Here is a 132,582-nt window from a genome sequence, read left to right as displayed (position 1 = left end):
CCTGAATCCGAGGTTCGACCTCCCGACGGACCCTCCTCTCCAGCACCCCTGAATAGACCTTACCAGGGAGGCTGAGGAGTGTGATTCCCCTGTAATTGGAACACACCCTCCGGTCCCCCTTCTTAAAGAGGGGAACCACCACCCCAGTCTGCCAATCCAGAGGCACTGTCCCCGATGTCCACGCAACGTTGTAGAGGCGTGTCAGCCATGACAGCCCCACAACATCCAGAGCCTTTAAGAACTCCGGGCGGATCTCATCCACCCCCGGGGCCTTGCCACCGAGGAGTTTTTTGACTACCTCAGTGACTTCGACCCCAGAGATTGGAGAATCCGCCTCAGAGTCTCCAGGCCCTGCTTCCTCAATGGAAGGCGTGTAGGTGGAATTGAGGAGGTCTTCGAAGTATTCTCCCCACCGACTCACGACGTCCCGAGTCGAGGTCAGCAGCACGCCATCCCCACTGTAAACAGTGTTGACGTTGCACTGCTTCCCCCTCCTGAGACGCCGGATGGTGGACCAGAATTTCCTCGAAGCCGTCCGAAAGTCATTCTCCATGGCCTCACCGAACTCCTCCCACGCCCGGGTTTTTGCCTCAGCAACCGCCGAAGCCGCGTTCCGCTTGGCCATCCGGTACCTGTCAGCTGCCTCCGGAGTCCCGCAGGCCAAAACGGCCCGATAGGACTCCTTCTTCAGCTTGACGGCATCCCTTACCGCCGGTGTCCACCAGCGAGTTCGGGGATTGCCGCCACGACAGGCACCAACGACCTTACGGCCACAGCTCCGGTCGGCCGCCTCAACAATGGAGGCGCGGAACATGGTCCACTCAGACTCAATGTCCCCCGCCTCCCCCGGGACGTGGGAAAAGCTCTGCTGGAGGTGGGAGTTGAAGCTCTTCCTGACAGGAGATTCTGCCAGACGTTCCCAGCAGACCCTCACAGAGCGTTTGGGTCTGCCAGGTCGGACCGGCATCTTCCCCCACCATCGGAGCCAACCCACCACCAGGTGGTGATCAGTTGACAGCTCCGCCCCTCTCTTCACCCGAGTGTCCAAAACATGCGGCCGCAAATCCGATGACACGACTACAAAGTCGATCATCGAACTGCGGCCTAGGGTGTCCTGGTGCCAAGTGCACACATGGACACCCTTATGTTTGAACATGGTGTTCATTATTGAAAATCCGTGTCGAGCACAGAAGTTCAACAATAGAACACCGCTCGGGTTCAGATCAGGGGGGCCGTTCCTCCCAATCACGCCCTTCCAGGTCTCACTGTCATTGCCCACGTGAGCATTGAAGTCACCCAGTAGAACGATAGAGTCCCCAGAAGGAGCGCTCTCCAGCACTTCCTCCAGGGACCCCAAGAAGGGTGGGTACTCTGAGCTGCTGTTTGGTGCATAGACACAAATAACAGTCAGGACCCGTCCCCCCACCCGAAGGCGGAGGGAGGCTACCCTCTCGTTCACCGGGGTGAACCCCAATGTGCAGGCGCCCAGCCGGGGGGCAATAAGTATACCCACACCTGCTCGACGCCTCTCACCGTGGGCAACTCCAGAGTGGAAGAGAGTCCAGCCCCTCTCGAGAGGGCTTGTACCGGAACCCAAACTGTGTGTGGAGGCTAGTCCGACTATATCTAGTCGGAATCTTTCTGCCTCGCACACCAGCTCGGGCTCCTTTCCAGCCAGAGAGGTGACATTCCATGTCCCAAGAGCCAGCTTCTGCAGCCGGGGATCAGACCGCCAAGGTCCCTGCCTTTGGCTGCCGCCCAGCTCACATTGCACCCGACCCCTTCGGCCCCTCCCACAGGTGGTGAGCCCATGGGAAGGGGGACCCACGTTTCCATTTCGGGCTATGCCCGGCCGGGCCCCATGGGCGAAGGCCCGGCCACCAGACGCTCGCCTTCGAGCCCCGCCTCCAGGCCTGGCTCCAGAGGGAGGCCCCGGTGACCCGCGTCCGGGCGAGGGAAAACAAAGTCCATTTATGTTTTTCATCATAAGGGGCTTGGGTGAGCCGTGCTTTGTCTGACCCCTCCACCTAGGACCCGTTTGCCATGGGTGACCCTACCAGGGGCATGAAGCCCCCGACAACATGGCCCCTAGGATCATAGGGGCACGCAAACCCCTCCACCACGATAAGGTGACGACTCGCGGAGGGGCGGTGTCACTCCAATTCATTAAATCCATCGATCGTTCTTTGTCAACAATGAGGGCGCTTGCACTTCAAAATATTCCACAGGCTCATATAACTATATAGATAAACTATATTTCAAATAACTATAATATGAGCCAATAATATTATCAAACCATCCGTGCACTTTAAATCCATTAAATCCATCGATCAAATTCCTCGTCCTTTGTCAACATCGCCGCACGTGCGCCCTGACGTCAGCCTCGGACAACTATTACATGAATAACATGTTTATAAAACCATCGGTGTCACTCCAATTCATTAAATAGCAACAACAGGCTAAACGATAGGTTTGCTAACGTGACAAACACAAACAAAGAGCTGAGAACGGGCCTGACGTAACATATAGAGTGATTAAGGACAACTATTACATGAATAACATGTTTATAAAACCATCGGTGTCACTCCAATTCATTAAATCCATCGATCGTTCTTTGTCAACAATGGGTGCGCACGGCTGAGGGCGCTTGCACTTCAAAATATTCCACAGGCTCATATAACGATAGATAAACTATATTTCAAATAACTATAATACAAGCCAATAATATTATCAAACCATCCGTGCACTTTAATTCCATTAAATCCATCGATCAAATTCCTCGTCCTTTGTCAACATCGCCGCGCGTGCGCCCTGACGTCAGCCTCGTCTTTATTCCACAGATCCAGTATATAACTATATTGTAGCGTTAACAAAGTACAAGGATAGACGTGGGTTTGGTAAACAGCTCTTTATTAAACAAAACAAAGTTCCAAGCGTGTGGCGGCGTGGACTTCCAGACACGAGAGCTCCATGGCATAGGACCGGGTGTGCGTAATGGCCATGTCCGAGCCCCATGCACTGTTCGCGGACAGCCACTCGGCCGAGCACCGGCCCCCGACTCAGAGTAGGACCGGGCGTGCGTAAAAGCCATAATAGTTTTTCAAACCTTCTATGTCACTCCAAATCCTTAATTCCTTCAAACTCTTTGTCCTCCGTGTCACTTAGAAATGATCACCGCTAATGATGCCGGAAGTCCTTACGTGGGTACGTTTGTCCTTTATGTAAACAATCGCCGCGCCGCGCCGTGCCGTGCCACCGACGTCACTTGAAATAGTAATCCATTGGTACATCACGGTTCTCCAAACTTTCTTTCTGCTGCTCGATTACTGTTTTCAGCTGCATATTTTACAACTTGAAGTTTGTAACTTGCAAAATATGAGTTTCTTTTTGGTGCCATTTTTCTTAAGCCCACCCAGTTGATGAGTCACGGCCAACGGTGAAATTTAGAGCGCCCTCATCTAGTTTCGTCTGAAAATATAATTTTTTTCAGATGTAGTTTTTTGTTTTGTTTATTTGGTTGTTTTATCAAAGTCAAAGTCTGCTTTATTGTCGATTCTTTTTTATATACTAAGACACACAAAGAGATTGAAATTACGTTCCCACTATCCCTCTTTGAGATAGTACACATAACACAAAAACACAAAAAAACCAAGAAGGCACAAACAAGGAATAAATAAGAGTGTTGAATAAATGATAAATAAACAAATAATAATAAATAATAATAATAATAAATATAAGAGGAGCAAAAATGGAGCAAGTGTACACACAGCAGACAGTGGACTTGGATATGGTGCTTTAAAGTGTTAATTGCTTTATTTGATGTTTTCTCTATTTTTTATGTTTTGAATATGTTCAAGATAAAGATATAAAAGCATGTGAAGTGATCAACTATACTAAAAATAACATGGGAAGTGGTCAACTATACTTGTAAGTAAGTGATGTCTTAATGATCAAGTAAAAATTTGTGAAAAAAACATATATAAGTCGCTCCTGAGTATAAGTCGCCCCCCCACCCAAACTATGAAAAAAACCGTAATTTATAGTCCGGAAATTACGGTAGTAATGCTATCAGGTATTTTCTCTGACTGAATATCTGTATAAAAGAAAAGGATCAGCAAACAAAACAAGTGAGGCAGAATATTGAGTTTTTTCTCGCGAGGAGTGCATCCAGATTTACAGCAATCTGACTACACTAAAAATCTGTTTGCACTCTTCGCTCTTTATATTTGGAATGCCCTACCCGCAATGTGAGACTAGCCCCTAATAGGTGGGGAGAAGGCGTGGGCTTTGTCTCATTAGAGAAGAAACGAGATTCTATGTGAAACAAGAAGTCACAGACAAGATGTCATGAGAAATTAAAGTAATGCAAGGACAAAATGCTATGTGAAACAAGAAGTCACAGACAAGACGCCATGAGAAAAGAATGCAAGGACAGAATGCCATGTGCAGACATCAACAAAATTGATTGAGCTATCAACAACTTTCTTGGATTCCCAGAGGTGTAGAAGGTCAGGAAGCTCCAGACAGCATCGTTTGACTTGTTGTTGACTGGTGGACGTCTGCAAGACGAAACAGCAAGCATTCTGTGCAATAATCTTATTAATAAGTACTCATTAGGGGACGCATGATAACATATATATACAATTTATCTAACAAATGCTCTTTGAGGTCGGACTGTTTTGTTTTTTTGGGCCATGAGGTTTTTGTCCACCCGACTCTGAAGCGGAAGCTGAGCCGCCGCTCAGTTGGTCTTGTCGAGGTCGTAAGGAGAAACCCATAGCCCCGCCCCTGACATCGGCGCCAACTTAACCATCAAACAAAATTGTCCGCATGACACATCATTTCTTGGACGGGCTCTTTGGCGGGGGTTTGGCTGCTGCCTGACCACACAAAAAATGATCTGTGGGAGTGAAGTAGGAGAAACAGCAATGTGTACATATTTTGTTGTTAGTCAAACTCGTATACTTTTTCATGTTCATATATGTGGAAATCGTCTTATTATTTTATATAAACATGACTGCTCAATCAAGAGCACGGATACAGCACACAGAACTGTGTAACCTTCCAATACACATAGGAAGAGACGGCGGACACAACACACACACAGGGCGGTGACTCTCCAATATACATAGACACCAAATGGTCAGGTGATGCTTTCCCGCCTTTCCCGCCTTTTCCGGACTGTATAAAACCTTCTGACCTGGAGAATGGGGGTTGTTGTTTCATCTGCTACCGTGCCTCGTGTACTGGACGCCATTAAACAACCCAAGATCTTGCCAATAAAGAACCAACTGTTACTCCACATCTTTGTTTTCCTTGCTCAACGATGGACATCTCAAACAACACGCAACAGGAGCAACTGGCTTCAACAAAAATAACACACACGGAAAAGTTTCAGTTCCACACCAGCACAACCCAAAATGAGACAGTGTGTGTGATTGTGCACATGTGTGCGTGTGTGTCCACACATTTACACTTGGTTGAGCCTTCTGTTCAGCGCGCAGTCGCTCTCAGTGAGCTGCGTTTTTAGGTCGCAGTGTTCTTTCTGCTGCGCACGCACGCACACATGCACGCTTACGCAGCAACGTCAGGGGAACCAAGATGCTGCAGTGTGCAGCTAGCGGGCGCTTTGGCTGCATGGATGGGGTGGGGGTTGCTCTGCACGTGTGTTGAAGTAGTCATGCATGTGGATGCAAAGCAAAGCTGAGAGGCAGTGTGTGTGTGTGTGTGTGTGTGTGTGTGTGTGTGTGTGTGTGTGTGTGTGTGTGTGTGTGTGTGTGTGTGTGTGTGTGTGTGTGTGTGTGTGTGTGTGTGTGTGTGTGTGTGTGTGTGTGTGTGTGTGCGTGTGCGCACTCGTGTGTTGCCGCAGGGCTCAAAGCTTCCACTGCTGCGTAACATGTCGAGTCCTTTTAGTAATGTCACCCCAACAAACACATGTGCACGCGCTGTACACACACACAAACACACGCATGCACACGCATGCACACACACACGCACGCACGCACACACACACACGCACACACACACACACACACGTACGCACACAGGCATCATGTGAAGATGAACATTGCAAACGTTATTGAAGGAAAAAAAAAGCCCAAAAGTAAACTTTGGACTTAGGCTGACCTTTCCTGTCATGTTTATTTTATTACATGCCATTAAATAATAATATTTTTTAAATATAATCTTGCTGTTTTCCATGTGTGAATTTCATGTGAATTTCACTTGTGGATGACAAAAATCTATCTGATCATGTGTTATCAGTTATTATTATTTCATTATTAGTTACGCCGGCCGCAAAATCCAGAAATAACCAGGCGAGCACACACACACTGATGATGGGTTGCCATGACGACCGGCAGGAAGCTGTCCTGGTTTGAGTGAGGACGTGCTGTCATCTAGAGGCAAGATAAGAATACGACAGCATTTGCGCTCTTGACGAGATTGACTAAGATCACAAGGAAACTTTCGATAACGCCATATTATCAATCGATCACTTAAAATCAATCGAGGGTGAAAAGCACACACGGAAGACTGTCTGAGCGTCGTAAACATTTTGACTTGCATGTAAGGCTGTTCGTTAGTTTGAAGTTTTGCGGAATAACATTTCCAAATCTGACAAAACTGTTGGACTGTACATGACATCATCGTTTGCATCATGTGGACGAGGAGTCGTGCAACGCCGTAACAGGTTTGTAGAGTTACAAACAAAAAAGCAAGAAAACCTGGAAGTTGATATCTAATTTCCGCAGATCTTTTTGTTTGTTTGTTTGTTTCTTAATTGTTTTGATAGAGTTGGTAGATACATGGGGTGGCTCGGTGGGGCACTGGTTAGCACGTCCACCTCACAGTTAGGAGGGTGCGGGTTCGATTCCACCTCCGGCCCTCCCTGTGTGGAGTTTGCTTGTTCTCCCCGTGTCTGCGTGGGTTTTCTCCGGGCACTCCGGTTTCCTTCCACATCCCATGGTGGGCCGATTGAGCACTCCAAATTGTCCCTAGGTGTGAGTGCGAGTGCGGATGGTTGTTCGTCTCTGTGTGCCCTGCGATTGGCTGGCAACCAGTTCAGGGTGTCCCCCGCCTACTGCTCGATGACGGCTGGGATAGGCTCCAGCAAGCCCGCGACCACCGTGGGGATAAAGTGGTACAGAAAATGGATGGATGGATGGATGGATGATACAAATGATTCAGTTGAACTTGGGAAATTGTGTAAAATGTAAATAAAAACAAAATACAACGATTTGAAAATCCTTCTCAACCCATATTCAATTGAATACACTACAAAGACAACATATTTAAAGTTCAAACTGATAAACTTAATTGTTTTTTGCCAAATAATAATTAACTTAGAATTTCATGGCTGCAACACGTCCAGTAGAAGTTGGGAAAGGCAGCAAAAAGTACTGAGAAAGCTGAGAGAAGCTCATCAAACACCTATTTGGAACATCCCACATGTGATCAGGCTAATTGGGAACAGGTGGGTACCATGATTGGGTATAAAAGGAGCCTCCCCAAACATGCTCAGTCATTCACAACCAAGGATGGGGTGAGGTTCACCACTTTGTCTACAACTGCGTGAGAAAATAGTTGAACAGTTTAAGAACAACATTTCTCAAAGCAAAATTGCAAGGAATTTAGGGATTTCAACATCTACGGTCCATAATATCATCAAAAGGTTCAGAGAATTTGGTGAAATCACTGCACGTAAGCGCCACGGCCGGAAACCAAGACTGAATGACCGTGACCTTCGATCCCTCAGACGGCACTGTCTTAAAAACCGACATGAGTGTATATCACCAAATGGGCTCAGGAAAACTTCAGATAACCAGTAAATATAGTTCGTCACTACATCAGTCAGTGCGGGTTAAAACCAGGGCTGTGGACTCGGACTCGGGGACTCGGACTCGGTGCTGATTTTGACCGAGTCCACCGAGTCCGACAATAAAAAAAATAGTTAAATTTTATTTTCATCATGCTGCTGAGAATGCGCGTAGGAATACTGTCCACAGCCCTGCTTACGATCAATGCGGCCACGTTGAGTTGCACTTAAGCTAATGTTTACATTACCGTATTTGCCGGTGTATAGGTCGACTCGGTGTATAAGTCGACCCCCTAAAATTCGACGGAAATTTACGATTTTATGATATATCCTTTGTATAAGTCGAGCTCAATTGTTGCATTATATTAAACTTCAAAATTCAATCAGAAATATGCGAAATTTATTGACGAAATGTGTTCAAATTCCGGGAGGCCGTGCGCATGCGCAGTGGCCGGAAATAACTCCAGCCGAGCGGATCGGCTGTTTATAAGCACCGCGGAGGAGATCGCGGAGCCTCATTCGACTTCCAGCGGCCAGCGCACTCGCGCGCGCCGCCCGGCACATCCGGGAGGCCGTGCGCACGCGCCAAGTGGCCAAAAATAGCCCCCGCCGAGCGGATCGGCTGTTTGTAAGCACCGCGGAGGAGATCGCGGAGCCTCATTCGACTTCCAGCGGCCGGCGAGCTCGCGCACCCGCCCGGCACATCCAGGAGGCCGTGCGCACGCGCCAAGTGGCCGAAAATAGCCCCCGCCGAGCGGATCGGCTGTTTATAAGCACCGCGGAGGAGATCGCGGAGCCTCATTCGACTTCCAGCGGCCGGCGAGCTCGCGCACCCGCCCGGCACATCCGGGAGGCCGTGCGCACGCGCCAAGTGGCCGAAAATAGCCCCCGCCGAGCGGATCGGCTGTTTATAAGCACCGCGGAGGAGATTGCGGAGCCTCATTCGACTTCCAGCGGCCGGCGAGCTCGCGCACCCGCCCGGCACATCCGGGAGGCCGTGCGCACACGCCAAGTGGCCGAAAATAGCCCCCGCCGAGCGGATCGACTGTTTATAAGCACCGCGGAGGAGATCGCGGAGCCTCATTCGACTTCCAGCGGGCACTCGCGCACGCCGCCCGGTTCAAATTTTCTAAGTGCAACGCACAATGAGATGCATGAGAAACGGCCTTGGTTACCATCACCTTTGAAGCGATGTATACGAAGTTAAATTTTATGACTCGGTGTATAAGTCGAGGTCGATTTTTTTCGGTCGATTTTGGATCGAAAAAGGTCGACCAATACACCGGCAAATACGGTATGTACCAATGTCAAGGACAATTATGTCACCCAGCTTATATTATTGATGTGTTTCAATAGTTGTGGGGTCGTCACTAATTATTTGTGTTTAGATAAATGTCTGAGCTATAAGGGTGTACGTAATTAATGATTAAAAAATATTATCTTACATGTCCTGTGTTTCAGAATGGTTATTTAATTGGGCGAGAGTGTGTGTTTTCAAGCGTTTTGCCTCATGCCAATGGCACTCAGGGCTAAGGGTGGGCTTCAATGACTATTTTTGTAAGGCCACGCATTTAATACCATGTCAAATAATATATTGGAGTGTAGGTTATGTTCCAATGTATCCACTTCTATCGGTTAAATTGTCAACCGTACATTTATGACTACGCCATAAGTGATCTACGTTAGGAACTAGCACAACTCCGGTAGGGCAGGGAAAATGTTATTGATCCGACGTCCGATTGGAACGTCGCCTCACTTTTACGTCCGCGCTCTCAGCACGGGATCCTATATAAGCCGAACCAGCCAGTGGAAAGCAGTTGCATTCGTTCTGGTAGATTTTGATGTAAATTAGTCTTGAATAAAGACTAAGCAGTCACATGAATTAACAGAAAAAATGGACAGCCGGACTCGGCCTCGGTGGTCAAGAGGCCGGACTCGGACTCGGTGCAAAAATCCGACCGAGTCCACAGCCCTGGTTAAAACTCTACCATGCAAAACAAAAGCCGTTTATGAACAACATCCAGTAGCGCGGCTGGGTTCTCTGGGCCCGAGCTCATGTAAAATGGACTGATACACAATGAAAAGTGTTTTGTGGTCTAATGAGTCCACTTTTCAAATTGTTTTTTGAAACACTGGACGTCGTGTGTGTGACGTCGTGTCCTCCGGACCATCCTGTTATCAACGCGAAGTTCAAAAGCCAGTATCTGTTATGGTATGGGGGTGCATTAGTTCCCATGTCATGGGTGACTTACATTTCTGTGAAGGCAACATAAATGCTGAAAAGTACATACAGATTTTGGAGCAACATATGCTGCCATCCAAGTGACGTCTTTTTCATGGATGCTGCTGCTTATTTCAGCAAGATAATGCCGAGCCACATTCTGCACGTGTTACAACAGCGTGGCTTTGAAGTAAAAGAGTCCAGGTTCTCCCCTGGCCCGCTTGCAGTCCAGACCTGTCTCCCAAAGAAAATATGTGGCGCATTATGAAGCATAAAATACGACAGGGAAGACCCCGGACTGTTGAACAACTGAAGTGGTTCATCATGCAGGAGTAGGAAAGAATTCCACATGAGAAGCTAAGAGAATTAGTCTCCTCTCTTCCAAAACGTTTATTGAGTGTTATTAAAAGGAAAGGTGATGTAACGAAGCGGTAAACATGCCCTTTCCCAACTTCTACTGCACGTGTTGCAGCCATGAAATTCTAAGTTAATTATTATTTGAAAAATAAAATAAAGTTTATGAGTTTGAGCATTAAATATGTTGTCTTTGTAGTGTAATCAATTGAATACAGGTTAAAAAGGATTTTCAAATCATTGTATTTTGTTTTCCTTTACATTTTACACAATTTCCCAACTTCAACCGAATCCGGTTTGTAGATATGTTGCCGAGTTCCATATCCGCGGCATCAGAGTCAGGGGTCGGCAACCCGCGGCTCCAGTTTTCAAAAAGAGAAAGATTGCTGATGAGAGCAGAGGCTTTAAGAAAGAATGGACTGAACTCTTTGCTTTCATTGCCAATGCTGAAGCATTGCCTGCATGTTGGATTTGCAATGAGACGTTGTCAAATAACAAGAAGAGGAATTTGGAGCGACATTTTCAGCTAAAGCATGCTAAATTTGTTGCCGATCATCCAGTTGCAACTGAGAGGAAAGGTGCAATTGCAGTGCTGGTGGAGAAATTTGAGGACCGAAAAAACAGTCTCAAGAAGTGGATTGCATCTCCAAACTCTACTACTACTGCAAGTTTTGTTGCAGCCCGGGAGATAATAAAACGTGGAAAACCATTCACAGCGTACATGAAGGATTTATTCATTAAAATATCAGATATCATCTGGTCTATGTCATTGTTTCAAGAAACAGTTGCGTGTTAGAGACATGTTTGTAGTTCCAAAGGACTACAAAGACCACCAGCACTGTCACAAGCCACGCGCGCACAAAGCACGACCGCGACTTGCTCTTCTTCTTGTTCGTCTGTTTGCTCTTTGCTGTCCAGATGTCAACAGGAAGTCAGCTGCTCTCTGTCGACTTTGAAGTCTTTGGACATGTGCAAGGTTCGACCACGTTTAGTCGCAAGTCTCAGTCTGTCTGTGCGGTCTAGCTTTCCTTCAGTGTGTGTGTGTGTGTGTGTGTGTGTGTGTGTGTGTGTGTGTGTGTGTGTGTGTGTGTGTGTGTGTGTGTGTGTGCGTGCGTGCGTGCGCGTGCGTGTGCGTGCGCGCGTGCGTGCGTGCGTGCGTGCGTGCGTGCGTGCGTGCGTGCGTGCGTGCGTGTGTGTGTGTGTGTGTGTGTGTGTGTGTGTGTGTGCGCGCGCCGCTCGCTCGCTCGCGACACGATCTTCTTAATTTAGCATTATGTGTTTAGCGACTTGTCGCTCAGCAGAGATTTTGACGTGCTGCTGCTTTTTGATTGCAGGCGTTTGCTTCAGAATGGTGAGTTGAGTCCATCTGGTGCTCTTCTTGCGCAACTTTGCACATGATAAGAAGCCAGCGTGCATACGTGACGTCATTGCTCGATTGACAGTACACAGAGAAGGAGGCGGTGCAAGCGGGCGTGGTGGGCTGGGTGAAGAACACTCGTGGCGGGACTGTGGTCGGACAGCTGCAGGGCCCCGCCGACGCCGTCGAGCACATGTGAGCGATACGCCACGCATACGCCGCCAGGTGGCGCACCTCACCACCACCAAGGTGTCCACTCGCGTGTTGGCAAAGGCAAAATGCACAGAAAGCAGATACACTCATCAGTTTATCAGAGTCTATCGACCTTGCCCATCCAGCTGCCTTTCTGCATGTTTCTCAGTGGTGTGCTCATCCGTGGTTTCCTAATTTCTTTGAATGAATACCGCTGTGAGTTTCTTCGAGATATTTAACCACGTAGGAAGCATTCACTCATGTGGTCTCTCAGTCTGAACACTAGCGGACACAATGTCAAAGGACAACAGGGAGGAGATGCAGAAGAAAGCTGCAAGTCAGTACTCACACTATAAAAATGCTCCGATACCACACATCAATACCGGCAACTGCACATCGCGCTCCAAATAGGGTTGAAGAAGTCTTGCCGTCTGTCCTGTGCGGTCTGGCTTTCCTTCGGTGTGTGTGTGTGTTTTAGACTTTTGTCCAAGTCTAAAAGCCTTTTTGACGACCTCACTTCCTGCCAGGCCCAGGAGACAGCGGGGGAAAGGGGGGTGGTCTTGCTGGAAAGAAAACTTTTTTTTCCCCCTTCTACATTTTTCCCCCTGGATAAGTTCAAAGTTAAACTTTCCAGTGTTATCATACATCAATTTGAATAAAATGGTGATGAGTACTACACTGCTGTTTGGATTCCTGCTTTTGGTGTTGCAGACGTCGACGAGCTAAACCACATGAGATGAAAGCATTAATGCCAGCTGTGCGCGTGTGTGTGTGTGTGTGTGTGTATGCGTGCGTGCGCATGTGCGTGTGTGCGCATGTGCATGCATGCGTGGGCAGTCTTGCAGGTCAAGAGAAAGTAGGCCGGCGCCACCACCATTAGCCGGCCTGAAAGCACTAGAAGCTACGCCGTTATTCAGATGTGACCCTGATCCTCTGCAATCTCCTGTAATCACATACACAGCGTGCATGTCCACACGCATCACAAAATGGCACCTCCTACCATGGAAAAAGATTATTCATTATTTATTATTATTATTATTATTATTTATTTAACATTCTTTGTTGTCCACATGGTGCTAATGTCTTGTGTGTGTATGTGCACCTGCCTGTGTGTTTGGGATTGTAATTTTGCGCATGTTGTAATGTGCATGTTTATGTTGATGTTCATGTCGCATTTGAGTCGTGTGTGTGTGTGTGTGTGTGTCTGTGTGTGTGTGTGTGTGTGTGTGTGTGTGTGTGTGTGTGTGTGTGTGTGTGTGTGTGTGTGTGTGTGTGTGTGTGTGTGTGTGTGTATGTGTGTGTACGAGTTTGTTCAGGAAGGAGTGGCTGAGCAAGAAGGGCAGCCCAAGCAGTCACATCACGAGGACGTCGTTCAATAATGAGCGCACGCTGTCGGCCTTGGAGATGAACGGCTTCAGCACTCGCTACTAATGGGCAATCGCCACCCCGCCGACGGGTCGCCATGGACTGCTTGACTTCCCGTTTACCTACGTTTCTCCATTTGTCTTCTCCATCACGCGAGTTTGTCTTTCCCGCGTTTGGACTGGACCTCCACGCTTCTTGACAACCATTAAAATAACCGGCTTGTGGCTCTTTGCTTCTCTGCTTTTTTCTGAAAACGTCTCAGCAAATGGCCTTTTTTCCTACTATGATGTCACGATCATTTACAGAACCCCGTCACCAGCTCAACTGACTTGGCAGCCAGGATAAAGGTTGAAAGGTAAGCAGATCCGCAATGTGAGTGCAGATGAGCTTGCAACGATTGAGCTGAACAATTGTTGGTTTAAGGGGTCAACGAAGGGTCTGTGGCGTTCGTCGCTTCCTGATGACACGCCACCCCCTTAAGGACAGACTGGCTAACCTACTGCAGTACATCGAAACCTTGACACAACTTAAATTTGAAGACAAAATGACTCGAAAACAATGGCAGTTCAGTTTCACGGTCAAATCTATTTGATATACCGTATTGGCCCGAATATAAGAAGACCCTGAGTGTAAGACGACCCCCTCTTTTTCAAGACTCAAGTATAAAAAAATAATTTTTGACTCAAGTTTGAAAAAATACTTTTTGAAAACCAAATTTAATTTTTATACAGAAAATAATTACATCTGAAACAAATGATTATAACTGTCATGTCTCGTCCCCAGTTTTGCTATGTGTCTAGGTTGCCATAGTTTTTGTTCGCGTCGCCCCTCCCCTCTTGTGTCACCTCAATCAATGTAATCGCGGTCACCTGCCTCGTGTTTTGTGTTTTGTATTTAAGTACTGTCTGCCCCTCGCTCGCCGTCGGATCATTGTTGTTGTACTGTTGTCATGTCCTGCTGTCTTCTTGTTTCACATCCTGGTCAGTCAAGTTATTGGTTGATAAGTCATGTCAGTTTGCCTTTTGAGTTTGCTTCAATAAACCCTGGTCCAAGTTGCACTTGGTCACTCTGCTCCATCCAATCTGTGACAATAACAATATATGCGAGAGAAAAAGCATGTTATTTTGCCTCATTCAAATCATGCAAAAACTGTCTATCACATTCAAGATTCAAGAAATTTTTATTCACCATGTTTGAGCGTGCCAAACAAGGAATTTGACTTCGGTAAATCAGCCTCTGTTCAACATTTAGGTGACTAACAACAACACTCAGGACATGTGAAGAACGAAAGATATTCTCAAACATCCCCTGATCTTAAACTGATCTTAAACTCCCAAGAGGGCAAGGAAAAACTCAAAACTCCAGCTAGGGGAAATGAGAAACCTTGAGAAGAGACCACAGATGGGAGGGTCCCTCTTCTAGGATGACCAGGCTGCAATGGATGCAGAGAGGACACATAGTACAAACAGTGTAGACAAAAAAGGTGTGGAAAGCGGGATGTTATTGCACAGTAATGACTCTGAGACTCTAAGAGTGGTGTGAGTTCATCAGAGCGACAGCCTGGGGGAAGAAGCTGTCTCTGTGTCTGCTGGTTTTAGTGTACAGAGCTCTATAACGGCGTCCGGAGGGGAGTAGTTCAAACAGGCTGCAACCTGGGTGCGAAGGGTCTGTTGAGATGTTACTTGCACGTTTCCTGGTCCTGGACAGGTACAAGTCTTGGATAGATGGGAGGTTGATTCCAATTATCTTTTCTGCAGTCCTTATTGTCCGTTGCAGTCTGTGCTTGTCTTGTTTGGAGGCCGATCCAAACCAGACAGTGATGGAGGTGCAGAAGACAGACTGGATGATGGCAGTGTAGAAGGTCTTCAGCAGCTCCCACGGCAGGTTGAACTTCTTGAGCTGTCTCAGGAAGTACAGCCTCTGCTGGGCCTTCTTCCGGACAGAGTCTATGTGGCCGGTCCATTTCAGGTCCCGAGAGATTGTGGTTCCCAGGAACTTGAAGGTGTCTGATGAGAGAATGGTATTACTGCGGATAGTGAGGGGTGAAAGTGGTGAAGGGCCTCGCCTGAAGTCCACTGTCATCTCCACGGTCTTGAGCAGGTTCAGGTCCAGGTGGTTTTGGCTGCACCAGTGTAGTATAATGCGGTTCAGGTTAGGGTTGCCGCCCGAGTGCGGTTCAGGTTAGGGTTGCCGCCCGAGTGCGGTTCAGGTTAGGGTTGCCGCCCGAGTGCGGTTCAGGTTAGGGTTGCCGCCCGAGTGCGGTTCATGTTCCCCAAGTGCTGCCGATTGCGGTTCAGGTCCCCAGTGTGTGCCGCGAGTGTGGCCCTGGGCCCCTGAACGCCGCCGAGTGAAGTTCTGTTCCCCAAATCATCACTCGAGTGCGGTTCGGTTCCCTAAGTCGCCGCCAGAGTGCGGTTCTGTCCCCTAGTGTCCGCCCGAGTGCGGGTCTGTTTCCCAAGTGGCCGCCCGAGCGCGGTTCGGTTCCCCAAGTGGCCGCCCGAGCGCGGTTCTGTTCCCTAAGTGGCCGCCCGAGCGCGGTTCTGTTCCCCAAGTCACCGCTCGAGCGCGGTTCGGTTCCCCAAGTCGCCGCCCGAGCGCGGTTCGGTTCCCCAAGGTCGCTGCCCGAGCGCGGTTCGGTTCTCCAAGTTGTTTGGGTTTTTTTTGGAGACGTCGGGAGCCGTCCCTTGTGGGGGGGGGGTTCTGTCACGTCTCGTCCCCAACTGCTCCACTATGTGTCTGTTGTCTTGGGTTCTATCTGTGTGCTCGCCCCTCCCCTCCTGTGTGCCCATGATCAGTGTGATTATTCCCACCTGCCTCTCGTTACCTGTCGTGTATATAAATCCTGTCTGCCCCTCACTCCCTGTCGGATCATTGGTTGTGGTTGTTCGGTGTTGGGATTACGTTGTGTGTTCCTGTCATGAGGTCTTTTTGGTTCCTGTTGTCGTCCGGTCTTGCTGTCGTCATGTCCTGATGTCGTCCCGGTCAGTCATTCATGTTATTGTGGTTACGTCGTGTCAGCTTGCCTTTTTTGAGTTCACCAATAAACCCTGGTCCAAGCTGCACCTGGTCGTCCTACTCCATGCTCCACCCGACCGTGACAATTTCAATGTCAAATTCCTTTCAAAACAACTATAGAACATCTTGAAACAAACAACGTTCTCAACAACTCACAATTTGGCTTCCGATCAGCTCGTTTAACACTATCTGCACAGCTACAACTCACAGAATATATACGCACTTCTCTTAATAAAGGCCACTTCACAGGAGCAGTCTTTGTAGATTTCCGTAAAGCCTTTGACACAGTTAATCACCAAATACTCCATAACAAACTAGCTTGCTTTCATCTCTCCCCCTCAGTTCTAACTATGCTCTCTTCATACCTCTCGGATAGAATCCAGGTTGTTAATATTGGTCAGGCCACATCTACTCCATTACCATCTCCCACTGGTGTTCCCCAGGGCAGCATACTGGGCCCATTATTATTCATTATGTACATCAAAGACATGCCCAACATATGCAAACAAACTCAAATCATATTACCGTAATTTTCGGACTATAAATCTCGTTTTTTTTTCATATTTTGGGTGGGGGGGGGGGCGATTTATACTGACGAGCGACTTATATGTGAATTTTTCCCACCCCCCCCAAAAAAAAGTGAAACCGCGATAAACAAACCGCGATGTAGCAAGGAATTACTGTAATTTGAATTTCAAGTGACATCAGCGGCGCGGCGCGCCGCGGCGGTTGTTTACATAAAGGACAAAGATTCGATCACGGGATGACAAAGAGCCCCACGTACTACCGGCATCATTAGCGGCTTTGTTGGTAAGTGACACGGAGGACGAAGAGTTTGAAGGATTTAATGATTTGGAGTGACACAGAAGGTTTGAAAAACTATTATGGCTTTTACGCACGCCCGGTCCTACTCTACGGAGCTCTCTTTCAACTCCGTGGATGGAAGTCGGGGACCGGCGCTTGGCCGGGTGGCTGTCCGGGGACAGTGGATGGGGCTCAGACATGGCTTTTACGCACGCCCGGTCCTACTCTACGGAGCTCTCTTTCACCTCCGTGGATGGAAGTCGAGGGCCTGTGCTCGACCGGGTGGCTGTCCGGAGACGGTGGATGGGGCTCGGACATGGCTTTTACGCACGCTCGGTCCTATGCTATGGAGCTCTCTTCCACCTCCGTGGCTGGAAGTGCCACCTCCGGGGATGGAAGTCCACGCTGCCACACGCCTGGAACTCAACGCCGGTGCTTGGGGCCGTGTTGGGGTGAACTATTTATGTTATAGTTATTTTATATATTTTATTTCGTATAGCAACTTGTATATGGTTTTATTGTTACAATTCAGTAGTTGTTGGCTCGTTGAACTCTTGTTTTGTTAAATAAAGAGCCGTTTACCAAACCCACATCTTTCCTTGTACTTTAACGCTATAATACAGTTATATACTAGATCTGTGGAATAACGACGAGGCTGATGTCAGGGCGCACGCGCGGCGTTGTTGACAAAGGACGAGGAATTTGATCGATGGCTTTAATGATTTTGAGTGACACAGATGGTTTGATAATATTGTTTATATGATAGTTATTTGATATATACTTTATATATCGATATATGGGTCTGTGGAATATTTAGAATATTTAGACGTCAGCGGCGCGGCGCATACGCGGCATCGTTTCCATAAAGGACAATCGATGGATTTAATGAAATGGAGTGACACAGATAAAAACGTGTTTTTTATGTAATAGTTATTTGAATAACTGAATGTTACATCAGGCCCGGTCTCAGCTCTTCGTTTGTGTTTATGTCACGTTAGCATACCTATCGTTTAGCCTGTTGTTGCTCGTTCATGTCTGTTCTTGGTGTTGGATTTTGTCGAATAAATTTCCCTCAAAATGCGACTTGTACTCCGGAGCGACTTATATATGGGTTTTTTTTCACGTTATTGTACATTTTATGACTCACGCGACCTATATTCCGGAGCGACTTCTAGTCCGAAAATTACGGTACATGGCAGACTATCAATCTGGACCCATCACTGCACGTCACTTGCACACTCCAATGCACTAACCTTCCAGAATTACACAATTCTCATGGCAATAAAACTCTTCTATCAACTACACACAAATTCTCTCCCACCTATAGTTAATTCACTCATCCCAGGCCGTAATGAAAGACAGGCCCGCATCACCCGCTCAGTTACACAGGACCTCATCTGAACCCCAGCATACAAAAACAATTTTGGTCTAAACTCTTTTATATGCACATCTATTTTGATCTGGAATGAGATACCCCTTCAAATCAGATCAGCCACCTCTATTACGCAATTTAAACGGCTATACACATATTTTTTGATAACAAACCAAACTTGCACCCATTAACAATAATGTATATATCGTATTTTTATGTATGTAATGTTATAGGAACCTGCTGTAAAACAGTTCTTGAACTGAGTCAGGCCAGTCCATGAAACTTTGATGTAACATGTCGACCTTTCCTTTAAATAAACTGAAACTGAAACTGAATGCAAAAAATATTGTCTTATATTAATACGGTATGTCTATGTGTAGGGAGTCGCTGAAGGTGTAGGGCAGTGGTGTCAAACTCCTTTTTTTGGCAGGCCGCATTATAGTCATAGCTTCTTTCGGAGGGCCATTATGACTGTCAACCAAAATAAATATATACAGTAAAAGCTATAAAACAAACTGGCAAATAACTCGTTTTCAAATCAAACGAGTAAAAACTGGTCAAATATTTAAAAAAAAAAAGATATTATTAAAAGTGAAGACAATTTGCAATTCTAGTAATGACACACGAATTTGATGCACAATTTGTCTTCGCGGGCCACATAAAACGATGTGGTGGGCCGTATCTGGCCGCCGGGCCTTGAGTTTGACACCTGTAGTGTAGGGGTACACTTGCCTGTCTTGTGTGCCGACACCGTGAGTTTGATTCCTGCACATGAGTGTGCTTGTGTGTGTGTGTGCTTGTGTGTGTGTGTGTGTGTGTGTGTGTGTGTGTACGTGTGTACGTGTGTGTGTGTATGTGTATATGTCTATGTGTGTACGTAAGTGCGCGTGTGCAACTTTTTTTTTGTCTGTGTAATAGGCGGTGGCTCTGTGGTGCACTGGTTAGCACGTCGGCCTCACAGTTAGGAGGGTGTGGGTTCGATTCCACCTCTGGCCCTCCTAGTGTGGAGTTTGCATGTTCTCCCTGTGCCCGCGTGGGTTTTCTCCGGGCACTCGGGTTTCCTCCCACATCCCAAAAACATGCCTGTTAGGCCGATTGAGCACGCCAAATTGTCCCTAGATGTGCGTGCGAATGGCTGTTCGTCTCTGTTTGCCCTGCAATTGGCTGGCAGCCAGTTCAGTGTGTCCCCTGCCTACTGCCCAATGACTGCTGGGATAGGCTCCAGCACGCCCGCGACCCCTGTGGGGACAAGCAGTATAGAAAATTGATGGATGGATGTGTAATAAGCCCCCTAAGTGGCCAAGACGTGCACACCTGAGTGAGCAGCGCGATGGCCGTGCACAAATGAATTCTTTCCACGTCATTCTATTGCAAAATGTCGCTTTATCAAGGACTTTGATGTATAGTGTACGCGGCGAGCGTGTCATGTGACCTGGAATGGCATCACCGCTTCTCACGTCCTCGCGGAACACTTTGCGCGACTTGCGACCGCCGTCTGTAAAATCACAGCAGAGTCGCTGCCATGGCAACAGAAAGCCTGACGCAGCACTGTGTGTGTGCGTGCGCATTGTGGGAAGGCTTCCTATTAGTTGGGAAAGGGGCGTGGGGTTTATCGGCATGGCAACCCTCTGTGAAAGCTTCATCCGAGCATGTAAGAGATGTGTGCGCCTGCATGATGAACAGCAGTGTGCCTTCGTTATCATAGCATCTCCGTTGGTGCTTCAGCGGCAGGTTGAGCACGAACAGCACAGCAACACATGTAGACCGACAATGGGGATGCTCACAGTCACATCGTCTTGATCCTCTGTTTGTGCCGCAGTTGAGAGGTCTGCTCATGGTTAAGGCAATGAGCAGCCAAATTGACAAATTGTAATTACGTAATGGATGGATGGATGTAATTTTGTCAAGTCGAAGCCAGTTTTCCTCCAAAACATTGACGTGACAACAAATCAGGCTTTTGGGGGTTCCTTTTTTCCTTTTCCCCCTCATTACTTTTTATTTCATTTAATTTCTCTTTTTTTGCTTTTATTTAACTGTTATTTTCTTTTTTCATAATTTTGTGAATTTTCCTTTAATAGTTTTTATTTTGGGGAGGGGATCTATTTTGTCTCTTGTTTGTGGTGTTTCAAAAGAGCAAAATTACAGCGAGGTAAAAGATCTTTTACCTCGCTGTAATTTTGCTTACCCCTTTCTACATTTCTTGCAGCCTGTACGCTGCAAATGTTGCCATTGTTCGACTCACGTGATGTAATGTTAGAGAGAGGCTTGCACGTCCTCGAGTCTTGTTCAGATCCGGAGATCTGCATGTGGTATCAACACCTCCAAATATATCCCCCAACCCAATAAGAGGCTCCTCTTTCAGCAGCGCAGCGCTGAGCGCCTCCCGCCCCCGCGCCAAAAACCCACCGGCTTTGACCTCTTCTTTTTCTTGTTCTTCCTCTCCCGGCAACAACTTTGGTATCTCGGCACCATCGCCATGGAAACCAGCCTGCCTCTATCACAAATGTATGGCACCAAAACTCCTCCGTGCGGCCTTCTCCATGTCCGCTTGCTGCCCACGCACACCCTCGCGCATACACACACACGCACGCCCTACCTGAGTGTGTGTGGGTGCTGACAGTGGTTGCTGAGCAACAAGTTGACATTCAAGCAACTACACACTCAAGTTTTCCCAAATGTCATCATGACAAGTCTTACTACACGGAAGATTTCACATCTTGTATGTTGACAACATTCTTAACATCACCAAAAAGTAAGAAATGTTTCCATAAGAAATATGCTCACACTTGTTTGTTGTAATGAACATTCTTTTTTTATCTTTTTATTTTTGCCGTTTTTGTTCGAGTCCTTTTCCTTTTTTGGGAGGTGTTTGGGAGCTTTTCTCTTGTTTTTATTTTGTCACTTTTGTTTTTTGTCAGGGTCTGGGAGGGTTTTCTTTTATCCACAGGGGGCAGCCGTGAGCAGTGGCGGAGGACCCACAGGTGTGGCTGATCAGGCTCGTCAGGGGAAGGCTTTTAATCAGATCAACTGGTCAGAGTGCCATATCGAGTCCTGGTCCACGAAGTGCTTATCCTCTTGTCTTCAGTCTGCCGTGCCGTCTCGCCCGCCCCTAGTGACACCCGAGGAACCGGATTCGATCGATCTTTCACATGTTCCCGGAGAATACCATGACCTAAGACAGGTTTTCAACAAAAGCAAGGCTTCATCCTTACTACCTCATCGCCCCTACGACTGTGCCATAGAGCTTCTTCCCGGAGCCCCGCTACCGTCCAGCAGGCTCTACAACATCTCACGCACCGAAAGACACGCTATGGAAACATACATCAACGAATCACTGGCCGCTGGCATCATTCGCCCTCCCTCCTCACCCCTGGGGGCAGGATTCTTCTTCGTGGGCAAGAAGGAACCCGTCCAGGAGCCCACCATCTTCACCAAGCTTCATATCCGGAACGCATATCACCTGGTCAGGATACGCCAGGGTGATGAGTGGAAGACCGCTTTCAAGACCCCGCTTGGCCATTTTGAATACCTCACCATGAACTTTGGACTTTGTAACGCTCCCGCAGTCTTCCAAACACTAGTAAACAATGTCCTTCGGGACTTCCCTTCCACATCTTTGTCTTTGTCTACCTTGATGACATCCTCATCTATTCACGGAACCCCTCCGAACATCGCCGTCATGTCTGCCTTTTGCTGCAGCGTCTCCTGGAGAATCGCTTATTTGTCAAATCTGAGAAGTGCGAATTTCACAAATGGTCAGAGTGGACAGGTTCAACCAGACCCCGAAAAGATCAAAGCCGTCTTGGACTGGCCTGTTCCAGAGACCCGAAACCAAGTCCAACGCTTCCTTGGGTTTGCCAACTTCTACCGCCGCTTCATTCGCAATTACACCCAGACAGCCGGTCCTCTCACAGCCCTGACATCTCCCAAGAAAGCGTTTACCTGATCTTGATGGGGACCCGGTCTACCCGGTCCGACGGATTGTGGACTCCCGTCGTGGGGCCGTGGGTGGCAGTACCTTGTTGACTGGGAGGGCTACGGTCCCGAGGACCGGTCTTGGGTGCCCCGTTCCTACATCTGCGATCCCTCCCTGATCTCGGACGGCTGGTCTTTGCTCCCGTCTTCCTCTTCTGGGCTGCTGGGGAGCGGCCGTTGAGGGAGTGGTGGTGTCAGGGTCCGGGAGGGGTTTCTTTTATCCACAGGGGGCAGCCGTGAGCAGTGGCAGAGGACCCACAGGTGTGGCTCATCAGGGGAAGGCTTTTAAGGAGCGTACTGCCAGCAGCTCGTCGCCCGAGTGTCCTACCTGTTGTGATCCTCCACGGTTGTGCCTCTAGCTCCTTGATATCCTCTTGCTCATCGACGCCATGTTCTCCTGATCCTCCGGTCTGCAGTAAGATCTCCGCCACAGCCACGTCGAATCCTCTGACCAAGTCTTGTGTATTTCGCTCGCAGATTCCCTCCACGGCTCACCGCCAAGATCCACCCCGTCTGGCTGAACCCCACACGCTCTGCCGTTGCTGCTCTTGCTCCTGGCTCAGATCCTTCTGCTCCACCTCCACGGCATCTCCTGCAATGAACACTCATCACTCATTCTGAACTTCTGAGTTGGTTTTCCTGCATGTGGGTCAAATCAGTTGCCAAAACGATGACATTTTTGTCATTTTTATTAAATTTCTCTTTTTGTCTCTTTACTTCCTCATTTTCTTCGCTCTTTTTATTGCGTATTTCTTGTATCCACTATACCAGGGGTCAGCAACCTGCGCATGCGTCTCTTCAGCCTCCTTATAGCGGCTCCCTTTGGTCTTGATGAAAAAAAAAAACCAAAAAATGAACATAAATAAAGAGTATTTCTTAATTCATTTGTATTCACATATTATTAGTTTATTTTGTTGCGCAGTTATCTTGGAGTTTGAGTTGATACGATCCAATTTTTAAAAAGCTAGACCTATTTCTAATTCATAATTTGTCAACAAAATATAAGCTACGTCACATCAACGTCAACATCCCGCGCCTTTACCTGCTGGCAGCTTTTAGATTGTGTGAACCCTTGCGAACCTGTGTGCGAAGTTGTAAACCCTGAATAGCCATGATAAAAACCCAAAAAAGGAAAGTTTCGGAAGAAAATAGAGAGTTTAATTCAGCGTGGACTTATTTATTTGCATTCACCGCCAACGATGCTGGCTTACCTGTATGCTCTTTCCCTGTCACACCGTTGGACATCGACCCATCCCTGCTGTTGCATTCACCGGAGTAAGTAAGCCTGATCTAGAAATTGAACTGGCCGACATCGCGGATAAAGATTTATGGGTAAATAAGTTCAAATCACTGACAGTGGATATTGAAGAAGTCGCCCGTCAGAAGGCTACACTCGTTAAAGAGCACAAATGGAGTGATATGGAGAAACTCCCCCACCCCACCAAACTTGTTTTTGAAATATGGAGTGCCATTCCTGACACGTATATTAACATAAAAAAGTATGCATTTGGAGTCTTGTCCATCTTTGGCTCAACAAACTTATGCGAGCAATTGTTCTCAGGCATGAACTTCATAAAGAACAAATACCGTTCCCGCCTCGTAGATGAGAGCCTACAGGCCTGTATGAAGATCAAAGTTACATCCTACAGCCCTGACATAGAGAAGATCTGCAGCGAAGTTCAGACACAGAAGTCACGTTAAACAGGTAAGAATTAAATATAATTTAATAAGGTATTACTTTTCCTGGAAAAAAAAAATCTGACTCCGAGCTGATGTAGATTTTTTTTGTATGTTCAGGTGCTTCAGTTTATTGCTGGCTGAGCAAAAAACCCGAAGAGTACGAGAGAACCCTGACATGGACTTGTTAAGGACGGTCCTAATTTTATGTTTATTTTTAAAGCTCAGCTAAATGTTTTATTTTAAAGTGGGCTACCTTTTGTTGTATTCAGCGGTTATAACAGTTAAAATAAAAAAAAAGATGAGAACTTTAAAAAGTTTACAAGTTCTGTTATTTTGTGCGGCTCTCTGCAATATTTTTTGGGCAGACGAGGGGTCAAAATGGCTCTTTTGCTAATAAAGGTTGCAGACCCCTGCACTATACTATTGCTGAAACGATTCAAATGTTCTCCAGCTTTATTGTACTGTGTTTTAGTTGAACACGTGTGTGTGTGTGTGGGGGGGGGGGGTCATCACGATCCCCAAGCCAAAACAAGCCATTGAATAATCCATCGCGAGGACGTCATCTGATGGCGCCGCGGATGGCTGCCACGGTGAGTCGCTCTCTGTTTCTTTGTCTTATTTTGTGTGTTTTCTGCGTCTTCTGCTGTCCATCCCGGATCACTTTTACTAGAGAAGCACTGTTAAACATCGGTCAGTCTTCTTCTGGTATTTTCTCTCCTGTTTTCTCTGATTCAGACTGTTTGTCGGAGATTTTAGCCGGAGCGGCGGTGCTATACAAGCTAGCGCGACGGCGGCGACGCGGAAAACGAGCCGGAGCCCTCGTAAAGCTGAGGCAGAGAGGGTTCCGTTCTGCCCTACCGTCAATTCATCTGGCGAATGTCCGCTCCCTGGCGAACAAGATGGACGAACTGCTGCTCCTCACTTCAAGGAACACGGACTTCAGCAGATCCGCCGCGCTGTGTTTTGTTGAAACGTGGCTTAGCGAACGAACCCCCCACCACACCATGGAGTTAGCTGGGTTTCGGCTAACGCGTGCAGATCGCAGCGCGGAGCTCTCCGGAAAATCAAAGGGAGGTGGTCTCCGTTTCTACATTAATGAACGTTGGTGTACTGATGTCATGGTGTTGAAAGAGTTTTGCAGCCCTCTCCTAGAAACACTTTTCATAAACTGCCGGCCGTTCTATTCACCACGGGAGTTCTCCTCGATCGTCATGGCGGCTGTTTACATCCCACCACACGCACGTGCGAGTGAAGCCACGCAGATGCTGGCTGACCAGGTGACAGACATGGAGAAACTTCTACCAAATTCACTAATCATTGTTCTGGGTGATCTTAACAGGGCGAACCTCGCACACGAACTCCCCAGATACAGACAGCACATAACGTGTCCCACCAGAGGGGCACAGACACTGGACCACTGCTACACCGTAATTAAGGATGCATACCACTCTGTGGCTCGTGCAGCTTTAGGACTCTCGGACCACTGTCTAGTTCATCTGATCCCTGCCTACAGACAGAAACTAAAAACTTCTAAGCCTGTGGTGAGGACTGTCAGGAAGTGGACAGTGGAGTCAAGGCAGAACCTCCAAGCCTGCTTTGACTGCACCGATTGGAGAGTTTTCGAAGCTGCAGATTCAGACTTGCATGAACTCACTGACACTGTCACATCATACATCAGTTTTTGTGAGGATCTGTGTGTGCAGACTAAGACCTTCTGCACGTACAACAACGACAAACCTTGGTTTACACCGAACCTTAGGAGGCTGCGCAAAGTCAAGGAGGAGGCCTACAGGAGCGGCGACCGGGACCTGTTCAAGCAGACCAGAAACACACTGAACCGAGAGGTCAGGAAAGCCAGGAGGTGTTACGGGGAGAGCGTGGAGAGACACCTCTCTGCCAATCCTGATCCCTCAACAGTGTGGAAAGGCCTGCAGAGCATCACGGGCTTCAAGAAACGAACCCCCCGTCCTGTGGAGAGCCCAAGGCTCGCAAACCACCTAAACAGGTTCTACTGCAGGTTTGATCGGTCCTCCCACACAACGGGACTTCCTGCAGCACAATCCACATACTCACCAACCCCCACAACTGCTCTGTCCACACCTCCATCACCGTGGTCACCGACTCTCTCTCTTGCAGAGGCCGCGCCCGCACTCCAGATTCGCGAGGAGGAAGTGCGCCAGATGTTCCGAAGACAAAAGATCAGGAAGGCACCGGGCCCAGACGGCGTGTCACCTTCCTGCTTGAAAGTTTGCGCTGAGCAGCTGGCGCCCACCTTTGCACGGATCTTCAATCGTTCCCTGGAGCTGTGTGAGGTGCCCGCGTGCTTCAAGAGCTCCACCATCGTTCCAGTGGCCAAGAAGCCCGCCATCACAGGTCTAAATGACTATAGACCTGTTGCACTGACATCTGTGATCATGAAATCTTTCGAGAGGTTAGTGCTGAACCACCTGAAGGATGTCACGGGCCCCCTGCTGGACCATTCCAGTTTGCCTACCGGGCAAACAGGTCGGTGGATGATGCGGTCAACATGGGACTGCACTACATCCTGCAACACCTGGACACCCCAGGAAAGTACGCCAGGATCCTGTTTGTGGACTTCAGCTCGGCGTTCAACACCATCGCTCCTGACATCCTCCAACAGAAGCTCATCCAGCTCGCGGTGCCTGCCTCCACCTGTCAGTGGATCACCAGCTTCCTGACCAACAGGAGACAGCGTGTGAGGCTGGGGAGCATCACATCTGACACTCTGACTACCAACACTGGAGCCCCTCAGGGGTGCGTCCTCTCCCCACTGCTCTTCTCCCTCTACACCAACGATTTCTCCGCAAGTGACTCTTCTGTGAAGCTCCTGAAGTATGCAGACGACACCACTCTCATTGGACTGATCCAGAACGGTGATGAGACTGCGTACAGACAGGAGGTGGAGCGGCTGGTCCACTGGTGCAGCCAAAACCACCTGGACCTGAACCCGCTCAAGACCGTGGAGATGACAGTGGACTTCAGGCGAGGCCCTTCACCACTTTCACCCCTCACTATCCGCAGTAATACTATTCTCTCATCAGACACCTTCAAGTTCCTGGGAATCACAATCTCTCGGGACCTGAAATGGACCGGCCACATAGACTCTGTCCGGAAGAAGGCCCAGCAGAGGCTGTACTTCCTGAGACAGCTCAAGAAGTTCAACCTGCCGCGGGAGCTGCTGAAGACCTTCTACACTGCCATCATCCAGTCTGTCCTCTGCACCTCCATCACTGTCTGGTTTGGATCGGCCTCCAAACAAGACAAGCACAGACTGCAACGGACAATAAGGACTGCAGAAAAGATAATTGGAATCAACCTCCCATCTATTCAAGACTTGTACCTGACCAGGACCAGGAAACGTGCAAGTAACATCTCAACAGACCCTTCGCACCCAGGTTGCAGCCTGTTTGAACTACTCCCCTCCGGACGCCGTTATAGAGCTCTGTACACTAAAACCAGCAGACACAGAGACAGCTTCTTCCCCCAGGCTGTCGCTCTGATGAACTCACACCACTCTTAGAGTCTCAGAGTTTTTACTGTGCAATAACATCCTGCTTTCCACACCTTTTTTGTTTACACTGTTTGTACTATGTATCCTCTCTGCATCCATTGCAGCCTGGTCATCCTAGAAGAGGGACCCTCCCATCTGTGGACTTTTCTCAAGGTTTCTCATTTCCCATAGCTGGAGTTTTGAGTTTTTCCTTGCCCTCTTGGGAGTTTAAGATCTGGGGATGTTTGAGAATATCTTTCGTTCTTCACATGTACTGAGTGTTGTTGTTAGTCACCTAAATGTTGAACAGAGGCTGTGATTTACCGAAGTCAAATTCCTTGTTTGGCACGCTCAAACATGGCGAATAAAAAACTCTTGAATCTTGAACAGCAATGCCAATAAGATGACTTGTTTATTTAAGTGAGCGCGGCAACTGTGACGTTATGATCACGTGACCTGGTGTGTCGTCGCCCTGTCCAGTATGTTTTCAAACTTTGGAGAGAATACAGTCAGTCTTCAGCATCATAACGCGTTGTAGTCGTAACAACCACACGCGCGGGCGCGTATGCACACTTGCACGCAAACGTTTTCTACTTTGACCCATTATCCAATCTCTCCAGACCCCGCTTCCGCCCCCGCCAGTCCCTGCTGCCTCTCACTAATTTAAGGGATAGGCGCGCTTCTTTTTGTAGTTGCTATCCGGGCGGGTTGAAACATTGCATGCTAAGAAGCCCTCAACTCTCATCTCTGGCTTCCCTTGTCATTCTCTTGGTGGAGATTACGTAAAAAAAATGATATCGGATTGAATGTGTGGCGTCGCTGCAGAAAGTTCAAGCAAACATTTTCAGTCAATTTGTGTTAGTGGTGGTGAATAAAAACAACCTCGGAGCTTCCCAACATATTGGACTGAAGTCTAAAGTCGTTTGGATAGAGTGGACATTGTTCGGAGCTGTGAAGAATGCCAGGGTCGTTCTTGAATTCAAAGTTAAGCAGTAACGCAAGCAAGTTCTCGGTGGTTTGTCTGACATGAACGATCGTGTTAAACTGTTGAGTCAGTCTTGTGGATTTTAGCCATTTTTGATTAGGCGTGGTCAAGTGAGCTCGCTTTACTGTTGATCACGTCATGGCGATCACAAGATTGGGTAGTAGGCTGAGGCTGCAGCAGCCCCCGGAGACACCGCCCATGCGGGAGAGCCGGTCAATGTCATTAAACAAACAACCTGCTCACGAGCCCTCGTTGTGGTGTCATTCTTAATCAAAATTTTCACGCGTTGGGACTGAATAAGTCTACTTGTCGACGTGCTTCTTTGAATTCCATCTTTTTATCTGTTCCCGTCAGGACATAGCACTTTGGCGCTTGGGCTCACAATCCGTTGCCGCCCGACGGCGTTGCTGTGTGTTAGAAATCGAGCGCCTCCCGCTCTGCAGTCTGGTCCTCCAAGCTGAAGAGGAGGAGGAAGAAGAGGGGAGGAAGAGGAGCTTCTGCATTGTTTTCAGCACCACTCTCCCGGCCGCCCTTCGCCAGCACCGCGACCACAGAAAACACAGCCGCGCTTTTGTCGGCATCGAGGTGAGTCCCGAGCCAAACCTAACGCAACCGAACCGCTCGCTCATTTTTGTCCTCGGGAACGTCCGCGTGCTTGTGGCGGGTCGAACGTGCACGCGCCCCCAAATGACGAGTACTGCAGAAGTTAGCGGCGCGTTGGTGCCCAAAGAGGCCGACGAGAGACGCCCTCTTGCCGTATGGGTGTCCGGAGGCCGCCTCCTCACCCTCCGCACCCACATGGTGCTCTTCAACTTGAGTGCGTGTGCTTGTGTGCGGGCGCGCTTTAGTGCGCCACAGCAGCATCTTTTTTTTTCTCGCAGCCGCCCATCAATTGGGATGGAGGTGCTGCATGTTGTTGTTTTTATCCGCTGCGATGATGATGCTGATGATGGTGGCGGTGATGAAGATGGTGGTGGTGCAGGCGTGGTCGTGGGCGTGCGTGTACGTGCGCGCACGCGCGACCTTGTGTGCAAGCGAAGGTGTTTGTGTGCCCTGGAGCTGATGGTGATGATGAGCCGCAGCGTCTTGCTCTTGTTGCTTTAGTCGTCGTGGTTGTTGTCGTGGTTTTTGGTGCAGATCGACTCCAGAGACGCTGTTACGTAATCAGATCCGACTGGACCCGCAGCCGCTGCGCGCCCCCCCCGCCCTCGACGCTCCCTTTCTTGAGTTCTATTTCTTGTGAAGCTGCCATTCTCGAACGTGACTTTTCACATTTGCGACGTTCACGTGGCTCCTTTGCAACTCACTTATGTTTGATTTGGTTTCTTTCATTTCTCCTCATTGTGGGCCCCCACCCCCAAACGCCAACTGGCAAACATTTGCTGACCCGTTGGAAGTAAGTTGAGGTGTCTCCTTGATGTGATTAAGATGAGGATTATGTGCTGCGGTGTGGGGTGGGGTTGGGTTGGGTGGAGTCTGCCCAAATCCATAAGAATGCCCAAACAGTTCTAAATCAGTACAGTACTCGGGATGAACAATTTATCGTTTTTAGGCCGAAATCGTGATATCAGATTTGAACCAGCTCAGTGGCCCAGTAGTAGAGTGTCCGCCCTGAGACTGGAAGGTTGGGAGTTCAAACCCTGGCCGGGTCATACCAAAGACTATAAAAATGGGACCCATTGCCTCCCTGCTTGGCACTCAGCATTAAGGGTTGGAATTGGGGGGTTAGATCACCATATGATTCCCGAGCGCGGCACCGCTGCTGCTCACTGCTCCCCTCTCCCCCAGGGGATGGATCAAAATCACATGGGGATGGGTTAAATGCAGAGGACAAATTTCACCACACCCAGATGTGTGTGTGACGATGATCATTGGGACTTCAACTTCAACTTTTTTGAAAGGGCTCTTATTCCACACGCTCGGGATGCCACTGTGGACAAGTTAAACTAAACGGCGCTGGTCTGGGTGAGAGAAAAAAAAGGGTGTGGTCGCTGTCACCTATACTCCCGAAGTGTTTTTTTTTTTTTTCGCGGCTGCTTGCTAATGCTACTCCTAGAAGCTAAGCTAGCTTGCGTTGCAGCAAGCCCGACCATTGCTATCTTATGAAAATCTGTGCACAGCAGTGACAGCAAAGAGCTGTGATGGGATGCCCTCCACGCTGGTGACAGATAAACTCATCCACCAACAAGGAGTCGTGAAGCTTGCAAAAGTGAAACGCAGAGTTGGAAAAGTCTCCAAATAAGTGCGTCGTCGTACTTTTCACAGAAGTCTGCTTAGAACTGCGTTTGGGAGCAGAGCAGACATGGAAGCTATGCACAAAAATTTTGTATTACAACTAATTCTAAACATAAACTTAGACGATGGCTGGCCAACAGCGGAACATGCGTCAGCCACGATGAAGAGATCCTTGATTCATAATTTCAGTAATGTTATTTGCGCTACTGCACTCCACGGGACTTCGCTGGGGACTGTTTTTGTTTAATTTATTAAATAGATTTCATTACATAAAAGGAAAAAATATATCTACACAAAACTGCAAAATTTGAATAAAAATAATTAGAGTGAAGAAATGCATAATATGAGACTTTGTCCCATTTAACTGTAAATATTCACCTCCCCCGGATGACGAATCCTCCCTGGAGCAGCACAAGGGTGAGAACGCCGAAGAGCCTTCTGGAAAATGTCCAGCCGACAGGAAGTGGACCGGTCTGTGACATCACCAGATAGACACGCCCATAGAAAGCAAACACGCACGCACGGATAGATGGTGCATACCAAGTTGCTTTCGGGGCTTGCAACAGAATTTTTCAGGATTCCTGGAAAGCAGTCACACTAATGTTAACAACACTCAGGCTGTGCACGCTTGTGTGTTTGTGTGTCTCGGGGGGTTGGGGGGTCTCGGGGGTGGTGGTTGAGTGGCGTCAGACAGGAAAGGAGCCATTAGCTGAAAGCGGAGCGCCGCCTCCGTGCTCACCGCTCCCCCCCCCCCCCCCCCCCCCCAACAGTCAGAAGTTCACAACAAGCACAACACGAACAAGTTCTCAATCCGAAACCCGTCAGCCCCGTCCTGCGCAACCCTCCTTTTGAACTTCCACATTTATTATTCTTTTGTAGTCTTTGCTCCTTATTTTGCGGCCACTGACACTAAGCTGACAATTTAGCATCAGCTGCTTAAAGTGGTTCGTGCCAGAAGGATATTAGCAATTTGTTGGCAAATTCTCGTGAAAAGCTAATAAACTAGCATGGGTTTGTCCATCCACTAAAAGTATCGGCCCTTTAGTTTCCAGAAAACCCTGTCACGGATCGGAATGGAGCAGGGCAACTAAATGCAGCTTGGATCAGGGTTTATTGAAGGGAAAAGGTAGTTGGAAGAGAGGATAAGGGGAACAAACTAACAGAACCGGCAAACTGACATAACTTAATGGACCGACCGACAGACTGGCTAAACGAAACAGAACTGGCAAAGACAAGAACCAAAAGAAACAAGAAACAAGAACGACATCAAACGTGAAGACAACAACGATCCGACAGGGAAGTGAGGGGTAGACAGGACTTATATACAAGACAGGTAACAAGAGGCAGGTGACTGTGATTACAGTGATTGAGGTCACACAGGAGGGGAGGGGCGACACGAACAGAAACTATAGTAACATAGACATAATAAAGCACCCGGGGACGAGTTGTGACAGTACACCTCCACAAGGGACGGTTCCTGACATCCCAAAAAACCAAACCCCCACATGGCGTGCTGGGCGTACCAGTCCAAATGACCCCGCTATCGGCCGCAACTCCGGGAAACAGAACCGCTATCGGCGGCAACTCTGGGAAACAGAACCGCAATCGGTGGCAACTCGGGGAAACAGAACCGCAATCGGCGGCAACTCGGGGAAACAGAACCGCAATCGGCGGCTATCCGAGGACAGAACCGCAATCAGCGGCAACTCAGGGACAGAACCGCAATCGACGGCAACTCGGGGACAGAACGGCAATCGGCGGCAGCTCAGGGACAGAACCGCAATTGGCAGCAACTCGGGGACAGAACCGCAATCGGTGGCAAACACACACGGGAAGCAGAGCTGTGCTCTGCGGCAAACGGAGAGTCTGAACCGCAATTGGTGGCATACGGAAGGTCAGAGTCGCAATCGGTGGCATTTGGAAGTCCGGACCGCGATCAGCGGCATTCGGAAGGTAGAGCTGTGCGCAGCGGCAAGAGCCACCACGCGCCGCAGCAGTGAGAGTGGGGCCAGGGACGATTGCGGGTTCTGCGCAGCTGGATCGAAGTCTGGCGACGGCTGCGGGTCCGCCGACGCTGGGGTGGGGCCCGATGGCGCCCGCGAATCTGATGGCGCTGGGAGGAACTCCGATGGCGGCTGCGGGTCCGCCGTCGCTGGAGCGAAGTCTGATGGCGGCCGCAGAGCCAATGGCGCCGGGAGGGACTCTGATTGCGGCCGCGGGTCCGGTGTCGCTGGAGCGAAGTCCGACGACGGCCGCGGAGCCCGTGGCGCTGGAACAAGCTCCGACGACGGACGTGGATCGGGCGTCGCTGCGGGAGCTGATGGAGGAGGTTGGTCCAGGCGCTGGTCGCTGAAGTGGTCGGATCGCTCTGTCACAGATCAAAATGGAGCAGGGCGACCAAATGCAGCTTGGACAAGGGTTTATTGAGGGAAAAGGTAGTTGGAAGAGAGGATAAGGGGAACAAACTAACAGAACCGGCAAACTGACATAACTTAACGGACCAACCGACAGACTGGCTAACCGAAACAGAGCTGGCAAAGACAGAAACCAAAAGAAACAAGAAACAAGAACGACATCAAACGTGAAGACATCAACTGAGAGGGAAGTGAGGGGCAGACAGGACTTGTATACAAGACAGGTAACGAGGCAGGTGACTGTGATTACGTTGATTGAGGTAACACAGGAGGGGCGACGCGAACAGAAACTATGGTAACATAGACATAATAAAGCACCGTGGACAATTCGTGACAAACCCACTTTTCCCACTGAAATGACTGGAATTCATTTGAGTTCAAAAACAGATTGTTTTTGTGCTTTTTACAGAATTTATTTGATTCTTCTTCATTTGAACTCTTTCGTGGGAAAGGAGCAATATATATGTTAGTGTATAATCGAAAGCCCCCGGTCAATTATGAATATTCTGAAAAGGGCTAATATTGGCTAATTATCAGTCGGCTGAAATTGTGAGTTCGACTGCAACTGTCTTAACCTGTCATTGATGATAAAAAGTGTTGTTGAATTGATAGATTGCTGCATCTGCGATGGTCTTTATTGCGTAAACAAACCCAAAAATGTTTTCAGTCTGTGAAAGTGGCTGCCCCCACGCAGACAGGCAGGCGCAGACAAAACGGCACAACAGGTGGCGGTGCATGCACCTGCAGAGTTGAGGAACGTGACTGATCCCAGTTTCGTTTTCTCCGACATGGCTCAACAGGAAAGCACACGCGCGATTTGATGTGACGTTCCACAATGCGCGGCTGCCGCTTGCTCTCGCGGGCCGAGCGGAGGGACGCAGAAGAATCTGGCTGGTGGCCGGGCTGAAATCATGGGATGCATCGCCATGACGACACGCCGACCTTCCAATCTGGACTGTGACTAGCCCGCTGTTGGCGAGTGCGTGCTTGCAGGAGATGTGTTTTGGGACTCAAAGCTGCTTGAAGCTTTTGAGAAGGGAAAAAAAAGGGAGTTTGTTTTCGAACCTTTGAACGTTTTTCTGTGATGCCTTGAAATTTATGGAGTGATGTCAGCACGGCAGAAGGAAGTGTGTGAGCTGTCTGTGGTTGTGAGAGATTTAAACAATTAATAAGGTAAGAAGGCAAAGAAATCTAAATCGTATGAATCATGATGACCACCAGCAAGCGTTTTCACTTTTTTTTTCTCTCGTAATAGTAGCCTTGGCCCCTCCCCCTCGTTTGCGCCATCCCAGAACTGTGTGAGCGTTTGGGAACGCGGGCCAGCTGCTCTGTGCCCTCACGCCACCACACAAACATTCAGAAAAAGGAAAGATTCCAAGGAAGGTCCCGTGTGTTTCCACCGCAGCCCGGGCGGGGCCGTTAGTGCACTGATGCTAAGCTAAGGCTAACTGTAACTGCCAGTAGGGTGTTAGCGTACCTATGATGGTAAGCTAAGGCTAACCGCAACGGCCTGCTGGCTGTTAGCGCACTAAGGCCAACCGCAACAGTCTACTGGCTATTAGCACACCCGTGCTAAGCTAAGCCTAACTGCAATGGCCTGCCCGCTAGCTTTGCCCGTGCTTGGATCACAAGACGAGATTTTAGCTTTTTCCGGATGTGGTCTGCTGTTTTTTGACCAAAGTCATGCTCGTGTGTGTGACAGCTTGATTTGACAAGATTCGGCCGATCTGTCTGTAGTGTCCTGTCGCAGCTTGTCATTTGATGGCAGTAGGCGGGCAAAGGCAAAATATCTGGTTGCTCTCCCAAGAAAAGGGCTGCCAATCAATTCCATTCAGCCTCCTTCATTCTCGCCATGAGACGTCATGCTCACACAGTTAGTGGATCTGCTTCATGTTTACGCAGGTGTTGCCATGACGATAGCAATGTTGTCTGTCGTCCTTGTGAAGCCGAACGGCAAAGTCGTGCGTCTGCTTTACGGAACTTCTCGAGTTGGCACAATGGAGCCGTCTGTTTGCGCACACTGCGACCGTTCAGTAGGGCCGGCAGCCGCTTTGGGGACTGACAGGACTTTGTCTGCTTTTTCATTCTCCCACCCGGTAGAGTGGTGGAGCCATTACTTTCATGGACTTAAATGATTATTCAGAGTGACGGGATCACAAAAAAAAAAAGAAGGCTCTGACGTATGACTTGAAGCCTTAACGCAGACTTGACCTTCATTTGAAGCCTTGTGTTTGCTTTGAAAACCTAACCTGCTCTTAGACCAGGGGTGGGCAGACTTTTTGACTTGCGGGCCGAATTGGGTTCTAAATTTGGACTGGGGGGCCGAACCAGGAGCAGATGGATGTAGTGTTTGTGTGAAGTAAAATAAATGACATGTAAAGGTCATTGCATAAAAGGTTTTGGCCTTTAGTAGGTAGTAAAGCATGGATATTCAAAAAAAGCTTTTTGAAAACAAATGCATTTATTAGCAGCATTAAAAAAAAAAAAAATCATCCAAAAACTGCTGTCAGTGATTCTCATAAAATACGACACTGTTATTATGAATAACAGTCTCCATCACTTGAGCGCCTGCAGGTCAGATTAATGAAAGGTGTTTATCTTATGAGGCAAAATCACATAAAACGGCAAACATTCCGACCAAATATATCATCTTGAAGAATCGGTGAAAGAATACATTCAAATAAAGTAATCAAAACAGCAACACGGTGAGGGGTATCTGAAAATCAGAGCAGAGTTTTAACTCACAAACACCTGGTGACAGAGGTGAGGAAACGGGAAACACTTCCTTAAAGTAAGTCTTAAGAACTTTACAGGTTAAGATTAGTCGCAAACAGGTGACTAATGTCCTTGAGCATCCTGCATTGTTTGAAAATGAGAATGGTCGCTAGTTTCAATCCCTGCTATTTGTACAAATCATATTCAAAATGCATTTTTTTTTACAACAAACTTGAGAGCCTCCCTTTTATTTTCAGTGGGAACAGTGTTGTTGGTCTCCCTTTTTTTGCTAGTGCGTCATAGTCTGGAGTAAAATTTGTTGTGGCAATTCATGGGAGAGATCCGAGGTGTTGGTCCGTTTACCTAGATCTGTGATGGGTTGATGTTGATGTTCATGTGGCTGAAGGTCACGTCGCGTCGGTTGAGCCAAATTGTCCACTCTTTTTTAAACACTCGGCACTCATTGTCCACCTTGCTTTTCCTTGGGCCACTCATTTTAATGGAAGGATTCCAGGGTAAGGTTTGTGGGTGGCTTTAGCGTAAAACTGTATCTGAAAGCTCAGCGCGCGAATTACAAGAATGCTGACGTCACACCCCACACTCTAAATTCGGCACTGATAGAAATGGAGCGCGAGTGCTTCGTGTCCGAACTACTGAGTACGTACGCGCACTTGTGAGTGTGCACCGAGCTTTCTGACACGGCTTCCGGTAGTAAATGTGCAGACGAGTGGTTCCCCATCTACTGGGCAAACGTAGTCATTGCAGGCAAAATGACCCAAAAAAATGACAATTTATTCAGGGTTGGGGGGCCGGATTAAACGGCCCCATGGGCCAGATGTGGCCCGCGGGCCGTAGTTTGTTTTGGACCCTAATCCCAATTCAAAACCTTTATCTGAGTTTGACTGAGACTTTTCCAACCCCCTCGAGTGCTTTTTGCAAATGTGAGATTTGAGTGGAATTGCCGAATCGTGCAGCCCTCGGAACTTTTCGAGCACGCTGTGCACATTTGAAAATATACGGATGGCAATCTTGCTGGTAGGGTAGCGTCCCCTCAGTCAGAGTGTGCGTGATGGGTTCACAATTGTATGTGCATGCTAACGTGAGCGGACGACACATTAGGAAAAGAGCTTCTGAAATATAGATTAGCATCAAGCATGAGTGCTAGCACAGGTTTGATTATTGCCCAAACTTCTTTTGTTTAGTTTTTTATGCTTGCTCGCTATTAACCCCCAAGTCACGTGCCAACTGAGGATAATGATGTCATCTTGACTTAGTTTAAAATTGTGATTCTTGTCAGTCATCAGTAATAATTGACATTTATCTTGCTCTATCGCTCTTACCTAATGCTAATTGCAACTTCTATTGTGAGCTGTTGTGAGCTGTGTGCGTGCCAGCGCCAGTTGCTGATCACTTCCTGTTCGTATTCGCCATGTCTCTTTGAAGACTCGCCTTTCTCCCATCCCGGCAGCGTGTCCCCAGACGCCTCGTCAAGTCCAGGAAAGGGAAGGCAAAGGAGCGCGTTTGCTGCTAATGCATACATCGGCTCTTGTTTTGACGATACTTAGGCCCTGGCTCATAATGTTGATGTCATTAAAAATGAAAGGGTGCTTTCATCTCGTCGTAAATCTTTGGTGCTTTTAGTGTACGCCACGAGTTCGATCGCAGTGCCGCCCGACTGTGCGATCAATGGATTGATCAGCGTAACCATAGCAATGGCTAACTGCATTAGCGCTGGACCCTCTCTGCTAATCTAATAGTGCTGATGTGAGAGCAAGTCTGCGGGCTTAGGGAGGAATCCTCAACAGACACATTTGTAGAACTTGCGGACTCACCAAACATGGCCGTGCGCATTTGCTTTCACACTTGATGGCTGGGCAGCTACTCCAGACCAAAAACCTATTTGGATAGCAAGCACTCCAGACCAAAAACCTATTGGGATAGCAAGCACTCCCATTTTCCAAGCTTGTCTTTCCAGGCGGCTCTCGTAGCTCGCGGGTCATTTGAAGGGGTTGTCCGGTCGAGGCTGTGAGCAGCTGTTCCACTTGCTGCTTCCAGTTCAGGCTTTGGATGGATGCGGCGGCATACTTAATGCCTCTGCTGGAGGAAGAGCTAAAGGAGGACGAGCTGCAGGATGACTTTCAGCTCGCTTCGCTGTCCTCAATTGAACGTCCGCCTGTGCTGACACCTGATTCAAAGATGTTCAACCTGATCTGCTGCAAAGAGTCCAAAAGATACCGACTCAGCGAGCTTCCGAGCTAACTGGAGGCAAGCGGTACAGATACAGATGGTACGGATGTATGGGTGGATGAATAGGTCGGGGGGTTGGTTCAAATGTTGCACATGTGCTCTTTACTATGGGAGCGTTTCAAGAAAGCGTGCGGTATCGTTCGTGCTGCAAACACCCAAGATGCTGAGAGTAAAATATTCCGTTTCAGCATTGTCAAGAAGCTGCTCTTATAGTCATGGTGCCGTAGTCTACTTGGACTCTGCTGTGTCCTGTTGCGACTTGAGGTTTGTGCTGACCCACTTTTGTCCAAATAAAACATGAGTCGCTCGATGCACTGTTTCTCGACTATTCGATATCAGAGGCTCCCCTCTCAGTCGAGGCCACGTTCAAATAATTCTGCCCTTTGTTTTGGGGTGCTCCCTGGTGGCCCAACATTGAAGTGCACATATAAATCTGCCCTTGTCATGGGAGTCCAATCTGTGGGCCTGTGGCATATAGCAAATTGGCCAGTGATTGCAGCCTTGGCTGAGTATGGATGTTGTCCTCGCTTCCTGAGAGTTGCTTTAGGCAAGGGAAAAGGCACTTCGGCCTGCGGCTTCAAGACATATGCCGTTTGACTTTGACAACATTTCCATAAGGGACAAACCAATTTTGCTGGGTCTGACTGAACAAAATGCCACATCTCTTTGGTGTCTTTTTCTTTGCCAAGGACGTGTCGTCACTCACACGCCCCCACCCCCAAAAAGGACATTGCGACTATGAAAACAGTCGCAATGTCCCTTTTTTCCCTCTTCAGTGAGTGTTGCCCAACAGTGCGTCGTAGCGCGCCGTGGCCAAATGGGGGTGCACTTGGCTCATTCGTCTCTGCAATTTTTTTGTCACATGGCAGTGTAAAACGGTCATTTCACTTCCTAACATTTATTGTGCACACTGAATTCGGTTGTAGTTGAAGAATTACTTCAGTTGAAATTTATTTCATTTATTTATTGAATATATTATATTTCAAATAAACTAAATAAGGGTCACACGTTTCATATAATGAATGGCTGAATGTATAGGGTCCGGCAAAATGATCTGACACATTTGTAGGTTTAATAAAATGCAAATAAATTTAAGAAAAAAAAAGTTTGTTTTTTTTCCCCGAAAAGTACATGTAATGCCGTTCTGTTTGTTTCTTGTCATTTCATTTTCGTTTTGTTTTCGAATAATGTTATTTTGGTCTTACCGCTGCCACATTTTCCAGGGGTTCTGGCAGTACAAGGTTGGCTGATTGATTTTCGTTTCAATGCTGATCCAATGGCTCTGAAGTTAGTAACCCATAACAAGACCGTGTTTCGAGCAGGTACGGGATCATGTCTGTCATGTCTACCATGTTTGAAGCGCAAATGGAATGCTCGTTGTGTTGCAATTACAGATTCGTTCTTGATAAACGTTTCCACAATGAAAGTGCGATGCTCACTGAACAAAACAAAATAACATTATTCAAAAACGAAATGAAAATGAAAACAACAAAACAAAACAAAATGACATATGTACTTTTTGAAAATAAAAAAAATAAATTTTTGTTTCTTTAATTCATTTGCATTTTATTAAACCTACAAATGTGTCAGATCATTTTGCCAGACCCTGTATTTCCTTTTTGAATAAAATGGTGCAACTCAGGCCAGCGCCTTATTGAGTTTATCGTTGGTGCGTTTGGCTGCAGGTTTGCCAAAGCAGCGTCTGGGCCCGGCGCCGTTGAGGACGCAAGGAAGGAAGCGAGCGAGGAAGCAAGGAAGCTACGGCATAGTGGCGTTGACGCGGCCTCGGAGTGGCGATGACGTCAGTAGCGGGCGAGTTAGAGCACATGGAGATCCAGCAGACGTACGGCGAGGCCGTCAACAACCGCTGGGACGCCGACGACTGGGACAACGAGAACAGCTCGGCCAGACTCTTTGAACGCTCACGCATCAAAGCACTCGCAGGTAAGCCAGGCCACGCCCCCTGCAAACGGGCAGGGTGGGGTGAAGAAATGAAGAAACTTTGAGAAGAGGGCATAAATGAGGTGGGGGCTGGAACATGGACAACATCTAAGGCACAACATTAGCTAGCATAAATATTTTAGAATGGTGCATTTATCTGAAGCACGTCGTACTTTGAACCACGTCACACCTTCATGATCCTGATCATCTGATCATTAACTCCCTTGGTCATTCATTACCTGTGTGCGTGCGTGCATGCCTGTGTGCGTGCGTGCATGTGTGCATGCATGTGTGCCGTAAATATCAGTGAAGCTAGGCGTAAACATACATTTGTAATTTGGGATTCCAAATAGGAATCAAATCAGAGTACTGAAGAAGTGGTCGTGCGTGAGCGGCGTAGTAGTTGAAGGCGAGAAGAACTGGCGAGTCTCGTCTCGTCTCGTCTCGTGTCACATACGAATGGTGGTTGCTCGGTGGTGGTGAGACGCGAGGAAGCCGGGCGATGGCAGGAAACGCAGCGTGACGCTCGGCGCCAGGTCGACGCATTCTACTGACTTCATGGAACATCTGCTGTTTGTTTGCGTTGCTCTCTGACCTTTCACCTGTGCACTCCGTCACTCTCTTTCTTCCTCTTCAGTGCGGATGAGTTTCGTAATGAGCTAAGTAGCGCTGATGAGCCTCGGAGGAGCAGCGACACTTGAACATGTGCAACTGTCAGCGCTACTGTTAGCGGCTAGTATTAGCCGCTAGCATTAGCTGCTCTCACCAAAGTTGTAAAGTTGCATGTGCAGCCCTGATGAGCCGTATAGAGAATGGATCGATGGGTTTGGGTTAGGGTTAAACAACGTCTGGCCACATGCTTGGCGATTTCTAACATCTAGTAAGTGCGAAGGCAGCTAATGAACAGATCGTGCTTACCGTATTTTCCGGACTATAAATCGCTCCGGAGTATAAGTCGCACCAGCCATAAAATGCCCCAAAAAGTGAAAAAAACATATATAAGTCGATCCGGAGTATAAGTCGCATTTTGGGGGGCAATTTATTCGACAAAATCCCACACCAAAAACAGTCATGAACGAGCAAAAACAGGCTAAACGATAGCAACAACAGGCTAAACGATAGGTATGCTAACGTGACAAACACAAACAAAGAGCTGAGAACGGGCCTGACGTAACATATAGAGTGATTAAGGACAACTATTACATGAATAACATGTTTATAAAACCATCGGTGTCACTCCAATTCATTAAATCCATCGATCGTTCTTTGTCAACAATGGGTGCGCGCGGCTGAGGGCGCTTGCACTTCAAAATATTCCACAGGCTCATATAATGATAGATAAACTATATTTCAAATAACTATAATATAAGCCAATAATATTATCAAACCATCCGTGCACTTTAAATCCATTAAATCCATCGATCAAATTCCTCGTCCTTTGTCAACATCGCCGCGCGTGCGCCCTGACGTCAGCCTTGTCTTTATTCCACAGATCTAGTATATAACTATATTGTAGCGTTAACAAAGTACAAGGATAGACGTGGGTTTGGTAAACGGCTTTTTATTAAACAAAACAAACTTCCAAGCGTGTGGCGGCGTGGACTTCCAGACACAAGAGCTCCATGGCATAGGACCGGGCGTACGTAATGGCCATGTCCGAGCCCCATGCACCGTTTGCGGACAGCCACTCGGCCGAGCGCCGGCCCCCGACTCAGTAGAGTAGGACCGGGCGTGCGTAAAAGCCATAATAGTTTTTCAAACCTTCTATGTCACTCCAAATCCTTAATTCTTTCAAACTCTTTGTCCTCCGTGTCACTTAGAAATGATCACCGCTAATGATACCGGTACTCCTTACGTGGGTACGTTTGTCCTTTATGTAAACAACCGCCGCGCCGCGCCGTGCCACTGACGTCACTTGAAATAGTAATCCGTTGGTACATCACGGTTCTCCAAACTTTCTTTCTGCTGCTCGATTACTGTTTTCAGTTGCATATTTTACAACTTGAAGTTTGTAACCTGCAAAATATGAGTTTCTTTTTGGTGCCATTTTTCTTAAGCCCACCCAGTTGATGAGTCACGGCCAACAGTGAAATTTAGAGCGCCCTCATCCAGTTTCGTCTGAAAATATAATTTTTTTCAGGTGTAGTTTTTTGATTTTATTTGGTTGTTTTATCAAAGTCAAAGTTTGCTTTATTGTCGATTTTTTTTTTTCATATACCAAGACACACAAAGAGATTGAAATTACGTTCCCACTATCCCTCGGTGAGATAGTACACAAATGCATACAAGCATAAATAAGAGTGTTGAATAAATGATAAATAAACAAATAATAATAAATAATAATAATAAATATAAGAGGAGCAAAAATGGAACAAGTGTACATACAGCAGACAGTGGACTTGGATATGGTGCGTTAAAGTGTTAATTGCTTTATTTGATGTTTTCTCTATTTTCTATGTTTTGAATATGTTCAAGATAAAGATATAAAAGCATGTGAAGTGATCAACTATACTAAAAATAACATGGGAAGTGGTCAACTATACTTGTAAGTAAGTGATGTCTTAATGATCAAGTAAAAATTTGTGAAAAAAAACATATACCGTATTTGCCGGTGTATAAGTCGACTAGGTGTATAAGTCGACCCCCTAAAATTCGACGGAAATTTACGATTTTATGATATGTCCTTTGTATAAGTCGAGCTCAATTGTTGCATTATATTAAACTTCAAAATTCAATCAGAAATATGCGAAATTTATTGACGAAATGTGTTCAAATTCGCGAGTTTGTAGCGAGCGATCTATACGCCATTTTAAATATTATTTACTTCATGACCCTGTAATATTACGCGCCGAGAGAGACTAACAACAATGAACACTCTTAGAAACTGGTTTATTTTTAGTTAAGAAACAACAAATTATAATTATAAAGTGATTGCCGGTACATAGAGTTCAAAATTCGTCTTCATCGCCGCTATTTCCGAAAAGCGTTTGGCGAATATTTTCTAAGTGCCAACGGCTCTTGCGCCATAAAGAGTCCGCCTCGGCTGGTTCCCCATGTCGGCCAGAACAAGTGAAAATTCGGCCTCTTCCCCTGGAAGTCTGGCCAAGTTTGGCGAATATTTTCTAAGTGCCAATGACTCAACCGCCGTAAAGTGTCCGCCTCGGCTGGTTCCCCATGTCGGCCACCACAAGTGAAAATTCGGCCTCCTCCCCTGGAAGTCTGGCCAAGTTTGGCAAATATTTTCAAAGTGCGAACGACTCAACCGCTGTAAAGTGTCCGCCTTGGCTGGTTCCCCAGGTCGGGTACCACAAGTGAAAATTCGGCCTCTTCTCCTGGAAGTCCGGCCAAGTTTGGCGAATATTTTCTAAGTGCCAACGACTCAACCGTCGTAAAGTGTCCGCCTCGGCTGGTTCCCCATGTCGGCCACCACAAGTGAAAATTCGGCCTCTTCCCCTGGAAGTCTGGCCAAGTTTGGCAAAAATTTTCAAAGTGCGAACGACTCAACCGCTGTAAAGTGTCCGCCTCGGCTGGTTCCCCGTGTCGGCCACCACAAGTGAAAATTCGGCCTCTTCCCCTGGAAGTCCGGCCAAGTTTGGCGAATATTTTCTAAGTGCCAACGACTCAACCGCCGTAAAGTGTCCGCCTCGGCTGGTTCCTCCGGTCGGCCAGAACAAGTGAAAATTCGGCCTCTTCCCCTGGAAGTCTGGCCAAGTTTGGCGAATATTTTCTAAGTGCCAACGACATTCATTTAGACATGGCGATTGAATGTTTACGTACCGGTAGTTATTGTCGTTGCTTGACGCGCGATGACTCGCACATTCGCTCAATACCCAGTACTTCCCCCTAGCAGTCATTGTCGCTGCCTGGCTTTCGATGTCCGTTATTGAGGTGAGAATATTTGAAATTGTTGCTGAGGATGCGTGTTAATGCGACCAACGCTTTATAATGATTCAGTTTCTCACTGTTTGATGAGCCTGACGGACGCACACCCACGCACAATGAGATGCATGAGAAACGGCCTTGGTTACCATCACATTTGAAGCGATGAATACGAAGTTAAATTTTATGACTCGGTGTATAAGTCGAGGTCGATTTTTTTCGGTCGATTTTGGATCGAAAAAGGTCGACTAATACAACGGCAAATACGGTAAGTCGCTCCTGAGTATAAGTCGCCCCCCCCACCCAAACAATGAAAAAAAACGCAACTTATAGCCCGGAAATTACGGTACATACCGTAGTTTCCGGACTATAAGTCGCTCGGAGTACAAGTCGCACCAGCCATAAAATGCATAATGAAGAAGAAAAAGACATACATAAGTCGCACTGGAGTATACGTTGCATTTTTGGGGGAAAATTATTTGATAAAATTCAACACCACGAACAGACATGTCATCTTGAAAGACAATTTAAAATAAAAATAGAATAGAGGAAACAACAGGCTGAATAATTGTACACGACACATAATCAACGAACTGAGAACGTGCCTGGTATGATAACGTAACATATTGAGTTATCCATCCATCCATCCATTTTCTGAACCGCTTAGTCCCCACGGGGGTCACGGGCGTGCTGGAGCCTATCCCAGCCGTCAATAGGCAGTAGGCGGGGGACACCCTGAACCGGTTGCCAGCCAATCGCAGGGCACACAGAGACAAACAACCATCCGCACTCGCACTCACACCCAGGGACAATTTGGAGTGCTCAATCGGCCTACCAGGCATGTTTTTGGGATGTGGGAGGAAACCGGAGTGCCCGGAGAAAACCCACGCAGGCCCGGGGAGAACATGCAAACTCCACACAGGGAGGGCCGGAGGTGGAATCGAACCCGCACCCTCCTGACTGTGAGGCGGACGTGCTACCCAGTGCCCCACCGAGCCGCCTTATTCAAATATTTATAGCATAAATAACATGCTAACAAATTTACCAAAGCATCCGTGTCACTCCAAGTCACTATATCAAATGAAATCTACATCCTCTGTGTCACTTATAAACAACTCCGCTAACTCCGGAAGTAGAAGATCTTCTACATCGCTTACGTCAGAGTCCTCGTTGCCGTTCCAATTATTCCACAGGCCTATCGTGCCCTCTTGCGGTGTCGTGTGAAAATAACATGTGAAATGATGTAATGTGTTAATAATTTCACACATAATTCGCTCCTAAGTATACGTCGCACCCCCGGCCAAACTATGTGAAAAACTGCGTCTGGAAAATATTTAGCAATTTTAGTCAACTTTTTAAAAACAATATAAATACCTATAAGCTGCGCTAGGGAACATGCTAAGAAACATGGGTGGTGTTGACATTCTGCCAGGTGACCTTTGCCCTCACCACGTCTGTCAATCATCGCCAAGGAGGGAAGCGGCGCTCATAAGTGGATGCGGCATTTAATCACTAAGCCACTAAAACGCGCACTTGAATCAATTAGCATCGCTGTGTGACGCGTGACTCGCTAAGCACAAAATGCCTCCGCAGTTGCGTCAGTTCAAGTCAATTGTCCACCATTCGAAATCATCAAACAGGAAGTAGCGACGCAGCTCAGTCAGGAAGATGACAAGTCAACGAACCCCACTAAGATCCACGGAAAACTCTTTTCAGGATGTTTGGACTCGGGCTGGCTGTTGAGAGGAAACGTCCGTCCGTGCGCTCCTCACATGCTTCCTTTTTCTACTCGGCCGTGGTGTCGGGATCACGCCCATGTCGACTTTTTCACCTTCAACCCGCCAACGGATCAATTTGATCCTGAACGTTCTTATCATGAATGTTCTTATCATGAACGTTCTTATCATGAATGTTCTTATCATGAACGTTCTTATCATGAATGTTATCATTCACTGAAAGCTGGTTTGTCGCTTGTTTGCGTCAACAATGGGACGTTTCCTCCTTGGTGGAGGAAATAAACCAGAGTCAAAAGTTGTGGAAAACTGCAACACCTATAAGAAGCGTTATGCTAAAAAAAAAAATTGTGAAAGGTTCGTCAAATAAACAGCAAAAAAGATAAAGCCACATTTATTATGAGCATATTTTCAACATAATTTAACAGTTACAATTATTTTCAAGTTATATTCAATAGTGCATGGGAAGCTAAATAAAACATTGCTTTATAGTTTAAGATTACAGAGTAAAGAAGCCCCAAAAAACTATTTAAGCTGAAGGAATATAAATAGATTTTTTTTTCTGCCGAAGACCTATTCCAAATGTAACAGTTTAAAACAGTCTGAAAAATGTTGTATTCAAGATGGAATTGAAAAAGTGAGAGTTCAAATTTCTCCTTTTCAAAAGTTCCTTGAGTGTGAACGTCTTTCTCTTTCTTTTTCCTGGCTGCCTGTTTGCCTTCCTCCTCACACGGGTCCGCCTCTTATGCAAACAAGGCAGACCGTGATTGGTTGTGCTTTCTGAGGCCCCCCGGCCTCCGCTGTGGTCTTTTCAGTCTGGAGCTTTTCAGTGTGTGAGCGTATTGCTGGTGGATAAACACCTTCCATTCCTTCTTTCTCTGCCACCGTCTGTCCGTCTTTTCACGCCTCCGTTTTGGGCGCTCCTTGCATGTCGTTTCCGGTGGGTTGATCGGCATTCTTCTTGCTAGTGGCGGGTGAGTTGAACAAAGGCTCTTGTTGTCATGCGCACACATGGATGCTCACGCATGGACCAAAGCTCCTGAAGCCATTAGATTGATCTGGATTCAATGACGTTGGCGTTCTTTTTATTTTTTTGTGGAGGTGGATTTCTCGCGGATGCTTGACTAGAACGGGCATCAAACTTTGTTACCGATGGAGCTCCAGAGCGCCAGCGCTCCGTTCTCGGCTCCCCTGTCCCCCACGCAGGACTACAAGAGGCCCCTTTCCCCTTCCGTGGTCCCCGGCCGGATACCCGCGCAGATGCCCAGCCCGGGGCCCGGAGGGGACGAGGATGGGGGCGGCTTCTCGGGCCAGGCGGCGTTCAACTACAACCAGCTGGAGGGACGCTTCAAACAGCTGCAAGGTAAGACACTCGCAGATGTCTTTGCTTTCTTTGGGAACGGCAACAATAAGAGGCTCAAAAGCAGGCATTTTTAACAACTTTTCTTCTGCTCTGAGGGAAGCTTTTGCTCGCTAGGTTTCTGGATAAAAAAAAACGCACCAGAAAACAGCAGCGGAACAAATTTCTGAGAAAAAAAGTTTCTCTTCTCGATCCATCCGTGTTCAGACGAGACGAAGTTCTGGGTTGTCGGATCACCAAGTTCAGCCTTTCAAGCCCTGCTTATCAGTCTCAACTTCTGTCTGTTTGAACACAAAGTCTCCCCTTGGCGCCGAAAGAGTCTCCAAGTCTTAAGTTCCTGGGCTCTTCAGCTCAAAAGTCCACTTTTGACCACTGTCGGTCGTTCGCCCCTTCGCCTTTGGCGCCATCCGTTGATGACGTTAAGTTTGGAGCATCCACTGGACGTGGATCCCATTTCCACCCGGGTCGCACGTTGAGGAAATGTGTCATCAACACAATCAAAATGGATCTTCAGGTTGAACATAGATCTGCAACGTTTTTGTTTTATGTCCAATGTTGGCAGCCAACCTCACGCTCGTCCTCGTCGCTCTTCCTCCCGTGTAGGCTCCTCGTCTTCCTCATTCATCTTTCATGAGCGCCGGTGTCACACAGCCCTTGTAATTAGAGATGAGCTACAATGGTGTATACATGTACGATAAAGGTACTTGGTTGGGAATCCTTTTGCACGGATTACTGCATCAATGCAGCGTGGCATGGAGGCAATCAGCCTGTGGCATTCCTGAGGTGTTATGGATGCCCAGGATGCTTCAATAGCGGCCTTTAGCTCATTTGCATTGTTGGGTTTGATGTCTTTCAGCTTCTCTTTCACAAATTCCCTATGGGGTTCAGGTCAGGGGAATTGGCAGGCCAATTGAGGACAGTAATGCCATTGTCAGTACACCATTAACTGGTGGTTTTGGCACTGTGGGCAGGTGCCAGATCATGCTGGAAAATGAAATCATCATCTCCATAGAGCTTTTCAGCAGACGGAAGCATGTAGTGCTCTAAAATCAGCATTTACTCTGGACTTGATGAAACACAGTGGACCAACACCAGCAGCTGATATGGCTCCCCAAACCATCGCTGACTGTGGGAACTTCACACTGGATTTCAAGCAACTTGGATGTTGCTCCTCTCCAGCCTTTCTCCAGACTCTGGCGCCTTGAATTCCAAATGAAATACAAAACTTGCTTTCGTCTGAAAAGAGGACTTTGGACCACTCTGCAACTGTCCAGTGCTTCTTTTCCATAGCCCAAGTGAGACGCTTCTTCCGTTGTCTTGAGTTCAGAATTGGCTTGACCATGGGGATACGGCTATTGCAGCCCATTTCCCGGACACGTCTGCGAACATTGGCTTTTGATACCTGGACTTCAGCTTCAGTCCACTGTCTTTGAAGCTCCCCCAAATTCTGGAAGCGACTCTTCTTAACAATGCTGTTAAGGCTGCTGTCATCTCTCTTGGTTATGGAGCGTTTCCTGCCACATTTCCCCCTTCCAACAGGACTTTTGTGGATGTGCTTTAAAACTGCACTCTGTGACCAGCTTGCTCTTTGAGAAATTTCTTTTTGTGTCTTACCCTCCTGTTGGAGGGTGTCAATGATGTTCCTCTGGACAGCAGTCGGATCAGCAGTCTTCCCCATACTTGTGATTTAGTTTACTGAACCAAGCTGAGTGTTTTTCAAGGCTCAGGAAGCCCTTGCAGGTGTTTCTAGTTAATTAGACGCTTCAAGTGATTAGTTGAATACCCTACTAGTATACTTATTCATGATATTCTAATATTTTGAGATAGGATATTTGAGTTTTCTTAAGCTGTATGACATAATAAGCAATATTAAAATAATAAAAGGCTTGCAATATTTCAGTTGATCTGTAATGAATCCAGAATGTATGACATTTTTGGTTTTTTAATTGCATTACAGAAAATAAAGAACTTTATCACAATATTCTAATTTTCTGAGACAGTATATATATTGATAAAGTTCTCTATCACTATATATATATATATATATATATATATATATATATATATATATATATATATATATATATATATATATATATATATATAGTGATCCCTCGCTACTTCGTTTTGTTTATCAGGGCTTCACTACATCGCGGATTTTTTTTCCGAATTAAAAAACATTTTAAAAGTCAAAATAAAACTTCTAAATTGAGGAAACATGTGTCTAACCCAGACATGGGCAAACTACGGCCCGCGGAGTAGTTCAAACAGGCTGCAACCTGGGTGCGAAGGGTCTGTTGAGATGTTACTTGCACGTTTCCTGGTCTTGGATAGATGGGAGGTTGATTCCCATTATCTTTTCTGCAGTCCTTATTGTCCGTTGCAGTCTGTGCTTGTCTTGTTTGGAGGCCGATCCAAACCAGACAGTGATGGAGGTGCAGAGGACAGACTGGATGATGGCAGTGTAGAAGGTCTTCAGCAGCTCCTGCGGCAGGTTGAACTTCTTGAGCTGTCTCAGGAAGTACAGCCTCTGCTGGGCCTTCTTCCGGACAGAGTCTATGTGGCCGGTCCATTTCAGGTCCCGAGAGATTGTGGTTCCCAGGAACTTGAAGGTGTCTGATGAGAGAATAGTATTACTGCGGATAGTGAGGGGTGAAAGTGGTGAAGGGCCTCGCCTGAAGTCCACTGTCATCTCCACGGTCTTGAGCGGGTTCAGGTCCAGGTGGTTTTGGCTGCACCAGTGGACCAGCCGCTCCACGTCCTGTCTGTACGCAGTCTCATCACCGTTCTGGATCAGTCCGATGAGAGTGGTGTCGTCTGCATACTTCAGGAGCTTCACAGAAGAGTCACTTGTGGAGAAATCGTTGGTGTAGAGGGAGAAGAGCAGTGGGGAGAGGACGCACCCCTGAGGGGCTCCAGTGTTGGTGGTTAGGGTGTCAGATGTGATGCTCCCCAGCCTCACACGCTGTCTCCTGTTGGTCAGGAAGCTGGTGATCCACTGACAGGTGGAGGCAGGCACCGCGAGCTGGATGAGCTTCTGTTGGAGGATGTCAGGAGCGATGGTGTTGAACGCCGAGCTGAAGTCAACAAACAGGATCCTGGCGTACTTTCCTGGGGTGTCCAGGTGTTGCAGGATGTAGTGCAGTCCCATGTTGACCGCATCATCCACCGACCTGTTTGCCCGGTAGGCAAACTGGAGGGGGTCCAGCAGGGGGCCCGTGACATCCTTCAGGTGGTTCAGCACTAACCTCTCGAAAGATTTCATGACCACAGATGTCAGTGCAACAGGTCTATAGTCATTCAGACCCGTGATGGCGGGCTTCTTGGCCACTGGAACGATGGTGGAGCTCTTGAAGCACGCGGGCACCTCACACAGCTCCAGGGAACGATTGAAGATCCGTGCAAAGGTGGGCGCCAGCTGCTCAGCGCAGACTTTCAAGCAGGAAGGTGACACGCCGTCTGGGCCCGGTGCCTTCCTGATCTTTTGTCTCCGGAACATCTGGCGCACTTCCTCCTCGCGAATCTGGAGTGCGGGCGCGGCCTCTGCAAGAGAGAGAGTCGGTGACCACGGTGATGGAGGTGTGGACAGAGCAGTTGTAGGGGGAGGTGAGTATGTGGATTGTGCTGCAGGAAGTCCCGTTGTGTGGGAGGACCGATCAAACCTGCAGTAGAACCTGTTTAGCTGGTTAGCGAGCCTTGGGCTCTCCACAGGACGGGGGGTTCGTTTCTTGAAGCCCGTGATGCTCTGCAGGCCTTTCCACACTGTTGAGGGATCAGGATTGGCAGAGAGGTGTCTCTCCAGGCTCTCCCCGTAACACCTCCTGGCTTTCCTGACCTCTCGGTTCAGTGTGTTTCTGGTCTGCTTGAACAGGTCCCGGTCGCCGCTCCTGTAGGCCTCCTCCTTGACTTTGCGCAGCCTCCTAAGGTTCGGTGTAAACCAAGGTTTGTCGTTGTTGTACGTGCAGAAGGTCTTAGTCTGCACACACAGATCCTCACAAAAACCGATGTATGATGTGACAGTGTCAGTGAGTTCATGCAAGTCTGAATCTGCAGCTTCGAAAACTCTCCAATCGGTGCAGTCAAAGCAGGCTTGGAGGTTCTGCCTTGACTCCACTGTCCACTTCCTGACAGTCCTCACCACAGGCTTAGAAGTTTTTAGTTTCTGTCTGTAGGCAGGGATCAGATGAACTAGACAGTGGTCCGAGAGTCCTAAAGCTGCACGAGCCACAGAGTGGTATGCATCCTTAATTACGGTGTAGCAGTGGTCCAGCGTCTGTGCCCCTCTGGTGGGACACGTTATGTGCTGTCTGTATCTGGGGAGTTCGTGTGCGAGGTTTGCCCTGTTAAGATCACCCAGAACAATGATTAGTGAATTTGGTAGAAGTTTCTCCATGTCTGTCACCTGGTCAGCCAGCATCTGCGTGGCTTCACTCGCACGTGCGTGTGGTGGGATGTAAACAGCCGCCATGACGATCGAGGAGAACTCCCGTGGTGAATAGAACGGCCGGCAGTTTATGAAAAGTGTTTCTAGGAGAGGGCTGCAAAACTCTTTCAACACCATGACATCGGTACACCAACGTTCATTAATGCAGAAACAGAGACCACCTCCCTTTGATTTTCCGGAAAGCTCCGCGCTGCGATCTGCACGCGTTAGCCGAAACCCAGCTAACTCCATGGCGTGGTGGGGGGTTCGTTCGCTAAGCCACGTTTCAACAAAACACAGCGCGGCGGATCTGCTGAAGTCCGTGTTCCTTGAAGTGAGGAGCAGCAGTTCGTCCATCTTGTTCGCCAGGGAGCGGACATTCGCCAGATGAATTGACGGTAGGGCAGAACGGAACCCTCTCTGCCTCAGCTTTACGAGGGCTCCGGCTCGTTTTCCGCGTCGCCGCCGTCGCGCTAGCTTGTATAGCACCGCCGCTCCGGCTAAAATCTCCGACAAACAGTCTGAATCAGAGAGAACAGGAGAGAAAATACCAGAAGAAGACTGACCGATGTTTAACAGTGCTTCGCTAGTAAAAGTGATCCGGGATGGACAGCAGAAGACACAGAAAACACACAAAATAAGACAAAGAAACAGAGAGCGACTCACCGTGGCAGCCATCCGCGGCGCCATCAGATGACGTTTTACGCTAAAGCCACCCATAAACCTTACCCTGGAATCCTTCCATTAAAATGAGTGGCCCAACGAAAAGCAAGGTGGACACTGAGTGCCGAGTGTTTAAAAAAGAGTGGACAATTTGGCTCGACCTACGCGACGTGACCTTCAGCCACATGAACATCAACATCAACCCGTCACAGATCTACGTAAACGGACCAACACCTTGGATCTCTCCTAAGAATTGCTACAACCAATTTTACTCCAGACTATGACGCACTAGCAAAAAAAGGGAGACCAACAACACTGTTCCCACTGAAAATAAAAGGGAGGCTCTCAAGTTTGTTGTAAAAAAAATGCATTTTGAATATGATTTGTACAAATAGCAGGGATTGAAACTAGCGACCATTCTCATTTTCAAACAATGCAGGATGCTCAAGGACATTAGTCACCTGTTTGCGACTAATCTTAACCTGTAAAGTTCTTAAGGCTGACTTTAAGGAAGTGTTTCCCGTTTCCTCACCTCTGTCATCAGGTGTTTGTTAGTTAAAACTCTGCTCTGATTTTCAGATACCCCTCACCGTGTTGCCGTTTTGATTACTTTATTTAGATGTATTCTTTCACCAATTCTTCAAGATGATATATTTGGTCGGAATGTTTGCCGTTTGATGTGATTTTGCCTCATAAGATAAACATCTTTCATTCGAATGAGGCTCCGCGATTTCATCCGCGGTGCTTATAAAGTGCCGATCCGCTCGGCGGGAGCTATTTTCGGCCACTTGGCGCGTGCGCACGGCCTCCCGGATGTGCCGGGCGGCGTGCGCGAGCTCGCCGGCCGCTGGAAGTCGAATGAGGCTCCGCGATCTCCTCCGCGGTGCTTATAAAGTGCCGATCCGCTCGGCTTGAAGCTATTTCCGGCCTCCCGGTGATGCCGGGCGGCGTGCGCGAGCTCGCCGGCCGCTGGAAGTCGAATGAGGCTCCGCGATCTCCTCCGCGGTGCTTATAAACAGCCGATCCGCTCGGCTGGAGCTATTTCCGGCCACTGCGCATGCGCACGGCCTCCCGGAATTTGAACACATTTCGTCAATAAATTTCGCATATTTCTGATTGAATTTTGAAGTTTAATATAATGCAACAATTGAGCTCGACTTATACAAAGGATATATCATAAAATCGTAAATTTCCGTCAAATTTAAGGGGGTCGACTTATACACCGAGTCGACTTATACACCGGCAAATACGGTAATTAAATTGGTACTACTATAACTGGCAGTACTACCACCACCCCTGGCAACATTAGCTTTGTAGACATTACAAACTGCCGTCGAACTAGTTGGCGTGTTCAGTTTAAAGTACCTCCACACAGCTGACTCTTTCGTTCGCTCCATGTTTGCGTTTGTTTAGAAAACTCTCGTGGCATGCGGCACACGTGCCGCTGACGTATGACGTAGCCCACGTCCCAATAGATTAAAGAAAGGATTGGCTCACAGATCGGCTGCATTTTCCGATACCCGATCCATCTATTTTGTTGATATCGGGGCCGATATCCGATCCAGATATCGGATCGGTGCATCTCTAGTATGTATATACGTATATGTATGTATATGTATATACGTATATGTATGTATATGTATGTAAATATATGTATATATGTATATATATATGTATATATATATATATATATATATATATATACATAAATATATATATATGTATATATATATATATATATATATAAAATATCTCGGGGATGGAGAAGCCTTTGGCCGACAAAACAAAATGCCTAGCCCGGGCCTAACCTCTGTATGAGGAACTTTCTCAATGACGCCATTGATAAGTTTGGCCATGTGGCTCTCACATGAGCTTTGGCAAAAGCAGGACAACACGTCAGTTAGCAAGGCTTCAGCCATTCGTTCTCACCGCTTAACTCCTTCAATGGTGACATCACCGGCAAAACGGCACCATTGTCGCTTCCAAGGTGACACTGGGACGAGGTGATGGAGGACGGCCACGCCGTATGCCTCAAACCGCCGTGCGAGCGCGCGCTCGTTCTGTACCATGAAAGAGGTCTATGATAGAAATTGCCCACCGAGCGTGCTCCCGGCTGCGCATTGGGTCCACCAGGCTTCCAGGCCACACTTAGACCAACAGCAAAAATGTTTAAAATACTAATTGTGTGTGTCTGTCTGTGTGTGAGAGAGTGTGAGTGTGAGAGAGTTACTGAGTGTGTGTGTGGGGGGGGGGGGGGGGGGGGGGGGGGGGCGCTAGCATGTCACGTTCCTCAATCCGGTATTATTATTTATTTATTTTTGCAGTTTGATGGTCACAAACAATACCAAGTCAAAGATGAATGGCATTCCTCAAGGCTTAATGCCAGGTCCCAAGATTTGTTCAGCAGACCCAAAACTGAAGTGCGTAAAGACGCATCAGAACTGGATTTTTGGGTGCTGTATTTTAAAAAGTGAGTTTTTCATCATAGAAGCACCCTCAAAATGGATTTGTCGTAAGAAAATTCCGGGCAGAAAAAGTTGAGTTAATTTTTCAGAGTACCTATGCGACAGCTGCTGCCTCGCCAACCCGAATGAATAATTCAAGGAGTGTCCCAAAAGGGATTGGTTGCTTCTTTCGTGATGTCACAGATGTCAGGCTGCTTGACTGACAACCTGACACTGTGACTGACTGAGGCCTCTAGTTGCCACAGCGACAGGGCAAGCAGCAACAACACTCGAGCGCCACGCAATCTTGTCACCGGCTTCTCCGTTTTCTGACATTGACCGTCCGTCCTCATTGATGCCGATTTGTGCATCGCTGCTGTGCAATAACAAGCACGCTCCGCTTCGTTAGCGCCACGGCGCTATGTTCAAAAGAAGCTTTGCGTGCTCGACATTCCGGAATGTCACACGCACGCATGCTTGTTTAAATTGTGTCAACGGTCAGTGAATCTCCATTAAATTTCAAAAGGGACGCACAGAACTAAATCAAATGTAAAATGGTCTGTCGAGGTACAAGCGCCTTGACTTGAATGTTTTTGCAGATACCAGCTTGTGTTTGAGCTCAGTGCTGCTCGGCATGTTGTCGCGCAACTTCCACTTGGGGGACAAAAGTTGAAATGTGGCCGGCAACGATGACGCGCCAAATAGCGGCCTGGCCTCTCGTTCAGATTTTAGTGCTTGGGCCTCGCCCAACGCTTCCGCACGAAGAGACTAGCTTCCTTTCTATGCCATAACATTGAGTCACCGAGCTCTCATTTTATGCGAGACCCTCTTTGACGGTCGCTGCGATCACAACGCGCACGTGTCCGTCATTGCCGGGAGCGGGCCGAGACTCTCTTGAGACAGTGGGAATGTTGTAATGCTGCAAGTGTGTGTTTTTCCATGACCGCATGATGAGTGTGTGTGTGTGTGTGTGTGTGTGTGTGTGTGTGTGTGTGTGTGTGTGTGTGTGTGTGTGTGTGTGTGTGTGTGTGTGTGCGTGTGTGTGTGTGTGTGTGTGTGTGTGTGTGTGTGTGTGTGTGTGTGTGTGTGTGTGTGCGTGTGTGCGTGTGTGTGTGCGTGTGTGTGTGTGTGCGCTTGGCTCGTGTCCAGTTGGAAACCTCTGTCTAAGAGACGGGTGCCGTAGTGGTTCCAGATGTTGGACGCACGCTGAATGGTCTTAGGGGCGTGGGGTGCTGGCCTTGTCACTGACACACACCTGCACGCCAAGGCTTGAGCCGCACTTGTACACTTTGAATCATCAGAAATTTGTTACACCAAGGACCAGCCCCAAAAACCAATTGCTCCCAAGTAGTCCCAAAACCAGACAAATTTCCAATAGTATAAGATCAATTGATTTGTAATTCTTCGATCGGGTAATGCGATTTTTATTTTTTTTTTCCCTCTATTCAGAAATAGCAGAAAATGCCCAAGCATGCGTTGATTGAGTCACTTCGTGGTTTGGTTTAGGACACGCAAGTCAAGAATTTGGACAAGTTTGCCTTCAACGAGGTCTCTAAATGCTTTATCGATCATCAAAGAAGTTGTCTTTCAGTTTGAGCGTGGTGAATTAAAGTCTGTGATGAATAGTATAGCAAAAATGTGTCCAGCCACTAAATGCGTGCGTGTGTGTCCACGCGGAGGAATGCGTGTGCTGTCTCAGGATGCGGCACAATTACCGTATTTTCCGGATTATAAGTCGCTCCGGAGTATAAGTCGCACCAGCCATAAAATGCCCCAAAAAGTGAAAAAAAACATATATAAGTCGCTCCGGAGTATAAGTCGCATTTTGGGGGCAATTTATTCGACAAAATCCCACACGAAAAACAGTCATGAACGAGCAACAACAGGCTCAACGATAGCAACAACAGGCTAAACGATAGGTATGCTAACGTGACAAACACAAACAAAGAGCTGAGAACGGGCCTGACGTAACATATAGAGTGATTAAGGAACACTATTACATGAATAACATGTTTATAAAACCATCAGTGTCACTCCAATTCATTAAATATGAATATGTTGATTTTTTTTATATACTAAGACACACAAAGAGATTGAAATTACGTTTCCACTATCCCTTGGTGAGATAGTACACATATGCATACAAGCAACACAAAAAAAACCCAAGAAGGCACAAACAATGAATAAATAAGAGTGTTGAATAAATGATAAATAAACAAATAATAATAAATAATAATAATAAATGTAAGAGGAGCAAAAATGGAGCAAGTGTACATACAGCAGACAGTGGACTTGGATATGGTGCTTTAAAGTGTTAATTGCTTTATTTGATGTTTTCTCTATTTTTTTATGTTTTGAATATGATAAAGATATAAAAGCATGTGAAGTGATCAACCATACTAAAAATAACATGGGAAGTGGTCAACTATACTTGTAATATCCATTTACAATAACCATATCCAAGTCCACTGTCTGCTGTATGTACACTTGCTCCATTTTTGCTCCTCTTATATTTATTATTGTTATTTATTATTATTTGTTTATTTATCATTTATTCAACACTCTTATTTATTCATTGTTTGTGCCTTCTTGGTTTTTTTTGTGTTGCTTGTATGCATATGTGTACTATCTCACCGAGGGATAGTGGGAACGTAATTTCAATCTCTTTGTGTGTCTCAGTATATAAAAAAAAAAAAAATCGACGATAAAGCAGACTTTGACTTTGATAAAACAACCCAAAAAAATTATATTTTCAGACGAAACTGGATGAGGGCGCTCTAAATTTCACCGTTGGCCGTGACTCATCAACTGGGTGGGCTTAAGAAAAATGGCACCAAAAAGAAACTCATATTTTGCAGGTTACAAACTTCAAGTTGTAAAATATGCAGCTGAAAACAGTAATCGAGCAGCAGAAAGAAAGTTTGGAGAACCGTGATGTACCAATGGATTACTATTTCAAGTGACGTCAGTAGCGCGGCGCGGCGGTTGTTTACATACAAACGTGCCCACATAAGGACTACCGGCATCATTAGCGGTGATCATTTCTAAGTGACACGGAGGACAAAGAGTTTGAAGGAATTAAGGATTTGGAGTGACATAGAAGGTTTGAAAAACTATTATGGCTTTTACGCACGCCCGGTCCTACTCTACTGAGTCGGGGGCCGGCGCTCGGCCGAGTGGTTGTCCGCGAACGGTGCGCGGGGCTCGGACATGGCCATTACGCACGCCCGGTCTGTCAGGAAGTCCACGCCGCCACACGCTTGGAAGTTTGTTTTGTTTAATAAAGAGCCGTTTACCAAACCCACGTCTATCCTTGTACTTTGTTAACGCTACAATATAGTTATATAGTAGATCTGTGGAATAAAGACGAGGCTGACGTCAGGGCGCACGCGCGGCGATGTTGACAAAGGACGAGGAATTTGATCGATGGATTTAATGGAATTAAAGTGCACGGATGGTTTGATAATATTATTGGCTTGTATTATAGTTATTTGAAATATAGTTTATCTATCGTTATATGAGCCTGTGGAATATTTTGAAGTGCAAGCGCCCTCAGCCGTGCGCACCCATTGTTGACAAAGAACGATCGATGGATTTAATGAATTGGAGTGACACCGATGGTTTTATAAACATGTTATTCATGTAATAGTTGTCCTTAATCACTCTATATGTTACGTCAGGCCCGTTCTCAGCTCTTTGTTTGTGTTTGTCACGTTAGCAAACCTATCGTTTAGCCTGTTGTTGCTATTTAATGAATTGGAGTGACACCGATGGTTTTATAAACATGTTATTCATGTAATAGTTGTCCTTAATCACTCTATATGTTACGTCAGGCCCGTTCTCAGCTCTTTGTTTGAGTTTGTCACGTTAGCATACCTATCGTTTAGCCTGTTGTTGCTATTTAATGAATTGGAGTGACACCGATGGTTTTATAAACATGTTATTCATGTAATAGTTGTCCTTAATCACTCTATATGTTACGTCAGGCCCGTTCTCAGCTCTTTGTTTGAGTTTGTCACGTTAGCATACCTATCGTTTAGCCTGTTGTTGCTATTTAATGAATTGGAGTGACACTGATGGTTTTATAAACATGTTATTCATGTAATAGTTGTCCTTAATCACTCTATATGTTACGTCAGGCCCGTTCTCAGCTCTTTGTTTGTGTTTGTCACGTTAGCATACCTATCGTTTAGCCTGTTGTTGCTATCGTTTAGCCTGTTGCTGCTCGTTCATGACTGTTTTTGGTGTGGGATTTTGTCGAATAAATTGCCCCCAAAATGCGACTTATACTCCGGAGCGACTTATATATGTTTTTTTTCACTTTTTGGGGCATTTTATGGCTGGTGGGACTTATACTCCGGAGCGACTTATAGTCCGGAAAATACGGTAATTGATGTCTTAATGATCAAGTAAAAATTTGTGAAAAAAAACATATATAAGTCGCTCCTGAGTATAAGTCGCCCCCCCACCCAAACTATGAAAAAAAACGCGACTTATAGTCCGGAAATTACGGTATTGCTTGTGTTTGCAAAGTAATGACCAGCCAATGCATGCCTCCTGACCATTTTGCTGCACCCGGCTGGTCGTCTGTCCGTCCGTTTGTCTGTCTAGCTACGTCTGCATACGTGTGCGCACTGTCTTTATTGACGTGTTTGTTTCTGTAATTGTGCACGAGTGTATGTGCGAGTCCATCGTCGTAACCATCTTAGTCAACAAAGTGCGTGTGCTTGCAATTGTGTGTGTGTGTGTGTGTGTGTGTGTGTGTGTGTGTGTGTGTGTGTGTGTGTGTGTGTGTGTGTGTGTGTGTGTGTGTGTGTGTGTGTGTGTGTGTGTGTGTGTGTGTGTGTGTGTGTGTGTGTGTGTGTGTGTGTGTGTGTGTGTGTGTGTGTGTGACTTTCTGTACACTAGTGCATTTGTCTTCCTGTCAGTATGTGCATGTGTTGTTTTTGTGCATGCTGAAGTCAATTGATTGCATTCTGTTCTCTGTCCCCATGGAGACCAACGTCGACACTCATGTCTGCTTAGTGTGTTAATGTCGAGTCCCAAGTCAGTGTGTGTGCCCAATCATTCCTGCTGTATGTCGTCTTACTGCTGCTTCCTGTGTGTCGGGCCGGAAAAGAATTTCAAGCTTTTGACTATGAGTTGTGCTGCAAGTGCATGCCAGGACAGCTTTCGTTGGCTGCACTGCGCCTTGGCCTTGTGCTTAACGTGGGCCAATCTTTTGGCAGTCAGAAATGAATGCAGAGTCATGTGAAGATGACCTTGTGACTTGTTTGTTGTCTTCCTGCCTCCCTTTTTTTTCCTTGGAGCTTTGTTTGGCCGGAAAAGCCACACAATGCTTGTCATGTCTCTTGACAACTTCTGAACGCACGCGCACACACACTTTGCTTTTCCATCTTTATTTTCTCACACACACACACACACACACACACACGCACACGAACGCACACGCACACAGCTCAGAGCAGAGAGAGTTGCATCTGAATATTCAATGATGCTGTCTTTCATCCAGCAAGTTTCTACATTCCATAATAAAGCTGCATGTGCGTGCGCGTGCGTGTGTGTGTGTGTGTGTGTGTGTGTGTATTTCTGGATTTTCCTCAACTCCCACAGGAAGCCCCTCCCTCACGCACACTCACACGCACACCAGGGAACAATGTGAGCGCTGACTACAGAGTGACAGTCTTTTTTGTTGTTTTTGGTCAGACGAGCGTGAGGCGGTGCAGAAGAAGACGTTCACCAAATGGGTGAATTCTCACCTCTCTCGAGTGTCCTGTCGCATCACCGACCTCTACGTGGACCTCCGCGATGGGCGCATGCTCATCAAGCTGCTGGAGGTCCTCAGTGGCGAGAGACTGGTATGCACACCATCTCACACACACACACACACACACACACACACGCACGCACACACACACACACCTACACGCACGCACACTCACACACACACACACACACACACATCTGATACAATTTGAGTATAAGAAATGTAAATGTGGGCATGTCTCTATGACAACAGTCACAGGCATACTCCTTGACAATCCCCCGCCCCCTCCTGGTCACTTACAGTATTACCGGCCAGAAATCGTCCATTCGTCTTTTGCTCAAGCCGTCGTCGTCTCACGTTGTTCTCAATGTTGCTGACCGTTTTCCAAAGTCCAAATGATCTTCAGTCTGCCTTTAAGGAGGACTGCAGAAACAGGAGAAGACTCAGTGTTGATTGGCGGACATTTGGCCTCCAAACAATAAAGGCAGCAGCGCCCGCCAATGGATGAGTTGCTGACAAAGGTCTGAATTGGTTGACGTTGTGCCTCTTGCCGTCGCACAGCCCAAGCCCACCAAAGGCCGCATGAGGATCCACTGCCTGGAGAACGTGGACAAGGCCCTGCAGTTCCTCAAGGAGCAGCGCGTCCACCTGGAGAATATGGGCTCGCACGACATTGTGGATGGCAACCACCGCCTAACACTGGGCCTCATCTGGACCATCATCTTGCGATTCCAGGTAGGCTGTGCCCACTAACGTGCTCGTTAATGCATCTGCTGCCTCCAAAACACTTGTGTGACAAAAGCTGCACTTTCTTCCAGTGGGAAATGTTGACTCCAGTATCATGAGCACTTTCTAATCATTTTCCCTTCTTTCAAATGTTTGCAGATCCAAGACATCAGCGTGGAGACAGAGGACAACAAAGAGAAGAAGTCGGCCAAAGATGCTCTGCTGCTTTGGTGCCAGATGAAGACGGCCGGGTGAGCGATGGCATAACGTGACGGGACAGCGGCCATCCCAGTGCTCAATCAGCGTGTGTGCGTGTGTTGCAGGTACCCAAACGTCAACATCCACAACTTCTCCACCAGCTGGAGGGATGGGATGGCCTTCAATGCCATTATCCACAAACACAGGTGACTATCTTGCAACACGCCATTGTCTTCCAAAGAGAAGTCAGTCCTGTCACCAAAGGGAGAGTCGCAGTCCAGTTGTCACGCAACACGTGAGCTTGGTGGAGCTCCTGTGTGGAATTGCGAGCGGACGACACACTTGTCAAATTTGTGTCCCCTGTCAGACCGGACCTGATCGACTTTGACAAGCTGAAGAAGTCCAACGCGCACCACAACCTGCAGAACGCCTTTAACCTGGCCGAGCAACACCTGGGCCTCACCAAGCTGCTGGACCCCGAAGGTTCTCCGCACCCCCTCTGCCCTTGCCCTAATTTGCCTGCAAATACTTGGCGGTTAGCATTAGGCTAACGCGAGCCGCGATGGCATTACTGTCAGCTTGCACGAGACGACGCCGTGTCACGCCATGGAGATGCCACCACTGACTTTTGGCTCTCGCCCTCTGCTGGCAGACATCAGTGTAGACCACCCCGACGAGAAGTCCATCATCACTTACGTGGTCACCTACTACCACTACTTCTCCAAGATGAAGGCACTCAAGGTGGAGGGCAAGCGCATCGGCAAGGTGAGCGCAGAGCCCGGCTGTGTTGGTCATAGCGCACTTCAGTACTGAATTCCCTGATTTAAAAAAAAAAAAAAGAATGAAAGAAAGAAAGAAAAAAGCATCTGCACCGTGTCGCGTTTTGCCCGCAGGTTCTGGACAATGCCATTGAGACGGAGAGGATGGTAGACAAATACGAGTGTTTGGCGTCGGAGCTCCTGGAGTGGATAGAGCAGACCATCATCATCCTCAACAACAGGAAGTTTGCCAACTCGCTGGTGGGTGTCCAGCAGCAGCTGCAGGCCTTCAACACCTACAGGACAGTGGAGAAGCCTCCAAAGTGCGTACGCCATGCATCACAGCACAACAGAATTCTTCTTATCCGTTTTAACGAGTGTTTGCTTTTGTGTACTCATGATACAGATCACTCGCACTTTAGCTACATCAGATTTCAATGAGCAAAGACCTTTCGGTTGTTTCTTGCTCATATCAATGGCGTTAAACCTTCTCTGTGTCGTAGCTCCGACTGCTTACTCCAAATCACGCCAATCAGTTTTAACGTGATATGGACGCTCCATCTAGTGGTACACAAAATAATCTCTGAATTAAATACAAATCAATCGTACACTGTAGTTTTGTCACAAGAACCGATACTTTCAGTAGCAATTCGGTACCAACACGCAAAAAATACGTCTACCTGCTTTTTGTGGTACCAAATATTTAATTTTTAACTCGGCGAGCTGTGTCGATTCTTGCCAGAACTGAAGGGGGCAGTTTACGCATGCGAGCAGCACGGAGCAGCAGTCGGCGGCGCTGAAGAAGAAGAAAACTTTCGGTCTTTTTAATGACTAGTTAAACAATTAATTACTAAAGTAACTCCTTCAACTTATGTGCTGCACATTTAAACTGAATCCTGATCATAAAGCCGTGTGTGCGTGCGTGCATGTGTGCGTGTGTGTAGGTTCACGGAGAAGGGCAACCTAGAGGTTCTTCTGTTCACCATCCAGAGCAAGATGAGGGCCAACAACCAGAAGGTGTACACGCCTCGTGAGGGAAAACTCATCTCGGACATCAACAAGGTAGCAACGCCCACCCGGACGTGGTGGAGTGACATGACATGCACATGGTGTGACCGAATGACCCGCCATTTGCTATAGGCGTGGGAACGTCTGGAGAAGGCGGAGCACGAGCGCGAGTTGGCGTTGAGGACGGAGCTGATTCGCCAGGAGAAACTGGAGCAGCTGGCGCGCCGCTTTGACCGCAAGGCGGCCATGCGGGAGACGTGGCTGAGCGAAAACCAGCGGCTGGTCTCGCAGGTGACGGCCGCCGCCGTGTCGCCGCCAACATTCAGCGATTGCAGCGCGCCCGTTTTAAGTGTACGTGCATGTCTGTTCCCACAGGACAACTTTGGCTTCGATCTCCAGGCAGTGGAAGCGGCCACCAAGAAGCACGAGGCCATCGAGACGGACATCGCCGCCTATGAGGAGCGCGTTCAGGTGCTCGAGTCACACCTGGTTCTCCCCCCACAATATTGTCAGATGGCGACTTTTTTCCCTTGTTACTGTCATGAAAACCTTTCTTGTAACATTTTATTTTTGGCAAATGTTTCTCATTTTAAAGTGGTGAATAGAAGCGGAAGCTTTTTGATTTTGGCTGGAAGAGACTTCATTCGAGGCCTCGTTTTGTGCTCCAGGCGGTGGTGTCGGTGGCCCGGGAGCTGGAGACAGAGCGCTACCACGACATCAAGCGCATTGCGGCCAGGAAGGACAATGTGATCCGCCTGTGGGAGTACCTGCTGGAGCTCCTGAAGGCGCGCCGGCTGAGGCTGGAGCAAACGCTGGGCATGCAGAGGGTCTTCCAGGAGATGCTCCACATCATGGACTGGATGGACGAGATGAAGGTGCCGTCACCTCGTATTGGGCCGAGGTCACCTTCTCATACGTTGGCAGAGGATGCGTGGCTTTTGTCCCCATCTACACCTTGACCCCAAGTGGACAAAATGGATGCCTGCACGTCGGTCACTTGCAGTCGCCGCTGGGGCTGAATCTTGCTTTTGGTCATTTGAGCACAGATGCTGCTGCTGTCTCAGGATTACGGCAAACACCTCCTGGGTGTGGAGGACCTGCTGCAGAAGCACGCCTTGGTGGAGGCCGACATTGGGATCCAGGCCGACCGCGTCCGCAATGTCAATGCCAACGCGCAGAAGTTTGCCGGCGACTCCGACGGTGAGACCGAGCTTAGCTCCGAGGCTTGCACGAGCCTCAGACCCACTCTTCTCTTTGTCTTTGTCAGGGTACAAACCTTGCGACCCTCAGGTCATCAGGGAGCGCGTGGCGCACATGGAATTCTGCTACCAGGAACTCAGCCAGCTTGCGGCCGAGCGGCGAGCGCGCCTGGAAGAGTCGCGCCGCCTCTGGAAGTTCTTCTGGGAAATGGCCGAAGAGGTTTGTCCCTCTGCAAATCCTTTTCATACGCTGTTGGGTGCCTGCCCACCACCTTCAACATTTTCTCACCCAGGAGTAATTTTGTTTGAGCGCCCGCAAAGAGTTTGTAATTGTCGAGTGCTTGCCGACCTCCCGCGCCGGGTGTTGCGTTGGCGGGCCCTTTCCGTGACAATCACGCCACGTTGTTTGCGGTGGTGTGCGTGCGGCAGGAGGGCTGGATTCGCGAGAAGGAACAGATCCTCCCCTCGGAGGACTGCGGCAAGGACCTGACGGGTGCCCTGCGGCTGCTGAGTCAGCACAAGGCCTTGGAGGACGAGATGAGCGGACGTGCCACCCATTTGCAGCAGACCATCAAGCAAGGGGAGCAGCTGGTAGCCGATAAGCACTTCGGCGCCGACAAGATTCAAGAACGCATCCAGGACATCCGGGTAGATGATAAATGAAACGACATGACATGACATGATGGATTGATTTTTTTTTTCTTATTGTTTTGGTGGCGTGCACATGGCAGGACCAGTGGGCGGCGCTGGAGCAGCTCTCGGCCGTCCGCAAGTCTCGACTGCAGGAGGCCTGCAACCAGCACCAGTTCCAAGTGAGGCGTTCCACATAGCCACGCTATGCCGCCCTTCGCTTTTTGCACTTTGGCCGGATCGCAGATTTTGAAGTCGTACCCATGCATCTCGGTAGCGAGGCAAAAAAACTATTTGGGCTTGAGTTGAGTTGCATTGGTTTGTTTTTGCAGGCGGACGCCGACGACGTGGACACATGGATGCTGGACGCACTGCGCATTGTGTCCAGCGTGGATGTGGGCCACGACGAGTTCTCCACGCAGGCGCTGGTGAAGAAGCACAAGGACGTGGCCGAGGAGATCGCCAGCTACCGGCCTGTCATCGACGCCCTGCACGAGCAATCGCGTGTGCTGCCGCCCGAGAAGGCGGACTCTGGGGAGGTGAGCTCCCGGCTCCGGGGTCTGACAGCGCCGAGCGTGACCGGAGGCGGCTTATGGCAGGTGCAGAGCCGTCTGGCGGGCATCGAGGAGCGTTACAAGGAGGTGGTGGAGCTGGCACGCCTCCGCAAGCAGGCGCTGCAGGACGCGCTGGCCCTCTACAAAATGCTGAGCGAGGCCAGCGCCTGTGAGCTGTGGGTTGATGAGAAGGAGCAGTGGCTCAACGGCACCGACATCCCCGACAAGCTGGAGGACCTGGAAGTGGTCCAGCACCGGTAAAGCCAACGCTCGACTTGTGGCTCTATGTTTCTAGGATCTCCATTTTTCATCGTAGAACCTTGGGGCCATGGTAAATCAAGACTTTTCACTGCAATATCCACTCCCCGTGTACGCAGGTTTGAGAGTTTGGAGCCCGAGATGAACAATCAGGCCTCGCGGGTTGCCGTCGTCAACCAGGTTGCCAGACAGCTGATCCACAGCGAACATCCTGGTGAGAAGGAAATCAAGGCCCAGCAGGACAAACTCAACACCAGGTGAGTCGGCCGTCAAAGGCCACAATAGGCCACGTAGCGCCGAGCTCGTTGAAGAGCCAGGCAACGTTTGAGCCAGGTGGAGTCAGTTCCGGGATTTGGTGGACCAGAAGAAGGAGAGTCTGAGCTCGGCACTGGGAGTGCAGAACTACCACCTGGAGTGCAACGAGACCAAATCCTGGATCAAAGAGAAGACCAAGGTAGCTGCCGCATTGCCACTTCCCAAAAGAGCAGATAGATGCTATCTTGCCCTGCTGCATTTTCACACCTTTACAGAAAACCCTCCTGCTCATTTTGGCAACGATTGATCATGTATCCTCCACATGAAGAGACTTATTTGTCACATTTAACTTCTCCTTCCACATTTCTTGGCCATGCATTTCAAACCATCCCAACTCCAAGATTTCCGTCAGGAAATTCAACTTGCAGTGAAAGCGTTTTTTCCGGGTCAGGGCGGGAAACGCTTTGCAGTTAATGTGTGCTTGTGACCTCTCCCGAGGTGATCGAGTCCACCCAGGAGCTGGGCAACGACCTGGCGGGTGTAATGGCGCTGCAGAGGAAGCTAACGGGCATGGAGCGAGACCTGGCCGCCATTGAGGACAAGCTGGGCGACCTGGGCAAGGAGGCAGAACGCTTGTCCTCAGAACACCCGGAACAATCTCAGGCCATCAAAGGACGCTTGGACGAGATCACCGGCGTGTGGGAGGAGATGAAGGTGCCCTGCCTAAAGTCTTTGCTTCTTTCTTCCTTGGCTTCTTTCTGCCTTGGCCATCAAATCACAAACGTTTCAGTCACAGTTTTCAAGCCCTTGTAAAATGGAAAAAAAGGATGTCTTACATCTGACACTCTGCGGAGAACAGGCTTCGTACCTACTGTGCCAAATTGTAATGACTAAAAAACGTGCACACGACGAGGCGCTCTAAGGTGGCCGCGTCACACACTCACCGCCAAGTCGGTCTCTGAATTCAGGCTACATGGCTGTGACGAGGCTCAAGGCTAAATTGTAAGGTTTGACGCGGGCATGTGTTCTCAGGGCACCATGAAGAACCGTGAGGAGTCGCTGGGCGAGGCCAGCAAGCTGCAGCAGTTCCTGCGCGAGCTGGACGACTTCCAGTCGTGGCTGTCGCGCACGCAGACAACTATCGCATCTGAGGACATGCCCAACACGCTGGCCGAGGCCGAGAAGCTGTTGGGCCAACACGAGGCCATCAAGAACGAGATCCGCAACTACGAGGAGGACTACCAGAAGATGCGCGACATGGGCGAGATGGTGACGCGGGGCCAGACGGATGCGCAATACATGTTCCTGCGCCAGCGGCTGCAGGCGCTGGACACGGGTTGGAACGAGTTGCACAAGATGTGGGAGAACCGACGCAACCTCCTCTCCCAGTCGCACTCCTACCAGCTCTTCCTCAGGGACACCAAGCAGGCCGAGGCCTTCCTCAACAACCAGGCAAGACGCAGACACTAAGCGCTCACTTGGTGGATGCCGCCATCCCCAAAACGCACTTGGTCGGCAATATTTTGGCTGACTACCAGAAGACTTTGTCTTCACAAAATATGGTCAGGCGTCTGCAAACGAAGTGCCCCGGCATGTTTGAGCGCAAGTGTGCCTTGGCCGGATGCTTTGGCTCTCTGCTTGCTTTCGTGTCCCTCACATCCGTGTGCCTGCGGCAGGAGTACGTGCTGGCCCACACGGAGATGCCCACCACGCTGGAGGGCGCCGAGGCGGCCATCAAGAAGCAGGAGGACTTCATGACCACCATGGACGCCAACGAGGAGAAGCTCAGCAGTGTGGTGGACACGGGACGACGGCTGGTTGCTGACGGCAACATCAATACCGAGCGCATCCAGGACAAGGTGGACTCCATCCACCAAAGGTCCGACACACCCTCCCTCCGTGCTTGATTGAGATGAAGCCATTCCAACGAGGGTCCTGGCAGCTGAATTTTTGTTTGTCAGGCACAAGAAGAACCGAGCGGCGGCCACCGATCTCCTTATGAGGCTGAAGGACAACCGGGACCTACAGAAGTTCCTGCAGGACTGTCAGGAGGTGAGCCAGAAGCGGACATTCTTGTGCTTCTTTTTTTTTTTCTGTTTGGCTAACGTGGGCGCACTGCACTCAGCTGAGCCTGTGGATCAATGAGAAGATGCTGACGGCTCAAGACATGACATACGACGAGGCACGCAACCTGCACAGCAAGTGGCTCAAGCACCAAGCCTTTATGGCCGAGCTGCAGTCCAACAAGGAATGGCTGGACAAGATCCAGAAGGTCAGGTCATTTAGCCAACGCAAACTTGCTGGCCTTCTGGCGGTGCTTTGACAAAAAGCTTTTTTCCCATTTTCCCCATTCCGACTTGCTCCCACCAACGTGCGGCGGTAGGATGGCGAGGCATTGATGGCGGAGAAGCCCGAGACTGAGGCCATGGTGCACGAGAAGCTGGCCGGGCTGAAGAAGATGTGGGAGGAGCTGGAGTCCAGCACGCAGATCAAAGCCGAGTGCCTGTTTGATGCCAACAAGGCTGAGTTGTTTGCGCAGAGCTGCGCCGACCTGGACGAATGGCTAGCCGGCTTGGATGCGCAGCTGCAGTCGGACGACTACGGCAAAGACCTCACCTCCGTCAACATCATGCTCAAGAAGCAGCAGGTGGGCGGGCGGGCGTTCGTGGAAGGCAGCGTCACATGCCCAGGGGCTGACAGCAGGCCTCCCTCGGCAGATGCTGGAGAGCCAGGTGGAGGTGCGCCAGAAGGAGGTGGACGAGCTGCAGAGCCAGTCGCAGGCGCTGAGTCGCGAGGGCAAAGGCTCGGAGGAGGTGGACAGCCAGCGCAGGAGCGTGGAGAGCAAGTTGGGCACACTCCGGGCACCGCTCCAGAGCCGGCGCGACAACCTGATGGCCTCCCGCGAGATCCACCAGTTTAACCGCGACGTGGAGGATGAGATCGTACGCCACCCTTTCCCTTCAACCTTTGCGTCCCTGCCTTCTCCTCTGCCTCGTCCTCACCCTCTCTCCTGCTCGCCCTCCTCTCATTCTTTTGTCCTCCTTCTGTCACACGTATCTTCTTTCGCCTCTTTCATTGACTTCCCGCCACTACGGTCCTCCTCCATGTTCTCCTTTTCGTCCTCTTTTTGTCATCCTCATCCTTCTCGCCCTTCTTTGGTAGCTTTGGGTGGAGGAGAGGATGGCCCTGGCCACGTCCACAGACCACGGCCACAACCTCCAGACGGTGCAGCTCCTGATCAAGAAGAACCAGGTAGGAATCCCGTCCGGTCTAATCTCATTTTCTTTCGAACGGAGGCAACCAGAGTATCCTTTCACCCTCCCTTAGACCCTGCAGAAGGAGATCCGGGGCCACCAACCGCGCTACGATGACATCTTTGAGCGCAGCCAGCACATCTTGCGGCAGGAGAGGCCCACAACCGAGCTGCTCCGCCGGCGTCTGGCCGAGCTGCGCTTGCTGTGGGAGCAGATTCGCCAAGAGACGGAGAAGCGCCACGCTCGCCTCAGCGAGGCCCACGAGGCGCAGCAGTACTATTTTGACGCTGCTGAGGCCGAAGCCTGGATGAGCGAGCAGGAACTCTACATGATGTCCGAGGAGAAGGCCAAGGTGGGCTCCCCGCGCCGCTTAGCCACATGTTAATGCTAAGACCGCTTTGTGCAAGTGAAGACAAGTTGAGGTGGTTTTCAGGACGAGCAGAGTTCGGTGGCCATGTTGAAGAAGCATCAGATCCTGGAGCAGGCAGTGGAGGATTACGCCGACACCGTCCACCAGCTGTCAGCCACCAGCAGAGGCTTGGTGGCCGCCGAACACCCTGACAGGTAAGGCGCCCGCCCGCCCAGCTGTTTGGCATGCGCAAAAGCACGCCCCAAGCTGACCGAGCGGCGCCACAGCGAGCGCATTGGCATGCGCCAGTCGCAGGTGGACAAGCTGTACGCCGGCCTCAAAGACCTGTCGGAGGAGCGCCGAGGCAAGCTGGACGAGCGCTTCCGCCTCTTCCAGCTTAACCGCGAAGTGGACGACTTGGAGCAGTGGATCGCCGAGAGGGAGGTGGTGGCCGGCTCACACGAGCTGGGCCAGGACTACGAACACGTCACCGTGAGTCGAACCGCAGAGTCACCGACAACCAGGCACGCTTGGCGCACCAAGACCAGGAGGGAGAGAGCCACGGAGCCTCTGTGTCCCTCCGAATCTTGGCCACTTGCACCGACTTGTGTTTTTCTCCCAGATGCTGCAGGAGCGCTTCCGCGAGTTTGCTCGGGACACGGGCAACATCGGGCAGGAGCGCGTAGACGGTGTAAACCGTCTGGCAGATGAGCTGATCAACGCAGGGCATGGCGACGCGGCCACCGTGGCAGAGTGGAAGGATGGCTTAAACGAGGCCTGGGCTGACCTACTGGAGCTGATTGACACGCGCACGCAGATCCTCGCCGCCTCCTTCGAGCTGCACAAGTTCTACCACGACGCCAAGGAAATCCTGGCCCGCGTGCTTGACAAGCACAAGAAGCTGCCCGAGGAGCTGGGCCGCGACCAGAACACAGTGGAGACGCTGCAGAGGATGCACACCGCCTTCCAACACGACATCCAGGCGCTCGGCACGCAGGTGGCACTTTAGCACTTCTTCTCGTGAACTGAATTCATGTCGTCTGACCCCCTTCACCCCCAAAGCAAGTTGTTTGGTAGCGGCGCCAACATTTTGCAAGGGCGGTAAGGAAACGTGTCGGCTGTTTCAGGTGCGTCAGCTTCAAGAAGATGCCGTCCGTCTGCAGTCAGCGTACGCAGGCGACAAAGCAGACGACATCCAGAAGCGGGAAGGAGAGGTCAGCCCAAACAAGGCCCACACGCACATGCACACGCAGTTGGAATGGCCAGAAAAGTTGAAGGTCCTCTCGTCACATTGCTGACTCCAAAAGGGCCACTTGATGCCCTCAAAGGCAAAGCTGATGCTGTGTTGTGACCATTGTTGGCTGTGTTGCGTTTGTTTTCACACCCTCCCTTGCTTCCTTTCCTTCCTGTCCGTGCAGAAGCAAAAGGGAGAGGTGAGCTTTGAGCGGCAACTTTGGCTTTGCGTCCGTGTGGCTGCGCCGCCTCATCCAAGAGAAACTCCTCTTTGGGTTTTGACTCGCACTCCAATGAGCCATTGTACTTGTTGTTGCGCTTGCTCTTGGCCATGCTGGTCCTTGTTTTGTTTTAGCGTTGGATTCCTATTTTTAAATTGAGCCTCGTCCTTTGATAACTTTGACATGATGCGGCCAAGTCTCTGGAAAGCTGCAGCTATGCGTGTCGCAGCCACCTGAAGGTTCACACAGTTGCGTTTTCAGGGCCACAAGTCACACAGTGAAAGGTCCAAGTTTTTTTCCACTTGTAGTCGTTCTATTTGATTGACAGTTGGGTGGGGCGTGCTTTTGGGAACAGCTAGATTTTTTTTTCACCTCTTTTATTCTCTTTTTGGGCAGGCTAGTCGGTATCAAGCGTCCACTACACTAAGTGGCCCGATGTTTTTGTTTTCACTTGACAAGGACTTTAAAACTCAGCATGGAGCAGCTTTGTCTTTCTTCTCGTCAAACATCAATCAGATGCCGCCCATCAAGTCTATTGATGGACTTCACAATTTGGGCTACGTTCACACTGCAACTCGGTTCCATTGTTTTGTTTTTGCTTTGCTCTTGGTGGAATTTCTTTCATGTCATCATCATGTCATCATGCTTTTTCATAAAGCAAACATTTGACATAAAGCAAATGGTATCTACATCTATCCACGGCATGCCCGTCATTCCATCTGACGCATTCCGTTCACATGACGAGTCACATTGGTTTTTGTCACGCGAGATCAAAATTCCAAATTGGGCTTCTCGACTTGCAGTGTGAATGTCGACTTAATGTCTTCATCATCACATGCCAAACATTCAACGTCAACATGACCGACTTAGCCCAGCCCTATGTGGGCTCACAGTGATTGAAAAACACACCAGCTATGAATTGGGATCATCATTATCATTTTCGATCAGATTTTATTGTGTTGTGTGTTGACATGATGACGTACACTTTTTTGATTGGCGGCCGTTGACGAGATGTAACCTCATCAACATAGCTGAGCGTTTGCGTCGTCTAAACGTACACATGGCCCCGTGTACGCGTGCGTGCCGTTCAGGTCTTGGAGGCATGGAAGAACCTTCTGGAAGCAGCCGAGGGTCGACGGGGCAAGCTGGCCGACACGGGCGACAAGTTCCGGTTCTTCAGCCTGGTGCGAGACCTCATGCTGTGGATGGACGACGTCATCCGACTCATCGAGGCGCAGGAGAAGCCGCGGTACGCGCACACACTCACTTGCAGCTGAAACAATTCATTGAATAATTTGATGACAAAAAAAGCCGGCTGCTAACCTGAGTGCACAAGAGCCAACGCTACACGCAGCACCCACGTCACTCACTGACTGGATGTGCCACAGTGTGAGCGCGAAACACACAGGCGACCCCAAGCGTACAAAAATCAAATCTGCGTGCACATTGTTCGAGTAACAATGTTAGCCAGCCGCAGTCCTCTCCTCATGCGTGCACGTAACAAATATGGTTAAGTGTGGGGCCTTGCGGCTGGCGTAGTAACGCGTGCGGCCGTTGTGTAGTGACGTGTCGTCGGTGGAGCTTCTGATGAACAACCACCAGGGCATCAAGGCCGAGATCGACGCACGCAATGACAGCTTCACCACCTGCATCGAGCTGGGAAAATCTCTCCTGGCCAGGAAGCATTATGCCTCAGATGAGGTGTGTGCGTCCACACACACGACTATCTAGCTGTCATTTGCCTGAATCCCTTGTTTCAAGTAGTTTAGGAGATTTAGGAGAAGTCTTAAATTGGCTTTAGTCCCAGTTGTGTAAACCTTTTTATCATTGTCTGCTCAAACACAAAAACCCCAAAAAAGCAACAAGCAACAACTTGAATTTACGTTTGTGTTACATTGCGTGTGCGTGCGCGCGTCCTCAGATCAAAGAAAAGTTGCTGCAGTTGACGGACAAGCGGAAGGAGATGATTGACAAGTGGGAGGACCGCTGGGAGTGGCTGCGACTGGGTGAGGCCTTGCGCCTGATAGTGGCAAAACCGATGGCGGCAAAATGGCGCAACCGCCGCCACCTTGCCCCTGCCTTGTCGCGGGTGACTTCAGGGCCGCTTTGTTTTGTTGCTGACAGTGCTGGAGGTGCATCAGTTCTCGCGGGATGCGGGTGTGGCCGAGGCCTGGCTCCTGGGTCAGGAGTCCTACTTGTCCAGCCGCGAGATGGGCCAGAGCGTGGACGATGTGGAGAAGCTCATCAAGAGGCACGAGGCCTTTGAGAAGTCGGCCGCCACCTGGGAGGAACGCTTTGCTGCCTTGGAAAGGTTGACCACGGTGAGACACGTAGTTCTGGTCTTACCAGAAGAGGCCCAGCCTGCTCGCTCTGACTTGATGGTCAAGCTGATGCAAAACAAAAGGCAATAATTTCACCACCCGTGTTGAGCCTAACTCTAAGGCGAGCATGCCAAGCGAAACAAGCACCGCTCAGTGAAAGCCTTCAAGTCCAACACCGCCAAACCTGTCAAGGAAAAAGTGTGTGTCTGTCCTAATGTGTGCATGGCTGCGCTTTCAGATGGAATTATTGGAAGTGAGAAGAAGGCAAGAGGAGGAAGAGAGGAAGAAGCAGCCGGCGGTGACCGAGGCGACACCCGCCGCGCAGCAAAGGTGAGCGCCAGCACGGTCATCTTTCTACATTGGCAGCTACGTTCACTTCATGTGTCCACACATCTTCATATGGGTCCTCAGCAAACCATTCACCGCAAGGAAAAGCAAAATTTTCCAGCCACCATTGGGGCTGACAAAGATCCCATTTACTTCGACTTAGGTCTTTAAGGTTACAAACCTTTGGAGTGCAAAGGTTTTGTCGCGTGCTAACGTTTGCATGCTAACATTTCCAAATTTTGTCGACAAGCTTGTTGTTTTCTTGTGTGTTCAGGGAAGGTGACGTGGCGAGTCAGAACGGGCCGAGTGGCGAGCCGGACTCCACCAGGGTTAGTTACCGCTCGCCCACCTACCAGCAATACTACAACACCCAAAAGCGGCACGCGCGTGGACACCCACCGTTGCAGTAGCAACACACATACTTACAAACATACTACACACCCCTGGGCGCACACCCTCCTTCTCTCCCTCCATCCCCTACACATTGGGAATTTGTCACTTAATCAAGAGAAAAGCGTTGAGAAAAAACACAACCGGCAGTTTCATCCAAAAGCAAAGCGAGGGAAGCAAAGTCTGGAATAATCTGAAAATGGAGACCCGCCGTGCCATCAAAGATGTGCTTGAAGACTAAAACGCTGTCATGAACGGCAAGCCAGCGAGTAAAATCGAGCAGGACAAGCTGAGCAATAAGAGGGCTCAAGGTGAGGATGCCCACGAGCCTCCCGCCTGCCAACGTTTTCTCTGCACCGAGTCCGACAAACAAGCTGGAGTGCTTTAATTTTTTTTTTCCTTTCTCATTTCTTGTCTTTTGTGTTGACTTGCGTATATGCATGGTGTACATAAGGCGCAAGTTCACATTCTTTTCCTCCCTCATTTTTTTTGCCTTTTCTTTTTTCTTCCTTTCCTCTTTGACCCTCCTACCCCCACCCCCCAGCTTGAACCCCCCATCCTCCTGTCCACTCAGCTCTTAATGTCCTTGCTTCTTCTCTACGTGACCTTCTACAAACTCATCAACACATGAGCGCAGCAGACATGGAAAGCGCTTTAGCTCCTCAGATGTCACTCAAGTAAAGTCGACATTCGCTCTTGTACGTTGAGAAATGGTCTGGGGCAGGGGTGGGCAAACTTTTTGACTTGCGGGTCGAGTTGGGTTCTAAATTTTGATCGGGGGGCCGAACCAGGAGCAGATGGATGTAGTGTTTGTGTGAAGTAATATAAATGACATGTAAAGGTCATTGCATAAAAGGATAGGATTTTAGTAGGTAGTAAAGCATGGATGTTCGAAAAAAAGCCTTTTGAAAACAGATGCATTTATTAACAGCATTAAAAATATATTTCACCAAAAAACTACAGTGATTCTACAGTTATTATGAATAACACTTTCCATCACTTCAGCGGCTGCAGGTCAGATTTATGAAAGATGTTTATCTAATGAGGCGAAATCACATAAAACGGCAAACATTCTGACCAAATACATCATCTTGAAGAATCACTGAAAGTATACATCTAAATAAAGTAATAAAGAATCAAAACGGCAACACGGTGACGGATATCTGAAAATCAGAGCAGAGCTTTAACTCACAAACACCTGGTGACAGAGGTGAGGAAACGGGAAACACTTCCTTCAAGTCGGCCTTAAAACCTTTAAAAGTTAAGATTAGTCGCAAACAGGTGGTGCATCAATGTCCTTGAGCATTCTGTATTGTTTAAAAATGAGAATGGTCGCTAGTTTTAATGCCTGCTATTTGTACAAATTATACAAATATTTTCAAAATGCATTTTTTTTTACAACAAACTAGAAAAACTCCCCTTCATTTTCAGTGGGAACAGTGTTATTGGTCTCCCTTGTTTTGCTAGTGGCTGAACGTCTGCTCACACACGTCAGTCGAGCCAAATTGTCCACTTTTTTGCGCATATGAAACTGATGGGGTTCGGTGAATGCGCATATGAAACTGATGGGGTTCGGTACCTCCAAAAAGGTTAAGAACCACTGGTTTAATCATACAATTTATTTGTACGGTTTGGTAGGCCGGAATAAACGGTCCCGTGGGCCGGATGTGGCCCGCGGGCCGTAGATTGCCCATGTCTGGTCTGGGGTCTTCACGACAGTTGTCTTTTTGTTGTCATTTTCCCACACGTTTCTTTTTGTTGTCTTCTCATCTCATTTGAACCATTTCATTGTCTTCATTTGTGCATGTTTTGACACGTCACGTCTCTATTAACAAAGGCAATAAAAGGTCTCGAATGTCCCGACCCGAGCGCCGCCCTCCACTTTTTGTTTGTCCGTGTGTCACATGCCTCTTCATGGATGCGCGCAGGCGTTGAAAACACAAAAAAACTTTTCCGATGTCAAACATGACACTCCTCAATGAGAAGCTCCGCTGTACTGTTCTGTTTTCGGAACTAATGACAGATTTAGATTTACAGCATCACATTTGGTAAATCGCATGAATGAAGTCAGAGTGCGCCGCTTGTCATATTTGGAAGCAGACGGACATCATTTCGTCAGTAGGTTGTCGTGAGCATGAATTAATAATCATTAAGAAGCGTCCGTTTTCAGACCATGCTCTGGATTGATCACCAGCCAATGCCAGAGCACTTAGAGAGCCAGGCGAGTGTTGACGTGGTCATCAAATCGAGCCGCGCGGGCCAGTTGAGTGGCTCGGGCCAGTCGAGCACGCCGCCGCTGCTAACTTGACTCGTTGCGAGCAACCCTTCCGGAGCACCTCCAAGGTTCGCTTGGGAAAACCCGTCTGCGCGAATTCCCGCTGGAGCCGAAAGCAGGATTGGTCTTCCATCCCTCCCCACTCGGCTCCGGCCCAGCGAAGCGTTTGCAAGGCGTGGTAATGAACCGACCGTTTTGGATTGGCTTGCCGTGGGCGAGGTGTGGTTCCAAGCAATTGCACCCAAGTGGGACTTGATTGTTTGAGATGGTTTTACCGCCTTGCATGACGCGACCGCATGAGCCGCTCACATTCCTTCTCCTCCTTTGTCGTCTTCCGGCTGCCGGCGTTTGCCCCAAAAATCTGGCTACGCAGGGATTAGACCAGGGGTGCCCGAGTCTGGTCCTCGAGAGCTCCCCCATTGACCCAGCCTGTTTTGGGTGCAGCCTAACTGTGACACGCCTGATTCAAATCATGAGGCTCGTCATCAAGCATTATCAGGTTGCACCCAAAACTGCATTGGATTTAGGCAGTCCTACTGTCGACTTAAAGAGAACTGGGTTGAAATTCAGAATTCAACCAGGACCACACCTGCATTCAAGTAATTCTGCACCGAGACCAAGACTAGACTACACCTTGAACGAACCACGATTGAACTCAAACGAGTGAATGATGGATGAATCCTTCTCAAAACCTGGATTCATCCCCGTGTTTTACCGGGATTTAACCCATACTGAATTTAACGATAAATAAACCTAGGTTAAAATAACAATGGATGAATCCCAGCGTTAACCATAAATGAAGCACAACAAAACCAGGATTAAACATGAACCAAAACAGGACTAGAATGACTCTTGATTGAGAGTGTAATCAGTCCAGCGGTAAAGCACAACGGGGCCAGGATGAAACATGGACTAAACCTGGATTAAACATTGTCTAAACATGGACTGTGCCAGGACGGGACATACCTAATCCTAAACCATTATCAGACAAGAAAATCTGAAAAATCAGTGCTGAATGATACTTAAATCTGACTGACTAAAACTCAGATTCATTCAGGAATTCATTCTAAATGGAGCAGGACTAACCCCAACCTGGATTTACGCTGGATTCAAGCAGGACTAAACCTGAACAAATCTGGTGGTCAAACAGAAAGGCCCCAGGAATCAACTATGAGGCAGCCAGCCGGCCATTGTTTCACATACGCTCTTTCTTGATCTTTGGTGCCCATGTGTGGCGTGTCTCCACAGCAACGCTGTGATTGTGCTGTGCTCTGCATGCCGCCGCTCTTAATACCCAAAACAAACCAATTATTCTAATCTTGCTCCTAATCATATGAGTAATAATAGTAATGATCCTCTGCGGGTGTGTGGGCCCTGACGCTGCTGCGGTATTTCCAGGAGGATGGCGAGGCGATGAACGGTGTGTCAGAGCCCAGTCCCGCCGGGTCCCCCGGGGCCGCCCACAAAGGCAAAGCTGGCCAGCAGGCGGCCACGCTGCCCGTCAAGAGCCAACAGGAGGCACTCTCGGCCAACTCGCAGATGGAGGGCTTCCTGCACCGCAAGCATGAATGGGAGGGCCACAACAAGAAAGCGTCCAGCAGGTACACGCACCGTTACCGTCATGCTAACATGCCACAGACAGGCTAACCAATTAGGCATCAGTTTTGTGAAGAAATTACAAACCTTGAATCGAGACATATTGGAGCCCAAAAGCTTTTGCCACACCTACAGATGGACAGCTCATTACACTTAACAAAAAAGGCAAACATGCTTCGTTGTCATCTTTTACTGACCTCTGGTGGCCAAAGTGCACATGGCAGAAGAAGCAGGACAATAACCATGAAATGTGGACTACTGCATCCTGTCGTGGTGGTCACGGGGGTGATTGTGCCTGTGTCCCGTGCGGCAGGTCGTGGCACCACGTGTTCTGCGTGCTCAACCATCAGGAACTGGGCTTCTACAAGGACCAGAAGAGCGCCACACAGGGCATCCCCTACCACGGCGAGATCCCCGTCGCACTCAAAGACGCCACCTGCGAGGTGGCGCTTGGATACAAGAAGAAGAAACACGTCTTCAAGCTCAAGTCAGTCTATCGCCGCCGCCGTCACACCAACAAGCAACTTGCCTTTGCTTAAAGCTTACATATCACGTTTAGAAATTCTTCCGTTCTACGTTTTACTCATTAAGTTGTGGTCTATATAAAGTGAAACAGCGATGCTTTTATCTGAATTCCTCATTTTGATTGCATCACAGGTCCGTCCTTCTTTTATACTTGTTCTGAGGTGCAGCTCAGAGCAAGCAGTTTTGGTGCAGTCTCTTTAAATGCAAATGACCCTAACCCCACACCCTCCAGGCCGCAAGATGTGCACCACCCTTTCCGGTTGACATATTTGTAGTTTTTTAGTCATGGTAGCGTTTACTTGCGCCACAAACCTTTTGATTGATTAAAAGATGTCAACTCAGATGACTTGTCCATACATACATAACACGAGACAAAATAAATCCCCTCACAATATTAATGAACACGTCTTGTAAACAAGCACTGCAGTCAAGTTAACCACTAAGCTAATGCTATCGTTAGCGGGAAGCTAACGAATGTATTTAAAACATTGTGTTCCCCAATAATACAGCATGTTCGATGCAATTCATCTGATACAACTACTCAAAATACACCAAGAAGTGAAAACAGAGTGCACAGCTCTAAAATCAGCAGAAAGACTGACCTTAATGCTATGAAAATGAGGGCATCATAGACACGCAATAATATGAAAGTGAAATACAGATTCAAGTTTACGGCTTTACTGTGTGTCGTTTCCATAGATTGAAGCTTGCACAGCTCAGTGGCCTAGTAGTAGAGTGTCCGCCCTGAGACTGGAAGGTTGTGGGTTCAAACCCCGGCCGGGTCATACCAAAGACTATAAAAATGGGACCCGTTGCCTCCCTGCTTGGCACTCAGCATTAAGGGTTGGAATTGGGGGGTTAATCACCAAATGATTCCCGAGCGCGGCACCGCTGCTGCTCACTGCTCCCCTCTCCCCCAGGGGATGGATCAAAATCACATGGGGATGGGTTAAATGCAGAGGACAAATTTCACCACACCCAGATGTGTGTGTGACGAGGATCATTGGGACTTTAACTTGGGACTTTAACTTGAAGGAACTGAACCACTAACAAAACAAAGTCTTTCGGCGAATCCTTCTTTATACTGACAAAAGTTTTCTGAAACAGTCATCCTTAAACAAGCAGGACGTTGTCCACAGATGTGGGAACACTGCTTGAAAAATGATGGATGGATGGATATGGATAAAGGGACGGACAGATGGATGTCGGTGTCCTGTAATAATTGTGTCTTTGATCATTACAGAGTCACTGATGGCAACGAGTATCTCTTCCAAGCCAAAGATGATGTGAGTAACGACTCGTCCATTAATCTTCAGTTCTGATTGAATCCATTTTGTGCTCCATAGGTGGTTTTGTATTGGATTGACAAGATTTAAGACAAATGTTATTCCTGCTTTGATCATGCTACTGGATTAATCTCAGTTTAGTTCTGGGTAAATCCAATTTTGTCCAGATTGAATCGTGATTTTGTTCAGGTTTATTATCATTCAGTACTGCTTTACCCAGGTTTAATCCTGCGTTAACCCTAATTCTGTTCCGGTTTACCCAAATCTTGTTCCAGTCTTGATCCAGTCTATCTTTACTACATTTATCGCTTTGCTCAACCCTAGTTAAATCCTCTTTCATTTTCATCCTGCTTGAGTTCAGGATTAGTCATGGTATAGTTCATTTTAATCCAGGTTTAGCTGTGGTGTGATCCTTGTTCAGTCCTTCCTTTCATTAAGGTGTGGTCTAGTCCAATTTTGGTCCATGATCAATTCGGATGCAGTCTATGCTTAATTCATTTGTAGCTCAGGTTTAGTTCAAGTTTTAGACAACGACAAACGCAAATGTTGCCCACGTAAATTCACGTCACAAAAGAAGTCCCATGAATGCTAATGCTAACGCTCATGTCGTTTGTGTGATATTTTTGCTACGCAGGAGGAGATGAACTCGTGGATCTCCAGCATCTCAGCGGCCATTATGGGCGAGAAGGGCGAAGTGACTCCAAGCAGCCACAGCACGCCGGCGCCCGCCACCACCCGTGCTCACACCATGCCGGCCTCGGCGGGTCGCACGGTCACCGTGCCCACCTCGGCTTCGGCTGAGGTGGCAGCGGCTGAGTCCAGCCCGGGCAAGCGCGACAAAGACAAAGAGAAACGCTTCAGTCTCTTCAGCAAGAAGAAATAAATGCCAACAACTAAATCCTCATTCCCCCTTTCCTCTTCTTCCTCTTCCTGTTCCTGTTGGTCCCTGTGGTGCCGATCGGCTCGTTCCCGGCGGCCTGTGGGCTGTTACTGTGTCAACCCAACTGTCTCGATTTTACGCTGCTCATAGTCGTAAAATGTCAACTATGAAGAAGACGTCATGACGATAACCACTTTAGTCTCGTGTAACTTTTCCACTTTTAGCCGCCTGGATGCTCCCAGATTCCTCTTGTTCCTCTTCCTCACTCCCTTTCTTCTCGTCCTTCCTTTTTGCCTTCTTCCCATGCGAGCCACGCCCTCATGGGTCCCCTTGGAACCCATGTTGTCCACTCTGTGCCTAAGGACAATCCTCCCCGGCTCAGAGCTGTACGTAGTCCTGCTTCAAACTAGTTTTTGGTTTATTTGTTTGTTTGTTTGTTTGTTTGTTTGTTTGTTTGTTTGTTTGTTTGTTTGTTTGCTTAGTTTCGGTTTCATACTGGTCCCGTCCAAGCTTAGTTCTGGTTGGACCCGGGTTTAATCCTGGTACAAATCCTATTTTGGTTCAGTCTGGGTTTTACAGAACTATGTTTTAATCTGATTTGGTCCAAGTGGAGTTAACCACAGATTGGACCATTGTTTGGCCCAAATGGGATCCAGATTTGGTCATTGGTCTGGTCTTTAATCCTAGGTTTGCTCCATTTTTGGTTTAGTCCAAGTTTGCTCCTGGTTTATCTGAGATTTAATCATTGGTCAGATGAAATTTAATCCAGGTCAAAACCTGGATTAAATTTCATCTAGTCCGGGTTTAAAATTTGTACAGTGAAAATTCAATCCAGATTTAGTCCTTGTTTCTACCAATTTTGGGTCTGATTGGGACCACTTCTGGCTTGATGACAGCTTGTTGAAGGTTTTTGAGTGGTCCTGTTCTGGCGTGGTTTCATGGTGATCCTGTTGGGCCGCGACTAGTTTTGCTTGGTTTATGTACAAGTTGTGTATAAGAAAAACAACAATCAACCTATTCTCAATGTTACAAATGTGTGTACTCTACAGAATTTAGTTCAGGTTTAATCTTCATTAGGTCCCAATTTAACCCATATTCAATTCAATTCTGCTTTAATCCCAGTTCGGTCTCCATTCCTGATTTCGTCCTTGATGAGTCCAGATCTGATTCTGTCCGGATATAATCCTGGTCCAGGTTTTAATCTTAACTGCTGAATATGTACAAGTTGTGTATAAGAAATACTAATCTGCCGTAGTCTCGCCTCTACTAATCTGCTTGATGGACTGAAACTTTGTCAGTGAAGGAAGAGTAAAACTGAAAAGGATGTTGATCTTCCTGACGTGTTCTGGCCTTTCAAAACTTTTGTCTTCTTCTCATCACATTTAGAAACACTAAAGTCGCTTGGCGCTTTTTGATGGTTGCTTGCTTTTTCTTTGGTTCTCATTTCCTTTTCTCTCTCTTCCAATGTGCTGACCAGAACAAGTACCTATTCTGCCTGGTAACAAAGCAGCCGATGAGAGGCAGCCTGGCTTTTGGGTGCGCTCATTCCCCACACCTGACTGGCACTCTTTTCCTATCCCTCCCTCTCTTTTCAGCGTGTAGTGTGTATGCGCGCCGTGCCGTGGTCACCGTAAACGTAGTAACCAGCACCGATGCGTCGTTAGTTTGTCCCACACCATCAATAATGCCACAGCCGTGTGTTGAGCGGTTGTGGGGGGTCACTGCTAGTTCGATGAGCACCTCCATACTCCCCCCTTTCCTGCACTCTCTTTCTCTCTCTCTCTCCCTCTCTCTGTTACATAAATGCAAAAAGACATTAAAATGCTTTTAAATCAAAAGCACACTTTGTGTTTCTTGCAACGTCCTGTCCGTCTCATAAAGGTCAACAATTTGAACGTTCAATAATCCAGCTGGGGCAAATCAGAGGTTGCGGGTTCGATCCACAGCCATTGCAACCATGTAAAAGTGTTCTTGAGCAAGGAACTGAACCACCAGGTGCTCGTGATGCTGCGACGTCAGTATTCGAATGAGGTAACGGTGTGAATGAAGTGCTTTGAGTACGGAACGTAGAAAAGCACAATATGCGGTGAGTCTCCATTCTGTGTTCAAAAGGACCATAAATATCAAATCGGCAAACATAGAAATGCGGAAATGAACATGCAGGAGTGACAGCAACCAGCTCGTTTCCTAACCCACATCCACTATGAAATAGAAAAAAAGGAGAGAATAATTCACATGGTAAGAATTAAATTTTTGGGAGGAAACACAATATGACAAGAATCACATGATTTTATTTTTACATATAGGCTACAAGCCTTAAAAACACTTCTGTTTTTCAAGTCTTCATTGGGCAACAATGATTGTATTTTTAATGCAAAACAGCCAGAAGGTTTTTTTTTTTTTGGGGGGGGGGGGGGGGGGGACAAGTCCAATAGTCTAAAAGTTATTTAGTTAGTGGGGGGAAGAAAAACCTAATACAACCAGAATAAAAGTATCCCTCTAACAGGTTGTTACCGGCAGTGTCAACCGATTCCATATCCCAAATTGGATTGTCGTGTTTTATTTTATTTTAATCAGTAATCCCTCTCCGAGAATGTGTCAAATTTTGTATTGTCGACTTTTTCCCCCCACGTTTTCAAACGCAAAACGATCACGTGACGGAGAGGAAAAAAAGACGAGCTCCACGGAGGAAGTTTGGAGGCTCACGCTGCTTCGATTGTGGATCACCCGGTCTCACCGCAACCTGTCGTTGACACGCACAGCACCTGAATGTAAGTCAAGCTTATTTTCCATGTAACCAATTTCTCGGTATTCAGAGGCTTCAGGGACTCGCTGTCGGTCCGTTAGAGTTTTGCTGGACGGTAGTGAGTCGTGACAGCAGAATAAACCATCTCGGATGCTCGCGAGAGCAACCACTAGCTCGCTCGCACAAGTAGCTAGCTAGCTAGCTCACCGGCGTCAGGCAATGAAAGCGCGTGAAGGTTCTGCGATGGGAACGAATTCGCTGGTGCAGAGGATCGCGAGGCAGGCGCTTGCCACCTTCTGTAAGCCGCTTCACGTCTTCCCCGACAAGCACGAGCAGCTGCTTGACCTCATGAGCCAGGCGCGAGCCGCCGACCTCCACCTGCAGCCGCCGGCCGTCGACTCACCCCGTCCAAGCGGCGCCCCCCCGGTCACCTACATGCACATCTGCGAGACAGAGCACTTCAGCATGGGCGTATTCCTGCTGAAGAGCGGCGCCTGCATTCCCCTGCACGACCACCCGGGCATGCACGGCGTGCTTAAAGTCTTGTATGGAAAGCTGCGCGTCAGCTGCTTCGACAGGCTGGACAGTCAGTCAGTTTGCACCCACTTGCAGCCCTCCTCCAGGCCGCAGTTGGGCGCCGTGCGGCGCTCGGTGCTGCGATCCAACGCCGAGTACACGGACGTTAGTGAGGCTTGCCTGCTTGCGCCCGACCGTGACAACCTGCACCAGATCAACGCCGTGGAGGGACCCGCCGCTTTCTTGGATGTCCTGGCGCCACCCTACGACCCAGACGACGGACGTGACTGTCACTACTTCCAGGTGCTCCAGGGGCCCAAGCTGCACGAGCGCGAGTTCTGGCTGATGGAGATCGCGCAGCCTTTGTCATTCTGGTGCGGGACCGAACCCTACCCGGGCCCCGAGGTGCGCCTCTGACGACATCCAGGTCAAAGCCACCATGTTTCGCCTCCTGGCAGTGATTGTGACCAAAGACATTTTGATTGCTCAGCGTCTGATTGACAACTTGAATGTTTAGAATGAGGTTCCCTGAGCATTTATTGAGTCAACTGGTGCATACGTTGCACAAGTGAAAGGTCAGAGACTGACATACATTTGTTAATCAAGGCTGCAGTATATAGTGAATGAATGGATTATTAGCAAATGTACCTGATGACAATTGAGTCGTTGTTTAATGGAAGGCAAAGCAACATCTGCATTGGTCTTTCGGATCAAGTGGAATAGCTAATAATAATAATTGTTCTGCCCATCACTGAGAGGTGGCTGGCAAAGACAGTTGGAGCGAGGACAGATGACTTGTCGCAAAATTGGATGGTCAGCCATAGATGCCAATGGAGGCTCGTGACTGCTGCCGGAAGGGGACGCCGTGGACGGACACAACCTAATTTTGAGATTACTTACAATCTTCATAGTCAATGGGCTCTACTTGTCTAGCGCCTTTCCACCTTTGGTGTTCCAAGAGCTTCACACCTATTCCTCATTCACCTGCTAACGAAGACAAGCCATCAGGAGCGACTGGGGGCAGGCCATCTTGGTCAAGGGCACTTCCACAACATTCGAGCCACTTGACAGAACTGTGACGTTTGCCTCAAACATTTCAATATGAAAGCTGGTCAAGAATTGCATGTAAGAAATGAGCAATGAATTGTCATTACTAATGAATGCAATTGGACACTGCACATATTGAGTGTTTTTTTTTTTTTTTTTTTTTGTCGATACGAGGTGGTCCATTAACCATTAAAGCCCACGTATCACTGTAATAAATTCGACTGTTTTACTCATTCAGTTGTGGTCTATATGAAGTGCAACAGCGATGCTTTTGTCTGAATTCCTCATTTTGATTGCATGACAGCTGGGTTGCGGCTCAGACCAAGTCGTTTTGGTGCGGTCTTTTTAAATGAAAATGAGATACTGTATGTTTCGGACTATAAGTCGCAGTTTTCTTTTTCCTAGTTTGGCCGGTGGTGCAACATATAATCAGGGGTGACTTAAATGTTAAATGAACACATTATTACATGATCATTAACACATTACTTACTAGTCGTTTACCACTTATGTAATTCTCACTTTAAACCGCACGAGGGCGCCCTAGACCTTTAGAATATTTGGAACTGCAACGGACGATGAGTCTGACTTCCGGAGTCAGCGGAGTTGTTTATTTATAAGTGACACAGAAGACGAAGATTTGGATGGATTTAATGATTTGGAGTGACACGGATGGTTTGATAAAATTATTTATGTTGTAGTTATTTGAATAACGGTTAATATGTTACGTCAGGCACGTTCTCAGTTCCTCGTTTGTGTTTATGTAACGTTAGCACACTGCCTGTTGTTGCCTATTCATGTCTGTTCTTACTGTTGGATTTTGTGAAATAAAGTTACCCCGAAACTGCAATTTGTACTCCGGTGCGACTTATATATCAAGTCAAGTCAAGTCAAGTTTATTTGTATAGCCCTAAATCACAAACAGTCTCAAAGGGCTTCACATAGCCAAAAATTGACAATTATTCTCAAAGCATCCCCTGATCATAAGCTCCCAAAAGGGCAAGGAAAAACTCAAAAAACCCCTGCCAGGGGAAAATGAGAAACCTTGAGAAGGGACCACAGATGGAAGGATCCCCCTTTCAGGATCACCAGGTTATAATGGATGCAGAGAGTGCAAAAGTAATACATAATATGAAAATCAATGAAAAAATGGATGTCGGAGGTGCCCTCGGTTGTCCTGGCCGTGTCTTCAAGGGGGTTGAGCTGCAGTTCCTTCATCTTGAATTGGTCCCCGAGAATCCAGCTAGCCGCGATCAGCTTTTGAGCCACCTAACCCCCTCCCCAGCCGGGGAGGGGGTGGACAGAGAGAACAAAACAAACTCCGGCCAAATCGGCCATCACAAGTTAGTTAAAGGCCATCTCATAGAAATGTGTCTTTAAACGTGTCTTAAATGTTTCTACTGAGGTAGTAGTTCTAATATCCATTGGTAGGGCATTCCAAAGCTCTGGAGCCCGAATAGAGAATGCTCTAGACCCTGCAGACATTTTCTTGGCCCTAGGTATAACTAAAAGACTAGCGTTTTGCGAACGAAGGTTACGAGACGGAACATAAGGAACGACTAGGTCGACGAGATATGAAGGCGCTAAGCCATGCAGTGATTTATAGGTTAGTAGAAGAACCTTGAAGTCACATCTTAAATGGACCGGGAGCCAATGTAATTTGGCTAATATTGGGGTAATGTGATCAAATTTTCTTGACCGTGAGAGCATCCTCGCAGCGGCATTTTGCACTAACTGTAGACTTTTGACACTGGACTTAGGAAGACCAGAGAATAATACATTACAGTAGTCCAGGCGCGACGTAACGAACGCATGTATAATGGTTTCCGCATCCCCGGTCGAGAGGATAGGACGAATCTTAGCAATATTACGAAGGTGAAAAAAACGCGATCCTGGTTATATTCTTAATGTGTTTTTGAAAGGAGAGCGTTTGGTCAAATATTACCCCGAGATTAGTTACCGTATCACTCTGAGTGATAGTCCGGTTATCTATAGTTATAGTGGTTTCCTTAAATAAGTGTTGATAACGAGTAGGACCAATTATCAACATCTCAGTTTTATCTGGGTTAAGACGAAGGAAGTTGAGAGACATCCATTGCTTGATCTCCGCAAGGCACGCCTCGAGATTACAACAGTCCCGTGGATCTGTCATCGATAACGGCATATATAATTGGGTGTCATCCGCGTAGCATTGAAAGCTAATATTATATTTACGTATTATGTCCCCAAGCGGAATCATATAAATATTAAATAAAATCGGTCCGAGTACCGATCCCTGTGGAACACCACACGTAACATTATAAAGCTCAGAGGACGTATTACCATGGACCACTCGGTGCGTCCTGCCTGATAGATAGGAATTGAACCAGCTGAGTGCTGACCCTGAGATACCAACACAACTTTTAAGACGCCCTAATAAAATATCAAAGTCTACAGTGTCAAAGGCAGCACTAAGATCGAGTAGTAACAATACAGACGACGTATTTGAATCCATAGCTATGAGGAGATCATTAGTCACTTTAGCAAGTGCTGTCTCTGTAGAATGATTAGCTCTAAAACCAGACTGAAAGGAGTCATATCGATTATTAGCGACCATGTAATCAATAAGCTGCTGCGCTACTACTTTTTCGAGAAGTTTTGCTATGAATGGGAGGTTTGAAACTGGCCTATAATTACTGAGACAGTCCGGGTCAAGATTTGCTCGCTTAAGTAGTGGTTTAATAATAGCGGTTTTAAAGGCTATTGGCACTATCCCAGAGGAAACAGACAGATTGATTATATTTAAGACGGACGGTCCTAAAATTGGAAATAATTCTTTAAGTAGTTTGGCTGGAAGCGGGTCGAGTAAACATGTTGTTTGTTTAGCCGTACTAACCAATTTTGTAAGCATTTCAAGGGACACGCTTTCAAAATTTGAGAGGGTTATTGCATGATCCCCAGCGCTAGTAACCGGCGGAGCGATTGGCATGGTATTCTTGATCTCGTCCCTAATGGACTCAATCTTTTGAGCAAAAAATTTCATAAACTCGTCAGCTGAGTGGAAGGAGCTATCAGGGGTCGGCTGGCGCAGAGTTAGCTTTGCCACTGTATCAAATAGGTATTTAGGATTGTTTTTATTAAGATTAATGACTTGCGAAAAATAACGAGTTTTTGCTAAAATTAGCGCATCTTTATATTTCAGGAGGCTGTCCTTCCATGCCTGATGGAAAACCTCAAGTTTGGTTAAACGCCATCTGCGCTCATGCTTTCTACATAATTGTTTAAACGTACGTGTTTCATCTGTGAACCACGGAGTTGGCCATCTACGGCGAGTTTTCAGACGTAGCGGTGCCACAGAGTCGATGGCTTTTAATAATGTCGCATTGAATTCATTTGTAAGATTATCGATAGAGCCGCTGTATGCGGGAAACATGGCGGTTGCCGGCGACAGTAACTCAGACAGCGCAGTTGCAGTCATGGAGTTAAGATTACGACTGCTATAATGCCGATTGCTCTCTTGTCTTTGACAAGGAACTAAAATTTCAAATTTTATTAAGAAATGATCAGACAGAACAGTAGTGTATGGCAGTACTGCTATATTTGAGGTTGCTAGTCCCCGGGATAATACCAGATCTAAGGTATTTCCATTCTTATGCGTTGCTGCTTGTACAGCTTGCGTAAAACCACACGTATCGATTAAAGTTTGAAATGCCGAAGTCAGTGGTTCTGACGGTGAATTCATGTGGATGTTGAAATCACCCATGATAACTATATTATCTGCATTTGTCACTAGATCAGCCACAAATTCTGAAAATTCATCCAGGAAGCCAGAGTAAGCCCCGGGTGGGCGGTAAATAACAACAAGATAGAATGACGGTAACGCAGTGGATCGCACAATGAGAACTTCAAATGTTTTAAATACGTGAATTGAGCGAGGCCTAAATCTAAGCTCAGAATTTGAGATGAGGGCGACACCCCCACCCTTTTTTCGAGGACGTGCCACATGCGAGCTCACAAAATTTGGAGGCGAGGCCTCGTTAAGTGGCAGCAATTCATTAGGTTTTAACCAGGTCTCGCAAAGACCAAAAACGTTTAGATTATGTTCCGTGATAAGGTCATTAACGAGAACTGCTTTCGTATGAAGTGATCTAATATTCATAAAACCGAATTTAAGTGTAATCGGTTGATCAGGGTGCGTATCTATCGAAAGATTTTTAAACGGGATGCGAGTAAAATTGTGTTCTCTAGGCCTAATATCACCTCTCAAAAGTTTATTAGAGCGGTGGGATGAAACGACCGTGGGAATTTGATGATGAATATTTGTTACACATGTGAAGTTATCTAAGTTATATATGCTCTTTTTCTTCTTTATTATGCATTTAATGGCTGGTGCGGCTTGTACTGCGAAGCGACTTATAGTCCTAAAATACGTGCCTTCCCGGTTGACATATCTGTAGTTTTTTAGCCGAAGTAGCGTTTACTTGTGCTATAAACCTTTTGATTAATTAAAAGATGTCAACGGCAGAAGACTTGTCCATACATACATGACACATAACAAAATAAATCCCCTCACAATATTTATGAACATGTCTTGTAAACAAGCACTCTAGTCAAGCTACGAACTAAGCTAATGCTAGTGCTAGCAAGAAACTATCGCATGCATTTAACACAGTATTGTGTTCCCAAAGAATAAAACAGCACCTTCGATACAATTCATCTTATACAACGACTCAAAATACACCCATAAGAAGCAAAAATATAACGCGCACAGCTCCAAAATAAAAAGACTGACGCTGATGCAATGAAAACAAGTGCCTTGACACGCAATATTATTGAAGTGAAATACAGTTTATTTTTGTGTCATCGCAAGCTTACTGCTTTACTTTGTCCGTCGTTTCCATAGCTTGAAGGAACTGAACCATCAACGAAACACAGTCTTTCAGTGAATCACTCTATACTGACAAAAGATTTCTGAAACAGTCCTTGAAAAAGCAGGACTTTGCCCACAGACGTGGGAACACTGCCTGAAAATTTAAATTTGACCAGGCACTTCTTTGAGGTTCTGATGTTGGGGGATGGCGTAATGATTTGTGTAGATTGATGCATCCAACAACGGAACATATTGATCTCTTCACTTCGGCATCCTTGAGTTGTTTGGACTACAAAACTCTTTCATAGTAATAAAGATGGTGGATTTGCATAACCGTTTGGCAACACCCATTACCTTGTTTGGTTTGTCCCGCCTGAACGGATGTGATGTAATAGATAAAACTACGTAATAGAAAACGGAGCAATCTGAACGGAGTAAAAATAGCCCCCAAACAGATCATAAAATTATCTCTGCAAGACCTGGAGGGATAGATTACACTTTTCTACACTCCTGGAGACTCCAAATACACAAGAGATTATTTTAAAAGCAAAATAAATAGATTTTCCATGAGATATTGTAGTATATTTTTACTCTGGTATCATGCAATGTATATTTCACTTCTAAGCCAAAGTGTGACCAGGTCACGCTCGTGTGGGATTTTATGGGGCCTGGTCCAGGAAGGCAGATTTCCTGGCACCAGGATGTATAGATACAGCGGTTGGCCATCGGTGTAGAATCAGCAAGGCAGGCTGGCGGGTCAGAGGTCATCCAGCAGCCCTCGTGTGCGTGCGCTCGAGTGAGGTGGGGGCGCGGGGTGTAAGATTCGAGAGCGGGAAGACTTGGGGGGACTTGACACTTTTGGCTAGAGAGAGACACTTCAATTCTGACATCGGTTGAATAAAATCTTTCCCCAATCAGCCGTGTGTCACTGAAGTTTTCCTTCCCCGAGCCAGCCACCTTTGCACCGCTTGGTTTTGAAGACCAGCTGACCACCGAAGAGAATTCACCACATTTTTGGCGTCACGAACAGTTCTCGTGTTCTCCAGGGAGCCCTCGTCCGCCTGGGTGTGAGCACTTAGCGTCCGGCCGGCAGGCTGAGATTAAGGTGAGAAGCTTTCACTCACAGTTATCGCGGTATGCTCGTGCCTCGTGTGTGTGGGGGAGGAGGGGCTCCTAAGGGGGATAGTTAATGGATCTTGTGTGGCTGTGGCTGTCTGGGGGGGGGATTTGTCTCCCCTAGTCAAATGTCGTCAAAATATAAATTTTGAAAGGGGGGAGTGGTCCCTAAATGTAAATGACAAAACACAATGAAAACAGAAAAAAGAAAATACTAATAAAAATGGAACAATAACATCAAACTTAATGGGGAACGTGCACAGTGAGTGAGTGACATGTCTGGTGTGAATGAAGGAATAACAAAAATAGGAAAGTCCCATAAAACGTGGACTTAGTTTGGATACAGGTCCCAATTAGAGGGTGTAAATTTTAGCTTGCGTGAATGGATAAGGGTGAGAAAGCACCGGTTTGGCTACAAATCCTATTGAAAGGATGCAGAGTTTAGCTTGTGTGAATGGATAAGAGTGAAGAACACCAGTTTGGCTCCAGATCCTAATGAAAGGATGTAGATTGTAGCTTGTGTGAATAGATAGGGGTGAAGAACACGTTTGGCTATGGATCCTAATGAGAGGATGTAAATTCGAGCTTATGTGAATCGTTGGGGGTGCAAAAGGCACCAGTTTGGATACAGACCCCTATGAGAGGATGTAAAGTTTAGCTGGGGTGAATGATTAGGGGTGCATGGTAAGCACCAGTTTGGATACAGGTCCTTGTTACGGACGTAGATTTTAGCCGGGTGAATGAAAGATGAAGAGAGAAATCAGCCAGGTTTTGACTTAAGAGAGCCGAAAGAGAGAGAGAGAAGCGCACAATCCACATTATGTTTGGGCACTGCTCGGATTAGGGGTGCATGTGGGTCACAAGACCTCCCAGCGGACAGCTGGTGCGTTAGCTTTTTTAGGCTAAACTACCGGAGTGGGCTGGTGCGTTGCGGTTGTACCCAATGTCGACATGGTCCGATCCCGATTGTCGAGACGCACTGTGGTCGCATGCACGTCTGTCAAAAATCTGGTACATTTTTACGGCCAGCAGCAGACCGCAATTGGCAGATGGGAGAAGTGCGCAGCCTTGGAGAAATGGAAAACGTGGCAGGAGAGGCCTCGGGGTGGGGTAATATTGGTATACCATGAAAGAAAAGTAATTTATTTGTGCACACTGAAGTTAAAAATCTGCAGTATAAGGGGAAATACAAAGCGCTTTTAGAAATAGTATGGGGTACAAAACCAAGACAAGTAAGACCTGCAAAGGGTGTGTTTGTCTGTGGTCCGTCTGAGCATGTGTGTGCGTGCACGCTGTGTGTGTGCGCGCTTGTGTGTGTGTGTGTGTGTGTGTGTGTGTGTGTGTGTGTGTGTGTGTGTGTGTGTGTGTGTGTGTGTGTGTGTGTGTGTGTGTGTGTGTGTGTGTGTGTGTGTGTGTGTGTGTGCGAAGAGGAAGAAAGTAGAAATGGAGAATGTTCGAGCAGGGAGGGGGAACTGATAAGAGTGCCCGCGCTCACTCCAAGGCGCATGGCCGTGGGACGGGGGTCCGAACTTTGCACGTGGTGTGGGCCGGTGGAATGATTGCGCGGGCCGGGTCAGCCCGTGATGTCGACATTGATACGCCGGGCCCACCCTCGTTTGTTCGGACTACCTGCCCCAGGGGCTGCGCGCTGAATTCATAGGGTGGGGCTGTGTTCCCCCGGGAAAGGTCAAAGTTGAGTAGAACTAAGACAAAATGATGGGGATCCACATGCTGATGAGCAAAGAATGCATGAACAACATTGGATGTGCACTACTGCAAAGGAACAAGTGGTTCACAGTTTGCCAACAGGTGGAAAAGGAGCATGCTTGAACTAACCATTAGAATACTAATATATGTGTCAGTGGGTGTCTTAAGAAGAAAGTCAGGCCATGGCAACAATAATTTTGGCAGGAAGCCACAAATGCGGCCTGAGGCAAGGGAGCTTTGCGACGCTAGATAGAGGAAGGAGGTGAAGAAATGGGGGTCCACTCATAAATAATAATAAATAAACTCATAATAAACACTGTCAGGGCCATCTGGAAACTATTAGGTGAAATAGGAAAATAAATCTGTAGGGAAATAGCTCAATAGTCAAATAGATGTAGAAACAGACACGTTAAAGAAATTAAACCAGTTAAGAGTTGATCACAACAAATAAAATGAGAAGGAAGGAGTATTCGTTGGTTGGGATTAAATTAGGGGTTAAAGTAGGCCAATAGTTTGTGATCAACAATGCGTTACATAAAAAAAAAAAAAAAAAAAGAGCGGAGGAGATTTAAAGGAGGACATATTGGGAGTAATCTGTTAGTCCTTTTTTAATACCCTTTAAATGGTTTCCTGGTGTAGATTGGTAAGCAACACAAGAGATTTAGAGGTTCAAAAGAAAGAGATTTAAAATAAAATAAAATTTTGGATTCGGACAATTGCAGGCTAACAGGAGCATGAGAAAGAACAACAGCTGAGAAGCGGCATCCGTTGGAGTTTAGGAGATTAGAAATTCAGAACACAAAATTCAAAGTCATATTTTTGAGCAAGCATGACACAGACATTAACGTTTGAGAGGTCAAGACATAGATCAGGGCCACATTTGGAACGCAGACGCTCGATGAGTTAATTTTGAATACTGATACTGAAGACACAACCTACATCTCATTAAATTACATTACATTTTTACACAAGACTTGGAAACTGTATCCAAAATTGAAGGCTTGAAGTGGGAAAGACAGAAGGATGAGGGAACTAAGTGAGGTATGGAACGAGGGCAGCTTGGAGTAAGTCCCCTGGGGGATGTGGTATGCACATGGAGCAAGGAGTGGTCTCGATGAAAGAAAAACGCAGGATGGAAATGTCAATAGGAGGAAGAATACGATTGAAAAGTTGATAGAAGGATTGTTGGGGAAAAAGCGGTTCCAACTCAATTAATTAGAAGAGGGAAAGGATTAGAATCAAAAATAAGAAAACAGACAAAATGTATATCGAAAACAGGATGGGTTTGCAGGACTTACAATATACAAACTAGATCAATATTACTAGGAGAATTTGGAATTTGATAAACAAACGTTACGAGGGCATTAATGGCAGCTAAATTTGGAGCTAAGCTTACAAGTTTGGTGTCCCAGTCTGTCCCTCCCAGTGCCCATCAGGGGCCCTGAAACTTGATCCCAAGACTCCACCTGCAGCCGAGGACGACGAGAAAACAGTGCCTGGCTTTGAGGCACCTTTGATCTTTTGCAAGAACAAAGAAGGACTGTGTTTGTGCTTGGGGGGAGGACAGCTCTCCGGAGGACGACGACATCCTCGGAGATGAGTACAGACATTGAGAATTGGAAGAACTCACAATGCTGAAAATGGACTCATTTGGAAAGTGGACTCATTCGAGAGTGATGGGTGAGTTGGCTCTGAGGCAACAACAAAAGAACAACAATTTAAGACAATGAGGTGCTGCGGAAGACACATGAGACATGAAGTGTCCAACAACCGAACCGCACTTCTTGCTGAGGCGTTGCCAAACTTGGTGGTGCTTGGGTCAAAGTGGATGGAAGCTTGCTTGGGCACTGAGTTTGACATTACTGAGGAGTTTTGATAAAAACGGAATCATGTGTAGAGTTACTGAGAAAGGCATCGTATAACCAGGGGATAAATAGATTTGGATAAAACAGAGGAGCCAAAACGCTAGGAAGCAGGAGTGGGATCAGATATTTTGGCACGTCAGGCTTAAGAAGTAAAAATTTAGGCATGTAAAATTTAGAATTTGGGCGAGGACATTTGGGCCCAATTGAAGCCCTAACCCTAACTTTTGCATTTTTTGTCGGATTGAACCCGTTTCAACATTTTAACCCCAAAAGTGAACCTCCTGAAGCCGTTTTTTTCCTTTTGTTCCAAATTTCAAAAAATGTTGGCGCAATTTTTTTTTCTTTTAATTCCCATTCTTTCTCTATGAGGATTCAAGATTTGCTCTAACTTTTACATTTTTTAACCGATTCAACTCGTTCCAACTTTCAACTGTTCATCTTTTGCCTGCCTATTCCACAACTTCCCACTTACCAAAAATTCTCTACAATTTTGTTTTTCTACTCTAATTTCTACATTTTTCAACCGATTCAACCCATTCCAACTTTATTCACTTTGTTTACCATATGCTTACCATATTCACCTCCTTCACCCCCACTTCCAGTGTGGCGGCCATCTTGGATTGACCCTGAAGTGCCCCCAATGAACCCAGAATGAACCGGAAGTAACCTTTGGTAAACAGGAAGTGACCTTAGGTAAACCGGAAGTGACCCCCTACTCAAACCGGAAGTGACCTTTTTAAACCGGAAGTGACCTTTTTAAACAGGAAGTGACCCCAAATAAACCGGAAGTGACCTCAGCTAGACCGGAAGTGCCTCTAATCAGACCGGAAGTGATCCGAATAGACCGGAAGTGACCCAAATCACCCCGGAAGTTACCTTATTTCAACATTAACTGCCCTGAATAGCTGCATTAGGCGCTAACTTTTGCATTTTTTGTCTGATTGAACCCGTTTCAACATTTTAACCCCAAAAGGGAACCTCCTGAAGCTGTTTTTTTTCGTTTTGTTCCAAATTTCAAAATATTTTGGCGCAATTGCTTTTTCTTTTAATTCCCATTCATTCTCTATGGGGATTCAACATTTGCTTTCACTTCTACATTTTTTAACCGATTCAACCCGTTCCAACATTCTGTTCATCTTTTGCCTGCCTATGCCACAACTTTCCACTTACCAAAAATTCTCTACAATTTCCTTTTTCTACTCTTTTTCCACATTTTTCTACCGATTCAACCCATTCCAACTTTATTCACTTTTTTTACCTTATGCTTACCATATTCACCTCCTTCACCCCCACTTCCAGTGTGGCGGCCATCTTGGATTGACCCTGAAGTGCCCCCAATGAACCCAGAATGAACCGGAAGTGCCCCATATCAAACCGGAAGTAACCTTAGGTAAACAGGAAGTGACCTTAGGTAAATCAGAAGTGACCCCAAAATCAAACCGGAATTGAACTTTTTAAACCGGAAGTCAACTTTTTAAACCGGAAGTGACCCCAAATAAACCGGAAGTTACCTCAGCTGAACCGGGAGGGCCGCCAATCAAACCAGAAGTGACCAAAATAGACCGGAAGTGAGCCAGATTACCCCGGAAGTGACCTTATTTCAACATTAACTGCCCTAAATAACTACATTAGGCGCTAACTTTTTTATTCTGGTGTCATGCAATGTATATTTCACTTCTAAGCCTAAGTGTGATCAGGTCACGCTCGTATGGGATTTTATGGGGCCTGATCCAAGAAGGCAGACTTCCTGGCACCAGGATGTATAGATACAGCGGTTGGCCATCTGTGTAGAATCAGCAAGGCAGGCTGGCGGGTCAGAGGTCATCCAGCAGCCTTCGTGTGTGTGCGCCCGAGTGAGGTGGGGCGACGGGTATAAGATTCGAGGGTGGGATGACTTGGGGGACCTGACACTTTTGGCTAGAGAGAGACACTTCAATTCTGACATCGGTTGAATAAATCTTTCCCCAATCAGCCATGTGTCACTGACGTTTTCCTACCCCGAGCCAGCCACCTTTCCACCGCTTGCTTTTGAAGCTGACCACCGAAGAGAATTCACCACAATGTCTAGAAGACACAAGACGCACACGAAGAAGTAGCGAGTGGCAGCTTTTATTTTGTTTGGACCTCAAAGTATTAAGCATGTACACAAATAAAAGCGTACACTGTACTTGTGAGAAAGAAAGTGTTTCATTGAGTCAGTAGAAAAAGATGAGAAAACCCCAAAATAGCATTTTCTTAGTAATTCAAAAAAATTCTAGCTTATGTGTGACGCTGCTACCGGACCGCGCCCCACAAGGGACATCGCTCATCCAGACTCCTTCGATTTTGATCTTCTTGACCACACCACCGTACCCGATTTGCCAAATCTGACAGTCTGTCCAAAGCTGAGTGCGGTTCCACTTGGACGATTCCGAAAGCGTCCGCTCGGAAGCCTTTTTGCGTGATCGGGGAGTCGAGAAGGATGGAAGGTTGTGGACGCGTGCAGTCAGTCGCGTTCATAATCCCCGCTCATTCAGGACTCCCGGATCACAAGATATTTGCATTATGTATTCAATTTCAACTATATGGAATTGTCAAGATCGGGCTTGTGTCGCAATCCATGAAGATGTTTTGTTCTGATGCGGTTTAATTGTCGACTCCCTGAGTTGTTTCCGCATTCTTCATCAAGATCATCAGAGTGGCCGCGTGGCATACTCCCTGAAATGCGGACGCCCTCTGTCTGCCGCTTGGTGCGGGTGATGTCAGCGGGCTGTGCCCTTCCTGTCTTTGGCCTTCAGGTGGACGTTGACGTGCCGCCGCCGCTCGTCGCTGCGCGCAAACTTCCTCCCGCAGGTGTCGCAGGAGAAGGGTTTCTCGCCGGTGTGCGTGCGGACGTGCGTGGTCAGGTGGTCGCTGCGGCCAAAGGCGCGCATGCAGATGCGGCACTGGAAGGGCTTGTGGCCCGTGTGAATGCGCAGGTGGCGGCTCAGCTCGTCCGAGCGCGAGAAGCGCCGCTCACAGGCCTCGGCCGGACACGCGTACGGCCGCTGGTGCACGGGCGTCTTGCTGGGCCGGCACGGGTACTTGCGCGGGCGCAGGATGGGCCTGTAGGGGGGTGAGCGCCACATAATTGCATGCGCTCAAATTGGCTTTCCCCTCAAAAATGCCCCCATTTCATAAGGAGGAAAATTAACCCTCTCTCATGCTGTCCATGTGCACGGCAATAACGTAACGTGAGCAATGAAATTGGCCTCCAAATGGCCTCGGGCACGCTGTATAAATAAATTCTTATTTCACTATTTTGCAATATTCATTAGAAAAGGTGTGTTTAGACTAGTGAGGCCACGTAGAAGGTACAAGGAAGAACAAGGTTGCCTTAAGAAATGCTGGCGCCACACAATTTGGAGCACAGCTTATTTACATATCAACTGCCAAAGACAACTTAGTTTGGCTTTTTGAACCACTCAAAGAGCTTGAAACAAGTGCTGGCATTTCTCCTTGTAAACCCACTTAAAGGACCTTAAAATCATTTTAAAAGGAAAAAAATAATCCAAATTAGATTAAAAAATAGGAGGTCCTTGAGTTGGACCGGAATTTTCTGTCAGTACCTGAGCGGGAAGTTGTGGTGGGCCGGCGAGGCGGCAGCGCACAGCTGGCTCTCGGTGGCGGAGGAAGTCATCATCGGTGGCGGCGGCAGTGTGGGCGGTGGGGTGCCCAGAGTGAAATTCCGGATTGTGTTGAGTGGTGTGAGCGGAGGGGCCACACGGGGGGAGTCCAAGGCGTACGCCGCCACTGACTTCCGGTCCGGGAAGGTGGCCTGTGGGGCGTAGACTCCCCCCACGCCGTAGTCAGCCACCAGCGGGGCTTTTGGGGCCGAGTTATAGGCTGGCGCCATGTGATAAGTCACAGCGCTGCAGGTGGGTACGGCCAGGTAACCCTCATTGGAGGATTCCTGGTACACGTCACTGATGCACGTGTACGACGAGGGCGGGTGGAGGTGCGCGTGCGTACAAGGAGGCGCGTACATGTGGCTGATGTCAGGTTGGCTGTGCGCCATGACGTCCGACGCTGCAGGTGAGGTGACCTCCGCTCTGACCACGGCCACTGCAGCAGTCCACGCTCGTCCTCTGTCCACGCCCAACTGCACGGGGTGCATGAGAATAGTTGGTCCGTAGTGCGCAAATGGACGATCACCTGGATGCGTAACAGACAGACAGACAGACAGACAGACAGGCAGACAGGCAGACAAGTTGTCAAGCGACAAATATGGACTTTTGTCGCCAAAAGCTTACCGGCTTCATCGTCTTGCACATTCCTTTGCGCTTCTTGTCTTTTTCTCTCTTCGGGTGTGACAGGAAAAGCGAGCACGTGCTCTACGGAGCCCATTAAGGTGCTCATCGTGACGACACGTGAAAAAAGCCATGCATGCACGCTTGCGAAATCGTGTTTTCATTGACCATTTGTGGACACACTCTAGCCTTGGCGCCAGCGCGCACTCTCAAAACAATGCGCAGCATCGTCACAACGGCCAGAAACAGCAATTTATGACATTACGAACGATGACCCATTTTGCATCAATCTGCCCATCCGATCCAGCCCATCACATCTCTTGCCGAATGCGTCGTGGAAAAGACACTTTAATCAAATGAAATGAGAATTTTTCTCATGATTTAAAAAGAGAAATACTTTTTGTTTTTCAGTTGAAAATATAGGCTGTCATCAAGTATAGGATTTCATGTACTAATTATTCAGAACCTGAGGAATTTGACTTGCACGTTTTGACCTCAAAAACAAGCCATCGGGCTCTGCCTGTCACCTGAAGCGAGAGTTGTCGCTTTGTTTTCATCACATTGTAGTGTGGTACTTGACTTTGCTTTTTTTATGGCGTGGCAGCAACACTTGCGCTGGAAAGGCCCAAACGAAGGAGAGGCCTATTTTCAGGCCGTAGGTGACAATCCAAATGCCCTGCGGGGCACATTGAAGAAGACGACAGCGGGTTGCGGGTGGGTACCCCAATCCCCGCCCCCAAGCCCCCTTGCGTGCGCTCGCCATTAAGCAGAAGCGCTGGCGACTCTCTTTCACATGCGCCTCAGCTGAACATGCATGCGCAGCCTGCGCTCGCGGCCTTTTCAACGCCCACGCCTCCAAAAATGTTGCAGCATGGCCATTGTGGCTGTGTGGCGTGCCGCCCACCCGCTGCCAGATGGGGGCTTGGTCACCACACAAACGCACACGCATGCACGCACACACACGCACACACGCACGTGCACACACACACACACAAAGACAAACACACATTCTTGGAGCTCAAAGCCTCCCACACGTACGCGCACCGTTTCTCTTTATGCCTGTGTGATGCACTATTGGTGCAAACACACACGGAGAGCTCTATAGGGACGACACCCCACTTCCACCCTTCGCCCACGCGCCTGGGGATGAGGTGGGGGGTTTGGTTTTGTGTTTGGTGGCCGGAGCGTCAGCCGGGGGTCCGGCAGCTAGCGAACCGCGGCGTGCCGATTAATCATCTGTCATCGACGCTTGTAGTGAATATGGATCTTTGTCTGGCCCCAAGCCGCTCTCGTCTGCAAACGCGGCAAAGGAAAGGGCCGGCAGACCTTCTGCCTCTCACGTTTGCTACGCAGCACCTGAGCCTTGGGGGGACGCATCGCGGCTGGCGGCTGCTCAGCTTTGATGAGGCCCGAACGCCATCGCAGGCGCCAACCGACATTTGCGAGCTCAAGTTTGAATAGTCGTCCGAATAAACGTATTCATTCATCCGGACAGCCTGTTGTGGTCATTTGGTGCTGTTCCGCTTGCCTGTACTGTTTCTAGTGAGTGCTTCCAGGATATTAATTTTTTGTCCAATCAGATTTCAGTTGCTGCGTGTTGCCATGTTGCTCTAATCTGCCCCGGGCTTTCCCAATCAGTTCCGCTGCCGCATGGAACTTTATTATAGGGCTGCAACTAATGTGCATTTGGATAACCAACTAGTCTATTTTTTTTCCAACTAAATGATGAATCATATATGTATATTATGTGTGTGTGTGTATATATATATATATAAATATATATATATATATATATACACACACACACACACACACACACACACACACACACACACACACACACATATATACATGTATGTATATGCTATATATATATATATATATATATATATATATATAATATATATATATATATATTATATATATATATATATATATTATATATATATGTATAGCATATACATGTATGTATATGCTATATATATATATATATATATATATATATATATATATATATATATATATATATATATATATATATATATGTATGATATATGTATGACAGTTTAGTTTTTTTCCCCATCATAATCTAACACAGATGGCCTTTTCCAGATGTTCTCGGTGGGCTCAACTCATTGAAAAGATTCCCTTTCCTCTTCGCCATACAAACAAATGTTTCAATTGTTGATTCAAATGTCAAATGTGGCGCGGCCCGTTCGTTTCCCTGGAAGGAGTGCAATCACATCCATTTGTTAGACTGCCCTTCCATTCTCAGTAAAACATGAACACACTTGTGTGACTTTGCGTGTTTGATCCACCTTTTTAAATTCAAATAGGAACTTGATTGATGAGCTCCATCCAGCACAATTCAACTCAGATCTGCCGCTCAAAATGTTCTTGTTGCTCTCATCTTACTGATGATTCAACGTTGCAAACCAATCAATCCTTCAACATGTTAATGATGAGAAATTTGTTTCCGATGATCAAGTTATTTGGAACTCCATAGTGATTGAATAGGAAGTTTGAATTAAAATGTTCATCTCCATTTGTCACTATTCAACTTGGTCGTGCTGCTAAAAACGTTCTTGTTAGTCCCATCTCCAAAAAGAACTCAGTGTGTGAGTGATTTGTTTGCAAGGATGAGTCAACTCTCGCGATGTAAACCAAAGGAGAGCCTCCGCAAAATTCATTCATTTCACTTCACAACCTTCAATTTGGAGGAGATAGCTGCATTCAAATCCTAAAGGATCGTCCGTCCCATACTCCACTTGTAATGTTTCCATCGGGTTTCAGCATGACCCAAAACATGCCACTCACCTCAGCAGCGCTCCGTTTTCTCTTCTCGTTCTCCTTCTTGGTAGGGTGGTCTCGGGGATCTTACAACCCGACGGCTCGGCGGCAGAAGCACAAAGAGAGCGTCCGGGACGTCCGGATGAGGAACACCGAGAAGCAGGAGGTTGAGGGAGGCCCCGGCGCAAAGTTGCTGGTCATCGTCACCCGGGTTCGAGTGGGCTGTGGCCTCAAAGAGCCCAGAAGAAGAGGAGGAGGAGGAGGGGCATCGGGACCAACAATACGATTGTTCCATGCTCACGTTGAAAATTGTTAATTTGGAGTTTCTTCATCCCATTGCTCACGCAAGTCCATTTATAAGATACATAGCCATTTGTGACCTTATAGCTTAGATCGAGGGCTGCATGAACAACTATGTACATGATCTATTCATTCATCAACTGTTTTTCGATTCTTTGACAAATGGGAGATTTTCCTTCTTTTTTCAACACATTTTTTATTTTCCATCCCTCAAGGACTGGTTACTATTTCAAATGGGCAATTCAGCAAATACACCAACTGAAATTGATTCTGAAGACCTTGTTGGTTTGGTCGGGAATATGGGTAAAAAAAATTGGCCAGAATGTTCATTGTTGTTTTGTAAAGTAAAAGCTGATGTTTGGACACGCCCTACTTGAATTCAACACAAATCCCCGGCCTGCTTTCGTACCGCTGAAATTGCACAATATGTACTGTTGCGAGGACAAAACTCTGAGGTTTTAAAATATTCAACAAGGCCTCAAAACAATTGAAACCATTATCAAGTCATTGATTAATTTCATAATCAATTAGCTGTGGTTGAATTGAATGTTCCACCGCTAAATAGCAAGATTAGTAGTCCAAACTGTGTCCCTCTGCCTAGCCGTCAATCCAGAGGTGAGTAGAGTAGTCAAGATTGTACTCCACTAAGACTATAGTCTTACTTTATAAAAGTAGGACTCAAGTCAAATTAAAAAGTTGTCCTCCAAATTATTACCTGAGTACAAGTAAATGCATATTCCGCAAGAGAGAAAAAAAACGAATCAAGTAGGCTACTGAGGAACTTTGGATGTTTGGATGAAAAAGAGTGCATCCATGGCGAAGGCATTTCAAAATGCTGCCGCAGCTGCCAATTGTCACGTCAAACGTCAGGAAAAGTGTGTGTGTGCGTGGTGTGTGTGTGTGTGTGTGTGTGTGTGTGTGTGTGTGTGTGTGTGTGTGTGTGTGTGTGCCTGTGTGCGTGTGTGCGTGTGTGCGTGTGCGCGCGTGCGTGCGTGCGTGCGTGCGTGCGTGCGTGCGTGCGTGTGTGCATGTGTGTGTGACAAGACGTCCTCTTATTCCAAGACATGTCCTACTTTTAAGCACTAAAAAAATGTCCGGGGGGAATTTCAAAATCGTCCAGGATTTTGCTGGACTGCCTCAAACATTAACAGTAACATTGTCAATTGTCAACTCCGTTCCATTTCACTCAATTCCAGGTTTTTCTGTATCGTTCGCAAATAAGTCACGCCCTTCTCTTCGAATCTAGTCACTTTGCTACAAAGTAGGGTGGGCCGGCCAGTCCACACCAAGCGTTTACAAGCAATGCCGAAACGAAAATGCACGTTCATGGAGGAGTTGAATAAAAAGATTCCCGTGCTTTCGCCAGGGTCGTGATCCTTATGAAGCTGAGGGCTTGACATGCAAGGCAGGCACTTACGTGTCTGTGGCAAATAAAGGTGCCAACGCACCCTGCAAGAGAAAGACTGAAGAGGAGCCCTTTTTTTTCTTCAAATGATGCACCGGTGGCCGTATTTCTTCCATCCATCCATCCATTTTCTATACCGCTTGTCCCCACGGGGATCGCGGGCTTGCTGGAGCCTATCCCAGCAGTCATCGGGCAGTAGGCGGGGGACACCCTGAACCGGTTGCCCGCCAATCGCAAGGCACACAGAGACGAACAACTATCCGCATTTGCGCTCACACGTAGGAGCAATTTGGAGTGCTTAGTCGGCCTACCAAGCATGTTTTTGGGATGCGGGAGGAAACCTGAGTGCCCGCAGAAAACCCGTGCAGGCACGGGGAGAACATGCAAACTCCTCACAGGGAGTGCTGGAGGTGGAATCGAAATTGCACCCTCCTAACTGTGAGGCAGATGTGCAAACCAGTGCGACACCGTGCCACCTGACTATATTTCGTTTGTCTTCTTTTACTTAGTGTACCACTATAAAACTCGAAAATGTCAGTGCACACATTTGTTTTTGTTAGTGTAAATATGTTTTGTTATTGTATACAGTTAAGGACAAAATTATTAGCCCCCCTTTGGAAATTTCATTATTTTTTTGAATATTTCCTGACTGCTACTTACTAGAGCAATGAAATTTTAGCACAGCATTTATGAGCACATCAGATTTATTAGGAAACCTTTATTACACATAATTTTGCTCAGAAGCAGAACATTACATACAAAACCAAAAAATACCATGGTCAAAATTATTAGCCCCCCCTAACATCAATAGTCAATTGGGTATCCTTTTTGCTGGACAACAGCTTGCAGTCGTTTTGTATAGTTCTCAACAAGCTTAAGACAGGTCTCCTGAGGAATTGCAGCCCATTCTTCCTTGGCAACTCTCTCAAGTTCCTCCAGGTTTGATGGTCGTCTGACGTGAACTCTGGTCTTCAATTGTTTCCATAAGTTTTCGATGGGGTTTAAATCTGGGCTTTGTGCATGCCACTTCAGAACATTGTCTTTGCTCTTCTGAAGGTATTCCTTCACCATTATCAATGTATGTTTTGGGTCATTGTCATGCTGAAACACAAAACGACGACCAAAACCCAGCTTCGAAGCAGACTGTTTAAGGTTTTCCCTCAAAATCTTCTCATAATCTTCTTTCTTCATGATTCCTTCTATCCTGACAAGATTCCCAGTGCCAGCTGCACTGAAGCACCCCCAAAGCATAATGCTCCCACCTCCGTGTTTCACAGTCGGGACAGTGTTCTTACGGTTGTATGCTTCTCCCTTCTTCCTCCAAACAAAGGCTACATCTCGGTGACCAAACAGCTCCAGTTTAGTCTCATCTGACCACAGAACACGCTTCCAATATTGATCACCTTTCTCCATGTTGTCCCGAGCATACTGCAATCTCGCTTAAAGGTGTCTCTTTTGAAGGAGTGGAGTTCCTCTTGGTCTGCACCCTCGCAGACCATTTCTGTGCAGGGCTCTTGTGACTGTCTTCCTTGAGACATCTATTCCAGACTTCCCCAAGTCATTAACTAGTGTCTTGGCAGTTGTTCGTGGATCTTTCGATACATCTCTGACTACCTTTCTTTCCAAAGATTTTGAAATCTTTCGCTTCCTGCCTCTGCCTTTGTTGTTCTGTACTGTGTGAAATTCCTTGAACTTCTTTATAATGCTTCTGACTGCAGTTCTTGAGACTTTGAATTGCTTTGATATACTTGTATAACCTTCTCCTTCCTTGTGAGCATCAACAATTCTTTTTCTTAAGTCAAGACTAATTTCTTTTCCTTTCACCATGATTGCAGACTAATGTGAACCACAGGTAAACTTCAGCCAAGCGCAATATTGAAAGCAACCTCTAGATTTGATTTCAGGTCAATCATTGAGAGCTTGGCAAAGTTTTAACAACTTGTTAGACCAGTGTTTTGGAATATAACTCAACAGATCAACCATTACTCCCACAGGGCTAATAATTTTGACCATGGTATTTTTTGGTTTTGTATGTAATGTTCTGCTTCTGAGCAAAATTATGTGTAATGAAGGTTTCCTAATAAATCTGATATGCTCATAAATGCTGTGCTAAAATTTTATTGCTCTAGTAAGTAGCAGTCAGGAAATATTCAAAAAATAATGACATTTTCAAAGGGGGTGCTAATAATTTTGTACGGTAGTATATAGAATGTGGGTTGCGCCTGCGCGCATAGCAGGGTTATTACGGGAGCCTGGGGGAAGTTCATGTTGGCTACACGGCCTGTGGAAAGGGAGTCGGGAAGTGGACGTTTGATGCCAATAAAAATGAGCGTGTTGCGCAAAGGTAGTTTGCCTCTATAAACGTTTTATTTACAGTATATGTGTTGTTTTGTGTTATTGGGGCCAATAAATACATTTGCTATACAGACACCAAGTCATTTGTGTCATAACATATGACACAAATGATCCCCCCCCCAATAAACGCCCTCCAAAAAAATTACCACGCCCCCTCCAAAAAAAGGTGTCCTCTTTTTCAGAAACCCAAATCTGGTCACCCTAGGGTGGACCCCCTCAAGAGATGGACAGTTGCTCAACATGGCTCAATTTATCACACACACACACACAAATGGGGGCTTGGTCACCACACAAACGCACACGCATGCACGCACGCACACGCACACATATACACACACGCGCGCGGTGCAAAGCAATTTTATTTTTGTCCATCTGATATAGTTTGGAATAATTAAAAACACAAAAGGACTCATAAATTATTAAAATATTCAATTGCTTCATATTTACAATCGTTATTATCCATCCATTATTATCATTATTATTATTATTATTAGTAGTAGTAGTAGTAGCAGCAGCAGCAGTATTAGTAGTAGTAGTAGTAGTAGTAGTAGTAGTAGTATTACGATAATTGTCACTACTAATAATAGAGACAAAAAAAGTCGTTGGCCTAAAGTGTCTTTAATATCCCATGATGCTCTCCGGGAGCAGTCACATGTCCGCGTCGCCCAATAGAAAAGCGTGTTTGGCCTTACGCTTCTGTGATTGGTTGAGCGGAATTTAAAAAATATTTTTGGGAACTTTTGATGCCGTCTGAGCGCCATAACGTTTGTTTGCTGTGCTGTTCGCCAGGGACGGGATCAAATCCAACAGACCGTACAGAGCCAAACAAGCAAAACAGGTGTCGCAGCGAATCACTCGTGAAAAGCCTTCGGTAAATTTGGAGCTAGTGTGTGGCTCGTGCGCTATCATCGCCGATGCTAAGCGTCGCAAGCGGTTAAAAAGTGGCTCCGTTAGCAAAGTAATTGGAGCCCATACATTGCACGTATGTCTGCTGCTTAGTGAGCTGCTCCGTTGTCGTTTTAGAATAAAAACAAGACCTGTGTTTGCGAGGCATTAAGTTGTCTTATGTCATCGCAGTCATGGCTTCAAATCACCAGAGTGCAGTTAAACGGGACGAAAAGGGGAGAAACATTCAAGTGGTCGTCAGATGCAGGTAATCAATCGATCGTCCCCTTTATCATTATTGATAGTGATTGATGTAACCGTATTACTTGTGAATAATCCTGCTTTTAAATGTATGCTTGGCGTATCAGTGTGCCATTCTCTCGGAATATGAAAACGATGTCAAGACGGACGCTGAAATATATTAGATTCGGATGCCCCAAAAATTTGCCAAATGGAACAGAGCCTACACTACTCAAAAATACTTTTGACACTCGCTGTTCTCTTAGTAAAGAGCTGCACGGTCTGGTTTGGTTTGAGTTGTTTTTGAAGAGTCTACTTTATTAGAGGACGGCACGCTGTTGCTCGGCAGTCGATCGCCATCTAACGGGAAGTGGGCACTGAGCTCAGAACAGTAATACCACAAATAACACTCTGCCAAGTTGCCGAGTGTAGTTAGAATGGCCACTCCGACCCGAGTACGGAGGTGGAGAGGGTCCACAGTTAAGCGCCGGCTCCCAACGCAAACATTAAAGGCAGCAGTTGGAAGCTTGCGTGCACCTTGTCGACTTTCAGACCTTTCAACGCGGCGGAGCGCAAGTCGTCATACAACGTGATTGACTGCGATCCAAACCGGAAGGAAGTTGTTGTGAGGACGGCAGGCGTGAGCGACAAGGCGTCCAGGAAGACGTACACTTTTGACATGGTCGGTCCATTTGCAATGCGCTTAATAGCGCCACTCTGCTGATGGAACTTAAGCAATGCCGTTGCGTCCTGCAGGTGTTCGGCCCTGCCGCCAAGCAGATCGACGTGTACCGGAGCGTGGTGTGTCCCACCTTGGACGAGGTCATCATGGGCTACAACTGCACCATCTTTGCGTCAGTATGCACACGCGCGCGCAAGCACGCTTGGCAGTCTGTAAAGCAGGGGTGGGCAATTCCGGTCCTCGAGAGCCGGTGTCCTGCATGTTTTCTATGTCACCCTATTGCAACACACCTGATTCAAATGGTCAGATAATTAGCAAGGTCTGCAGAAGCTGGATAACAGTCCTGATCATTTGAATCAGGTGTGTTGCAGCAGGGAGACGTATAAAACATGCAGGACACCGGCCCTCGAGGACCGGAATTGCCCACCCCTGCTGTAAAACATTTAGCAGTTTTTTTCTGCGGTGGGCTAAGAGGCCCCATTTTGCGCAGCACTTGGAAAAACACTATCCAGAATGTTGCCATACAGGATGTGCTAATTGTGTGTCTATTTGATTGTTTTTTGCCTGTCCTGAATGCTCTTCTCTGGGGGTGCATGGCAGTTATGGTCAGACGGGAACGGGAAAGACATTCACGATGGAAGGAGAAAGAAGTCCCGACGAGCGGTTCACCTGGGAGGAGGCGAGTCATCCCGCGAGGGCTGCGTGTGCGTGCATCTCCTAACTGTCTCCCGTGGTGCCCGCAGGACCCCTTGGCCGGCATCATTCCCAGGACCCTCCACCAGATCTTCGAGAAGCTGTCTGAGAACGGCACGGAGTTCTCCGTCAAAGTGTCGCTGCTGGAGATCTACAACGAGGAGCTCTTTGACCTACTCGGCCCTGGCGAGGATGTCAATGAACGGCTGCAGCTCTTTGACGACCCGAGGAATAAGGTGCCTTTTCAAGACAACGACGTCGGGATAATCGGCCTCCAAAAACACATTGGAAGTAGCCGACGGGCGAGGGAATAAGTGAAAAGGCGGCGAGAGAAACTTAACACAATCCGTAGGGGCTGCTGCTGACCACAGCCCACACTTGAATAGGAAACAGTGTTTCGATACATTTTTGCTTGCATTGTTTTTACGGGAAGCAAACGCTAGCAGCTGTGGCTTTTAATAGTATTGCACATGGGTCTGGGGTGCATACGGCTCAAAATGGGAATACGGACATTGGACAGACACAAGTGACAGGACTGACGGCACTTGTTACTGCTCTTAAAAGGTGTCAAGCAGACCTGTCGCAATAGCGAGCCAACTTACGGGTCATCTTTGGGACAAGTTTGCATTGAGTGTTGGGCCAAAAATGGAAGGTCCGAGCCCGCAGCGTTTGCTCACTTGATGACTTTGACAAGAGGCGAGCACCTTGACCCATTCCAATAAGGCCGCTCCCGGCGCAAACAAAGCCCCAACGAGAGCGTTGCAGGCTGTTTATTTGAGGCGCTAAGCCAGGGGTGGGCCAACATTTTGACTTGCGGGCCGAATTGGGTTCTAAATTTTGACCGGGGAGCCGAACCAGGAGCAGATGGATGTAGTGTTTGTGTGAAGTAATATGAACGACATGTAAAGGTCATTGCATAAAAGGTTTTGGCCTTTAGTAGGCAAGTAAAGCATGGATATTAAAAAAACGCTTTTTGGAAACAAATGCATTTATTAACAGCATTAAAAAAATATTTCACCAAAAAACTACCATCAGTGATTCTCATTAAATACAACACTGTTATTATAAATAACAGTTTCCATCACTTCAGCGCCTGCAGGTCAGATTTATGAAAGATGTTTATCTAATGAGGCGAAATCACATCAAACGGCAAACATTCTGACCAAATACATGAGCTTGAAGAATCAGTGAAAGAATACATCTAAATAAAGTACTAATATAGAAATTACTAATAAAGAAATCAAAAAGGCAACACGGTGACAAATTTCTGAAAATCAGAGCAGAGCTTTAACTCACAAACACCTGGTGAGGAAACGGGAAACACTTCCATAAAGTCGGCCTTAAAAACTTTTAAGGTTAAGATTAGTCGAAAATAGATGGTGCATCATAAACTTGCCCTTGTACTTGACTTTTGATCCGCAGTTTGTTGTTGAAAAAAGTTTTGCTGAGTCTTCAAATTAGCTGTAAACCTCTCAGCTGTAGCCGCTCGTTCATGTGTTGACTGCTAGCGTAGTTAGCATGATTCGTGGAAAAGTGAAGGCTAACATTGTACTCCTTACAACCGTTTCTTGGCATATCAGACAAAATGGCATTGATCGGACTTCAGCGAAAAAATATTTTGTTGTCAACTCTTTTTTAAACACTCGGCACTCAGTGTCCACCTTTCTTTTCCCTGGGCCACTCATTTTGATGGATGGATTCCAGGGGAATGTTTGTGGGTGGCTTTGGCGTAAAACTATATCTGAAAGCCCAGTGCGCGAATTATGAGAATGCTGACGTCACAACCCACACTCGAAATGTGGCACTGATGGAAATAGAGCGCGGAGTGCGCCGGGTCTGTACTACTGAGTACGTACACGCACTTGTGAGTGTGCACCGCGCTTTCTGACGCGGCTTCCGGGAGTAAATGCGCAGGCGGGTGTTTCTCTATCTACTGGAGAACCAATGTATAATAAATAATACAATTTATTCAGGTTTAGCGGGCCGGATTAAACGGCCCCGCAGGCCGGATGCGCCCCGCGGGCCGTAGTTTGCCCATGTCTGTGCTAAGCTGTTGTGGTCCCGGCAGCGTGGCGTGGTGGTCAAAGGTCTGGAGGAGGTGATGGTCCACAACAAAGATGAGGTCTACCTGATCCTGGAGAGAGGATCAGCCAAGCGCAGGACAGCCTCCACACTCATGAACGCCTACTCCAGGTAGGACGCCTGTCGGCGATTCCCAAGATGTTTGGTGCTGACGTCTTGCTGTTACTTGTGTGCAGCCGCTCGCATTCGGTCTTCTCGGTCACCATCCACATGAAGGAGATGACGCTGGATGGCGAGGAGCTGGTCAAGATCGGGAAACTCAACCTGGTAAAGCAAACGTCATCGCAAAATGGCGACTTAAGAAGCCCTTTGGAGCGCTCAATCAAATTGGAAGTGTGCGTCTTCTTTGAGAGCTGTGCATCGAGTTGAAATCGCTTTGCCTTTGAAGAGCTTTTGCATGTTGCATCTTTCAAGACTGGAACACGCAGGCCGCCGACTCAAATCAAAGCGTTTCACTTGAAAATGTGCCGTTCTCCCATCGTATCGTATCCGCCTGTTGAGCTGTTCTTTTTTGGAGAGACACGCACGTCTAGTTTACTTTGTGCCCTCGTTCCATGTCGCAGGCAAAGGACGACGGCATCTTTGCAATTGTGCCTTTTTCAAACCTGGTAGTTTTTTGGTTGTTTTTTCTGTCACGTGTGCGATCAAGGTGGACCTGGCAGGTAGCGAGAACATCGGCCGCTCTGGTGCGGTGGACAAGCGGGCGCGCGAGGCAGGGAACATCAACCAGTCTCTCCTGACGCTGGGCCGCGTGATCACAGCTTTGGTGGAGAAGAGACCTCACGTCCCGTACAGGTGCAGCTCCCATCCTCAATGTCTGTGCCGCTGATGAGCCAACTGGTGCTGATAATCTTCCTTCCCGCAGGGAGTCCAAGCTGACGCGCATCCTCCAGGACTCGCTGGGGGGACGCACCAAGACCTCCATCATCGCCACCGTGTCCCCGTCCTCCAGCAACCTCGAGGTGAACACTCCCATGAAGATGACGCGGCCTTGGACTTTGTTTCATTGATTCCACTGTTAGGAATCAACAAGTCATTCTTGTCTGTACGAGTCCTGCCTCAAGGGACCGCCGTCGCTCATATGTGAGCCATCTGCTTTTCAATGCGCCAATTCTGTCTGAATCCTGAGTGGCTTTGTGCAGGAGACGCTGAGCACGCTGGAGTACGCCAGCAGGGCCAAGAACATCATGAACAAGCCAGAGGTCAACCAGAAGCTCACCAAGAGGACACTCATCAAGGTGACTCGCACAGGGATTCCGCCAATCAGCTCCTGCTGTGTCAATTTGCCGTCGCGGCGTGCACTCATAAGGCGGAACACGGCTCCGGTCTGGTCTAGGTTGAGCTTTAGTGCCAGCCCACGCTCGGTTGCTGAGAAATAAAGGAAGCGTGGACGCTCTTTCTTTTTTTATGGGGATGCCCCTTTTGTGACCATAATGAGCTAATCGCTTTAAGCTTTGCAGGGTTGTGGCAAATCTCCCCACAATGATGGCGAGCTCGCGACTGAACACCGCCGTTGTCTTTTTGTCCTCACTCAGGAATACACGGAGGAGATTGAGCGCCTCAAGCGAGACCTGGCCGCCACCAGGGACAAAAATGGCGTCTATTTGTCAACAGAGAATTTTGCGTAGGTTCTGGCGTTGATGCGCATCGTCTGCTCACGCTTCTTGAGCAAAGTTTTTTTCGTTTCAGGAACATGATGGAGCAGCTCACCGCAAATAACGAAAATGTCCTCGAGTACACCGAACGCATTGCTGTCATGGAGGACGAGCTGAAGAAGGTAGACCGTGACCTCCTTTAATGGATCTACTCACAATTAGAGGTGGTCATGTGAAAGTTTGGTACCTTTCTGGTTTGGCTTTTTTTTTAATGCAACCACCAATTCCTCTAAACAGTAATAAAGTTGATTACTTGAAGGGGAAAATTCTGAAATGTCACGCCAGGATTTTTCCGGAACCAGATTGTGTCCTTCTCAAATTCAGATGATGTGCGTGTGTGCAGGTGAGCGAGTTGTTTGTGGACACTCAAAGTAAACTGGAGCAGTGCGCCGCCGAGCTGGACGACAAGCAGCAGAGGTGAGGAGGCTGTCGCCCACGGCAACCAATCGGACGCCGGGCAATGTTGACTTTCTGTGTGCATAGGCTGGAGGAGACCAAAGACAAGCTAGCGAAGGAGGAGTTCATCAGTGGGGAGCTGCACTCAGCCCAGGATGAGCTTTACACCGCCGCCACGCAGGTCCCCCCCTTTGACATCGTAGAAAGTCGCAGTCTGTTTGAAGGCTTTTTTTTTTTTTTTTTAAACATTCTGCTAAAAGCCCACGTAAAAAATTCTCATGGTCCAATTTTCCTAATTCTTTTCTTAATTTCTTATTCAACTCTGGTCCAAATGGATCCAGATAGTGATGAGAGAAGATTCACATGTTTTGAAAAGACATTTTCAGTGAAAAGCTTTTGGCATGTTGTGTGCACAGCTGCTGATCGCGGCAGATGCCAGCACCTGCGACGTCTTGGGTTTGCACGCCAAGCTGGACCGAAAGAAGCTGGTAATGCTAACTGCGCTAACGGGCTTGTGTAGCGTAGGAATGAATGCAATGTGTCCAGACAGTATACAATGTAATGTGGGCCACATCGTGCTCTTCTGGGCTGGCACGTGTTGTATAAATGTGCCTGAAATGTTAATACGCAGGTGGAGCAGCACAACACAGCGGAGCAGCAGAGCTTTGCCGAGCGCATGGCGGCGGCCTTCGGTGATGTGCAGCACGGCATCCAGCAGCAAGGCGATAAACATCGACTTGTCCTCAGCAGCTACTCGCAGGCTATCGGTACTCGCGCTACCTTCTCAATCTTTGTTTTCTGAAATGAGTGCATTTTGTGGTTTGGCTGCGCGGGAGGCATTCCCTTCACGACGAGCGGACGCGCTAAGCTAATGGAGAGCGCCCTGCTCTGTCTTAGATGGCGCTCTGGCGGGCAGTCTGGCGGCGCTGACGAGCGCGGCGAGTGGTGTGGAGGGTCTGGTGGCCGACACGGGGCGACTGCTGGGCGAGGGCCTGGTGCGCTGGCAGGAGCGCGCGCAGCGCCACCACCAGCTCAGCCAGCAGGACCACGAGGCCCTCAAGGTGCTTCTGGTGAGCTCACACGTTTGTTGTTTTTGCCGATGGCCTTTGCTGTGCTTGTCTCTTTTTCTGTTTTTTTCTCACTTTTGCCGCCTTTTCTCTTGTGCTTTCTTCCAGTTTCTCTGGCTCCCTTTTTTCTTCTGCTCACCCCTTTCTCACTTGCTTGTTTTAAAGTTTTCTCTTTTTCTGTTCTCTCCTGTGTTTTTTCTCATTTTCTCTTTTCCCTCCGTGCATGCACGTAGGAGGAGCACCAGCGAGATATGGAGGAGGTCCTTCAGGTTCAGACTCTGATGGGTCTTTCAGTGCTCCAAGAGCTGAACGCCTCCCTCAGGACCACCGCGGAGGCGCAGCAAGCCCTGGCCGACAAGGTCGTCGAGTCTGCTTTGAACAAAAACACATAAAAGCAAGCAATGTTGTATAGACTGCTGCGCATGTCACCGTCATCTCCTCACAACCTGCTTTGGCTATATTCCCTGCATCAGATGGAGGCCATGAAAGAGACGGGCAAGTTCTTCAGCGGCCTGGTTGCGGAGCTCGCGGCTCTGCGAGAAGCCACGGTCGAGAACGTGACCGTCCTGCAGGACCAACGTGACCAGCTGGAGGAGCAGATTCAAATAGCTCAGGAGAGGAACCGGCAGGTAATGAATGCGCGGCGGTTGTCTTTTGATTCTTACGTACAACATGATAGCGAACGTTAAAATCTAACGCCTCACTCACACCGGGTGCGGAGCGGCTGTGGTGCGGTCTTGCGCCACACATCGCAAGGAATAGAAAGCATTGGAGTCGACGAGGCAGCTTACACTGGCAGCGGCACGCCAGCGGAACGTCGCCGCCGTCCGCAAGCCTTCTATTTTTTTCGGACGCCGCAAGCGTATTTTCATGAAGCTGAACCAATTACACGGCTCAGACAGAAAATTTAGCGTAGGCGTACGAGGTGGATCAGGTATATATAACAATAAAACTGTTCTGCGAGCTTGTTTTTCTTTTAATTCACGAAAACATTCCCATATCTACAACATACAGACCTTCCATTTCAGCTAACTGCCTAGTTTGGCATGAGTCGGATATTTGAAAGGCAAAAAACAAGTTCAAAATAAATTAAACATGACAAAAAAACACTACATAAACACAAAATGTGCTCAACCATGGTAAAAGAGCCAAAGTCCCAGAAATAATGTCCCAAAAACTTGTCAATTTGAACAAAAGGATGGTTATTGTTTACAAGTAGCTCTCCTTTACTCGCTTTTTATCACATGAACTCAACTCTTCAGCGTGTCCTTCCCCCATGATCTCGTTGGCATAGTCCCATACAATTTCAATAATGTAGTGCTAGTTTTAAGAATGGTCTCTATTTTTTATACAGAATAAAAGGAACAATATGAGAATAAGGTTTCATTTTAATAGCATAATATTTCTATTTGATCTTGTTTGCAACTCGCGCGCTTGCTGCCACCTTCTCCAGAGTACCAAGCAGACCATCCAGATGCTTCAGGACCAGCTCAACCTTCTTGCCGCGGACTCACAGGAGGACTACGACAACCTGCGCTCGTCCGCCAGAGCCCTGAAGGCTCCCCTCTGCAGCCTTCGAGAGAAGCTCAGCAGGTGAACTGCCCCCAAGCCTGACAAACCTCCAGCGGGTGAGCCGCCCATGACTTTGAACGGGCCATCTGCCGGCCTCTTACGTGCCTCCTCAGCGCCTGCGGCTCGGTGGAGCATCGGGCGTCCACACAGGCGAATTTGCTGTGCTCCGATTCCTTGTCGCTGGCCTCCACGCTGCGCTTCCATGTGGACGAGAGCAGGCGGAACCTGGAGGAAACCGCCGGTTGCTGTGAGCACCTGCGGCGCAGCATGTCAGGTACCCACGTCTGCTCCTGCATCCCGGTCAGAGTTGATTCAGCGAGAGCCCGGGTGCAAAAATATCACGTTAAGTGCCTTTTGTAATAATCTTGATGCTTTGAAGTTATTGCAATTATTACCAATTATGTTGTTGACAATATATTGAGCCTGTTTCTTTTTAGCTGCATGAAAAAATTTGTTTTGTTGTTTGCACTGGATTGGCGCAATGTTAAATAGCTGGCAACTTGGTCATGTGTGTGCATATGCAGACGTGCTTCAGCGAGACCGGGCCTGGAGCGCGGCACTCGAGCGGCACGCTGACGAGCGAGCTCAGGAGCGCTTCTTGCTGGCGGCCGAAGAGTCGACCCACGTACAGACCCTCCATCAGGTAGCAGCGGGCCGTTGTGCATTTCTTTCGCCTTGTCCCATTTCATCCACATCATCGCAGCGGCACAGTTATACAAACCGTGCAAGGAAGGAAACTAAAAGACGATACGTGCCTTGAGAGGTCAAAGCAGCTGCACCAAAAGTTGCTGGGCGCCACTCAGGCTTCCTCCGCTGTCCTTCCTCCAGAGTGTGAAGGCGCTCGGTGTTGAACGAGTCCGTGCGTTGAAAGTGGAGCTGCTGAGCCAGCAGGAGGAAGTGCAGCGGGCCCTGGAGTGCACGCGGGGCCAAACCACCTTGGATGCCGCTGCCCTGGACCGGCTGGAGGCCGACGTCCTCGAGCACCTGGAAGCTGGTCGGCAGCTCGTGCAAAACTTCCTGCAGGAGGGGCTGCGCCTCGACGTACCCACTGGTAAAACCTTTTATACGAAGCCTGGGACACGCATTCCAAATGTCATTTCCGATGACTGCTGGGATAGGCACGGGACCCCTGTGGGGAGAAGCGGTATAGAAGAGGGATGGATGGATAGATAGATTTACTTTTTCTGTAAGGGGGAGGAGGAGATTTTCACTGAATAGTTTTTTTAAAAATAGTTTTTAGGATTAAAGAAACCGATCAAAGATGTTTAATGTTCATCCCTTAATGAAAAAAATACATTCCAAATGAAAAAAAAATACTTCTAGTTGCGATTGGCTGGCGTCTGATTCAGGCTGTACCCCGCTTACCGCCCCAAAACTGCCACAGCCCTCGTGTTCGGGTGACAAATGGATGATTCAGTGACTCGTTTTGACGGTAACAACACGTGTCAGAAAATGGATGCAAATGTTGATTGTTTGCAAATGGCTTCATTCGTGAAAAACATAGTCAGACTTCTTTTTGACTGGCTTTAAAATCTGAGCACATGAAATGGCATCATTGGGCCCTTGATTGACACCTGTCGCTGTGTGGCCTGCGACATGCTCTTAGGTCAGACGCCGCAGAGGCGGGACTTTGTGTACCCACGCCAGATGGCCAAGGCGAGGAGCCGCACGGAGATCCTGGAAAGTCTGAGGCAGCAACGGGACACCACCAAGGAGGTCGAGCAAGAGCGCGACCGGGGATCTGACGACGACAATGACAGATGCAGCCAGGTGAGATGCCAATCAGTTTTTGGCTGATCTTTTTTTTTTTTTTTTTTCTTCTTTTTCTTTTTCCCCCTGCTTTAGTAGATCTAAAGCAACACCGCATTCGGCAATGTCCTTTTAGCGTTTTATCAAATGGGACGAACGCAACGGGAAAAAAATTGCTTGGAGCTGCTCTAGGCCATAGCTCGCCTCTGGACACTCGCATGCCGATTAGACACTGAGCCTGAGTCCAGCCTCTGCTTATTAAATACTTGAGTATTCTTTTTAGAAAAAAAAATGTTGGTTTTAGAAAACCCTGCCATACAAAAACAACGTGGAACTCCACATATTTGAAGTTTTACTTTTTTTTTTTTTTTTTAACCCATATTTAGGTTCCAAGTTCCTTCCCGTTTTTTGTTTGTTTCCATGCCACTTCTAAGGAGCGTTGACTATTTGTCAATTTTTGGTCTTTGTGGTCAGGCCTGGTCCCTCACCCACCAATAATGGGGCTCCTCTGATTGCATTTCAATTAATTTGAATAGGGGAAATTTGATTTTGACAATGCTATTTAGAAAATGATTAATTTAATGTGTAGATGAAGGTAGCACTGCCCATTTAACATTTTTTGAATTTCAGGGCTCAGTTATTTAAAAGAAAAAAAAGCACAAAAAAAAAATTATTACTTCTCAAAATTAGCTACTACACACACACAGACTCAGTCGCTCACTACAAATGAGCTGGTCCAGCTGCCAATCTTGCGCTTAAAACATGGCCCTCAAGCGCAAAAGTGTGTAATGTTGGCGTGTCTCCATCCTGTGCCGTGTTCAGGACTCCCTGGAGGACGAGCTGAACATGTGCAACGAGAACGCGGCCACGGAGGGCTCCTTCGTGGATGAGAACCTGGTCATCAATGAGAGCCAGCGCCTTCCCTTCTTCAAGGTGAGCACCCGCTGGCCAGCAGGCATGTTCAGCGCCATAGCGACGGTGCCTCTCGTAACAACGTTTTAATGTGTTGTGCCTTCATTTGTGTGTGTGCTCTAGCAAAAGAAGGCCAGCAAAAAAGACAGCAAGGTCCTTAGGCCCAAAGTTTGCAACACCCCACAGAACGAGACCACCCCACAGAAGTCCAAACTCCCGCTGCGCTGTCACAACTAGATTTGGCCGTGTTGGCTTTTAGCTGCCCGTTAGCCTTCTCGTTCATCAATTAATCGTAGTCTGCTTTATAATCTGTCAAATTAAACATGGTTATGTGTTCTGTGGTTGTGCTTTTTGTTATGAAATGAGCAACAGTTGTACTGATATTCTATATATTATATATTCTCCCACGAAGAATGTGGGAGACTCCCAGGGGAAGTTTCCAAACTTGCGGATGTCCCAGTCGGTGTGGCCTTGCCTTGTGATTTTGTACTTGTACTCATTTCTTTACTCAATACTGTGCTCCAAAAATGGGGGTGGTTGTATAGTTATGGAACCAGTTAGTCAAGGTACCACTGTATGTGAATTCCTATCTTTGTACTGCCATTAAAATGTTAGTTTGATGTTATAAGTACAAGTTTCTTAAGTGTACGCATAGATAAACTAGTGAAATGGTCTACTTCAATTTCGGGGGTTGTTTGCTCATGAACAAAAATGTTTGGCTAATTCACTTTATAAATTCTTAGTACTCCTTGAAAACTTTGGGTAGTTTTGAAAGGGAACTTGTTGATCAGCTGAATAGATTTTAAATTCATCCCCTGTGAAATGGTCCCAACAGGCAAAAGTACTGTACTTAAATACTGAGATTAAAGAAAAACCTAAGGTTTTGAGGAAGGCATTGTCCAATAATGCTCATATTTGAACTATAAGAATATAGAAGTGTAATGTAAGAAGGTTTACAATCAATATGGAGTTCATCAAACATCTATTGATATGCACATTGCACAATAAGTGTACATTGAAACTTCAGAAAAATCAAAGACAAAGTAAAGAAACTTACGTTTGTACGTTTGAACGCCAGTAGGCACGGCTCCAGGAGCTCCTTGCGCTGAGAACATAATTTCTAAAATCGATGTTATTTTAACTATTTTAACCTCAATTCAATGTGTATTTTTTTTACTTAGTATTTTTTTTATTTTATTTAAATTGAGTTTGCTGTTTTTAAAACGCAAGATGCTCCAAGATAAGACCTGTCAATAATTTGGTGCTGGCCTCGTCGCGCCAGATCGCAAATCGGCATTTACAAAACCAGGCAATGATCCTTTGTCCTTTACAAGCTAGTACTAGCTAGAGTACTCATTGTTTGAATTGACGAATAAAATATTGTTGATATGAAAAAGACAACACACGTTTTAAATCAGGCATCGACACGGGCAGTTAGTTCGCTTCCTTCCCCTTGAACGGGTGAGTGGCTTAATTCTCCTTTGGGCCAAATAATACAAGCCAAGCCAATTTATTCTCAAATTGCTGCTGTCTAGACTCGATTTGGGGGCGTTTGAAGTTCATTTCAGGGTGCCATCAGCAAGTTCGTGGGTTTGCTTGGGCTGTTATTACTTTCGCTTTTGACGGTGCTTCCTTGGCCGCGCCCGAGTGAGCGTGAGCCATGAAGTAGCTATTCGGCCACATTAGCTGGAGTGTTAATTGTTTGGGTTCCCGACCGAGCTGCTGCTGAAAGGGCGATCACGGACAACTAGAAAGCTTAGTTACTGTTTGAGGTTGAGTCGGTTATTTTGTTTCAATCGGCAGAAGAACATGAAGCGCCAGGTTTTTTGGTGTCTATTGTTGTGGTCACGGCTTGGCTGCGCGGTGGACGTGTATGTCGCTCTGGGGCAAACGCTGACTGTACAGCCTAAGCTTCAAGGCCCCATCAAGAGCTTAGAGTGGAAGCGGAACCGCAACCTTCTCGTCGAATGGGACGGAAAGAGCGTCACGCCATACGACGACCGAGTCTCTTTAAACGTGAGCAACGGCGTGCTGAAGCTCGGGCCCGCGGTGGCGACGGACGCGGGCACGTTTACGCTGTCATTGAACGCCATTCAGCACGATGAGGTCTTCGTCGTCAAGGTGATCAGACACGTACCTGAACCGGAAGTGCAGCCGAACCCTCTGGCGTGCTCCGAGGAATTCGAGAACTGCACGCTACACTGCGGTGGGAACACAAGCGGCGCCGAGCCTATCACGTATTCATGGAAAACCGAACCCGTAAAGAAAATGACAGGACGGAACTGGAACATCAACCGGACAAGCGACTCGATCAGGAGCTTCATTTGCATCATGCAGAACCCGTTGGGCCAGAAGGAGAGCCAACCATTCCCCAATCCGTTCTACCGTGCTAAAAAAAAAACTGAATCTGGCTTGGAAGCCGGTGAGATCGTGGGGGTGATCGTGGCGGTGATCGTGCCTGTGGGCGTGATCTTCACCGCTTTGGTCTACTTGTGGCGCAAGAAACAAAGCAACGTGGAGATCAGTGAGCCCAACGGATCTGCACGTGGTACTAACTCGGAAGCGTTAAAACCGCTACGCAGCAACAATTGACCGGTGTGGTTGCCAGGGCAACACAAGGACTGTTACTTGATCGGGGACTTCCAATCCAAGCGCAGTCGCCACAGAGACGGATGTCGACCTTTCTGTTGACAGCTTTAAGACTTTCTACTGGCATGAAGATGAAACTCACACAAATTAAATATGTCAGTTGTGACACACAGGAAGTCAAATGTATTCAACAGCACTCTGCTATGTCTTCTTACATTTAGAGCTTCTGTTTGCTTGTGAAAGAACGCTTGCTCTGCTTTTAAGTTTTGAGAGCTATCAAATGTTTCTAATAGTTAATCCCGTTGTGACTTTTGTCATCTATGTGTCAAACATTTCCCCCTCAAAATGAAGCGTTCAGTTGAGTTCAGAGCTCCCCTTAAGGCCCTGAATTTTGATCTACACAACTGTTCTGTCTTCATGTACTTGGAATTAGCATTATCTTTTTTGCAGAGAAACGAAGGGGGGGGGGGGGGGGGAACGTGTTGATCATGCCTGTTTTTTTCTTCAAAATATGATAGAAATCAAATTATTGGGGAAAACGTTGGGCGTCCCACTATGACCTTTTGTGGCACAATTGCCTAAGTTGCTGCTGTGCTCTTTTTAGTTCCACTTGTTCAAAACAATACAAGTTTACATTAAGAATATACATTGTGTGTAAATTACATTATGATGCTGTCAGTGACGTGTGGTGAGGTTCATGACTGGGGAGGCACTGACGCACAGTCCAGAGTAAATGCAGATTTTAGAGCACTGCATGCTTCCGTCTGCTGAAAAGCTCTATGCAGATTATTTCATTTTCCAGCATGATCTGGCACCTGCCCACAGTGCCAAAACCACCAGTAAATGGTGTACTGACCATGGCATTACTGTCCTCGATTGACCTGTCAATTCCCCTGACCTGAACCCCATAGAGAATTTGTGGGATATTGTGAGGAAGAAGCTCAAAGAGACCAGACCCAACAATGCAAATGAGCTAAAGGCCGCTATTGAAGCATCCTGGGCATCCTTAACACCTCAGCAATGCCACAGGCTGATTGCCTCCATGCCATGCCGCATTGGTTGCAGTAATCCGCGCAAAAGGATTCCCAACCAAGTATTGAGTGCATTTATGGACATTTTTAAATGTTAGATTTTGTTTTCCTGTTATAAATCTTTTTTTTTTCTTGGTCTGGGGAAATATTCAAATATTTTGAGATAGAATATTTGAGTTTTCTTAAGCTGTATGCCATAATCAGCAATATTAAAATAATAAAAGGCTTGCAATACTTCAGTTGATTTGTGTTAGGGTTTTACAGAGTATCCTTATCGTATGATTATGTTGGAATGCAACCGGTAATGAATCCCATTCTATACAAGGTCGTAAAACACCCCCTGATATGTTTTGACTAGAGCACAAGGGCTTCCTATTCAGTCTACTCTTGCCCCCACTCTTTCTCTTAATAAATATGTCCTTGCAGTTGGGAGAGCTTCAGAGTTCACTCCGTCAACCTTATACTCACATATGAGTCCTTTCTCTCCAGGTGGGTGAGGGCCGAGTGGAGGGCAGAGCAGATGGCATCCTCAGAGGACCGCTTGGCACGGTACGCAAACTGGAAAGGGTCAATGGTGGGGGGGAGAACGGACTTGATGTGCTCCATGACCAGCCGCTCAAAGCACTTCATGATGGGCGTCAGTGCCACAGGGCGGTAGTCATTGAAGCAGGACGGTGCAGGTTTCTTCGGCACAGGTACGATGGTAGCAGCCTTGAAACACGAGGGGACGATGGCCTGCTGCAGGGAAACGTTAAAGATGTCCGTGAAGACACCCGACAGCTCCCCAGCGCAGTCCTTCAGCGCTCGACCCGGGATGTTGTCAGGGCCCGCCGCCTTACGGGTGTCAATAGCGGCAAGCGCCCTCCTCACACCGTCGGCAGAGAGGCGCAGGGGCTGCTCGTGTGGGGGGGGAGCGGTCTTCAGCGGGCAAGTGCTGTTCTGGGCGTCGAAGCGAGCAAAGAAGCGGTTCAGATCGTTCAGCAGACGGACGTCGCCCTCACAGCTCCTCGGCGCGGGCTTGTAGTCCGTGATGGTCTGAATGCCCCGCCAAAGGCTACGTGCGTCCTTGCTGTCCTTGAAGTGGGTGGAGACCTTGCACGAGAACGCCTTTTTCGCTTCTTTGATGCCTCGGGACAGGTCGGCCCTCGCTGTCCTCAAGCCAGCCTCATCCCCCGCTCTGAAAGCCTTGTCCCTGGCCCTCAACAGTCCGAGGACAGCCCCTGTCAGCCACGGCTTCCAGTTCGCGCGAGTGACGACGGATTTCGAGCAAGTCACATCATCGATGCACTTCGTGGTGTAAGAGGTAACAGTGTCAGTATACTCCTCTATGTCCGTCCAATCGTTGTAGGTGGCTGCCTGCTTAAACAAGTCCCAGTCAGTGGAGTCGAAGCAGTCACGAAGTGCATCGGAGGCACCCTCAGGCCACACACGAACCTGCCTCCGAACCGGCCTGGATGCCTTTACCAATTGTCTGTATGCGGGCAGAAGCAAAACGGTGAGATGGTCAGAAAGCCCCAGATGGGGGAGGGGGGGGGGGCTTTGAAAGCTCCCTTTTGCGCCGAGTAGACTAGGTCCAGGAAGCTGTCTCCACGTGTCGGAAAAGGAACATGCTGGTGAAGCCTCGGGAAAACAGACTTCAGGTTGGCATGAAATGGTTCACTTGGTGAGGAGGCGAGGGTCCTGCTTATCCAGGACCTCAAAGACCTAGAGAAATATGAAACTGCATAGCCGAATAGAACATCCTCTTGCTGCCGAGATTTATTATTTTTGTAACTATTCGGTATCCTTCGGCCAATTGTTTTTTGGAATTACTGGAAAAAGTTTTATCCTATTGTCGCTGGACTCTTCTTGGAAGTACTTTTTTTTTCATATTGTGGATGCCTTTTTTGCATTTGAAGAGCCCGGCTTGGTAGTGGTGAGTAGGTGTCTTGCCGGATTACTGGTAATTTTTTTTTTTTTTTGGCTAGGAACGCAGACTGACTATCGCAATCACACTTTCATTCAATATCCCCCATGAACTAAAACTAGACTTGTTTTTCATAAATACGCCTGCAGAATTTGTATACCACCATTACGCAACTTTTTTGCTGGACTTATTTTGGTTAAATTGTCTCAACTATTTGGCTGCCAATACAAATGATATGTGTGTATGCGGGTGCGGGTGCGTGTGGACGTGGAGCTGGATGTGGGTAGATGGTAAAGGGAAATGTGCTTTCGGGAGTTTGGAAACATATTTTTTAAGGTTGTGTTAAACTTATAATCATATTAATATCTAGTATTGGAGTGCTCGTGTGGACTGGTGGGTGGCGAAGAATGTGCAGGCAAACTGCATGAACTTGTTTTCTTTGAAGTGTTGTGGAATAGGCCCAGATAGGGAGTACCGGACGAGAACATCTCAAGGTCGGTGAGAAACGAGAACAACAGCACGTCTATGTGGCCGGGCTTCGCGGGGAAAACCCAACCGCCTGACCTCAGCAACACCTGGACGGGGAGGAGATGGCCATCGACCAATCATCTCACAATGTTTTGCATGCTTTAATATTCATATTGTGTTTCTTCAAAACTGGGCAACCCGGAAGAATGTGTCGTCTTTTGGTGGTCACAAAAACGCACGAGCTTTAGTGTGAGGGACCCGGGACCCAGGCCTGTATTAGTGCGCTTTGTCAGGAATAAACAATTGGTAAATTTGGTCTGATTGATCTACTGGTCTTCTCTTTGACAGAACGAACTCGCAAAATTGTTAGGTGCGCCAGTGTGTGGATTAGGACATAGCAATTTATGTGTTAAGTGTTGATCGCAATTTGGAGTCAGATCAATAACTAAAATCCGTAACCTAACAATGGGAAGACGACTGTTTGCGTTTACCTTAAACAATTACCATGCAGATACAGGATATAGTAAATATAGACCCGGAAAACAATTTCTTTGACTATGTAACTAGCAACTGTTGTTATTACACTGAAAATCAATTCAAGGAGAAATTCAACTACATCAACAATACACTTCAACAGTAGGGGTTTATACGCAAACTTTGATAAGATTAAGAACTATTTACAGCATTACATCATGCAATTCAATATAATTGCCATTTCTGAGAGTTGGCTCAGCCACGACAAAGGGACCGATTTTGAATTAGAAGGATATAATTTCAACTTTGTGAATAGGACAAATAAAAAGGGTGGAGGAGTTGCACTGTATATAGACAGTAGGTTAAAGTATAGGATTGTAGAAAGCATGACAACTGTTATTGATGACTTATGTGAATGTATTACTGTTGAAATTGATATGGGTAAAATGAAGAATGTCATCGTTAGCTGTGTTTATAGAACACCCAACTCTAGTATTGAAAATTTCAAAGAAGTATTTGAGGCCATGGTTTCAAACACCGAGCAGAAGGTAATGTTTTAATGTGGGGACTATAATATAGACTTCTTAAATCCAAATAAAACACCTGCGATAGAAGATTTTATAGATGCAATGTATAGTAAAGGATTATATCCTAGCATAACCAAACCAAGCAGAATTACCACCCACTCTGCATCAGTAATAGACAATATTCTTACTAATAATATGACCAGTAATTTAGAAAGTGGATTATTAATAAACAATATTACTGACCATCTGCCGGTGTTTGTTATCAATGAATGTAAACATAAGAACTTAGACAATAGCAAAGTAAACATACAAAGGAGATTAAGAACAAATGGCACTCTGAACGCATTTAGAAATGATCTGATAGCTCAAGATTGGAGGAATGTTTATGAAAAAGAGGATGTTGATGCACCGTATAATTTATTTCTAAATACTTTTTTGACTCTATATCACAAAAACTGTCCAATTCAGCGACCAAAGAAAACTTCAAAACGACCAGATAAACAGTGGTTCACTGGGGGTCTGTTGAATGCCTGCAAAAAAAAAGAATGAATTATACAAAGACTTTATTAAACACAGAACTGAGGAGAAAGAAACTAAATATAAAAGATATAAAAATAAACTACCGTATTTGCCGGTGTACAGGTCGACTCCCTAAAATTCGACGGAAATTTACGATTTTATGATATATCCTTTGTATAAGTCGAGCTCAATTGTTGCATTATATTAAACTTCAAAATTCAATATGCGAAATTTATTGACGAAATGTGTTCAAATTCCGGGAGGCCGTGCGCATGCGGCTGTTTATAAGCACCGCGGAGGAGATCGCGGCCGGCGAGCTCGCGCACGCCGCCCGGCACCAACGGGAGGCCGGAAATAGCTCCAAGCCGAGCGGATCGGCACTTTATAAGCACCGCGGAGGAGATCGCGGCGCCTCATTGGACTTCCAGCGGCCGGCGAGCTCGCGCACCCGCCCGGCACATCCGGGAGGCCGTGCGCACGAGCCAAGTGGCCGAAAATAGCCCCCGCCGAGCGGATCGGCTGTTTATAAGCACCGCGGAGGTGGTCGCGGCGCCTCATTCGACTTCCAGCGGCTGGCGAGCTTGCGCACCCGCCCAGCACATCCGGGAGGCCGTGCGCACGAGCCAAGTGGCCGAAAATAGCCCCCGCCGAGCGGATCGGCTGTTTATAAGCACCGCGGAGGTGGTCGCGGCGCCTCATTGGACTTCCAGCGGCCGGCGAGCTCGCGCACCCGCCCGGCACATCCGGGAGGCCGTGCGCACGAGCCAAGTGGCCGAAAATAGCCCCCGCCGAGCGGATCGGCTGTTTATAAGCACCGCGGAGGTGGTCGCGGCGCCTCATTCGACTTCCAGCGGGACGCGCACTCGCGCACGCCGCCCGGTTCAAATTTTCTAAGTGCAACGCACAATGAGATGCATGAGAAACGGCCTTGGTTACCATCACATTTGAAGCGATGAATACGAAGTTAAATTTTATGAGTCGGTGTATAAGTCGAGGTCGATTTTTTTCGGTCGATTTTGGATCGAAAAAGGTCGACCAATACACCGGCAAATACGGTAACAGAAATTCTTAGAAAATGTAACAAAGATTATTATAGTAAACTGTTGGAAACAAATAAAAATAATATAAAGAGCACATGGAATATTTTAAACTCAATTATAAGAAGAAAAATAAGTGCCGGATTCACAAATGAATTCTTTGAAAATGGTAAGATAATTAAAAATAGTGATGAAGTGGTGGCAGGATTCAACTAATTCTTTCTGAATGTAGGGCCTAAACTGGCAGATGAGATAATCCCTCCACAAAAGGGAGGTGTATCACGATTTTTTGGAGAACGAAACCCGGCTACCGTCTTTCTGAGAAATACAGATACAACTGAAATAATTGATATAGTTAAAACAATTTAAGAACAAAACATCAAGGGACTGTGAGGATATTGATCTATACCTAATTAAATATGTTATAGTAGCTATAGCAGATCCCATAGCACATATCTGCAACCTATCGCTGAAACTGGGCTCCTTTCCCACAAAAATGAAAATAGCCAAAGTTGTTCGTTTCCATCTATAAGGCCGGTGAGAAGAATCTTTATACCAACTACAGGCCAGTCTCATTGCTTCCCCAATTTTCCAAAATATTGGAGAAGGTATTTGCTGTTAGATTGGACAGTTTTATTGATAAGTGTGAGATGTTAACTGATAGTCAATATGGTTTTAGGCCAAAGCGATCTGCCTCTTTAGCTTTAATTGACCTTGTGGAAGAACTATCAACAAGCATTGATGACAAGAAGTTTGCCGTAGGAGTTTTTATTGACCTTGAAAAGGCCTGTGATACAATTAATCATGACATTTTGCTTCAAAAATTGGAAAGGTATGGGATTAGGGGAATAGGGTTCAGTTGGATAAAAAGCTACTTAGAACATAGGCAACAGTTTGTGCAGATAGGAGAGAAAAAGTCAATGCTTTTAAATATAACCTGCGGTGTTCCACAAGGATCAATATTGGGACCAAAACTATTCATATTATATATTAATGATATAATTAACACCTCTAAGATTTTAAAATTTGTCATATTTGCTGTCAAACTGTCTTTTGTGAAGGAGACAATCTACAACAACTATTGAAGACTGTTTTTGATGAGCTTGCCAATCTAAAACTGTGGTTTGACTTAAATAAATTATCTCTTAACATAAAGTAAACCAATTTTATGATCTTTGGGAAACGAAAAATCCCAGAAGACATAACTATTGAAATATTGTGTGATAACACCAGATTAGATAGTTTATGAAAACTCCTTTCTGTGAGTAATAATTGACCACAGTCTCAGCTGGAAACCGCAAGTCAAACACATCTGTTCAAAATTGACAAAGACCGTGGGTATACTTTGTAAAGTCAGACGCTTACTGAACCAGGCAACAATGTACATTTTATACTGCTCGCTGTTTCTTCCTTACATGTCCTATGGTGTTGAGGTATGGGGCAATACCTACAAAACCACCCTAAAGACGGTAAGCACAATGCAGAAAAAGGCAATTAGAATTATCAACAATGTTGGCTATTGTGAACATACAAATAATTTATTTATTAAATTACAAACATTAAAATTTATGGATTTGGTAGATTTCAAGACCGCACAAAGTATTCATAAAGCTAAAAAAAAATACTCCCTAATAATATACAAAAATGGTTCATAGAAAGAGAAAATGTTTACAGTCTAAGAAGGAGAGGGAATCTTTTACAACCTAAGGTGCGCACCACCCTCAAAAGTATGTGCATATCTGTCAATGGGGTAAAGCTATGGAATAAGTTACCTGTAACGATCAAAGAAAGTAAACACATTGCCCAAGTCAAAGTACACTTCAAAAATTTTACACTAGAAAATTATAGTACTGTAATTGCCGGATTATAAATCGCACCAGCTAAAATTCAGGGATATTTCAGTTTTTTTCTTACATAAACCGCACCGGACTATAAGCCGCACGTGCACACAAGTTTGTGTTACAAAGAAAGACAGTACATAGAAAGCCTTTTTAACGTTTTAATAACATACTTGAACATGTCTTTCTAAACATTGCCTGTGACGCAGCAGTAGTACCACAGCAACGCGGAAGTGTGCACGCGAGTTATTAGCAAAGAAAGACTGGACACAGAAAGTTCTTTTAAAGCTTTAATAACATACCTTAACATTTCTTCCCAAACACTGCCTGTGACGCGGCAGTAATACCGCAGCAACACGGAAGTAACACAGCAAAGTCACTGAGTCGCGGCGGTAACACAGCAGCAACACGGTAGCACAGCACTAACAGGGCTGGTTAAAAAAACATACCAGTAAAAGTAAAAAAACAGCCGTCTTCATCTTCCTCCTGTGCACTGAAACCATCGAAGTCTTCCTTCTTAGTGTCCGATTGGATTAGCGTTAGATATCCTTCGCCTCACACTTTCTCAGTCTCTCTTTCGTCGTTGCTTTTATGCATTTCTTCGAGTGTGAAGAGGGTCTGTTCATGCTAATCTTATTCATGCACGAAGCGCTAAATTACATTAAACTAGCGAGCGACACGTATAGCTTAAAAGCGGCATCATATGCATTTCTTTTGTCCCCCATAATGACGGTTTGTGTATAAAAGCTTCCTGTGATTGTGTGAGCGCGGGTGTGTGCGTGATGCGCGAGACGATCAAATAACAACCTAGCACGTCTTCTTCGGCGCATTATCTCTTCTTCGCCTGTCTCGCTCTTGCTTCCTGCTAGAGCGCCCCCTGGAAGCCGGAGGCCGTAAAAATCCATAAATACGCCGCGCCGCCGTTTAAGGTTCAAAGTAACCTTCTGAATAAAATGCATTAAAAGTTCACATTCATTACAACTTGTTTTTGGTGAGCAAAATGTCAGAAGAATTGAATTTAAATGCTGATTGATTGGGTTTTATTTTACTTGATTGTCTATTGTGTACCATGTCCTGTCACCGTGGGATAGCGGGGAACGAAATTTCGGTTTCTTTGTGTGTCTTTGGCATGTGAAGAAATTGACAATAAAGCTGACTTTGACTTTTGACTTTTAATACAATGCAGATGGTCCAAACAGCGCCACTGCTTTGTGTAATCTCTGAGTGACATGAAAGGGTTTAGAGCACATGTGTCAAACTCAAGGCCCGGGGGCCAGATACGGCCCGCCACATCATTCTATGTGACCCGCGAAGACAAATTGTGCATCAAATTCGTGTGTCATTACTAGAATTGCAAATTGTCTTCACTTTTAATAATATCTTTTTTTAAACTATTTGACCAGTTTTTACTCGTCTGATTTGAAAACTCGTTATTTGTCAGTTTGTTTTGTAGCTTTTACTGTATATAATAGTGTTAAGAGTAAAAGTGATCAAGTCATCACAAGAATCACGAAAAAAATCTTATATAAGCCGCACCTGACTATAAGCCGCAGGGTCCAAAATTATGGAAAAAAGTCGCGGCTTATAGTCCGGAAATTACGGTAATTGAAATCTTCTGCCTGTCTGTTTTCAGCTATATAGTCCATATTTTAATTACTTATTTTTCTTTCCAGAATATTATTGTATAAACTGCTTTTCATTTCTAAAATTATCTTCCTCTGATAAATCAGGTTTCTGTACATCGAAAAAACTAATTAGCAACCATGTTGAGAATTATGATGTATAAAAGGGGTAGGAAAAAACAAGCAATAGCTTCTTCCTTCTCCTTTTTTTAACATGTTGATTTATGTGCCTTATTTGGCATAACATAAAATTATGTGAAAATGTGAAAAAAGGATTTTGTGTTTGGTCGATCTTATGTTCAAAAATAAATTTCACTTCACTTCAGACTGGTGTGGCCTGGTCAGGCCTCTTGCAAGAGCATTTTTATTGAGAGAAACAGGGTGGGGGTGAGAGTGGACAGGATGGGGGTGAAACCCCTGGCTTCTGATCAAATCATAGCAGGGATTGTTTTACGATGTTGAGTAAACAGAACAACTTTGATTGCGTCCTCCGCAGCTGGTCAATCAGTTCAAAGGATTTTAGCAATTTGTTCTACTATGTTAAGACAGGACAAGTTAGGTTAATTATTACAGGTTACATTCCAACATAATCATAAAATCAAACCAATCCATCAACCCTAACAGTAATGACAATGGTTTTTATAACTTTATGATCTGATATGTATTTCTGAGCACTTTGAAATAACAAATGTTGTTTGATATATTGCCTGAATAGCTTAATGACCCTCAAGGAACTGTTTAATGCATGCCTGATGATTTTCTAAATCACGGACACTGCCAAAGTCGTCTAAAAATGTTCAGTACTTGATTATATCTTATGTTTTGACTAATGCTAGACGCCAGTTTTCGATTACTACTGAACGTTCTGGACAGAGGGAAATATTTTGCCTTACAAAGAAAAGATATGGTTGGAAGCATGATTAAACTAAGAATATGATGACGTAAGCAAGTACATGGACTATCAAAAGAACAAACAAACAAAAACATGGCAAGTGGTGAGTACAAACTTTGCATCGTCAGGGAACATTGATAAATTGATGATGTCAAAGCCAAAAGCTCACATAATCCCATACAAAATGACAAAATAAAAAGAATGATGAATGGGCGGTGTGCGACAGTGGACGAAGTGGATGTATGTGCAAGAATGGTTTACAGGAATGAGACATGGAGATAAAACCGGTAGAGGTGCCAGAGGAAGAGCGGCAAGAGGAAAACAACTAAGAACCCGGCCAAAGGTGATCGCCAAGGCCGAAAGATGGGATGGAAAACAACAGCCCCCACACACACCGAATCACCCATAATCAGCACGGAACCAGCTCTCACAGAACCAGCACCCACTCCCATGGAATCAAACTCTCCTGCGAACTTGCCACACCCCCTGACTCATCACCCATCAAACTCGGCCCACACTGGCATGTGCAACTGAATATAAGCTGACCAAAGAACCTTGAACGTTGCCTTTTCTGAATGGAGACTTTCTGCTCTTGAGCATGGTCGCATGAAAGGCCCAACGCTGTATTGTACTTTCCTGAAAACAAAGATTTCTTAACAAGAATTGTTAAGAACCAACCAACCTGTGAAAGTCTACATTTGGTTTCGGTGTCTTAGCCTTTTCCTAAAACTGAAGAAATAAAACGAGCACACCTTTTCTTTCTTTATTTCCCGGTCACGTCAACTCTGGAGCTATATGTGTAGCACACTAGTTTAATGTAACTTAGCGCTTTGTCCGTGAATAAAATTAGCATGAACAGACCCTCATCATGGAAAATGCTAGAAGAAATGCATAAGAGCGACAACGAAAGAGAGACTGAGAAAGTGTGTGACGAAGTATATCTGACGCTATTCCAATCCGACACTGAAGAGGTGGTTTCAGTGCACAGGAGGAAGATGAAGACGGCTCTCAGTGACTTTTTTTTAACCAGCCCTGTTAGTGCTGTGCTACCGGGTTGCTACTTTGTTACCGCCGTTTCAGTGACTTTTACCGGTATGTTTTTGTTATCCAGCCCTATTAGTGCAGTGTTACTTCGGTGTTGCTGCGGTATTACTGTCGCATTGCATGCAGTGTTTGTTAAGAAATGTTAAGGTATTTTATTAAAACTTTAAAAAGGCTTTCTGTGTACCGTCTTTCTTTGTTAATAACTCGTGTGCACATGCAGCTTTTAGTACTTTGGGGCTTATTTATGAAATAAAAAGAAAATGTTCCCCTAATTTTTGCTCGCGTGGCTCATCATCAGGTGCGGCTTACAGTCCAGAAATTACAGCACATACTCTTTATGTAGGACATATCAAATAAACAATACAATCTGCTCGGCCAAACACAAGGGGAAAACAAAATAAACATCACTCTCTTGTGGGCTTTTGCTTGCCGCCTCTGCCACTCAGCGCTGGAGCCTGTTTTAATTCTAAAGCCATTGCTGTCCTTGTTTTATCACCCGAGGCCTTTTTGTGCATGTCCCCAACAGCTTCTACAAAGATGAACTCGATGGACATCGGGCACCACCCATTGTTGACCTTGGGATAACTCTGTAAAGAAACATGAAAAAAACGTTTATCTGTAAAAAAAAATGTTCAAAAAATGTCAGTCGCACATTTTGAATATGAAGCAATCGCACACGTATGAGCAGACAGGTTTTTTTTCTCCATTTACCAGCGCTAACAAAGCAGTCTTCTTGATGGCCCTCTTTGCACGAGTCACACCACCACGCATATTGAACGTTGTCATTGTCATTTGTGTATAGTCTACAACAGAAGAAAATGTCAACATTGAGAGCAGTTACACAACCACATCGTGAGGCTTCACAGTCTTACAACAGTCAGACAACAGTCCCTTTATAATCTACAGTACAGATGTCAAACTAATCATACCTGTCCATGGTCTTCTTAGAAACATGCATGTCTTCAAATGGCCCCTCCAAACACAAGACTGCTTTGCAATCTGTATATAACAAATTATGAACAGTGTCTCA

General features: G+C 47.1%; 6 protein-coding genes and 2 long non-coding RNA genes across 14 annotated transcripts in view; 5 read left to right on the top strand and 3 right to left on the bottom strand.

Annotated features, from left to right (window-relative positions):
- Positions 1-11,220: 11,220 nt before the first annotated feature.
- Positions 11,221-24,465, top strand: acyp2 (acylphosphatase 2, muscle type). The gene is made up of 7 exons (XM_088384964.1): positions 11,221-11,367; positions 11,726-11,742; positions 11,834-11,943; positions 13,257-13,660; positions 22,949-23,746; positions 24,033-24,176; positions 24,269-24,465. The coding sequence occupies exons 1-4, from the start codon at positions 11,310-11,312 to the stop codon at positions 13,369-13,371; spliced, it is 300 nt and encodes a 99-aa protein (XP_088241090.1). The 5' UTR covers positions 11,221-11,309; the 3' UTR covers positions 13,372-13,660; positions 22,949-23,746; positions 24,033-24,176; positions 24,269-24,465.
- Positions 24,466-28,944: 4,479 nt separating this feature from the next.
- On the top strand, positions 28,945-82,549 carry sptbn1 (spectrin, beta, non-erythrocytic 1). Of its 5 annotated transcripts, none has more exons than XM_088385697.1 (44): positions 28,947-29,232; positions 39,944-40,202; positions 60,408-60,559; positions 61,030-61,203; positions 61,354-61,445; positions 61,518-61,598; positions 61,760-61,875; positions 62,045-62,157; positions 62,286-62,473; positions 63,095-63,212; positions 63,291-63,449; positions 63,534-63,629; positions 63,827-64,033; positions 64,205-64,358; positions 64,426-64,577; positions 64,787-65,005; positions 65,089-65,169; positions 65,320-65,526; positions 65,587-65,798; positions 65,919-66,056; positions 66,133-66,253; positions 66,553-66,768; positions 67,087-67,506; positions 67,731-67,933; positions 68,016-68,106; positions 68,180-68,326; positions 68,438-68,701; positions 68,772-68,996; positions 69,217-69,306; positions 69,382-69,660; positions 69,742-69,872; positions 69,945-70,149; positions 70,280-70,654; positions 70,785-70,871; positions 72,203-72,360; positions 72,674-72,812; positions 73,033-73,117; positions 73,236-73,432; positions 73,671-73,762; positions 74,034-74,088; positions 77,823-78,025; positions 78,334-78,507; positions 79,789-79,831; positions 80,466-82,549. In XM_088385697.1, the coding sequence occupies exons 2-44, from the start codon at positions 40,055-40,057 to the stop codon at positions 80,712-80,714; spliced, it is 7,056 nt and encodes a 2,351-aa protein (XP_088241823.1). In that variant the 5' UTR covers positions 28,947-29,232; positions 39,944-40,054; the 3' UTR covers positions 80,715-82,549. The 5 variants fall into 5 exon arrangements, with proteins under 5 accessions (XP_088241821.1, XP_088241823.1, XP_088241819.1 ...); XM_088385694.1 differs by lacking the exons at positions 28,947-29,232; positions 39,944-40,202 and adding exons at positions 46,622-46,785; positions 46,913-47,174; XM_088385695.1 differs by having other exon boundaries at positions 28,945-29,232; positions 65,320-65,798.
- Positions 82,550-83,217: 668 nt separating this feature from the next.
- Positions 83,218-87,552, top strand: LOC148393642 (2-aminoethanethiol dioxygenase-like). Of its 2 annotated transcripts, XM_088385699.1 has the most exons (2): positions 83,218-83,482; positions 83,785-87,552. In XM_088385699.1, the coding sequence occupies exon 2, from the start codon at positions 83,806-83,808 to the stop codon at positions 84,388-84,390; it is 585 nt and encodes a 194-aa protein (XP_088241825.1). In that variant the 5' UTR covers positions 83,218-83,482; positions 83,785-83,805; the 3' UTR covers positions 84,391-87,552. The 2 variants fall into 2 exon arrangements, with proteins under 2 accessions (XP_088241825.1, XP_088241824.1); XM_088385698.1 differs by lacking the exon at positions 83,218-83,482 and having other exon boundaries at positions 83,497-87,552.
- Positions 87,553-97,295: 9,743 nt separating this feature from the next.
- On the bottom strand, positions 97,296-98,590 carry LOC148393641 (early growth response protein 2b-like). The gene is made up of 2 exons (XM_088385377.1): positions 98,142-98,590; positions 97,296-97,638 (listed from the first exon to the last, which is right to left on the bottom strand). Exons 1-2 carry the CDS (start codon positions 98,588-98,590, stop codon positions 97,296-97,298), a joined length of 792 nt encoding a protein of 263 aa, XP_088241503.1.
- A 7,766-nt stretch (positions 98,591-106,356) lies between these two features.
- Positions 106,357-117,942, top strand: kif11 (kinesin family member 11). Of its 2 annotated transcripts, none has more exons than XM_088385832.1 (27): positions 106,357-106,510; positions 106,750-106,825; positions 107,350-107,479; positions 107,554-107,651; positions 108,080-108,158; positions 108,223-108,408; positions 110,241-110,365; positions 110,431-110,521; positions 110,904-111,049; positions 111,120-111,216; positions 111,397-111,492; positions 111,790-111,878; positions 111,944-112,031; positions 112,253-112,326; positions 112,393-112,486; positions 112,722-112,793; positions 112,937-113,072; positions 113,203-113,366; positions 113,606-113,731; positions 113,846-114,001; positions 114,826-114,965; positions 115,058-115,218; positions 115,469-115,587; positions 115,773-115,995; positions 116,551-116,714; positions 117,516-117,626; positions 117,729-117,942. In XM_088385832.1, exons 2-27 carry the CDS (start codon positions 106,752-106,754, stop codon positions 117,840-117,842), a joined length of 3,153 nt encoding a protein of 1,050 aa, XP_088241958.1. In that variant the 5' UTR covers positions 106,357-106,510; positions 106,750-106,751; the 3' UTR covers positions 117,843-117,942. The 2 variants fall into 2 exon arrangements, with proteins under 2 accessions (XP_088241958.1, XP_088241957.1); XM_088385831.1 differs by having other exon boundaries at positions 113,203-113,375.
- LOC148393639 (uncharacterized) lies at positions 114,328-118,650 on the bottom strand. The gene is made up of 2 exons (XR_015860616.1): positions 116,519-118,650; positions 114,328-116,073 (listed from the first exon to the last, which is right to left on the bottom strand). It is a non-coding gene; the product is annotated as an uncharacterized LOC148393639 (long non-coding RNA).
- Positions 118,651-119,017: 367 nt separating this feature from the next.
- On the top strand, positions 119,018-121,464 carry LOC148393638 (uncharacterized). Its single transcript, XM_088385872.1, has one exon. The coding sequence runs from the start codon at positions 119,415-119,417 to the stop codon at positions 120,195-120,197; it is 783 nt and encodes a 260-aa protein (XP_088241998.1). The 5' UTR covers positions 119,018-119,414; the 3' UTR covers positions 120,198-121,464.
- A 5,480-nt stretch (positions 121,465-126,944) lies between these two features.
- The window catches only part of LOC148393636 (uncharacterized), a 22,851-nt gene continuing 17,213 nt past the window's right edge, over positions 126,945-132,582 (bottom strand). Inside the window, exons 6-8 of the long non-coding RNA XR_015860615.1 lie at positions 132,482-132,551; positions 132,264-132,355; positions 126,945-132,139 (exon numbers count right to left, since the gene is read on the bottom strand). This is a non-coding gene — a long non-coding RNA (uncharacterized LOC148393636). The remainder of the gene's footprint in view (positions 132,140-132,263; positions 132,356-132,481; positions 132,552-132,582) is intronic.

The sequence above is a fragment of the Syngnathus floridae genome, chromosome 9 (genome assembly GCF_059516105.1).
Source record: "Syngnathus floridae isolate MCC-2025c chromosome 9, RoL_Sflo_1.0, whole genome shotgun sequence".
NCBI classification, from domain to species: Eukaryota; Metazoa; Chordata; class Actinopteri; order Syngnathiformes; family Syngnathidae; genus Syngnathus; species Syngnathus floridae.
The sequence above is the reverse complement of the archived record's forward strand: the minus strand, read 5'-3'. Positions and strand labels throughout refer to the sequence as shown.

Coding starts and splice junctions, on each gene's coding strand:
- acyp2 (XM_088384964.1), top strand. CDS start 11,310: ATGTCAACAGGAAGTCAGCTGCTCTCTGTCGACTTTGAAGTCTTTGGA. Junction 11,944..13,256: donor GCCGACGCCGTCGAGCACAT/GTGAGCGATACG, acceptor GAGTTTGTTCAG/GAAGGAGTGGCTGAGCAAGA.
- sptbn1 (XM_088385693.1), top strand. CDS start 46,964: ATGGAGCTCCAGAGCGCCAGCGCTCCGTTCTCGGCTCCCCTGTCCCCC. Junction 67,934..68,015: donor GTGGACTCCATCCACCAAAG/GTCCGACACACC, acceptor TTTGTTTGTCAG/GCACAAGAAGAACCGAGCGG. Junction 72,361..72,673: donor GAGGCGCAGGAGAAGCCGCG/GTACGCGCACAC, acceptor GCCGTTGTGTAG/TGACGTGTCGTCGGTGGAGC.
- LOC148393642 (XM_088385698.1), top strand. CDS start 83,677: ATGAAAGCGCGTGAAGGTTCTGCGATGGGAACGAATTCGCTGGTGCAG.
- LOC148393641 (XM_088385377.1), bottom strand. CDS start 98,590: ATGGCGCACAGCCAACCTGACATCAGCCACATGTACGCGCCTCCTTGT. Junction 97,639..98,141: donor CACCACAACTTCCCGCTCAG/GTACTGACAGAA, acceptor ACCCCCCTACAG/GCCCATCCTGCGCCCGCGCA.
- kif11 (XM_088385831.1), top strand. CDS start 106,752: ATGGCTTCAAATCACCAGAGTGCAGTTAAACGGGACGAAAAGGGGAGA. Junction 110,522..110,903: donor AGATCGGGAAACTCAACCTG/GTAAAGCAAACG, acceptor TGTGCGATCAAG/GTGGACCTGGCAGGTAGCGA. Junction 115,588..115,772: donor ACGTACAGACCCTCCATCAG/GTAGCAGCGGGC, acceptor TCCTTCCTCCAG/AGTGTGAAGGCGCTCGGTGT.
- LOC148393638 (XM_088385872.1), top strand. CDS start 119,415: ATGAAGCGCCAGGTTTTTTGGTGTCTATTGTTGTGGTCACGGCTTGGC.